At 43.5% G+C, this 144,179-nt stretch overlaps 3 protein-coding genes across 11 annotated transcripts in view; all 3 read left to right on the top strand.

Moving 5' to 3' along the window:
- LOC138751359 (uncharacterized) overlaps positions 1–12,219 on the top strand; it is a 14,719-nt gene extending 2,500 nt beyond the window's left edge. Inside the window, exons 2-5 of one of the 2 annotated variants that reach the window (XR_011349864.1) lie at positions 458–550; positions 1,242–1,381; positions 3,639–3,874; positions 3,978–4,055. Coding sequence is in view for 1 of the 2 variants with exons in the window: in XM_069913537.1 (XP_069769638.1) it covers positions 458–550; positions 1,242–1,381; positions 3,978–4,131 (387 nt within the window). In the remaining variant the exon portion in view is untranslated. Of the gene's footprint in view, positions 1–457; positions 551–1,241; positions 1,382–3,638; positions 3,875–3,977; positions 4,155–12,138 lie in introns of those variants that run through there. The other variant, XM_069913537.1, reaches the window with a different exon arrangement.
- A 10-nt stretch (positions 12,220–12,229) lies between these two features.
- On the top strand, positions 12,230–33,154 carry LOC138751360 (equilibrative nucleobase transporter 1-like). 2 transcript variants are annotated; one of them, XM_069913539.1, is made up of 4 exons: positions 12,230–12,312; positions 13,707–13,826; positions 29,596–29,752; positions 32,607–33,154. In XM_069913539.1, exons 1-3 carry the CDS (start codon positions 12,234–12,236, stop codon positions 29,697–29,699), a joined length of 303 nt encoding a protein of 100 aa, XP_069769640.1. In that variant the 5' UTR covers positions 12,230–12,233; the 3' UTR covers positions 29,700–29,752; positions 32,607–33,154. The 2 variants fall into 2 exon arrangements, with proteins under 2 accessions (XP_069769640.1, XP_069769639.1); XM_069913538.1 differs by having other exon boundaries at positions 31,086–33,154.
- A 36,839-nt stretch (positions 33,155–69,993) lies between these two features.
- Positions 69,994–141,281, top strand: LOC138751357 (atypical chemokine receptor 4-like). 7 transcript variants are annotated; one of them, XR_011349860.1, is made up of 3 exons: positions 70,009–70,322; positions 74,101–74,205; positions 77,813–78,016. XR_011349860.1 is itself a non-coding variant. In XM_069913535.1 (2 exons), exon 2 carries the CDS (start codon positions 118,847–118,849, stop codon positions 119,924–119,926), a length of 1,080 nt encoding a protein of 359 aa, XP_069769636.1. In that variant the 5' UTR covers positions 69,994–70,322; positions 118,842–118,846; the 3' UTR covers positions 119,927–121,451. The 7 variants fall into 7 exon arrangements, 3 of the variants coding, with proteins under 3 accessions (XP_069769636.1, XP_069769637.1, XP_069769635.1); XR_011349863.1 differs by lacking the exons at positions 74,101–74,205; positions 77,813–78,016 and adding an exon at positions 141,134–141,281 and having other exon boundaries at positions 69,994–70,322; XR_011349861.1 differs by lacking the exon at positions 74,101–74,205 and having other exon boundaries at positions 69,994–70,322.
- Positions 141,282–144,179: the final 2,898 nt, after the last annotated feature.

Genomic DNA, 144,179 nt, shown 5'->3' with positions numbered 1-144,179 from the left:
TCCGTGGTACATGACATCCCGCCCCCTTCACAGTCCTTGGTACATGACATTTCCTCCCCCCCTCCCCTTCACAGTCCGTGGTACATGACATCCCCTCTTCACAGTCCGTGGTACATGACATCCCCCTTCACAGTCCGTGGTACATGACATTTCCTCCCCCCCTCCCCTTCACAGTCCGTGGTACATGACATCCCCCTTCACAGTCCGTGGTACATGACATCCCCCTTCACAGTCCGCGGTACATGACATTCCCCCTTCACAGTCCTTAGCCTGTGTCTCAAAAACTACGGCACTGGTAGCTGTCAAACGGAATTACTTTGCAGGCAAGTGAAATCTCCGCCACTCAGTTACCAGACATGGTTTCTTCGCGTGGGTGGAATATCGGGCATGGGTTTTAAACATCTGGTTGCAAGCTGAGAGTGTGCCTCACTGTTTTTGGTTGCATTACATTCTCCAGATTGGAAACATATTTGGCAGCAAACGTTCTACAGTTATCACCATATACGATGGAGCCTACGATTCATCATCAGCCGTGTTCCTGATTGTCAAGGTGAGAGATGCGGGCAGGCATAGTTGTCAGATAAAAGAGTATGTGGGACTCGAGATCAGAATGGAGAAAACAGAACTCGGTGTAGATAAATAATGTGGGGACAAGGACCCCATCATTTGGTTTGAGCAAATAACATCACTGGACATAAGAACTCCCTTAATGAGGGAACCGATTTCCGGAAATCTCATGGTTTGGCGTTTGTGGCTTATCATTTAATCAGGGTCGTGACTGGCACAAGGACAGGCTGAGAACATTGGGTCGTGGCGTTACGGTTACGCGGGCCAGTGTGACTCATGGATGAGTGACTCATGTATGCGCACACGGAGAAAGGGGGAATGAAGAGAGAGAGAGAAAAATTGGGCTTCCGATGTGCCACAGACCTCGGAGCCCAGTGGGTTGGGTAGCCCACGCGGACACGAGGAGAATATTCCAATGGATGTTGAGAGCCCGTCGCCGGTGCTGTGAAGCAATGGCTCTGCTACCTACGACACTGTCAGGCCGGATGCAATGGGCAGAGAAAGATCAATGACAAGCCGAAACAGGAAATGGGGCTTTGCGGGACCAAAGGTTGCAGGGTGAAGGCGTTCAGTGAATATAAGGGTAATTCCCGACTGATTCACTCGTATGCAGGTAACAGGGAGGAGAAGTCTTACCGCCAACTCAATTGTTTCCTCTCTCCCATTCTCGACAGGTTTTGTATGAAGCTGGAATATCCCTGAGATCCATCTTTCTATTCATCAGTTGCCTGAGCCTTCTGCATACCGTGCGCACGATTTTCCTGTTGCCCATTAACACACATCCCCTTTCCCCTACCAGATGGGTACACCTACGGTAAGTCAGTCAGTCGCCAGTGGGGGAAATAGTTGGCGTGTAGGTTCGGTACTTCCGTGGTCCGCATTTATCTAGAGGGAGGGAGAGAGGAGGGGCAGAGGGAGAGAGAGAGAACAAGAGACACCCAGTAGTGAGTTCTAGCTGGAACCTAATTGTGGGTTTTGACGAGACTTGTCACTCGTGGCTTCAAAGTTGGAATGTGTCAACATGTGGGTGGCTCCATGTTGGTATAATGGGGTGGTTACATCAACTTAATGAGCGAAATCATAAAGGTACAAAAGGTGTTTGGATTAGAAAACAGAATATGTCCAGTACAGGACCAGAACCTTCGGCCCTCGTGTTTGTGCCGAACTCGATGTCCAAGTCAAATTTAAACTTGATCTCCCCATTCTATTAATATGCAACTGTCTTCCCCAGTGGTTCTCAACCTTTTTCTCACATATCACATATCATTTTAAGTAATCCTTATGCCATCGGTGCTCTGTGATTAGTAAGGGATTGTTTAAGGTAGTATGTGAGTGGGAAGGGAATGTTGAGAATCACTGCTCCAAACCCAATTATTACTGAAATATTTTCCTTGAGAAAAAAATTGCTATTGGCCCATTTCCTTTGTTGTTATGAAACCGTGCACATAACGAGGCAATTCGATATGATTAAAACAGTGGTTTTCAAACTTTTTCTTTCCACCCACATGCCACCTTAAGCAATCCCTTACTAATCACAGACCACCTGTGGTATAGGGAATACAAGTGGTATGTGAGTGGAAAGGAAAAGGCTGAGAACCTCTGGGAGGGTTTTAACCTCCCTATTCTCCTTTAAAACCCAGGTGCAACGTATCTATTTAATACCTCTGCAACTTTCTCCTTCTCCAATCATAATTTCGAGATCTGCAACCTCGCCATTGTTTTTAATGTAAATATTAGAGGCCTTACGATCTCTTTAATTCAGTTTGTTAGTGACATCTCATGCCCCTTTGGTCTTCCTGTTGTCCTGCTTCAGCTTCTATCTGCAAGCTTCACATTCTTCCACGTTCTTGTCTGATTATAGCTTCCTGCATCTTATTTTTGATTAAAAAAAATGATCTCCATCGTCATCCAAGATAATTTTATGTTGTCATCCACTTCATTCCTTTGTATTGGAAAATTCCAGTCTGGGAATCTAATAAGGTAGTGTAGCAGCAGCTACTCTACTCCTGCAATAACACACACAATCAGACAGGTTGAGCTCAGTGAGCAGACTGGTTTATTGCAGGCTGCTGGGCTGCACTTATACTCCCAGCCTGGACCTGGCTGAGAACCGCGCTGGAGGGCGCTGGTGTCACGTGGTCCCCCAAATTGGCCTTCTGCGGGGTTCTAAGCCCCGTGCTTGAAGGAAGGGAAATCCCCCCGATGGCGCCATTTTGGCCGGCTGCCCCGCCGCGTGGCTTTCAAGCGGGACCGGTTCGGCTGCCTCGTGGTGAGCCGCCGCAGTAGTCCTAAATAACTATGACATGCCAGTGGTGGTTTTGCCTGGTAACAACGGTTCCCAATGAAACACCTTCAGCTCGTGTTGAATAATAAGAATTGTCCTCCTCCAATTTAGTACTTTTATAGGTTCCAAGATCCCCCTTGTTCATAACCATCTTGAAAATGAAGAAACAGTGATCACGATTCCTAAAGAAAAACCCGATCACCAGGCTCAATTGCCAATACAATCTGGACCTTCCTGCTGCTCCAACAATCCCTCTTGGATGTACTTCAAATAAAAACCACCAGCGTTGACCACCCAGTAAATACTGGAACATTTAAGGTCTTCCAGTAAGACAACTATGTGAATTTTACGCGTTTTCACAATCGAGCGACATACCAGGTTCTCCAACTGCTGGTAGCTGTCGGGCGGCCTATTGTATAGCCCTAATCAGAATGATTATACATTTATTATTTATGGTCTGTATTCACATTACTTCAGTAGATGAGCCCACCATTTGGGGGCTACCTCCGAGTTTAACTAGGACACTCTCCCTGATTACCATTGCGATATTTCCACCAATCTTGCCTCCTTTTCTGTCACACCTAAATCATCGAAACCAAGAAATTTGTGCCTCGAATCCTTTATCCCTTGTAGCCAAGTCTTTGTAATGGCCAAGACATCACAATTCCAAGTACCAATCTGGATTAAGGCACATCCGCTCCAGTCACAATACTCCTTGAATTAAAATAAAGATAGTCCATCAGTTTCTCTGTGACCATTCACCTGTCCCTTCTGTCATTTCTTTCAGACTTGCGTGTCCTACCACCAACCATCTCCTCAACTATTCAACTTGAAACTCTGATGTTCTGATTCTCAGCCCCTACCACTAACGGTTAAAGCCTCCTGAGTAGCACTGGTGAATTTCCGGACGAGTACCTTAATTCTCCCCCGGTTCATGTGAACCAGTCCCGACTACACAGGACGTACTGGCTCTGAAAGAGAACCCAGTGCGGAATCTCTTCCTCCTGAAATCCATTGTTGCAGGTTACGTTAAATTTTGGATTTTTTTTCCATTCCATCAAATCACCGTGCTGTCTGGTCCCACTCTGAGCACTGATTTGGACGATGTTGATGTTATCTAATACAGGGTGACTTGTGCGATGTTCAGATTGATCACATTCTCTCGAGGAGAGGTGGGCCCCCATGGGGGAGCAGAAGGTACATACAACCAGACAACTGAGGAGACCGGAGCAGGCACAAGTGAACGATGCACAGAGGAACGACGACAGGCGGGAATGTAGATGAGAGAGACAAAGATTTACTGGTACATTTCTCATCCACTCACCGACCACCGTACTTCCTTCCCCTTTTACAGCTCCTACCTTCTATCATCTTTCTTTCCCATCCTCCTCTTTGCCTACCATTTCATGCACTAAATAGTACCTACTGATCCTCTGCCTCCTCTTTCCTTCCATTTCCTTCCGTATTGTTCTCCCATGTCTCCCCGTCCTTTTCCCGCGTCGATTCCTTTGCTCCTCCCACACTTCTCACCCGATCTCTCCTTCCGGGATATTTCTTCCATTTATATTTCCTGGGAGTCCCGAGCTCTCCCTGTATCTTGGTCATTTAACTGCACGGTTCCCAAATCTTCCCTTACTAAATCGCGATCATCTCCGTCTCCACTGTTAATTGTTCCCATCCACCTCCCTTCTCTTCCTCTCACACCATCCACCCTTGCGTCCCTCAGAGCTCCTCTATCCCCATCTATGCAATTTATTAGTCCCTTCCACACTTGCAAGTAGTCCCAGGAATTAACTGCCAATCGGCGATGTGCAAAAACAAAATCAACTCAAAGCCCATATCAGATGTCATCTCACCCATGAATTGGCGGCCTTGACCCCTAGTACAATTCCAACGTCTGCATTCGCAACATTGCAATCAGGCATGTGTGGGATTGAAATTACCCAAGTTTTTGCATGAGTGCAGAAACTTGAAGGAAGATTAAAATGAAGGTATAAACTTTGCAGTGGGGAAGTCGGAGTGGGGAGAGAGGAAATAAATAGCAATAAATAGCAGTAGCTGACAATTTTTATATAGTGTGGGAAAGTTGGTAGCGCTATAGTGTACAATTTATAAGAACCGTGGGGAAAAAGCAATGGCAGACTTGACTTCTCAGAATGCCATATAGCAGAGAAACCCCTCTATGGAATTCTAGGAGGGAAGGTCTGCCATCGCTTTTTCCCATGGTCTTTATAAATTGTAGGCAATAGTACTACCAACTTTCCCACATGATGTAAAATGTGTTCTATAGTGCTACCTGTCATGATAATGAATATGTATGAGATGTACCGGAAGTCACGTGGTATGAGAGAGATAAGAACACAAGCAAGAGAACAAAGGAAACCGGAGAATAAAAAGACAACAGAGAAGTTTACCTGATAAACTTGTGTTTAATGTTTTATTAACTTCACATTTCGGGCCACAAATGTGACATTGGCGACGAGGATGAAAGAAGCTTGAAGAAAATTAAAGACTAAACAAGATTACAGAGGTTTACAGACAACTTCAAGGTGATAAGAATTTTCTCTGTGACTCAGTACTTTTGGGTCTAGAATATTTCCTCATGGCTGGTGCAAACTGTGACTTTCTAACACATAGTGGAATTGCACATTTTGACCCGACTGGTGATGCAAGCACTGTAAGTGTGAAGTGGAAGGCATGGCTGGAAGAATTTGAATCCTACGCCGACAGTCGTGGCCTATTTCTAGATACCGGTACAGTTGAACAAAATGCGCAGAGAAGGGCGTTACTTCTTTTCACTGCAGGACCCTCAGTTCGGGAAATATTTAAGACACTTTTGAATACTGGAAGAAAGGATGAGTACTGGAAAGCGGTAGATGCATTAAATGCACACCATGTAGTGACACCGAATGCTACATTTCAACGCCATTTGTTTCGGAGAACGAGACAAGAAGATGGCCAGACAATTGCTCAGTATGTGACGAGTCTACGCCAGCTAGCTGTTGGATGCAATTACATGCCAGCTGATTTGGACAACCAATTACTGGATCAAGTCGTACAGCACTGTAGATCAGATAAACACAGAAGACGTCTACTGGAAAGAGGGAGTGAGTTGGAACTCACCGATGCTTTAACCATTGCTGCTGCATTAGAGGCTGTTGAAGGGCAATTTCATACCATGACCCTGAAAGACAACTCAAGCCAGCAAATTAAGAGGCTCTCACATCGCCATAATCAGCCAAGATATACGCCGACACATGACGTGGAGTGTTATCGATGTGGAAACTGAAGTCACTTTGGAAAAGACCCATATTGCCCGGCCAAAGGCAAAGTTTGCAGAAAGTGTGGAGGTAAGGACCACTTTGCAAAGAAGTGCAAAAACAAGTCCAATGCAGACCAGAAGAGAAAGAGTACAACTTCCAAAGGCAAAGCCTGGGGGAAAGGAAAGTATCCTGGAAAGAAAGATACCATTCGCCAGATAGACGGTGACGATGATGATGCCCAGGAGGAACAGAGTTGTTACCAATTTACGTTGAATGAGATACATCATGAGAAGGTCCCAGTGATCATTGGTGGAGTGACAGTTCAGGTCATTGTAGACTCAGGCAGTGACAGTAATGTGATTGATCGACATTTATGGGAGAAGTTGAAAAGGAAAAAGATCATCTGTACCTCAAAGAAGTGTTCCAAGAAACTGTATCCATACACAGCAACCAAGCCATTGCAGACCATTGGATGTTTTACTGCAACTGTTGAAGCTGGAGATAAGTACACCGAAGCAGAGTTTATGGTCATAGAAGAAAGGGGAGAACCATTGTTGAGTAGAAGCACAGTGCAAGACCTGGCAATACTTCATATTGGAGCTTGTGTCAATTCAATTCAGTCATACGAGGATATGAAGCAAGAATTCCCCGCAGTCTTCCAAGGTGTAGGAAAGCTGAAAGGTCGACAATTGAAGCTAGCAGTAGATGAAACGGTCAAACCCAAGGCACAACCAATGCACCGAACTCCGTTTGGACTTCGTGGGAAAGTCGAAGCCAAAATTAAAGAATTGATCGAGCAAGACATTATTGAACCGGTGGAACATTCGACACAATGGGTCAGTCCCATAGTGATTGTGCCCAAACCAAAGGGTGACATAAGACTATGTGTTGACATGAGAATGGCCAATGAAGCTATAATTAGAGAACGACACCCTATACCAACAGTGGAGGAAATACTTCAAGAACTAACTACCAGCAAGGTATTCTCAAAAATTGATCTGAAAAGGGGCTATCATCAATTAGAGCTGGATCCAGGTTCCCGAGATGTGACAACATTTGTGACTCACTGTGGATTGTATCGTTACAAGAGACCATCATTTGGAATTAATGCAGCTCCGGAGATCTACCAGTATGAAATCCATCGAGTGATTCAAGGCATTCCTGGAGTTGCCAACATTTCTGACGACATCATAGTCCATGCACCAAGGAAGGAAGAGCATGACAAACGGTTGAGGCGTATACTATCTAGACTACAGGAGGCAAGCCTTACCGTGAATGGAAACAAGTGCCAGTTCGGTGTGTCAGAAATGGACTTTATGGGACACAGACTTACACGGAAAGGACTAAACCCTGCAGAGGCCAAGGTGAAAGCTATTGCAGAGGCACGTGCACCTCAGAACGCAATAGAGGTGAGGAGTTTCCTAGGATTGGTCAATTTTTGTGCAAAGTTCATTCCTAATTTCGCTACAGTGGCAGAACCACTAAGGAAACTAACCAGGAAAGGTGTACCATTTCATTTTGGATCTGAGCAGAAGAAAGTGTTCACAGCGCTGAAGCAAAGCCTGACAGATGCAAAAACTCTTGGATATTACGATCCGGCGGCATCAACCAAAGTCTTGGCGGATGCCAGCCCGGTTGGTTTAGGAGCCGTGTTGGTCTAGATGCATGATGGAGGACCACGAATCATTGCCTATGCCAGCAGATCATTATCAGATGTGGAAAGAAGATACTCTCAGACAGAGAAAGAAGCACTCGGACTTGTATGGGCCTGTGAGAGATTCCATGCATATTTATACGGCATTGAATTTGAACTCATCACAGATCATAAGCCATTAGAGGTGATCTATGCACCTAGATCCAAACCATGTGCCAGAATAGAGAGATGGGTACTCAGACTACAACCCTACAAATATAAAGTAATCCACATTGCAGGGAAAGCAAACATTGCTGATCCGCTGTCCAGATTGGTGAAGGATGGAGGTCCACAATCCAAGTCAGAATTGGGAACAGAAACAGAGAGCTTTGTACGCTTCGTAGCTATTCAGTGGACACCGAAAGCTGTGACTACGAAGGAAGTCGAGAGAGAATCCGAACGTGATCCAGAACTCATGGAAGTAAGAGAATTCATACAGGAGTGGACAATGGGACAAGTATACTCACAAGGCTTAAATTCCTATTAGAGACAAACTTTGTTGCATCGGACAGTATGTATTAAGAGGTTGCAGATTGGTGATACCGCAAAGATTGAGACCGAAGATCGTATCCTTAGCGCATGAAGGACATCTAGGTATTATTGGTACCAAGCAAAACCTCAGGACCAAGGTATGGTGGCCAGGTTGTGATAAAGACGCCGAGAAATTTGTTAAAACTTGTCACGGATGTCAAATCACAAGTAGGAGTAATCCGCCAGAACCGATCCGGAGTACGCAACTTCCGACTGGACCATGGATCGACGTAGCTGTTGATTTTCTTGGACCTTTACTGACGGGTGAATCAATTATGGTAGTGATAGATTACTACAGCAGATACTATGAGTACGTGGTGTTGAAGTCCACAACCACTGAAAAAACAATACAAGCATTAGCAGAGATATTCGCAAGATATGGATTACCTGTTACATTATACTCTGACAATGGTCCACAATTCATTTCAGAGACATTTGCAGAATACATGAGGACCACGGGTATCCACCATTATAAAGTAACTCCAAAATGGCCGCAAGCCAATGGAGAAGTAGAGAGACAAAATCAGTCCATTGAAAAACGATTGAGAATTGCACACGCAGAGGGACAAAATTGGCAAGAAGCATTGCTATCTTATGTGGCTATCTATTGAGCAACACCTCATGCAACCACTGGAAAAAGTCCTGCAGAAGCATTTTTTGGGAGAAAAATCTGCACAAAGATGCCAGAAATAAAGGAAATCCGAGACGACCAGGAGATGAGGGACCACGATGCTGAAAAGAAAGGTGCAGCAAAGCTATACACAGATTCGAATCATGGATCCAAGTACTCAGACATCATGCCAGGAGATAATGTTCTAGTGAGGCATGAAACTGGTGGTAAGCTAGACACACCTTATTACCATCAACCCTATACTGTCGTATCCAGAAGTGGCAGTATGGTGACAGTCAAGTCTCCGACTGGAGTCCTGTATAAGAGAAATGTCTCAGGTGTAAAAAGGTACCAGTCCAGAGATACATCGAGCGAAGAGGTTGAAAGGCCTATACGAGATGCTGAAACTGAGAGACCTGATGATGTTCCAGAGGCAGTTACCAGCATTCCTGATGAAGTGACTAGAGCGCCAGAAACACCCGAAGCCATGGTGAGTAGTATTTCCGACGCTGAGAGTGAACAACCGAGAAGCGACGACAATATCGCAGGCAGGCCGAAACGAAACCGGAAAGTGCCCAAACGATACGAAGACTTTGTGCCATAGTTTTAATAAGAACTTTGGGACAGTATTTAATCTTATATCATACAGTGCATGTATGAATGCTGTAGGAAGTAAACTTTATGTAGTTGAGTTATAGTATTACCATTAGTTACGATGTTTGTATGATTCCGAGGGATATTGGTAAGTGAAGGTAAAGTTTATTTCTGATTAAAGGAGGGATGTCATGATAATGAATATGTATGAGATATACCGGAAGTCACGTGGTATGAGAGAGATAAGAACACAAGCAAGAGAACAAAGGAAACCGGAGAATAAAAAGACAACAGAGAAGTTTACCCGATAAACTTGTGTTTAATGTTTTATTAACTTCACATTTCGGGCCACAAATGTGACACTACCAACTTTCCCACACTGTATTAATTGTCCGCGATTGTTATATTGTGTGTGATAACACTACCAATTTTTCCACGGTCTTTATAAATGATTCCCTATAGCGCTACCAACTTTCCTACCCTGTTTAAATAATTCTCTGCTATTGCTATTTATTTCCCATGGTCCCTTATAAAGGTTTATATAGGTCAGCACAACCACAGGGGCTGAAGGGCTCAAACTGTGTTGTACATAAATCTTCTTTTCTTCTTTGGCTTGGCTTCGCGGACGAAGATTTATGGTTGGGTAATGTCCACATCAGCTGCAGGCTCATTTGTGGCTGACAAGTCCGATGCGGGACAGGCAGACACGGTTGCAGCGGTTGCAAGGGAAAATTGGTTGGTTGGGGTTGGGTTTTTCCTCTTTTGTCTTTTGTCAGTGAGGTGGGCTCTGCGGTCTTCTTCAAAGGAGGTTGCTGCCCGCCAAACTGTGAGGCGCCAAGATGCACGGTTTGAGGTGATATCAGCCCACTGGTGGTGGTCAATGTGGCAGGCACCAAGAGATTTCTTTAGGCAGTCCTTGTACCTCTTCTTTGGTGCACCTCTGACTCGGTGGCCAGTGGAGAGCTCACCATATAGCACGATCTTGGGAAGGCGATGGTTCTCCATTCTGGAGACGTGACCTACCCAGTGCAGTTGGATCATCATCAGCGTGGATTCGATGCTTAATTATGTTATAATTAGGTGCAAATAATTTTGATCAAATATTTTTGATATAAAATCCATTGATCAGGATTGAAGTCAGGTTCGCCATCACTCAATGTATCATGAAGTCACCGGTAGAAGGTAGAACAGTCCTAACCCCGGGGTTGCAAGTGTGAAAAGCCAAACCCCCCATTCCTATTCCAGGACACTGAACGGCCAATTTAGTGGGATGCAAGTGTGAAAGGGGCTATTGTGACTCTCCACTTTCTCTGACGACACTACTCTGCAGCGCTTCCATGCCGGACCATTTCTCTTCAGATTTTCTATTTTCTCCTTGGTTCTCCTTCCTGCATGCTCCAGTTAAAATGGTCTTGCATCACATTGTATGTGAAATTTTCCCGGGAACCCTCCCACGAAAAGGTCGGCCCGAGAATCTTTAACGGGTCCGTAGGGTAGGCCATGGCCCAGGGAAATTTTCCCGGGCCACCCTCTCCCGGCAGCGTGAAGAGCCGGTGAAGCCTTGTGACGTCAGCGCTTGCGCGCTGCTTCACGTCGGCGATTCAAATGAAAAGATACTCACCGCCAGAGAACAGCGGGCCACTTGGGCACGTCGCAAGGGCAGCACATGTGGGATGAATGGCTCTCCTTGTTAACCATGGTCCCTCATGCAGCTGTAGTTCTCAGAGTAGCTCCAGCTGCGGGAGAGATTATGGAAAACAAAGGCGGCCATTGTGCCGCTGTCGCGACGTGCCGAAGCCGTGGTGGGAGGGAGTTGATCTACCGACAGCTGGGAGGGAGGGAGCGGGCTGGCGAGAGAACAATGATGGGGGGGAAATCTTACTCCTGCGAGGTTGGGGGCGGGTCTCCCCCTGAATTGCCGGGGAGGGCATATTCCCAGGAATTTGGACTGTGGTGTGAAAGGCCCGGGAAGTCCTGAATTCCTTGGAAACTCTCCGGGACAAAGCAGGGTCACTGTTTGCCTGCGGTGTGAAAACGCCTTCTCCCCATCATCCTTCTCACATACATAACCCTGCTAAACTCTTTCCTACCTCTACTGTGTCCCTTTGTCACCAGCACTTCCCCTCCCTGACTTTTCTCTACTGTGCCTCTCCTTTCCTGTTGCCATTCCCCTTGCGTGCCCCATTCTCACTGAAATGAAACTGCGCCCATTTCTCCGCCTGATCCTGGCGCAAACCATCTGCCGAACGGGTTCACGAGGGCGGGTATGGGAATGATGGAGGCTGGACAAGTCTGACGGGGTGGGGAAAAGAAGCAGAAGCATAAAACTATTTGGATGCAATCTTTGAACCAGCCAATTACTTCAAAGCTTTGTTGTGAAAATGTAATCTGCACGAGAAATGACATGAACCTCCAAATCTTCCTGCTGGCTGAAACCGTTCGGTGCTCAGACCTCTGTAATGTTTCCCCCCTCGGACGGTTCAGGTAGAAGATTTCTCTGTGTGTGGACGAGGACATGAAAGAATGTACATCACAGTGAAATATGAAGCACAGTTTTGCTGCTGATTTCAACCCTGTTCTCTTCTCCTCGCTGCAGGCTCGGAGTCCAGGGAGAATGAGGAAAAGATTCCCTCTCTCAGGAATTGTATCTTTTCCCGACTTTTCCTCACTCACATACTTTGGCTTTCGATTATGCCGCTGCGTCTTTTTCTGTTTATTGGGACCTTGAACCCCATGCTCAACTTGTTGGCAAATGGCGATCCCAGGCAAGGTAACCGACATCGCTGAGTAATTGGCCCCACCCGTTCTCAAGATAGACCACCGCACTCCAGGCCCGTCCCATTCCACATGATCAAAACACACACTATATCTCAATGTACAGCAAACCCAAGTCCCAGTTCAAACATCATACAACAGAAAATATTACAGCACAAGATGTTGTGCCGGCCAATATAAACCTCAACAAAGTAAAACCTCCCTACCTCACATACATAACCCTCTATTTTTCTTGCATCCATATGCCTGTCTCAGGGCCTTTTTAACGTCCCTATTGTACCAGTTTCCACCACCACCCCTGGCAATGCATTCCAAGCACCATTATTCTGTGGGTAGAAAACTGACCCCTGAGGTCTCTCCAAAACTTTCCTCCGCTCGTCTTGTACTAATATCCTCTGGTGTTTGCTACTCTCTCCCCTGAATAAAAGGTACCCATTCCTCTCATAATCTTGTAGAACGTTCATTTTATTTTCAAAGTATAATTTTGCACTTTGCCGCTGCTGCACAACAGTGAATTTCATGACATGTTCATGACAGTAAATTCTGATTCTTTATAAGACCCCTCATCATTCTTTGCCACAAAAATAAAAGCCCGAGCTCTGTTAACCTTGCTTTAACAGAAACTTCAACACAATCCTCACACAGAATATACACATTCATCACATATACATGTCCGTGCCCCCTCATTAGGCACAAAGCAGGCCACTGCATTCATCATCATTTTGGCATTTTCTCTCTTCTACCCTGATTCCCTTTCCTTTGTTTCCATGCCCAATGTCACCCATCACTTCTTCCTTTACTTCCTTCCTTCCATCATTCATTCATCCCAACTTCTCATTCTTTATTTTCCTTCATGTTATTCCATTCATTTCTCACCGTTTTTACCCATCCTTAGTTTTCTTTGCTTTCCTTTTTTCTTTCTTTGTTTTGCTCTTTCCTTTCTTGCCTTCCATCCTTTCTTCCATTCCTCTTTTCTCTCCTCTCTTTTGTCTTTCCCTTTTTAAATTCCTCTTTCCATCTCTTCTTACTAATCCTTCCTTCACTTTTCCTTCCTGATTTTCTTTCCTTCCTATTTACTCTTTGCCAATTAATCATTTTATCAATCATTCTCTCTGTCTGTCTATCCATCCATCTATCTGCATGTGTATATAACACACACACACACACACACACACACACACACACACACACACACACACACAGTATATACCATGTCTGTTTGACTCTTTATCTCTGCTCTTTCTTTTACTTGACACATTTATTTATTACATTTTTTCTCCATAACTCTTCCACCCATGTCTTCCAATCGCGACTTCCCACTCTGATCCTCTCTCCCTCAAACTGTTCCCCATCCATGTGTAACATGATACCACCTCTTTCCTCTGTCAGTCAGCAGGTTTACAAACACCTTTGCCATCAGCCAGTTGTTTGCCATTTTCTTCAGTCCCTTCAGTGGGCTGATCCTGGACCGGCACAAAAGGAAAGGCTGCCAATTGAACTCAGCTGCAGGTAATTGAATGAAATGAAATCTCATCTTCATATTGGCACTGACATTTCGGTATATTGGTTAAAATGAACTTTGTGGCTAATGTTCAGCACCACAAATGAATTTATCACTTCACAATTCATTCAGGAGAATTTGGCACAGAAACCCATTGTGCCCTCCCTTTCTTTCTCTCCTCTGCCTTTTTCCCTCCCTCTGCTTCATCCTATATAACCAAATTGTCCTCCTCTTCAAATCTCCCATTCTTCCTTTCTCTCCCTGACAACAAATTCCTGATATTTTAGCATAGCTGTGGACAAAGACAGGAGGAGTTAAAATGGTGATATGTTCAATTAGGGAAGGGCTAATAATGATTGGATTTGGAGAGAAAATTTGGATGAGATGTTAAACTATGAAACCATAAGACATAGGAGCAGAAATAGGCTATTCAGCCCATCAAGTTTTCCTGCCATTTAATCATGAGCTGATCCCTTATCCCACTCAGCTCTGTTGCCTAGCCATCTACCCCACAACCTATGATACCTGACCAATCAATATCTGCTTAAAATACACCCAATGACTTGGCCATTGTTCTTGGTGAAAAGCACAGAAGAAGTATGGAGATGTTTATGGACCACTTTCACAGGACTCTGGATGGGTTTGTCCCACTGAGATAGGGAAATATGGTAGGATATGGTTGACAAAAAGAGATGAGACAGCTATTTATGAAGAAGAAGGAAGCATATGTAAGGTTTAGGAAGTAAAAGACGGGAAGGGCTTATGTCAGTGTGTACAGTAAAACATATGGAGACATGATAATACCACAGTGTTAAAATCTTTACAGAGGTCTACTGGCTAGCCAGTGGCGATTGTAACCCTATATTGGTGCCATTGAGGTACCTATATGCTCTAAAAAAGGCTGCCAGATTTTTAGAAATGTGTTATATCCCTTTCTGAGATTGTATGTGACCTTTTCAAGTGGGATGCAACTATTCATCTCCGAAGACCACCTATACATGAGTAGATGGGAGTCAGACTTCCATGTTATTGCTATGCATTTCCTGGCCACACACAGGGCAATTTCTGTGAATTTAATTTGAGAATTAGTTAGTGATCTACCAACCATGGTAATGTTCCCCAGAAGACAAAGCTCTGGGTCTACTGGGAAATGGGATGCTCATTTTTGTGTTTCTTTTTCTTCGTTCTTTCTCTGTTAATAGGATTTGTATAAAGGAGAGGGGGTGGAGGGAGGGGTTCTCTTGATGTTTTGTATTTGGTATGATTATTGATTGTTAAATATATTTAAAATGATAAATAAAATATTACAAAAAAAGATTAAGGAAACCTTAAGGCATTCTATGCATGCGTGAAGAACAGAAGAATGACTCAGGTGAAGGTAGGGCTGCGTAAGAGGGATCATAGGCCTGGAGGCAGAGGAAATAGGAGAGATCCAAAATGAATAATTTGCTTCAGTGTTTACCAGAGAGATGGACCTTGGTCAAGGTGAGGTCAGTATAGAATAGGCTTATGTGCTGGAGCATGTTGAGGTTAAGAAAGAGGATGTGCTTAGTCTTTTTAAAAAACATTTGGACTGACAGGTTCCCCAGGACCTTATTCTCGGTAACTACAGAAAGTGAGGGAAGAGATTGCTGGGACATTTAGCAATGATCTTTGCATCCTCTCTAGCTGTGTGTGGGTACTGGTGGACTGGACAATCATAATTAAAAAGTTAATAGGGAGATTCCTGGGATTATACACTAATGAGTCTTATGTCAGTGATGGGAACGATAGAATTCCTGTGCATTTACAAAAAGCATAAGAAAACTGAGGTCCTCCATCAGCCAGCTCCCCACCATGACTACCAGTCCCCCCACATCTCCATCGGGCACACAAAACTCAAAACGGTCAACCAGTTTACCTATCTCGGCTGCACCATTTCATCGGATGCAAGAATCGACAACGAGATAGACAACAAACTCGCCAAGGCAAATGGCGCCTTTGGAAGACTACACAAAAGAGTCTGGAAAAACAACCAACTGAAAAACCTCACAAAGATAAGCGTATACAGAGCTGTTGTCATACCCACACTCCTGTTCGGCTCCGAATCATGGGTCCTCTACCGGCATCACCTAAGGCTCCTAGAACGCTTCCACCAGCGTTGTCTCCGCTCCATCCTCAACATTCATTGGAGCGACTTCATCCCTAATGTCGAAGTACTCGAGATGGCAGAGGTCGACAGCATCGAATACACGCTGTTGAAGATCCAACTGCGCTGGGTAGGTCACGTCTCTAGAATGGAGGACCATCGCCTTCCCAAGATCGTGTTATATGGCGAGCTCTCCACTGGCCATCGTGTCAGAGGTGCACCAAAGAAGAGGTACAAGGACTACCTAAAGAAATATCTTGGTGCCTGCCACATTGACCACTGCCAGTGGGCTGATATCACCTCAAACCGTGCATCTTGGCGCCTCACAGTTCGGCGGGCAGCAACCTCCTTTGAAGAAGACCGCAGAGCCCACCTCACTGACAAAAGACAAAGGAGGAAAAACCCAACACCCAACCCCAACCAACCAATTTTCCCCTGCAACCGTGTCTGCCTGTCCCGCATCGGACTTGTCAGTCACAAACGAGCCTGCAGCTGACGTGGACATTTACCCCTCCATAAATCTTCGTCCGCGAAGCCAAGCCAAAGGAAGAATATCTCAGAGGTAGTTATCATGGCTTTGTGAATGGAAGGTTATGCTTTACAAGCCTAATTGATTTTGAAGATGTGATAAAACACATTGATGAAGGCATGGCAGCAAATGCAGTGGAAATGGATTTTATTAAGATATTATCAAACATTGCCATGCTAGACTTATTCAGAATGTCACCTATGGAACTTTAGTTGTATGAATTCAGAATTGGCTTGCCTGAAGAAAACAGATGGAATATATTCTGCCTGGAAGCCAGTGATGAGTGGGATTCCACATGGATCTGTTTGGGACCCTGCTCTTTATGATATTTACAAATGTCCTGGATGAAGAAGTGGAAAGACGGGTCCGTAAGTTTGAAGATGTCACAAAAATTGGAAGTTGTGAATAGTGTAGAATGTTATTGTGGATCATAGGTTATAGCAAGAGAGGGAACTGGAACAGCCTGTCAGTACAGGGTAGCCCTATGGCTGCTCCCCTCACTAACAAATATACTGCTTTGGATACTCTTAAGGGGCATGCCCTGGCATGGACAAGCCACTGTGGTCAGATCTCTGGCATGGAGCCTAGCCATGTTCCTAAGAGGGGAAGGGAGGAAAAAGGGCATGCTGTAGTGATAAGGGATTCACAAGTTGGAGGAACAGGTAAGAGAATCCCAGAGGGTATGTTGCCTCCTAGTTGCCAGTGTCTAGGATATCTTCGATCTAGTTCACTAAATTCTCAAGAGGGAGGGTGAACAGCCAGGGACATGGGTAGGAAGGGTGATGATGTCCTGAAAAGAGAGTTCAGGGAGTTAGATACAAAGTTCAAGGAAAGGACCTCCAGGGTTGTGATATCAGTATTGCTCTGCGAGCCAAGTGCTTTTAAGATTAAATGTAGGAGGATAAGACAACTTAATACATGGCTAAAGAGATGGTGAATGATGGGGCGCATCAGGACATTGTGATCTGTTTCAAAGGAGATGGGACTTGTACCATTGGGATTATTTCCATTTGAACTGGAGAGGGACTAATATACTTGCGGGAAATGCTGCTCCATGGGAAGTAAGCTAGATTGTAGAGAGAAAGGAACCATAGTGCCAGAGTAGATAGTCAAGACTTCATCCAAAGAGAGGAAACAAAGGATTATGCATGGGGGAATAATGTTTGGAGGTGTCTATTTTAATCCAAGGAGTATTGTACAAAAGGCAGATGATCTTAGAGCATGGATTGGCACATGAAATTATGACATTGTGGCCAGTAGTGAAATTTGGTTGCAGGAGGGGCAGGACTGGCAGCTCAATGTTCTGGGGTTCTTTTGTTTCAAACAGAAGGGGATCGATGAAAGGGGATGGTTGGCACTCTTAGACAGGGAAAATATCACAGCAAATATCAGAGAGAACAAATGCAAGAAAAATATGAGAAGGGAATCAAAAGGGCAAAAGGAAGACATGCTTTAGCAGATGAGGTGAGTGAAAATGCTAATGGACTCCGCAAATATATTAAGAGCAAAAGGATAGATAGTAAGGGATGAAATTAGTTCCCTTGAAGATCAGAGTTGTCAAATACTGGAATTGGTTGTCATCCAGCAGCCGGTTGCTGAATAAGTAGTTGTCGGCTATATATGGAGCCAGAAGAGGTGAGGGAGATCCTACATTTTTTTGGCTTATGTATGCATTCAGGAAACTGGCCCAGAGTCTATGCAGGTGAGGCAAACAAGCAGTGAGATCCTTAAGGTGGACCAATGTTAAAATTTCAGGGGGACTGACAAATATATTCAGAATCAAGATTTTTTTGTCATGAAAAAGTCATGAAATTTGTGGAAACATCATAGTGCAAACATACATATTATAACCATCTTATAACTTAACCGTTAAAAAATAAAATAAAATAATAATAACAATAATAGAGCATGAAAAGTAAGGCAGTGTCTATGGTTCATTGATTATTCAGGAATCTGATGGCAATGGGGAAGAAACTCTCCTTGTGCCGCTGAGTGTTTGCCTTAAGGCTCCTGTATCTTTTCCTCAATGGTAGCAGAGTGAAGAGGATGTCGTCTGGGTGGTGGGGGTCTTTGAGGATAGAGGCTGGTTTTTTAAGACACCACCTCATGTAGATGGTCTCGATGGAGTGAAATTGGGTGCCTGTGATGTCACAGACCGAGTTAACAACCTGCTGGAGTTTATTCTTGTCCTAAAAGTTGGCATTACCCAGCCAGATAGTGATGCAACCAGTCAGAATGCTCTCCATAGTACACCTGTAGAAGTTTTGAGAGTCTTCGGAGACATACCGAACTTCTTCAGACACCTCACAAAGTATCACTGCTGGAGAGCCTTCTTTGTGATTGCATCAACATGGATGCTCCAGGACAGATCCTCGGAGATGTTGACACCCAGGAATATGAAGTTCTTGACCCTCTCCTCTACTAAAAAGATTGAAGGTATAGTGAACAGTGAGGAATGTTTGAAAAGTATGTAAAGGGATCTTGATCAGCTGTAAAAATGGAATGCAAAATCACAGAGGGAATTTAATGCTGACAAACGTGAAGTCTTTCATTCAAGGTAGCACATACATTGTAAATGGTGGGGCGCTGAAGAGTGTGATAGAACAGAGGGATCTGGGAATGTGGAAACATAATTCCTTGAAAGTGGTGTCACAGGTGGATAGGGTCATAAAGAGAGCTTTTGGCACACTGGCCATAAATCAAAGCTTTGAATAGAGGAGTTGGGATGCTATGGTGAAGATGTATGAGGCTAGATTTGGAGTATTGTGTGCAGTTTTGGTCACTTAATTACAGGAGGTATATGAATAACATTGAAGGAATGCAGAGCAGATTTACAATGATGTTGTCTGGACTGAGTTATAGGGAAAAGTTAAACAGGTTAAAACAGAGATACAGGCAATGGTTAAACAGATTATGACTATATTGGGGATCTGGTTCAAAAGAAGAGAGACGTATAGGCAACATGGAGGAAATGAGGTACTTAAGGAATATAAAATATGTAAGAAAACTCTTAAGAAAGGTATCAGGAGGTCTAAAAGAAGACCTAATGGTTTCTACAGGTATATTAAGAGCAAAAGCATGGTAAGGGACAAAATTAGTCCCCTTGAAGATCAGAGTGGTTGGCTTTGTATGGAGCCAGAAGAGATGGTGGATATATTAAATGTTTTTTTTTTCATCAGTATTCACATAGGAAACTAGCACAGAGTTGTGGGAACTAAAAAAAACAAACAATGAGGTTGTGGAACCTATAGAAATTAAAGTACAGATACATAATTCCCTGAAAGTGGTGTCACAAGTGGATAGGGTTGTAAAGAGAGCTTTTGGCATATTGGCCTTCATAAATCAAAGTATTAAGTAAAGGAGTTGGGATGTTAAAGGAGATGGGATTGTATAAGACATTGGTGAGGCCAAATTTGGAGTACTGTGTGCAGTTTTGGTCACATAACTACAGGAAAGATATCAAGATAGGAAGAAGATTTATTAGGATGTTGCCCAGACTTCAGGAACTGAGTTACAGGGAAATGTTAAATAAGTTAGCACTTTATTTCCCAGACCATAGAAGAATTGGGAGAAATTTGATAGAGGTATTGAAAATTATGAGAGAGATTGAGTCAATGTCGACAGGCTTTTTCCACTGAGTGCAGGAGAGATGCAAACCAGAGGACATGGGTTAAGGGTGAAAGGGGAAAAGTTTAGGGGGAACATGAAGAGGAACTTCTTCACACAGTGAGTGGTGGGAGTATGGAATGAGATGCCAGCTGAGGTTGTGAATGTGGGCTCAATTTGAACATTTAAGAAGAATTTTGACAAGTACATAGATGGGAAAGGTATGGATTGCAATGAACTTGGTGAAGATCGGTGGGACTAAGCAAAAAAAATGGTTCAGCACAGACTAAAAGGGCTGAAGGGGCCTGTTTCTGTGCTGTTGTGTTCTTTTGCTCTATAGTTCTATATTCCCTGGAGCATAGAAGAATGAGGGGTTATTTGGTAGTCTACCATGATAAAATGTTTTGAGCCATGGCTAGAATTAACTTATACCTGTATAAAGATCTTCATTTCGAAGACCATCACAATTGCTCCAAACCACTCAACTCTGCATCTCCTAGACATGCCACATATACTTCAGCTTTCAACACAATCATATCCTCTATACTGGTCAACAAGCTCAAAACCTGGGCCTCTGCAAACTCCTCAGTAATTGGATCCTTGATTTACTCATTGACAGATCATGGCCAGTATGAATCTGAAACAAAGTCTCCTTCTCACTGCCAATCAACACAGTTGCATCTCAAGGATGTTCTACTTACCCCCCCCCTCCCTTCTGTAACATAAGCCAACTTTATGTGCTTGTCTGTTCAGTCCTGATGAAGAGTGAACTCAGTAAAATTCCGATGGTTTATTTCCCCAGTAATGCTGAATGAACCAGAGAATGATTCAAAAAATGTTCTCTTGCCCTCACCGTCACGCTCTCCGTCCTCTTTTCTCTCTGTGCTGCTATTCCAGTGCTGTGGCTTCAGTACTTGAGCTTCATCTTCCTAGTGATCCATGGCACATTCCTTTATGGAAATGAAGCTGCATTCCTCACTATTGCGTAAGTAGACGGATAATAACAAAGAAATAAAACTGGTTTTTCGGTCCACCAAGTTGGTTCCAAACATTAAGCAACAATTTCCACTGTTAGAGAAGCACACAATACCACGACCCTTAGGCCCACCATTTACAGGCTGGCCATCAAGCACAAATTTACATTATTTCACGACCTTCATATTATATGTTCAACAATTGCCTGTACAGATATTTTTCTATGCAAAGTATTGTCAGTCCATTCAATATTTCATGACACGAGGAACAATAGTAGCTCACAGAACAATGGGATTTCCTCCACTAATTTCCCCTTTGACCTTCTCAACCACTTGGGATAATTTACCATTGCCAGTTTACCTTCCACATCCTCACATCTTTGTGGAAAAAGGAAAGCGGAGTCGCTGGAGTAACTCCATCCACTCACAGGGAGAGAGTGGAAACATCACACAAGTCAGCTTCCAACCAGGGTGACTCAATCTTTGCGGCAGGAGTTCTTCCAGCTGCTGCTTCTATCCACACATCCTGCAGGAAATCTAAGATCCAGATCCAGATCGGGTTAATTTAACCAAAACAAGGAGGTGAACTATCAAAAGCAAGAAAAAAAAACAAGAAAAAGAGGGGAATGGATTGGCCACTTTTCTCTGCAATCCCACATCTGACAATCAAAAATATTGTGGATTATTACCCCCATCTTCTATGTCAAATCCTTAGGTTGCCAATTCCCCAAACTCTCAGAAATATCTCCCACCGCATTGAAGACTTATACACATTGAAGCTCCACCTTGATCTTCCACATTGTGAAGAATTCTGCCATTGACCATGTCCTCCATCTTCATGTTCGACTTTCCAAAATGCAACTACTAGTAGAAATACCTGCATGCATCTGTTTAAAATGATCGACCCATTGAGTTAAACCTCTGTCCATCTCATAAACCACAATCCTACTTTTGTAACTATCTAGCCATCTCTCTTCATTTAAAAAAAATGCCTAGTTCTTTTGAAATATAGGATATATCACATATCAATGCACAAAGCTTTCATCAGGTGAGTTGAAAGTCAATGGAGAACCGAGGCCCGATCATTTTAAAACAGCTTGAGAACGAACTCCAGATAATTTTAAATGCAGCACCGGAAATGGGACGCATAGTATTTCTGGAGAGCACAGCACCCAGGTAAGTGATTAATGGTAGTACAGGTACAGAATCCTTTATCCGGAACCCTTGGGGAACAGCGTGTTCCGAATTTCAGATTTTTCTGGATTTCAGAACAAATACCAGCTGCCCCAGATTTAAGCCCAACAGAATTGTGCTGCCATATCCACCCCCTTCCAGTCATGCTGGCATCTCTCTCCCCATCACCCACCCGAGTCACACTGCCAGCTCTCCTCCTCCCCCACCCGAATCGCGCTGCCGTCTCTCTCCCCTTCCCCCCTGCCTGCCTGAGTCGCGCTGCCATCTCTCTCTCTCGCTCTGCTGTACCAGCACCAGGAAAAAAATGCCAGTTTTTGGAGCTTTCTGGATTTTAGATCTTCAGGTAAAGGATTGTGTATCTGTAGAGGATTCCACTCTGATTGGAGGCCTGTGACTAGTGGTGAACCTCAGGGATCAATGCTGTTCCATTGTTGCTTGTCATCAAGATCAATGATCCGGATGATAATGTGGGTAATTTTATCAGCAAATACATTGATAATTCTAAGATGGGCAGTGTAAAGGGCAGCGAAAAAAGCTTCTCAATCCTTGAAGTTGTATCCAAGCTGTAAAATGGCAGTTGGAATTTAATGCGGACAGTTTGAAGTGTTGCAAGTTAGGATGACGAACCAGTGTAGAACTTCAATGGTAAGCGGTAGGGAACTGTAGACTTCAGAGAGATCTGGGAATATAGATTGAAAGTGGCTTTTAGATAGGGGCAGAAAGAAAATAATTGCCACATTGGCATTCATAAATCAAAGCTGAATATAAGAGTTGACATGTTGGGTGAAGTTGAATGGGATGGTGCTGAGCCAAATTTGGAGACATTATGTGCATTTGTGTTCAGCTACCAACAGGATTTATATCAATGAAATTGACAGAGTGTGGAGAAAAGTCGCAAGGATATTGCTGAAACTTGATTGGGAAAGGTTGAAGAGGTTGGGATTTTATTCCAGAGGCATTGGAGAATGAGCGGTGATTTGATGGAGGTGTACAAAATTATGAAAGGTATAGATAATGCAAATACATTTTTCCACTGAGATTCATTTGGATATATAAGATGTTGGTGTTGGTCCATGGATGGGAGCAGTATGGGGGGAGAGGTTATGGTCAGAGGATGGGTCTATGCAGAATAACTCATTCGGGAACTATGCTGAAGGTTCTGGCTCTGTGCTGCGGTGTTCTATGGTTCTAATGGTCAATTCATTAATCCATTGAGTTGTCTGAAGTATTGAAGTGTGGAATATCACGAGTTTAATCCTTTGGACCTCTCTCTCCTCATGTCACTTCGGGAAGATATATGGCATTGTGCAGGTGCTGGCGGGTGTTGCCTGCCTCCTCCAGTACCCTTGCATCATCCTCATCAAGCATACTTTGAAAGGCAACCCATTGTACGTAAGTATCAGAAGTCTCTCCATGTGACCTGGACATTAGGCAGGTGGTGAAAAGATGGGGTAGGTTCTCACAGATGCTCATGCCTCTACCAAACCATGATGGAGTCAGTATTCTCCCACCTCCCAAACATGTGAGTGCAAGCCTGTCATTTTATAATACTTTTATATAATACAATTCCGATAATCCAGCCGGATATGATGGCACGTGATCATTCTGGACGACTGAATGCTTTCTACCCAAGCGCAATATTTCAAATTTTACACATTTGTATAAATGGGTGGAAAGCCGACATCCCGCAAAAGTCACAAATAGAATCCGAATACATACAGCTAGCATAGCATTGGGTGTAAATGACCAATATTCATGTATTTTTATTTTCCCCACATTTTCGCTCTGGTTCTGCCATGCATTCAGGACAATTTATAACAGCAACTTCAACTACCTATGTGCATTTTTTTGAGATGGGGCAGAAGCCATCTGTTTGGGAAACAAGTCCCATTAAAGAGATTGTGCAAACTCCACAAACACATGACAAGATGTCAAGATCAAACTCCGTTCATTGGCTCTCTCTAGCAGCGGTCCTACCTGCTGCGTTTCTGTGTTACTCTCTAGCAGGATGATGCAGAGCCATGGATGATGATATATCGGAACAATGATAAGTTGAGGTCTTTTGAAGCAGATGAGGACACTTGTGGAGCAGGCAATTTGCTTGGGGTGCATTGGGAAATTATTAACTGAAATAAAACAGTGTACAAATAAACGGGTGCTGCTCGGGTATGTTAAATGGCCATAGAGATATACGGCACAGAAACAGATCCTTCAGCCCACCTGGCCCATGCCAGCTTGCCCCACCTACTCACCACAAGATGTGTGATAAAATGGGGGAGGATATTTTTATAAAGATAGCAGACACACAGGGATACATTTTACTGGCGGGGGGGGGGAACACTTTAATTTTAACCTTAACCCATTGATAGATAAAAACTGGGAAAACAAATATAAATAATAAAGTACCCAAATTTACATTAAAATCAATGCATGATTTGAAGATAATTGATATATGGAGAAAACAACATCCAAAAGAAAGAGATTATTCAAACAGACACAAAACTTATTCTAGGATTGACATGTTCTTGTTGTCGGCTCAGATTCTGACCACTTACCCTTGTTATTGACAATTGATTTAGAGGATATTCCACTGAAAACATATAGATGGAGGCTAAACCCTTTATTGTTAAAAAGGCAGGACTTTCAGGAATACATAGAACAACAAATCAAAATATAATTCAAGACAAATACAAATTCGATAACAGACAAATTTATATTATGGGATGCAATGAAAGGCCTTTATTAGGAGGCAAATAATTAGTTACATGACTAAGATTAAAAAAGAATATAATCGGAAAATAGAACAGTTGGAAAAAGAAATAGTAACTATAGAAAAATATTTAATGAGAAGGGAAGATATAGAGAAAAAGAGAGAATTGGCAGAGAAAAAATTATAATATGAAACATTACAAATATACAAGTGTAGAAAAACCTTATGAAAACAAAGGTTATGAATTAGGAGAGAAAACCCACAAAATATTGGCTTAGCAACTAAAAACAGAACAAGCAACAAGAACTATTATAGCAACAAAGAAGGAGGATAAACAGATCTCATATTATAATCGATTAGAGATTAATGGAAAATTTATAAAATTTTATAAGCAATATAAACCGAAAATCTAGGGAAGAATGACAAAATAGATGAATTTTTGTCAAACATTGAATTACCCCAATTACAATTGGAAGGTCAAAATAAATGACTAAAACCCCTGACAATTGCAGAAATTCAGAATACATTAATGACATTACCAAATGATAAGACACCAGGCAAAGATGGATTCCCTACAGAGCTTTATAAGGTATTATAATCCATTAATTTCGCCCCTCTTGAAGGTAATGAAACAGGTGGAAGAGACCCAGATTTTGCCTGACTCACGTAAAACGCCAATAATTTCAAAAATGGGAAAAGATCCGCTGTCACTGGCATCATGTAGACCAATATCTTTACTAAATACAGATTTTAAATTCATTGAAAAATTACTAGTGAATAGATTGTCAGACTGTGTACCGAAATTAGTGAAGCTCGATCAGATAGGATTATTTTAAAAATAGAAGAATGGCAGATAATGTCTGTAAATTTATTAATTTAATCCTTACAGTGCAAATAAATAACACACTAACTGTGGCAGTAACTCTAGATGCAGAGCAAGCTTTCGATAGGGTGGAATTTAAAGTACCACAGAAATTCAAATTACTGCAAAAATTTATTAATTGGATTAGGGCACTGTATAATGGTGCTATGGCAAAAGTGGTAAATGGATATGTTTCAGACCACTTTAAATTGAGTAGGTCAACTAGGCAGGGATGCCCATTATCACCTTCCCTGTTCGCTTTGGCTATAGAACCATTGGCAGAGCTGATGAGAAAGGAATCTACAATAAAGGGAATAAAAGTAAAAGAGGAAGAATTTAAAATTAGTTTATTTGTGGACGATATTATAGTATATTTAACAGTCCCAGATAAATCAATAAAAAGGTTATATATAAAATTGAAAGAATATGGGGAGATATTGGGATACAAGGTTAATATTGATAAAAGTGAAGTGATGCCAATGAACAAAGTCGATTATACAAAATGTAAAAAGGAATCCCCTTTTAAATAGCAATCACAGGCTATACTTTACCTTGGTATCAGAATAAATAATAATTTAAATCATTTGTAGAAATTAAACTACTAACTGTTAATAACAAAAAATACCGGAAGATTTAGAGAAATGGAAAGATTTACCATTAACTTTAATAGGGAGAGTAAACTGCATCAAGATGAATTTATTTCTACAGCTACAATATTTATTCCAAACGCTACCAATTCCCTTGACAGGGGACTTTTTTGATGAAACTAAATAAATTAATAAGAACGTTTTTATGGAAGGGTTAAAAAAAAAAATTAAGAGTGGCTTTAGAAAAATTAACATGGATGTATAAACAAGGAGATTGTAGCTACCAAATTTCAAAAACTATTACCGGGAAGCACAGTTAAGAGATCTATCAGAATTTTATCAGATGGTAGAAAAACCGGATTGGCTCAAGATAGAATTATATAAATTAGGAGAAAAGGATCCAGAACATTTACTCTATAAATGGGATGAGGAATTGGTGCAACACAACAATTTACCAATGCTATATCATATACAAAAAATATGAAAGAGAATACATCTGGAATGAAAGATGATAAATTATTAAATATCAAAAATACTACTAATGCAAAACCCATTAATACCTTTTACAATAGACAATTTATTTTTTAAGGAATGGGCTAGAAAAGGAATTAAAAGAATAAAAGATTGCTTTTGGGGAAATAATTTATTAAGACTTGAACAGTTAAAAGAAAAATATGGAATATAACATGGTACAATATTTTCATACTATCAGTTGAAAACTTATTTAAAAGAAAAGTTGGGAACTAACCTAAGATTACCTGAGAGTAGCTGCTATGAAGACTTAATTACAGACACAATGATAGTAAAAAAAATTATCACAAACATGTACAGCAAATTGTTATAAAAAGAAAATGATGAAGCAATATATAAACCCAAAAAAGGTTGGGGAAAAAGATTTAAATATATGAATAAAGAATGAAACATGGAAGGAACTATGCACAGGAACTATGATTAATACAATAAATACTCAGTTTCGTATGATACAATGCAAATGGTTATATAGATTATATGTTACACCTCAAAAGTTAAAAGAATGGAATCCAACAATATCGAACAGATGCTTCTGTTGCAAACAAGAAATTGGAGCAACCTTGGAGACTATTTGGACTTATACAAAAGTGAAAAAATATTGGGAGGATTTAAACCTAATATTAAATAGAATTACAAAAAATAAGATAGCAAAAGATCTAGAAATCTTCCTGTTAAACAACATAAAAGACAAAGAATTAGGCCAAAAATTAGACAGGGTTCAAAAAAGATTTATTATGATTGCTCTTGCAGCAGTGAAAAAGTGCATAATGATAACTTGGAAAATGGAGGAAACCTTTAAAATATAGTAATGGTACATAGAAATGAACAAGTGTATTCCATTAGAAAAAAAAACCTACAATCTAAAAGACAAATATACTTTATTTGAACAAATTTGGGAACCATACATAGAGTATATTAGAAACCTCCAATTTCTAACCTCCATCTCTTAAAATGTTAAGATACAAGTACGAAAATACTTAAATATGGAATTTTGGATGACACAATTTCTTTTTCTTCTTTCTCTTTTTATTTCTTGATTTACGTTATAGGGGGTGGGGAGGTTGGGAGGAAGGGGGGACAAAATTAAAATGTCACTGTGTATATTTTAATGATGAATATTTGTATTTATTGTTATTGACGTGGTTCACGGTGAAGTATTAAATAAAAACTTATTAAAAAAAAGATGTGTAATAAAATGTCCATCAGGCTCCCCTTAAATGCTTGCTCCCCATCTTAAATCCATATCTGCACATTTCCAGATTAAGTTAATCTTTTGAATAACTGGGCAATCAGAACAGCAGGTAGGTATCTAAGTGTTGTATCATGTACAGTTCAGAAATGGCGTTCCAACTCTTGTGCATAAGTACAACTTTTACATGAAGTTCTAACTCTTGTGACCAAGGATATAAGAGTCGCTGAGCATTCTGCATGTAGCAGACCTCATGTACTGGAGCTTGGGCTCAGACAATTCATACTTGGCCGGTGGTGTAACTGTGTAACTGTCCATGTTTCCTGGTAACAATGGGATCATGAAAATAGAAAAGATAAAATGGATGCCCTGGGGTGGGAGGTGGGGGAGCTGGGGATGATGAGCACCCTGATTGTTCCTGCCTCTGAGCTCTAGGACCTGTTTCAGTGCCAACCTCCGGACATTGCTCCTTCTCGCTGTACTCCATGGGGAGTTCCACATCCCAGATGCCTGTGAGTCTAAAGGTTAATCCGCCAAAGTAAATTACTCTGCAGGGAGTCCACTGTTAAGAATCATGAACTTCATCTCAGGGGGACCCGCATGGAATGTCTTGTCACAGCACAAAAATGGGCCAGATGAACTGAGGAAACAAGCTGCCTTGACAGGAGGTAGGGTGCCAGAATGTATAGCGAATGTAGTGGAAGGGATCTGTACCATGAAATAAGTATTCATGATGAGCCAATATCATGAAGTGGAGAGATCAAGAAAAGGAAAGGAAGATGAGAATGGACAAGGAGATGGCAGGGTTGAAAATTGACAGTGAAAGCCATGACATTTTAACATGTTGAATGAGTTCACCGATACAACAAGCAACATAAAAGGAAAAGAGTTAACAGAGTGGCCCCAGCTAAGATGGTAATAAAGACTGTTTTGCATGTCCCAAGAAAAGCAGGAGCAGTGTTGACTTACATGACTGCCCATGTCTACTTGGATCTGGACAAAATGACAGGAGTTTGTCCAAGTGAGGAAGGGTACTAAAAAATGTACTGGCAGAGAGAAATCCAGGGACTGCTTAGGCTCTCTCAGGCATATCTCAGACTTCAGGACTCCAACTCAATTGAAAATTTTCAGGTAAATTGCATCATCTCTCCCTCTCTTGTTTGTATCAGAACTGATTAGTGTTAGATTCACACATGCATTTCTCTCCGGATATTTCCAACATACTTTTCATTGCACGTTTCGACATCAGGTGCGTTGCATATTTCACAACTTTAATTAGCCCATTGGTTTATACCCTTCTCTCCAAACCCCTGGTCTTGGCAGCTTGCACCCTGAATTGAGTTATCCAACTTTAGTTAGCTCGCCCTTTACTTTTCTCCACATCAAAATTGGCATCGCTTGTTTTTATTTAATCTATTCATTAATACATACATGACTCAATACATATTTTGCTGTTCTATCTAACAGATGAATATCACGTTCTTGGTGCTGACGATGTTGCCATTTGCCCATCCACTCAACGTTTACTATTGGTGCAGAAGGGAGAAAATCAACAGACTTGCTTGACGTGATGTACCAAGCAGATTCAGAGAGACAGCACATGCGCACAGAAGACAAGTCTGATGTAAGGGTCCTAGGGTCTTCGGTGCATGGGAGCTATTGATGGGGTGGCCACATTTCAGTGAGAAAGGCTCTTGGCAGAGGCTAGCAAGGATGGGTGTGCCAAGTGGTGAAAGATGGATTCAATGGGTACTGATGGATGATGAGGTGTGGATAATGGGAGCTTTTTCTTGATGGTGATTATGGCAGAAGGAGCTGGAGTGGAAGTGGGTTGGACTATGGGTGCTGGAGGTGGAGGTAATATGTCTGGGCTAGCATGGAAGAGGTATTTTCTTGGGTTCTAGTGTCATTGAGTTCTGGGGAGCAGTTCTATAGTCCGTAGGAGCTGTAGGAAGGGGTAGGGTGATTTTAAAGAACTGGTAGAGGAGGAATGGTGTCAGATGCAGTTAGGGATAGTGTGTGGAGTCAGTTGGGCATGGTGCAAGAGCTGTAGGACAGTGGGAAGAACTTCTGGAGAGGTGTGGGCCAATGGAACCTGCTGGGAAAGAGTGAGAACAGTTGGTTGAGATGAAAATCTTGTCTTCTCATGCAATTGTTGAGTTGGATTGTCAAAGAGGTAGACAGCATGGAAATAGGTCCCTTCACATTACTTATCCATGCTGACAAAGCAGCCTTCATTAACGTCCAACTTACCTGTATTTTGGCCAAAACCCTCCACACCTATCTATGAACTGATTTAAGTGATGTTTACATACTGGAACTGTACCTGCCTCCAACATTTCCTCTGGTAGCTTGTTTATTTTATCCAATAATTTCTGTGTGAAAAAATCTTTTCCTCAGATCCCCTTTAAATATTATCCCTCTCATCTTAAACCTATGCATTTTACTTTATACTCGCAAGCTTTGCAGAAAAGACAGTGACAATCTACATTATTTATTCTCCTCATGAATTTAAAGGTTTCTTTTAATTCACCCCTGAGCACCCAATTGAGCATGAACAGTCCCACTCCATTAAACCTTTCCTTACATCTCAAGCCCTGCAAATTAGGTAATGTCCCTGCAAATCTTTTGCACCTGCTTGAGCTTAATGGCATGCCTTCTCGAGTTGGGGGACAGAACTGCATGCGTTACTCCATGTGAGAAAGATCTTCTACCACTGTGACGTAATGTCCCAACCCTTCTATTCAATTGCCCAACTGATGACATTAAGCATGCCTTACACTACATCATATTCTGTCTCCCTTCATTCTACGTCAAGGCAAATATTATATGTTAACTGGATCTTGCTGTTATAAAATACTGACCTGAATTAACTTCCCAAAATCCATCAAATCAGAGTTATTTGAATTAAATTTCCCATCTTCTGTTCTTAACCTTCCTCTAACCTCTACCATCAGTCTAATTTTAGATAATTCGATTCACATGGGAGATGGCAGATATTGGAATCTGGAGCAATTCACATTCGGCTGGAGTAACTGACCAAGTCAAGCAGCATCAGCAGAAAAAAAAAAGAATTGTCCATGCTTCCAGCTCAAACACTTCATCAGGATTAATGTGTTACTAATTGGTTAGCTCTCTCTGAATACCCTATGTTCTAATGTCCAGGCCGCCAACTATGTGGAAATTTCTCAAAGGTCTTGCAAAAGCCTACTTCCCTGTCCCTGTCAATCCACTTGGATGCCTCTTTAAAATCCCCGGTCAATTTCATGAGATATGAGTTGCCACACAAAAAAATAATACTGTCTGTCCAAAATGACGCGATGCAAATAAAACATATCTCTCACAATCTACTTCAGTAAATTTCCTGGCATTGATGTTTGGCTCACTGGCCTCATGTTCCTTAATGACTCCTTGCAATCCTTCTTAGATGTATGTACAAAACTTGGCATCTTCCAGACTTAGGGATTCTCACCTGTGGCTAATGAAAACATAAAAATAAATTCTGGCAACAGTCCAGCAATTTCTGTATTTACTTCTTACAACTTTGAAGAATATAGTTGTGCAGGCCTCAAGATTTATGTAGAATTATATCCTTTGAGGCCACCAAACCCTCCTATTTTGTAAGGTACGCTTGTTTCTGGACATTACTGTTCTCTTCACTGAACTGACCAACCTTTGAATGCGAAAGAGGTATTAAGACCTATCCCCAATTTTGATAAGATGGAAAGACAGCACAGCAACAGCTCATATGCAATGTCTTCCTTGAGTTTGGAGAAAATTACAAGATATGGGCCCCATTCATGTTCTATTATCATAATTTGATTACTTAGGCAGGGTTTTCTATCCGATGTCCGAGAGCCGATACTCGATTCTTTACAATTTATCTGCTAGTGACTGCGTTTAGTGGGAGGGGTTAGATTAGTATGGGTTTTTTCTTCCTTTTTTTTCTTTTGTTCTATTTAGATAATCACAATTGTATTCCTCAATATTAGGATATGAGGTGAAATTCTTATAAGGACTTTTCACTTTTTTGAGAATTATATAAGCCAATGTATGATTTATGTATGATTCATGTTCTGTATTGCATTATTTAAACTATATAATTAATTAATATCTGAACAATATATACATACAATATTTCTCTCTATTAAAATTAATTTAAAAATTTAAAAGTAAAAGACCTATCCAATCCCAAATGGTTCCACTCATCAATTACCATCTGAATCTTTGAAGATGCTTCCTCTTTCCCTAGTTACTCTTTTACTCTTAATAGATATAAAAATGCCTTGGTTGGTCTTTTACCTAATCTACTATGGCTGATTTTGCCCTCCAGATTTCCTTCTTATGTGAACCCCAACATGCCATTTACTTCTTTAGGAACATGTTTTATTCCACCTGTATGTACCAGATATCTGCCTTCCTTTTGCAGACTAAATACCTTAATATCCCTGGTTAACTACGGTTTCCTTGTCTTCCAGGTTTGCTCTTCATTTTAACCTGAATGCACTACCATTGAACCCTTAAGTCTTCCACTTGCCAGACATCTATTTTCCTGCTGATCTCAATCAACCTCTGTAAGTTCCTCCCCAATGCCTGAGATGATCTTTCAACCAATTTATTCCATGACTGATTTATATCTAATAGAATAATGGTGTCTGGTCATTAAAATTTTCCTCCACTGACTCTTGAATCACTTACCCTCCTCATTTACTTAGAGAAGTGGAGTGTTCCCCCTTCACTGGGGACATCATCCATGCTTTGCTTGAGAAAAGTAGTCTGGATAGAAATAACAAATACTACAGTATCCCCATTTGATCCCTTAGAACAACTCCGTCCTGGTCAGTAATTGTGAAGTGAATATTGCCAACTGTGATAAATGTCTTAATTCCACACCAATCTGTGACATCTGCATATTTATTCCTCTAATCCCTATGTCTTCAAACCCACCTTCCCCGCAATAAATCAAATCTCAGAATATGTAATTCTCTCTGTGTGTGTCTTAACTGCCAAATTAATGCCTGTTCTTCATACAATACTTTTTTCAATAAATTAATAACAATTATTGGTTCTGATTGCATTCCTTTGTACCTTTGGACAACTGCCAGATTTTATTCATGCACATTTTATGATACTTTTCAATCTTTACATCCATTATGCTTTTTGTCTGGCGATAGGTGCCCTGCAGCAAAATTGACAATTGAAATAAACCAACGTCTGATAACTTCAGGGTGCAGCTCGGGTCTATATTTGAGCAGGGAGTTCCTTTCGTCCAAAGGCACATTCTGGGGCAAAGGCTGAAGAGCATGTACTTATAGTTCAGATAGTTCCAGACTTGTGGGCAATGTTTACAATGCGCATGATGTTAATAAATTAGGGAAAATATCACAAATGTGCGCTAAACAGGTAAGACCAGAGGGCTGAGGTGATACGAATGGAAAGGCAAAATGGGAAAGGTCTCATCATACTGATGAGGTTGTATTATACATCACCCAATAGAGGGCAGAATTAGAGGAGCAAACCAGTAGAGAGATAGCAGACAGATGCAGGAAACAAAGTTGTGATAGTGAGAGATTTTAGCAGTTGGAGATTTTAATTATCCACATATTGACTGGGACTCCCATATTGTAAACGGATGGATGGCTAGAAATTTGTTAAACGTGTTCAGGAGAGTGTTTTTAAATCAATATATAGAGATTCCAATGAGAGAGAGTGTGGTACCAGATCTCCTATTTGGGAACAAGACGGGAAAGGTGACAGAAGTATTTGTAGGGTAAAATTTTGGGTCCAGTGTTCATAATGTCATTAGTTTCAATTTAATTATGGATAAAGATAGGTCTGGGTCTTGGGTTGGAGAAAGGCCAATTTTGAGGAAATGAAAAAGGATCTAGACTGCGCGGAATGGGATAAGTTGGTTTTGGGCAAGGATGCGAGAGGTAAGTGGAAGGCCTTCAAAGGTGAAATTTTGAGAGTACAGAGTTTGTATGTTCCCTGTTGGGGTTAAAGGCAAAGTAAACAGATGGAGGGAGCCTTGATTTTTTGATGGATATTGGGGATCTGGTTCAGAAGAAGAGAGAAGAATATAGGCAACAACAGAGCAAATGAGGTACTCGAGAAATAAAGAAAATGCTGAAAGAAAACATGAGGTTGCCTTGGCAGACAATGCAAAGGAAAGTCCTCAGAGTTTCTATGGGAATACTAAGAGTGAAAGCAGCCTCTATTCTTAAAGACCCCCACCATCCAGGCAATGCCCTCCTTTCTGTGCTACTATTGGGAAGGAGGTTCAGGAGCCTAAAGACAACCTCTCAGCAGCACAAGGACAGCTTCTTCCCTGCTGCTATCAGATTCATAAATAATCAAGAATCAGAGACACTGCCTTACTTCTTGTGCAATTATTGTTTTTTTATAATATTTACTGTTGTAAGATGGTTTACAATATGAATGTCTACACCATGACGCTGCTGCAAACACCAAATTTTGTGACTTGTTCATGACAATAAATTCTAATTCTGATTCTGAAAAGGATAGGAAGGGACAAAATTGGTCCCCTTGAAGATTAGAGTACTCGGCTATGTATGGAGCCAGAATAGATCTTAAATCATGCTTTTGCATCAGTATTTATTCAGGAAACTGGCACAGAGCCAAGGGAAATAAGGGAAACAAGCAAGGAGACCATGGAACATACATATTAAAGAAAAGGAGATGCTGGGTACCTTAAAGCAAATATGGGCAGATAAATCTCCTGGGCCTGACAAGATATTCCCACAGACCTTGAAGGAAGCTAGTGTAAAAATTGTAAGGGCCCTGGCAGAAATATTTAAAATGTCCTTAGTCACAGGTGAGGTGCCGGAGGATTGGAGGGTAGCTCACGTTTTGTTCCTTTGTTTAAAAAAGGCTCCAAAATTGACCCAGAAAATTATAGGCTGGTGAGCCTATAATAGGTTACCTATTGGAAAGTGTCCTAAAAGATCAGATATATAGGTATTTGAATAGCCAGGGACTGATTATGGTGTTCATCATGGCTTTCTGCATGGTAGATCGTGTTTAACCAAAAAAATTTAGTGTTTTGGGGAGGTGAACAGAAGATAAGGCTGGGATGTTGTCTACATGGATTTTAGTAAGACCTTTGATAAGGTTCCACATGGGAGGTTCATCAGGAAGGATCAGACACTAGGTATCCATGGAGAGGTTGTAAACTGGATTTGAAATTCATTGTATGGGAGAAATCAGAGAGTGGTAGTGGATGATTGCTTCTCAGACTGGAGGCCTGTGGTTAGTGGTGTGCCTCAGGGATCGGTGCTAGGATCATTGTTGGTTGTTGTCTATCTCAATGATCTGGTTGATAATGTGGTAAATTGAATCAGCAATTTTGCTGATAACACTAAGCTTGGAGGCATTGTGGACAGCGGGGAAGGCTTTCAAATCTTGCAGAGAGGTCTGGACCAACTGTAAAAATGGCCCAGAATATGGCAGATTGAATTTAATGCAGATAAATGTGAGGTGTTACATTTTGGAAGGACAAACCAAGGTAGGACATACAGAGTAAATGGAAGAGCACTGAGGAATGTGGGGAACAAAGGGATCTGGGATTCCCTGAAAGTGGTATCACAGATAGATAGCATTGTAAATAAATCTTTTGTTATCTTGGCCTTCATAATCCAAGTATTGAGTTTAGGAGTTGGGATGTTATGGTGAGTTTGTATAAGACATTGGTGAGGCCAAATTTGGAGTGTTGTGTGCAGTTCTGGTCACCTAACTAAAGCATTGAAAGAGTGCAGAGAAGATTTACTAGGATGTTGCCGGTGTGACAGACTTGTATCATTATTAATCTTTGTTACAATATATATTTTAGAGAAGTTACTGGATGGATTGGAAACAGAGAAACAAAAACACTTACACACAGAGAACACCATTTTGAGAGATGGTGTCTCCTTTTTCCAGCTGTAAACAAGCTTGTAACATTGTTCAATTGGAAGTGTGTTTGCTCAAAGAGACTGCTTGCCTGCAACTTCAAAGCATTAGCAGTTTGATTATTGTAATCTATTGAAACCTGGAACAATAATGTTTACTTAGAAAGCCATTAGGTCAAAGAGAAGACCATCTGCTTGTTGACTCTTGCTTCTGAAAAAACTTCAGAGGCAACAGTGATGTCATGTCATGTGATAAAGGCACTTCAAGAAAGCATATTTAATGTTATGAACCAGATCATCTGAAGCCAGGGATGCAGTATCCTTTGGCGAGTGTAATGGAGGATTTAGACTAGCTTATGAAAGAAGGGATGCAGTTGCATCTGAAGACATAATCTAAATTCCACCATGGGGCCCAGGATGCAGTTGAATAGGAAGACATTATCTAAATTTACAATATGGGGCCCAGGGATGCATATGAATCAGTAGACATTATCCAACTTCCACCATGAGGCCAAGAGATGCAGTTGTCTTTTGTTGGTCTCAGACTGTCAGGAGACCTTGAAGAAAATTAAATCATTTGTTCAAAGAGATAAGATCTGAAGTAGACAACTTTTGGGTAATATAAGCCATGGTCCCACTGCTGAAGTTTGAGACTCTCCAAGAGGTGGCAACATCTCTCAGCAAGAAGAAGAACTTCAAGATTCCAATCAACGTCCTGGTCCGGGAAGGTGGAGAAGCTGCTACCGGCGCCCAGACAACCTACTACGTGTGCAATCGTCGCCTCGTTTTGGCAGTTGGGACCAGTCCAGGCATTGATAAGTATAATTGGGAAGGGCTTACATATTGTGTGAATTTCAGCCTTTAGATTTAGTAATAAAGCCTTGCATAAACTAAACTGCTCTCGGGGTGTGTGTGTGTGTGTGTGTGTGTGTGTGTGTGTGTGTGTGTGTGTGTGTGTGTGTGTGTGTGTGTGTGTGTGTGTGTGTCTATTTTCTTTCGGTAGCTCAAACACTGTGACCAATCTAAAACGAACAAAATGAGAGGTATAAGTTTACCCAAGACAGCGAGAAAGGTGCTGTTATGCTTTCCTTTGTCAGGGAAGGAACATTGAAGCAGTGGCTTCGAAGAAAAGGGCCACTTCAACTGTCTCTCTTGGTCAAGAGAGAGCAGTACTATTGTGACCATTGTAATGGCCACTTTGTTTAACCCTTGTCTGGGTTTGTGAACTCATCAGGGAAATCACAAATTCTGCAATCTCCATGCAAGAGAGAATTGTAAAAAAAGTAATTTGTATGAAGAAATATTTATCTGAAAGCAATTCTACAAGAATTTATGTTTTGAGAACTTTTGAACAACAGTTTAAAGACTGAGTTTCAACACAAAAAATCTTTAAGACTGAACTTTAAATTTGAATGATCTCTTCAAAATTGTGCCTAAACTGTAATGGTTTGAGATCTCTCTCTCTCTCTCTCTCACACACACACACACACACACACACACACACACACACACACACACACACACACACACACACACACACACACACCACACACACACACACACACACACACACACACATTTTCGCATAGTGGGGTTAAGTTTAGAGTTAAGTTAGTCTTAAATAAGGAGTGGAGGAGCAAGATTGTTTTTATGAAATAGATTCCTGAAGTGTTTGGAAAAGAGAATTTTGAACACCCTATTGCGATTGAAAGACCACACAGATCTCTTAGAGGAAAACTACTTCCAAATCAAAAGCCACGCTCTGTGCTAATTAAGTTTCTTAGATATCAAGATAGAGAGAAGATTTTTAACCCTGGTGGTGGAAGGGACAAGAGCAAGGAAAGCCCCTCGAGTATGAAGGGGTAAACTTTTGTTTTACCCTGATGTAAATGCAGATTTATTAAAAAGAAGAGAATTTAATCCAGTTAAGAAGACACTTTGGGGAAAAGGATATCGATTTGTATTGCATCATGCTGCAATCTTGAAGATTTTCTTACCTGAAGGTGAAAAGAATTTCTTCTGAAGTGTTTGTGCAAGATTTTCCAAGAGCCTAGATGGAATGAAGGATTAGAAAATCTGTTGCTGCCTACTGTCCTAGATGGACCAAATAATTCAGAATAAGGCCGACTCATTTTAAGTTGGTTTTTGGAAAATTCTTTATGCATGAATTAAATGATTAAAGATTAAATGATGAATGTACCAAGGGGATTGGGGAGGGGAGATGAGGCTCTAACTCCTACTGGATTGTGTGTTTCTGGTTGCAGCCTGTAAGGGAGGTAGTGTTGTGTATTATTTAAACATCACTTATTGGTGGGGGGGGGGGGTGGTATTCTGTTTATATATAGTTACAAATATTGGAATAAGTATTCTTTAACTGTAAATCTGTTTTCTTTTTTATATCTAGATTGCCGGAGGAAGTATGTGCTGACACATTGGATATTGAGTAATGAAGTTGGGGGAGGAGGGTTCACAGGCAGAGGTGGAGGAAATAATGATTTATTAAGATGGATAATAGAGTGAAATTTGTTAATTTTAATGTTAATGGGTTAAATGAAACGATGAGAGACAGTGTCTTATGAAAGCAGCCTTTATCCTCAAGGACCCCCACCACCTTGGCCATGCCTCTTCATTCTGCTACCATCGAGAAAAAGGTTCAGGAGCCTGAAGATGAGCATTCAGCAGACAGAATATTAAGTGTTGGTCCTTCAAATTTTGGGTGGCCTTAGTTTAGCAGTACATGAGGCCATGATCAGATATGTCAGCGCAGGAGTGGGACACAGAATTGAAATGGTTTGCCATTGGGAGATCCCTGTCATTGATGCGGACAGAGCGAAGGTGCTCAATGAAGTGATCTCCCAGTCTGCGTCCAGTTTTTCCGATGTGGAGAAGGTCACAAGAACTCGCCTCAGTCACATGTCAGGCAGGGCACTTCCAATATTATGGCGTCCATTGAAATTTCCTGGGTCTCGAGATCAACATAAAATGGACAACCTGACAAAGAAAGAGGGCGTGGAAAAGTTGGATGGAGACTTTACAGATTAACTCATTAAATGGAATAAGCTAAGTCTAAACTCCTGAATAGTTGGATCCTCAAGTTATGTGGAACTATAACTAACGTAGTGTAAGAGCCACAAACAGTAAATCCCACCTGGAAAGGATTTTTTTAAAAATTATAATCAAGCATTCAAAACCATTAAGTGCAACAGGTCATTGAAAATGCATTTTCTGCATTCACACTTGGATTTTCTCCCTGCTGATCTTGGTGCAGTCAGTTACGAACATAGTGAAAAGTTTCGCCAGGACATTGCAACCATGGAAAAGCAGAATCAAGGCAACTGGACTCCATCAATGCTGGCCAACTATGCTGACACGAGAGGCATCAGATGCTGAGTGCAAACGAAAATCAGCAGCAATACATGTTTAGGTCAGTTAAACTAAGGCAATGTATCAACATCATTATGTGAATGAACATGCTAAATTCAATAACAGTTAATTTAATGTTTTTCTAACTTCCAAGATGATACAGCAAATCTGAAATTGTCTGTGTTCAGCTTGTGCAGTCTATCATAATCATAATCCCCATTTTTTTCAGGAAGCAAACCTTTTGAAAAAAAATTGTTTTCCACACTTATTTCCCAATCAACTAGTATATCCAAATGAGCCAGTAGATAAGGAGACCCTCTAGTACATCATCCTCCAGTCACAAGCAAACACAGCCACCTAAACCCCATTCCATTCTGCTACTTTAGTCCTTAGGCTTGCAAGCACCTTCCCCATATTACAACTCCCTCATCAAAATGTCAACAGTCACTAATAATCTCTGTGCTAATTAAGTTTCTTAGATATCAAGATAGAGAGAAGATTTTTAACCCTGGTTAAATAATAATCCCTCCAGGCCCACACTATCCACACTATCCATGTCCCCAACTCCACCAGACCCCAGCGTTAAACCGAATCCTAACCTGTGCCTAAACTTTAAAATTAACTGAACTCTAACCTGTACCCCAACCTTAAACCTAGCACTAACCTTAAACCATGAACCTAGCCCTACCTCACAGCCTCAACACATTACTTTCATGCCTCAATCAAGCACATTCACCCCCACCTCATCCTACCTACTCCCAGGTTCCTTTAGGCCTCCAGCTCCAAATCACAGGTGGACACAACCACTCCTTAAACCACAACCCCCACCCAAGTTTGTCCACAACCACTTAAAATCCTTCTCAGCCCTTGCTCTCCCCTTAGGTCTCGGCCTCTAATTCCTCAAACCCAGAGGGGCACACACTAACATGGGTACCTTCACTCCTTGGGCTCCTGACCACAGTTGGACATTGCCCACCAAACCACAATCCCTTCACAAATAGGTCCAAAATCATTCACAAACCCTTCAAGTCCCACACCTACCTCATGGACACTTGCAGCAAAAATGTCCAAACCCAGTGGGGAGCATAAAACCACCATCTGCTACTCTGGAGATGCTTTAGGCCTTGGGCTCATGACTGTAATTTGTCACTGCCTCGAACCACAGCCCCCTAATCATTTAAAATACTTCCAGACCCACACATTTCCCCATTGGTCCCTACTGCCAACCAGTAGGGGGCAGACAATCACAACTAATGAGAGACCAACTAAAATTTAGAATCAAAATGTAAGACTATACATGCTTGGCAGTTCATTAACAGCCTCAAAGAAAAAGAAGAGGGAAGCCCTGATCCTAATAAGGGCCAGGAACAGGGTGGGTAATGAAGGGATGGGCCAACGCAAAGTGTCAGTTTATTTTTTTAAACATACAACATGATAACAGGCCCTTCCAGCCCATGCCACCCAATTAAACTATAACCTCCACACATTTTGAAGGGTGGAGGAATCCGGAGCACGAGAGATTATTATTGCGGTCCTTGCATATTGACACTCAAGTGACATCCTCCTCATTGCTTTTGTCTTGACAAATCCCATGACCAAGGCCGACAAAAGACTTCAGGATAAACTAGGACCCCAACTTGAGTCCAAGAAAAACCAGACAAAATTACACTTCATCTGAACTTAAAATTGCTTAGACCCAAATTAAATCTTTTTAAAAAGGCAAAGTTATGATTAATGTGACGTTTACAGACACATCACATCCCACCCCACAATTGAGACAGCCATTAAACGGATAGACAATAACCTCACCAGGAAGGAGAGACAGGCTCTGGGCTAAAGGACAATGAGGAGATAATTATAAAACCAGAGGAAAGGGAGAACAGCATTGTTATCATGGACAGGCAGCCAGACAATTAAACAACACCGAACACTACACTAAACCTATAGAGCCAATCCACAAAGAAACACAGGAAGAGGTTAGGTATATTTTAGAAGGCCTGAAAAAGCTAAATAAGTCAAGCAGAAATAATGAGACTATCTAAAGGGGATACCATCTCAGGAAAGGAAATTCTACTTTCTGCTCAAAATAGACAGTGTCTGTGGGGGTCCTTCCAGGGAACCCTTTGTATCAGATTGTGGTAGTGAATCCTTTAGGTTCACAAAATACAGGAGGAGAAGTGGGCCAATCAGCCCATCGAGTCTGTTCTGCTATCATGAGCTGATCCATCTGCCCGCTCCCTGGCCTTCTTCCAACCCATGATGCCCAGACGAATCAAATATCTCTGCCTTAAATACACCCAATCACCTTGCTTCCACAATTTTCACAGACTCATGAGGCTCTGGCTAAAGAAATTTTTTGGCATCTATGCTTTAAAATGATGCCCTTTTATCCGGAAGTTGTGCCCTCTTGTCCTAGACTCTGCTACATGGGAAACAACCTTGCCACATTTACTCTGTTCAAGCCTTTCAACATTTGAAATGTCTCAATGAGGTTCCCCCCTCATCCTTCTGTACTCCAATGAGTAAGCCCAAGAGCGGACAAACTGTTCCTAGTAGCAATGTATATTGGCTCGTCAAGTTAAATTTATTGACTCGTCAAGTTAAATCTGATTGTACAAGTACATCCTGACAAGTACCTCATTTTCTCTATCTGCTATACACCTCTCTCTTCTTCCAAACCAGATCCCTGATATCCCTCAAAAACCAAGGTTCCCTTTGCTTATTAACTTTGCCTTTAATCCTGACAGAAAAATACAAACCCTGTGCTCTCAAAATTTCATATTTGAAGGTCCTCCACTTACCTCGCACATCCTTGCCCAAAAAAAACCTAACCCACGCATTCTTCATCCTGTCTAGTGTGAAAGGAAAATTGTCTCAACACTGGTGTCAGATGATGTTATCTCATGCCAGGGATTGACTGCCTCAACTACTTGTGCAACCCCCGGCGTCTGGAGATGCCAGCATTGCAATCAGGCAAGTCTAGGATGTCAATTGCATTGTGGAATTGAAATGACTCAAGTTTTCGTGTGAGTGCAGGAACGTTAAGGAAGAAAAGATTAAATTGAAGGTATAAACTTTGCCTTGGGAAAGTGTTACGGGAGGGAGGGGGAGAGAGAGAGAGAGAGAGAGAGAGAGAGAGGGAGGAAATAAATAGCAATGGTGGACAATTTTTAAACAGTGTGGAAAAGTTGGTGGTGCTATAGTGAACAATTTATAAATATGTGGGAAAAAGCGATGGTGGACCTGACTTCCCAAAATGCTGCGTGGCAGAGAAATGAATGTTCCGTGCATACAGCTGGGCATACAGCCCTTTCTCTGCCACATGGAATTCTGGGAGGGCAGGTCCGCCATTGCTTTTTCTCACAGTATTTCTATATTGTGTGCGATAGTGCTACCAACTTTCCCACACTGTTTAAATTGTGTGCCATAGCGCTACCAACTTTCCACTATTGCCATTTATTGCTAGCACTTCCAAAATGCACAATAACAATAGGGGCTGAAGGACTCATACTGTGCTGTACATGAAGCTTAATTATGTTATAATCAGGCATGATTAATTTTGTTCAAACATAAGATCATAATAGATTGATCAGAATTTAGGGCAGGCCCATTATCCTTCGACGTGTCATGACATCACTGGTAGAAGGTAGAACAGTCCTAACCCCAGGGATGGCACCTTGCAGGTGTGAAAGTGTTCAGTGACCCAGTTAGGAGTGGTCAAATGTGAAAAGCCAAACCCCCATTCCTATCCCAGAACACTGAATGGCCAATTTAGTGGGAGGCAAGTGTGAAAGCACCTTGAGAGTGGCAGAAGGCTGGCAAGAATAGGAGGAAGCTAATGAGAGTGGAAGTGAGCTAGTGAGAAAGGAAGGGGAATTGTGAGAGTATGAAGGTAGAAGGAAACTGGCGAGGGTGGATAGCAGCTGGTGAGCATAGGAGGGATTGGTGAGAGTGGGGGGCAGCTGAAGAGATTGGGAGAAAGAGCCGAGAGTGGGAGGAGGTTGTAGAGAGTGGGAGCACGTGGGTGAGATTGGCAGAGGGCTGGGAAGGAACTGGCGAGAGGGGGAGGCAGGGGGCAAGAGTGGAAGTGAGTTGGGAAAAGTAAGAAGGAGCTTGTGAGATTTTGAGGAACATAGTGTCAGTGAGAGGGATCTGGGGATAGTGAGAGGAAGCTGGCAGAGTTCAAGGAGGCTGCAGAGTGGAAGCAGGTTGGCAAGATTTGCAGTGGGCTGGAGAGAGTTGGAGGCAACATGCAAGAGTGGGAGCAATCTGTCAAGTGTGGGTGGAAGCTGGCGAGAGTGGAAAGGAGTTGGGGAGAGTGGCAAGTGTTGGGAAGCAGGGGCAAGAGTGGGAAGGAACTCCTGAGAGTGGCAGAGGGCTGGCAAGAGTAGGAACATGCTAGTAAGAGTGGGAGGGACCTTGTGATATTAGGAGGGTGCTGGCAAGAGTAGGACAAGCTCACGAGAGTGGAAGACAGCTGATGAGAGTGGGAAGGAACTGGCGAGAAATCCTAGAGGAATGCATGGGTCATCTGGGGAAATTTTGAATGGCAATATCTTTCCACTCTGTCATGTATATGTTACCAAAAGCAGGTTTAATCTTCTTCCATGGCTATCTTTCTCATTTGGAGGTAAAACTCATTATTAACCTCAAGGTTATTTTATGTCAGGCCTAAGTTTGATTGAGGCTTTGACTGAGTCTGTCTGGGTCAGGGTATTTTTCATGGATATTTTTAACTGTTTATATGCCCCTTGCTGTTTCTGTGTTTGTATGAAGAGGATGGCATCTGTGAGGGGTAATGGGGGGGGGGGGGGAAGGTGTTAGCTATCTGTGTGAAGTGGTATGTATCTTTAATATAGCTGGGGTCTTTCTGTGTAAGCGGATTAAGGAAGGAGTCTCCCTCCTATGGGGATCATTGTCTGAAGAGGGCATGCAAAATCATTGAGGCTCCCTTCCACAAAATCTTTCAGATGCTCCCATTGGGAAAGAGATAGAGAAGTATCAGAGCCAGCACCACCAGGCTGAGGAACAACTACTTTCCATGGGCAGTGAGAATGCTGAATGACCAAAGGAACTGCTCACACTAACCATCCAAGATTCTCACATTCATGAAATAATATTATGAGCCCAGAGGACCCCAAAACCCAGTAGCAATAGATATTCACCAAGACAAATGGTTACTTAAACAAATGTTGCTTTTAATTATCTTTAAACATGTAGAGAATCACAATTTAACTTATCATTATTGACTTAACTCCCTTCTAAGCGCACGTGTATGTAATGTGTGTGTAAGTTCAAAAGATTTATTTGATTCACAGTCCAATTTCACTTCTCATTCCTCCAAGTTCACTGGTTGCAGGCAATTCTTATACTGTGCACAGAATTTAACATTTATAAAGTTCACCAGGCTTTAGTGTTTGAAAGGTAAGTGGTTACCACTCAGGAAGGTTCTTGACGGTTTTCAGAGAGAGATTTGTTGTACATTTACTTCCATCAGCCACCTCAGTATCTTGCTGAAGAAACTTGGCCCATCAGGGTTCTCCAGGTTACTTTCTTTCTTTCAGGTTACCACAGAGTTCCTTCTTGTTTTTCTAATTCAAGTGAAACATTAGACAGCCAGCCCTCTCCTTTTGCATGAACCACAAGGGCTTTGACCAGGCTGAACTTAGCACTTACAACCCGTCTTCCAAATGGGGTTTTCCACAAGCTTGCCAGCTGCAGTTGCTGACTGTGACACTGTAGAAGTGATCTCTGTCCCTCTCTCTCTCTCCCTCTGAGAGAAAGCCTGTTTTACTCTCTCTGCTTGCAAAACCACATGACTTTCTTAGAACAGCAAGTTCCCTCCCAGATAGAATGCAGCTCTGACAAGCTCTTTCATCTGTTGCCTTTTTGTAAACAACAATCCATTAGTGAAGTCTCTTTGGCACTCTTCAAAGCTTTTGCAAAGGCTCTGAGGCCCCGACATGTCTAGCATTAGCATTTTAAATAAGATCTGTTTTATGTGACCTATACTAACAATACCTGTCCCAATTTATCTCCCAAAAACATATCTATATTCTGTTATAGTATAAATGAATACATGTCCTCTATACTATATATAATTGCTACACTTTATGCATTTTATCAATGAATTATGAATACTTATGGAGTAAAAGACTAACGATGAGATGATTGTACCAGTATAATTGGTAATATACCAATGATACTGTCAGCAAAGGTACCAAGATGGTCAGTGGATAGAGTGTCCAGGCGTGTATCTGAGGGTGTATGTGAACATTTATGTATATGTGTGTTGGGCTTTCTGTTTAAAAATAGAAAAATTAAGAGCACAATAACAGGCAGGAAGCAAAGCCTGGGAATGAAGGGATCCTGTTCTGGTTGGTTGCTGGTTACTAGTAGTGTTTAGCAGGGGTCAGTGTTTGGGCCGCTTCTTTTTACTATGTATATCAATGATTTAGATTATGGATTAATGATTTTGTGACTAAGTTTGCAGATGACATCAAGATAGATGGATGGAGGAGCAGGAAGTGTTGAAGAAACTGAAAGATTGCAGAGAGACTTGGACAGTTTAGGAGAGTGGACAGATGAGATACAAATGTGAGAAATGTACGGTTATACATTTTGGAAGAAGAAATAAACAGGCAGATTATTATTTAGAAAATTCAAAATTCAGGAGTACATATGGATTTTGGGGTCTTCATGCAAGACAACCTAAAGGTTAACTATCAGGTTGGATTGGCAATAAAGCGAAAGCTCCATTGGCATTCATTTTAAGAGGAACAGTGTATAAGAGTAAGGAGGTGTTGATGAGGCTCTATGGGGCAGTGGTGAGACCTCCTTTGGAGTACTGTGTACAGTTTTGGGCCCCTTATCTTAGAAGGGATGTACTGATGTTGGAGAGAGTTCAGAGAAAATTTATGAGGATGATTCCTGGAATGAAAGGGTTAACATATTTTGAGGAGCGTTTATCGTCTCTCGGACTGTATTCATTGGACTAAAGAAGAATGAAAGGATTGGACAGAGTAGATGTGAATAAGATGTTTCCCTTGGTGGGTGAGCCCAAGACAAGAGGGCTGTCTTAGAATTAGAAGGTACCAATTTAAAACAGAGATGAGGAGAAATTTCTTTAGCCAGAGAGTTGTGGATTTGTGGAATTCGTTGCCACATACAGCTGTGGAGGCCCGATCATTGGGGGAGTTTAAGGAGGAGATTGATAGGTATTTAATTTGTCAGAGTATCAAGGGATATGGGGAAAAGGCTGGAAATTGAAACTAGATGTGAGAATGGTTTAGTTCATGGCAGAGAGGCGGATGATTAAGGATAGTCAACATGGCTTTGTGCATGATAGGTCGTGTTTAACCAAGCTTTTATATCTAGAGTTTGTTGAGGAGGTTACCAGGAAAGTTGATGAAGGAAAGGCTGTGGATGTTGTCTACATGGAATTAAGTAAGGCCTTTGACAAGGGCCCACATGGGAGGTTAGTCAGGAAGATTCAAATTCTTTTTTTTAAAAATTTTTTTATTTTTCACACCATAAATCACATTAACCATGATACACACTTTTTCCTTTTCACACATATACAGTGCCATTTTCTCCCCCCACCCTCCTCCCATCTCACCCTCCCTACCTCCCCCCTCCCGTCCATTTAAGGTACAAAAACTAGGATACATTAAACCAGTCAGACAATGTTGTCATTCAATAAAAATACACCAGAAATTCCACTGAGTCCAGGAAGATTCAAATTCAAGGTGAAGTAGTGAACTGGATTCAACAATTGCTGGACAGGAGAAGCCAGAGAGTTGTGGAAAATGATTGTTTTTCAGACTGGAGGCCTGTGACTAGTGGTGAGCCTTAGGGATCGTTGCTGGGATCATTGTTGTTTGTCATCTATATCAATGATCTGGATGATAATGTGGCAAATTGGAACAGCAAGTTTGAGATGACACTAAGATTGGAGGTGTTATGGACAGTGAAGAAGGTTTTAAACGCTTGCAGAGGGATCTAGACCAGCTGCGAAAATGGGCTGAAAATAGCAGATGGAATTTAATTTAAAAAGTATGAGAATCCAATGAACTGGAATTCACTGTCTATGTATTGTTCAGATGGTTGGCTCCTCCCTTGTCTTCACCCTTCCCTACCCCAATATAAACCCTGGTTTTTCAGCTTTATCTCTGACTCACCTGAGGACTATTGTGTCTACTGGCCATTGATTGTAACCTATTAAAATTGTAAAATGACTGAATGCACTCAGAGACAAGTGCCGAAGCCCAGGCAGCTTTCAACTAGGTTCAGAGCTTCATCGCAAAGGCCACCATGCAGTGGACAAGAATGCACCCTTCCAGGTGGAAAACGATGCTTCTACATAGCTCTGGCCACTATCCTTAACCAGGCGGGTTGCCTTTTTCTCCCACACCCTTCAAGGCCACGAGCTTCAGAACCCATAAGTGGTGAAAGAGGCTCAGGCCATTGTAGAGGCCATCAGACACTGGAGGCATTACCTGGCCGGTAGAAAGTTTACACTGGTCACTGACCAGAGATCGGTGGCATTTATGTTAAATGATGCGAAAGGGGGCAAAATAAAGAATGTTAAGATCTCCATCTATAATTATCTCTCCATCTATAATTATGACGTAGCATAAAGGCCAGGTATTCTCAATGAGCTTCCAGATGCCCTGTCAAGAGGAAGCTGTGACTCTGCACACATCGGCCAGTTACAGTCACTGCACGATGAGCTTTGCAACCCGGGCATCACCCACATGGCTCCATTCGTCAAGGCATGAAACCTGACCTACTCCATTGAGGATGTCAGGGAAATGACCAGGTCCTGCCAGGTCTGCATGGAGTGCAAACTGCACTTCTACCACCCTGACAAAGAGCACCTGATAAAGGCATCCTGCCCCTTCGAATGACTCAGTGTCGATTTCAAAGGCCCCTCCCTTCCACCAACAGAAACATGCACTTTCTCAACGTCATTGACGAGTACTCATGTTTTCCGTCCACCATCCCCTGCCTAGACATGACAACCACCACAGTCATTATGGCCTTGCACTCTATTTTCATCCTGTTCGGGTATCCCAGCTATATCCATAGTGACCGAGGTCATCATTTATGAGCGAAGTACCTGTTTGTAAGGAGCATTGCCTCAAGCAGGATGACTAGTTATAATCCCTGGGGGAACGGACAAGTTGAAAAAGAGAATGAGACTGTATGGAAGGCCATGAAATTGGCTCTCTGGTCTAAAGGCCTTTCAGACTCACACTGGCAAGAAGTCCTATCCACGGTGCTCTACTCCATAAGGTTGCTCCTCTGCACAGCGACCAATGCAACTCCTCACAAGCTTATGTTTACATTCCAGAGGAAATCCACGTCTGGGACTACTCTCCCGGCTTGGCTAATGCCACCGGGGCCAGTCCTGCTGAGAAAGCATGTGAGGAGAAGCAAGACAGACCCCCTGATCGAGAGGTTGCACCTGCTTCACGCCAACCCAACGTATGCCTACGTGGCGTGTCCTGACGGCAGAGAGGACACTGTCTCAATCAGAGACCTGGCACCTGGAACTGAGGAATCGATGCCTCAAGTGAGCCAGGAACTACCAAGTACCCCTTTCAGGGTCCCGGAGGACACTGCTCGGGAAGTTGTCCAATCCACCCCACGACCTAAGCTGGAGCCCTTCAGACCCACTAACCCTGTACCACAGGGGATCCAGGAAGTTCAGGAAGCCCAAAGTCCTCCAGTACTGCGGTTCTCAACCAGAATTACCAGACCCCCGGACAAACTATTAGTTTTTTGAACGAATGGGCTGTTTTTCACCCATGGCTCAATTCTGAAGGAACGGGTGAATCCAGTGAACTGGAATTCATTGTCTATGTATGGTTCAGATGGCTGGCTCCTCCCTTGGCCTCACCCTCACCCACCCCAATATAAATCCTGGTTTTCCTGTCTTACCTCAGATTCACCTGAGGACCATTGTTTCTAGCAGCCATTGATTATAAGCTATTAAAAGTATGTTTGTACTCCTTGTCTCTGAGTGCAATCAGTGGCGTAACAGAGGTGTTCCATTTCGGAAGGACAAACCAAGAAAGGACATACATAGTGAATGGTAGGGCACTGAGCAGTGCAGTAGAACATAGGGATCTGGGAATACAGATACATAATTCCCTGAAAGGGGTGTCACAGCTAGGTAGGGTTGTAAAGAGAGCTTTTGACATATTTGCCTATATACATCAAAGTATTAAGTATAGGAGTTGAGATGTTATGGTAAAGTTGTATAAGACATTATTGAGGCCAAATTTGGAGAATTGTGTGCAGTTTTGGTCACCTAACTCTAAGCAAGATATCAATAAGATAGAAAGAGTGCAGAGAAGATTTACTAGGATGTTGCCTGGATTTCAGGAACTGAGTTACAAGGAAAGGTTAAACAGTTTAGGACTCTATTCCCTGGAGCGTAGAAGAATGAGGGGAGATTTGATAAAGGTATTTAAAATTATGAGGGGGTTAGACAGAATAAATATAGGTGGGGATTTTCCCCTATCAATAGGTGTAGAGTGGATTTATGGAGGGTTATGTCACCTCCCCAGTAAGCCTAAGATTACAAGAGACCTCATCTTCTAACCAAAGGTTAAATCTGCCCACCTGGGAGGCTGCTTTGTGATTGGCTCAATTGTCAATCAATTGTTAGATCTGCCCACAGATGAGGCTGATGTGCAATTAGTCCAAACAGGTCAAATGACTGGGCCCTGAATTGAAAAGCCATGTGTAAAGCCTATTTAGTTCCTTTTTACTGCTGCTTCAAAACCAGCACTGAATTTTAAGCTGGCGGGCATCAGAGAGCTGACTGCACTGAATTTTAAGTTGGCGGGCATCAGCCTATGCTGGATCCCGTGCTGTGGTTGATGGTGGAAACCAGATTCATTTAACATATTTACTGTTCATTGGTGTGCTGTGTCTGTGGATGGATGGGAATTGTATGTTTAATCCTTACATTCCCAATCAGGAATTAAGAATGCTTAACAGCAATTTATTTGCATCCAGTGTGTAGTTATTTGTGTATTGTTCCAGGTCAGTCTCTGTGACTGTTAGACCTTTTTGTGTTAACTTGTGCATAAGACCACTGTTTGTTAATATTGTGTGTCCAGTTTTAATTCTTTTAAACCTGCAGAACCTATTCTGAACACAACATTTGGCTCTGTGAGCAGGGTTCAAGGAGTTTTGAATGGGCCTGTGTGGTAGCATTGAGTTTGCATGATACTAACCAATTTAATTTTTCCCTCTTACCATCACGTGCATGCAGACTCCCTGTTGTTTGTGTGTGTCCCATGGAGTGGCCTTACTGAGAGGCAGTCAGGTGGAACATTGAGTCTCCTGGTTGGGAAAGGGGCCCCAAGAAGGGGGAAGGTTTGTCATGTGTGGACTGGAAAATATTCCAATGGCTGGCATTACCAGGGGAAATGGGAATGACTTGTCTACATTCACACAGGCTAACACGGAAAGAGTGGGTTTCCTTCATTTGCAGGATGATTGACCTGCAGGCACTAGAAGCAGTGTTTGGACGCATGGCTGATGAATACACTGACAGAGCCAACAATTTGAACGCAACTGAAAGACTGCAATGTACACTGATCCCTGCTGAAACTGATAAAGAGACTTTGGGGGAGAAAATTTCCAGCTCCACAGATTTTGATAGTCCTGTGTTGGGAAGATAAATGTAGTTAGTCTTTTTCCACTGAGGATAGGTGAGATACAAACCGGAGAATGTAGATTTAAGGAGAACATGAGGAAAACTTCTTTATACAGAGAATGGTGGGAGTGTGGAACAAGATGCCAGCTGAGGAGGTGAATGTGGGCTCAGTTTTAACATTTAAGAAGAATTTGGAAATGTACATGGATGGGAGGGGTATAGAGGGTAATGGACTGGGTGCAGAACAGTGAGACTAGGCAAAAAGAGTTCAGCACAGACTAGAAGGGCTGAAAGGGCATGTTTCTGTGCTGTAGTGTTCTATGGTTCTATTCTCTCTGCCCCTCCCCCAGCTCTTGCCAGCCCCATACCCCCCAAACTTGCATCTCCATCCCACTCTCACCATCTGCCTCCTTTGCTCTCCAGCCCCCATCTATTTAGCCAGCTTCCTCCCACTGTCCCCAGCTTGTCTCCACTGGCCAGCTCGCTCCCACTCTTTCCAGCCACCTACCACACTCGCTAGCCCCATCCCATTTCTGACAGCTTCCTCCAACACTCAACAGCACACCCACATTCCCACCAGCTCCTTCCTTCTCGCCCAACCCCTCCCACGTGTGTCAGCTCCCTCCCACGTGTGTCAGCTCCCTCCCACGTGTGTCAGCTCCCTCCCACGTGTGTCAGCTCCCTCCCACGTGTGTCAGCTCCCTCCCACGTGTGTCAGCTCCCTCCCACGTGTGTCAGCTCCCTCCCACGTGTGTCAGCTCCCTCCCACGTGTGTCAGCTCCCTCCCACGTGTGTCAGCTCCCTCCCACGTGTGTCAGCTCCCTCCCACGTGTGTCAGCTCCCTCCCACGTGTGTCAGCTCCCTCCCACGTGTGTCAGCTCCCTCCCACGTGTGTCAGCTCCCTCCCACGTGTGTCAGCTCCCTCCCACGTGTGTCAGCTCCCTCCCACGTGTGTCAGCTCCCTCCCACGTGTGTCAGCTCCCTCCCACGTGTGTCAGCTCCCTCCCACGTGTGTCAGCTCCCTCCCACGTGTGTCAGCTCCCTCCCACGTGTGTCAGCTCCCTCCCACGTGTGTCAGCTCCCTCCCACGTGTGTCAGCTCCCTCCCACGTGTGTCAGCTCCCTCCCACGTGTGTCAGCTCCCTCCCACGTGTGTCAGCTCCCTCCCACGTGTGTCAGCTCCCTCCCACGTGTGTCAGCTCCCTCCCACGTGTGTCAGCTCCCTCCCACGTGTGTCAGCTCCCTCCCACGTGTGTCAGCTCCCTCCCACGTGTGTCAGCTCCCTCCCACGTGTGTCAGCTCCCTCCCACGTGTGTCAGCTCCCTCCCACGTGTGTCAGCTCCCTCCCACGTGTGTCAGCTCCCTCCCACGTGTGTCAGCTCCCTCCCACGTGTGTCAGCTCCCTCCCACGTGTGTCAGCTCCCTCCCACGTGTGTCAGCTCCCTCCCACGTGTGTCAGCTCCCTCCCACGTGTGTCAGCTCCCTCCCACGTGTGTCAGCTCCCTCCCACGTGTGTCAGCTCCCTCCCACGTGTGTCAGCTCCCTCCCACGTGTGTCAGCTCCCTCCCACGTGTGTCAGCTCCCTCCCACGTGTGTCAGCTCCCTCCCACGTGTGTCAGCTCCCTCCCACGTGTGTCAGCTCCCTCCCACGTGTGTCAGCTCCCTCCCATGCTCGCTGGTTCCTTTCCTGCCAGCTCCTTCCACTATCCCAAGCTGCATCCAACGCTTGCTAACCTGTTCCAAATTCATCAGTCCCTTTCCACTCTTGCCAGATCCATCACACTTTCGCCAGGTCTATCCCACCTTTGCAAGATCCCTCCCAATCTCGCCAGCCCCCCTCCAACTCTCTCCCATTCCCACCCATTCAAATGCGACTCAGAGTCTCTGCTTCCACAACCTCAAACCAGAGAACAGAAGAGGGAATCAGTGCAGTTAGTGCAATTCTATTCCCATTGCAAGTGACCCAGGTTCAAATTCGCTGTTACATGCAAGGCATTTGTGCATTTGTCCATGTTACTTTCCTTGTAATCTCCCATTTGCTCCCACATCCCAAATATGTACAAAATCTGTCAATTAATTGATCACATGGGTGTTATTGGGCTGCATGGGGCTGTCACCATGCTGTATCTCAAAATTAACATTTAATTATGTCTCCCACCTCAAGTTAAATTTGAGTTTCTTGTATACAGAAGAGCAATGAGGAAGTTAATTCTCCAGGAAATCCATCTGATGAATGTATTATACAACAGTAAAAGCGCAGAATTACAGAGGGAGAGTGGTTTGAACAGAACAAAGGCAACATTATTTTATTGCTCCAGGTACATTCAGGTGTCTGATAACAGGAGGAAAGAGACTGTCCTTGAATCTGGCGGTGCATGATCTCACCTACATGAATCTTCTTCCTGACAGGACGTGGTGAAAAAAGTGTGGTTGGGGTAGGATGAGTCTTTTCATATCTTAGCTGTTTTTCTGAGGCAGTGGGATGGAGTCAATGGAAGAGAGGGGCTATGAGTGAAAGCCTAAGCAACGTTCACACGACTGCATTTGTTTTGCAGACTTGGTCGGAACAGTTCCTGTCCCGTGCAAAGATGCACCTGTGCAGGATCCTTTCCATCTGGCACCATATACATGTACAGCTGCCAGCCACGTCCAGTTCGAGCAAACCTGCCTGCAAAAACATTTTAAAGGGCCACTTCTTCATTCAGTATTCAAGAAAATAACTGAAGGAAGGAGTGGGAGGAGAGGTTTAAAGTAAAAGATGTAAAAATCAGAGGGGAATTCGAGAGTCATTTTCCCCATGATGGGGATCTGGTCTGGGATTCTGATTGATGGGGAGGAGATGCAGAAAAAGCATGAATATAACAAGTGATGTAGCTTGTGGCCAGAGTTGGGAAGCTGGTCTCATCTCACGTGCTCTTTTCTTCCAGGCATGATGTTATTAGCCTTTCCCTGCATGGAAAATGTCCAGGACTCCATTGTTTAACAAAAAAAATTCCAATAATCCATGATTTAAACACTCCTTCCATCTGCTTAGTATTTTGGATTGACCCTGGACCAAAACTGAAGACTAGTGTCGGTGATGACCAAGTTAACAATTCTCTGGAGTTTTTGTTCCTATCCTGTGCATTAGCATCCCCGTGTCAGAAAATGATGCAATCAGGCAGAATGATGGACTCTCCTCCACCTTCTATTTTGAGGCTGTGATTGACTCGTAGTTCCACAGTTCTCCGCTGGGGAACACCTACATGTTATCTACGCTGTCAAGCACACCAAAGATTTTGCATGTTTCACTGATGTCATTTCTAATTGTTTAATTGTTATAAACTTTAGGGAATAGAGGTCAATCCTACCAGCTTTTTCTTCACATAGATAAATTAAACACAAAAATCCAGATCTGGCCTCACCAAGGCCTGATCTAATTGCAGTAAGACATATTTTCTGGTATTCAAATCTGTTTATTGTCTGTTCTCCAATGCTTACTCCATGTAACAAGGACAGGGTTCTTTTTTTTTTATAAATTATTTTAATTTTTTATTTTTCACACCATAAATCACATTAGCCATGATATACACTATTTCTTTTTCACACATATACAGTGACTTTTTCTCCCCCCCCCTTTCCTCCCAAACCACCCCCCCACCCCCCCTCTCATCCATTTTAGGTATACAATCTAGGTTGCATTAAGCCAGTCAGACAATGTTGTCATTCAACAAAATTACACCAGAAATTCTACTGAGTCCATTCTTTTCTTTCCTTCTCCTTCCATCAACTTAGGTAATGTTTGTCCCCGGTAGGTTTTCGCTATTGTATTTAATGTAAGGCTCCTATACTTGTTCGAATATTTCAATATTATTTCTTAACCTATATGTTATTTTTTCTAATGGAATACATTTATTCATTTAAATTTAGTAGTTTCTTCCTTTTAATTTGGTTATGTATTCCATTAATATTTAAAGACATATAGTTCAGCGTAGCCCTTTTATATTTTGTTTATCTTCTCTTTCCGTTTTTCCATCATTACCTTTCCTCCTTTTCCATTTCTGTTTTCTTATTTTCAACTCTTTATAAGACAACATTCCTACAACATCCAACATTTTCCTTAATCTCCTATTTCTATCTTATTTATCCCCAATCTCCCCTTCACCTCCTGAGTTGTCCTTTATCCCTTGTCGGACAACCACATCTCCCCTCTCCATTTGGATTTGCGAATCCACTCGCAAGCGTCAACTGATTTTGCAGTGACCGCTATTTCCCCCCACCCCGCATCCCCCAGAAAAGATTTCACTTTTCATATGTCACAAAGGTCACTCTTTTAATTCCCTCCTTATTCTCTCTATTCCATTACCTTCCCTTATTAATTCTTGTCTATACTATCTATATTTTCCTCTAAGTACAGATACATTCATGTATGCTCATTGTCTCTATTCACTCTTATACCTCTTTACCCGCATACATATCAATCGTGATCATTTTTACTCTCATTACCCGTCTTCATCCCTCAGTCTATTTTTGTAATTGTTCTGCAAATTTTCGTGCTTCTTCTGGATCCGAGAATAGTCTGTTTTGTTGTCCTGGAATAAATATTTTCAATACCGCTGGATGCTTTAGTATAAATTTATACCCTTTCTTCCATAAAATCGCCTTTGCTGTATTGAACTCTTTTCTCTTCTTTAGGAGTTCAAAACTTATATCTGGATAAATGAAGATTTTTTGCCCTTTATACTCCAGTGGTTTGTTGCCCTCTCTTACTTTTTCCATTGTCTTCTCCAGTACCTTTTCTCTTGTAGTATATCTTAGGAATTTTACTACAATAGATCTTGGTTTTTGTTGTGGTTGTGGTTTAGAGGCCAATACTCTATGTGCCCTTTCTATTTCCATTTCTTGCTGTAGTTCTGGACATCCTAGGGTCTTAGGGATCCACTCTTTTATAAACTCCCTCATATTCTTGCCTTCTTCATCTTCCTTAAGGCCCACTATCTTTATGTTATTTCTTCTGTTATGGTTTTCCATTGTATCTATTTTTTGAGCTAGTAGTTCTTGTGTCTCTTTAGTTTTTTTATTAGATTTCTCCAATTTCTTTTTTAAGTCTTCTACCTCCATTTCTGCTGCTACTGCCCACTCTTCCATCTTGTCCATTTTCTTTCCCATTTCTGTTAAGGTCATCTCCATTTTATTTATTTTCTCTTCTGTGTTGTTTATTCTTTTTCTTAAATCCTTAAATTCCTGTGTTTGCCATTCTTTAAATGACTCCATGTATCCTTTAATAAGAGAAAGTATATCCTTTACCTTGCCTTTCTTTTCTTCTTCTATTTCACTGTACTCTTCCTCTTCCTCTTCTTCTTCCTCTGGGTTGACCATCTGTTGTTTCTTTGGTGCCCTTTCCTCCTCTTCTTTCTTGTTTCTATTGTCTTCTGTGGTCTCTTCTTGCTGCAGGTGTTCTGCAGCTGTCGTTGCCGGCTGTGGAGATCGACTCCCCAGCTGGTCCCCCCTCCCGTCGGTGTGTTTTTTTCATTCGCATCGCGCATGCGCGATTGCGCACTTTTACTCGGCTCTGCGAGCCATTTTTGTAGTCCATTATTTACCGACCTGAGGGAGCGGGTTTCTCTCTCTGCAGCGTGTCTCTTTGGACAGGTAAGGCCTTCACCTTTTTCCTCCTTTGTCTTCTCTTCCTCTCTTCTTACCGTTGCTTTTGATTTTTCTTTTTTTGTCGCCAACTTCTTTCCACCTTTATACTCACTTTTCTGTAACTTTTATTTCTGTGCCTTTGTGTTTTCCTTTGTTTTTCCCGACTTTTCTGGAGAGGGCTGGAGTTCACCGTCCGGCCACTACTCCATCACGTGACTCCTTCAAGGACAGGGTTCTCTTGTCCTTTCTTACCTCTGCACCAGCCTCTGGATTCAACATATCATTCTCTGCAATTTGCGCTCTCTACAATATGATCCCACCACAAGACGCATCTTCCCCTCCCTGATTTCCATAGGGATCACTCTCTCCATGATTCTCATTTACTCATCCCATTTTTACCAATTGCCCCTAGTACTCACCCATGAAACCACAGGAAATGCAATTTTTGTACCCAAACCACCTCCCTCACCACTGCTTGGGGTCCCAAACAGTCCTTCCAAGTGAAGCATCATCTCCTGCATCTGGTATTCCAATTTTTTTTCTTCTCTGCATTAGTAAGACTGAATGCAGACTAGGAGATCGCTTCATTGAGTATCTTCTCTCTATCCACTTAAGCAGCAAGGACCTCCCTGCGGCCAACCATTTTAATGCTACATACCTTTGCCAATCTGACATGTCCACTATGGCCTCATGCATGATCAGGTTTAAGCCACCCATAAAATAGAGGTTCTGAAAAAACCTTCCTCCTTTCTCCTTTTCCCCCCCCCCCCCTGTTCTCTCACTGACTCTTATACTTTCCTCCCCTTTCTCCTGCCCTTCACCCACACATTCCTTCTTCCAGCTCCATACAGCCTTCACTTCCTTTCTTCTTTTAGAGAGCCCTTTTCCCCCCTCAATCAATCACCTCTTGGCTCCTTTCTTTTCTTCCCCTCCCATTTTTATCCACTCATCACCTGTAGGACTGTATTCCTTCCCCCTTTTTTATATATATATAAAAAAAGAGGCTCAGGCCGATACATCAACTACCTGTTGCAATTTATGGATGTTGTTGGACCTGCTGAGTTCCTCCAGCATGTTTGTGTATTGGCCCTTACTCCAGGCTAAAATATTGCCCCAACTACAGGTGCTTTTGAGAAACACAAGGACTGCAGATGCTGGTGACTTGATTAATCAAAGAATTGCTGGAGGAATTCAGCAGGTCTGACAACATGCATGGGTAGGAATATTCAGACAATGTTTCGAGAGAATCCTGTATCAAGAATAAGATAGAAGTGGTGAAATTTTATACATATATATGTGTATATATATATTTCTTTGGCTTGGCTTCGCGGACGAAGATTAATGGAGGGGTAATGTCCACGTCAGCTGCAGGCTGACAAGTCCGATGCGGGACAGGCAGACACGGTTGCAGCGGTTTCAAGGGAAAATTGGTTGGTTGGGGTTGGGTGTTGGGTTTTTCCTCCTTTGTCTTTTGTCAGTGAGGTGGGCTCTGCGGTCTTCTTCAAAGGAGGTTGCTGCCCGCCGAACTGTGAGGCACCAAGATGCACGGTTTGAGGCAATATCAGCCTACTGGTGGTGGTCAATGTGGCAGGCACCAAGAGATTTCTTTAGGCAGTCCTTGTACCTCTTCTTTGGTGCACCTCTGTATCAGTGGCCACAGAAAGTGTGGGAGGTGGAGAGACAGGTAGAGAAGGCGTAACAGGGTAGAAATATTGAAGAAAATAAAGTTTATTCCTCTATCTGTCTCTCCACCTCCTAACACCTTCTGTCATGCACTTTATCACCTCTGGGCCTCTCAACAAGCTTCTTTCCACCTTTATATATGCAATTTTACCTATTCTGCAATTGATAAAGTGTCCTGACCTGACCATTTCTATCCACAGATGCTATCTGACCTGCAGAGTTCCTCCAGTAACTCATTGTCCGTCCTTGTGTTTTAACCTTGCTTACCAACTTCCTGCGTGGGACTTTTTATTTTTAAAAAAATCCAAATGCACCACTCTTTCTTCCTCAGCTTCTCCATCAGGCACATCATTAAAGAATTCCAACAGATTAATCAAATGTGATTTTTCCATCATAAATGCATGTTGACTCTGCTCAATCATGTTATTTCTTCCCAAGTGTTTTGAAATTAATTATAGATCTCAGCAGTCTCCTTGCTATCAATATGAGACTAACAGACCAGTAATTTCCTGTTTTCTTTCATAAATAGTGGACTCACATTTCCTATCCTCCAAATTGTAGAAGCCATTGCAAAATTTACAGAATTTTGGATGATCAACCAAAATATCCAACATGTCCATAGCTGTCTCTTCCAAAATTTGGAAATGTAGAGACTTTGATCGTGGCAGTTTATCAGTTTTCATCCATTAACCTCGCATAACTTTTGAGTAATTGAATTGTTTATTGTTGGGTGTACCAGGGTTCAGTGAAAAGTTGTGTTTTATGTGCTGTCCAGGCAAGACAACCCCTGCATTGTACAGCTGTATCCAAAATATTGTGCTACAGTAAAACAAAAGTTCTGCATATTGCATTAGAGAGAAAAGTATAGCTAAATGGTGCAAGGCTTCATCTTGTACTAATGAGGTATTCATTAAAGAGACTGATAACAGCAGGGAAGTAAGTATCCTTGGAGCATGTTTTCAAACTTGCGCATGTTCTGCTTGATGGAGGGGTGAGAAAAGAGAGTGAGCAGGGAGACGTCTTTTGCCTGCTTTCCCGAAGGTGAAGAGAGCTGATGAAGGGGAGGTTGATCTGTATGATAAGACCATAAGACATAGGAGCAAGAAGTAGGCAATTCAGCACATCGAGTCTGCTCAGCTATTCAATCATGAGATGATCCATTCTCTCAGTGAAACCCACTCCCTGGCCTTCCTCCCATAACTTTTGATACCCTGACTAATCAAGAACCTATCAACTCTGCCTTAAATAAACCCAATGATCTGGTCTCCACAACCACCTGTGGCAAGAATTCCACAGATTCACCACCCTCTGGATGAAGAAAATTTTACTGCATCTTTGTTCTAAGTGGAAGTCCTTCAATCCTAAAGTAGTCCCCTCTTGTCCTAAACTCTCCTGTCATTGGAAACAACTTTCTTCATGTACTCTGTCCATGCATCTCAACATTCATAGTATTTCAATGAGATTTCTGCCCCCCCCGCCATTCTCTTAAATTCCAGCGAGTACAGGTCAAGAGGTGTCAAGCGTTCATCATATGATAACCCATTCATTCCTGCAATCATCCTTGTGAACTACCCATGAACCCTCTCCAACGTCAGCCCACCCTTAAATGAGAAGCTCAAAAATGCTCACAATACTCCAAGTGAGGACCCACCAGTGCCTTTTAAAGCCTCAACATCACATCCCTGCTCTTGTAGTCTATTCCTCTTGAAATGAATGTCACAGCTACTTCTTTTATTTGCACAGAATCCCAGGGAGAATTTTTTCTCTCTGATATATTTCACACCACCTCCAAAGACAGACACAAAAGATTTCTTTAATTTCACAGCCATTTGCTGATCCCAATTATACATCCTGTGATCATCTATGAAAGATCTGTATTCTCCTTTTTATAAACCTTTTTACATACAAGAGGCACTTCCAGTCTGTTCTTATGCTTCCAGCTAGTAATCATTTATATCACATCATTATTCAATCTCTAAATTGCTAAATTCCAACAAAGCACTACAAAAAGTAACCTTGCAGATGCATCACATCACAGTAAAGGAACTACTCTGCCCAAGACCACAAGAGACTCCAAAGGAGGTATTTATAGCTCAGGCCATTGAGAAAACCAACCCCCCTCCACTGACACTGTCAATACTTCCCATTACCTCTGGAAAGCTGCTAATATATTAAAGGACCCATACCACATCAGTCACACTTTTTTCTCCTCCCTTCCAGCAGAACATTACGAGCTTGAAAACAGAACTTTCAGATTCACAGTTTCTTTCTTACTGTAATCAGACTCCAGAATGGACCTCTTGCTGATAAAAGATGATGCTCCTGCAGTTTAACTGTACTTCTCTCTGTACCCTTTGTAGTGTCTTTAGCCAGCAGATTCCCCACCCTCTGGCTAAAGATGTTTCTCCACATTTTAGTTCTAAGTAGTGCCTTTTTGCCCTAAACTCTCCCACCATGGGAAATAACCTATGTGTACTCTGTCCATGTCTTTGAACTCAAAATATTTCAATGAGATTTCCCACTCACTCTTCTAAATTCCAGTGAGTAGAGGCCAAGAGCTGTCAAATGTTTCTCATAGGATAATTTTTGAATTCAGAATTAGTATCAGGATTTATTGTCATGAATTTGGTGTTTTGTGGCAAAATCATAGTGCAAATATATTATCATCTAATGACATTACAATAAAAAATAAAATAATAACAATAATATTGCATGAAAAGTAAGACAGTGTTTGGTTCATTGATTACTCAGGAATCTGATGGCAGTGGGGAAGAAGCTGTCCCTGTGCTGCTGAGTGCTTGTCTTTAGGCTCCCAGAATTCCCAGAAACATCCTTGTATACATCCTCTGAACCCTCTCTAACATCAGTCTTAAATGAGGAGCCCAAAACTGCTCATGACCCTCCAAATGAGGTCTCACCTTATAAAGCCTTCCTTTCATACTACACCCTGAACTATTTTGTTTTGTTATTGCACCACCTGCAGTAAAGTGTGGGTTGACTTGCCTGGATACCATGCAAGACAAAGTTTATCACAGTATCCTGGTATACATTATCAAAAAGCAATTCAGTTGAATTCAAAACTTTGGTTCCTTCGCACCAGGAAATACTGCATTATGTACAGCTGGGATCATTAGCTCCAATAACTCCTGTGCCAGGAATATTCTTGATTTCCTCAATTAAATGAATAAATGTTAGCACTGCATCCAAGTGCACTTAGCACCCAGATGACAAATACTTCTGCTATGTCCATAAACAAAAATAACATGATAAGCATTCACAAACTGTTGGATGGAGGGGAGGAAGGCTGGTCTGGCTGGCAGTTTTTTGGGAATTCTACAGCAGTGATGTGTGCAGATAAATGTTTGACCCAAGGGCTGGCTGATCAACATAAAGATTTAAGAGTTGGCAGATTAGAATGAATTCAACAGGGATTGCTGATCTCATATCAATATTTCCATTCTGGATATCAGGTTTCAATCAACATCTTTCCTTAACCTCACGCAACTAAATTCAGTTCAAGTTCATTATTTCACTAGAAGCTGCTGGAGAAACACAGCAGGTCAGGTAAAATCCATGGGTGGAAATGGTCAGTCGAATTAACCTTTTTATCGAGATCCTTTATTATCACACAATAATTGGTACTGTGAGAAGTGCCCTTCAGTGAGCAGTCAAGCAAGTCAAATTTAGCATTAGCTGGACACAGTGGAAGATAAAGGGCTCAGCTACAGAGTCACAGTGAAAGGATCAGTTAGATTTTTGATAATAAGAATTATTGAGGACCTTTTCCATCCATCACACAATATCTTTGACCTACTGTTACCATGAAGGAGTTGCAGGACTGCCAAGCTGGGAATGAGAAATACAGCACAGAAGCACTGATACTACACAGTAGCAGGCCCTTTTGGCTCATTAAACCCATGTCGCCCAATTGCAACCAATTAACTTACCGTACATTTTGGAGGTGGGAGGCAACCAAACACCTGGAGAACCCACCTAGGTCACAGGGAAAACATAGAGACTCCTTACAGATAGCGCTGGATTCAAACCGATGTCGCTAGACCTGTAATAGCAATGTGCTCAATCACTCTGCTAACTGTAACTCCCAATTAATATCCAACATACCATTGATCTCTGCTTTGAGTCTCGCAAACTTCTTGGACAGAGATTTCCAAAGATTCCCCACCCTTTGGGAGAAGATATTTCTCCTTGTTTCAGGCTTGAATGACAAACCCCCCTTATTTTGAATGGACGGAGAGACAGTGGGTAAATCTAAAAATAGAGGGCATAATTTTAATGTCAGAGATTTAAAGGGACCTGAGGGGCACCTTCTTCACTCAGAGGGCAGTAGGTGTGTGGAATGAGCTGTCACAGGAAGTGGGGAAAATTGTAACAATTGAAAGTCAGATTCTTGAATAGGAAAGGTTGAGAGGGATATGGGCAGATCGCAGGTAAGTGAGATGAGCTTGATCAGCATGGTCAAGTCGGGCCGAAGGGCCTGTTTTCGTACTGCAGAACTTAGTAACCCAATGACTCTAAATCACTCCCTGAGCCTAGTAAAGGCTATCAAGAGAAATGTGTTCCTCTTTAATAAGGAACAAAAAAGTGCTCACAAACACATTTATGGCCATGTGACTCATACTTGTTTCTCTGCCACCCTCAGGTTGTGGTAATGACTGCATGTCAAGTTCATAGCCAGTGAGGGGGGTGGGTGATGGGATGATATCCAACAATCACAAGGAAAAGCGGAGGCATGGGTTTCATGGTAATGACTTCCAATAACAGCTGTGTATTCAAACACAATAAGAAGCTGAATCTATCTTCTGAAAACTTGACATCACAACCCAAATACTTAAAGGAATGCGGAGACAGTTTATTTCATTTGGCAACAATTCCTAGATCTGTCTGACTTTACTTAAATCATAGGTCAAGATTGACCATGAAGTCATTGATTTTTCAATAAATATTTAAGTTATGCAAGGGTTACTGTTGGATTATAGTCAACATTCATTAATCAGAGTGATCCATTATATTGTGTCTTACCAGGAAAAGCTGTTGTTTGTAGCTCCAGCTTTCTATTACAAGTCTGCAATAATATCAAGGAATGTTAATGAAATTAAACCCACGCTGCAGGATTTTGTTACAGATTTTGGCATCTTGGCATCTTTTATTCTTCCTCTGTGCTGTGACCATACCTAATTCACATCTGCTCAGTCATAATCTTGCACCAAGTCAGAAGATTGTGGGTTCTCATCCCTCACCAGAAACTGGAGCACCAGTTGACTGAAACAAGAAAGTCTGCAGGCGCTGTGATTGTATTAAATACACAAAAGTGCTGGAGAAACTCGGCAGGTTCCGTAGCATCCAGAGAAGGCAAAGATATATAACCATTGTTTTGGGCCTGAGACCTTCATCAAGGAGAGGAGGGGATTTTGAGAGAAGCAAAGAGAGCCAATGCAGTGCAGGTTGAGAAGTGCTTGGAATGTGGCCTTTTGGATGAGCCCCGATGGGACCATTCAAGTTTGTCACATTATGCCTGATATAGTGAGAAGGGTTCTTCTGTGAGCTATCTAAAAAGTCAACTTTAACATTCCTACAGCAGTACAAAGGAGAGGAAGGAGCAAGAGTCCAATTACAGAGTTACAATGAAAAAGATTAATTAGCATGAGAGTACCCACAAACAGTTCATTCAGAAGCCTGATAGCTACGGGGAAGTAACAGTCTTTACACCTGTTGGTGCATGACTTCACACTCCTGAATCTTCTCTCCAGTGGATGGAAGGAGTAGTTAGTGTGTCCAGGGTGTGATGGATCCTTCAGTATGTTGGCTGCCTTTCCAAAATAACAGGAGATGTGGATGGAGTCCATGGAGGGGAGAGAAGTTTGCATGAATGTTTTGAGATGCTTTTGCCACTTTCTGTAGCTTCTCTGATCCTGTGATGCTTCCTGCAAGTCTGCTTTCAATAGTGTACCTGTGGGAGTTGTTGAAGGCCAGGGTGGCAACATGCCAAACTGCCTTAGTTTTCTGAGAAAATAGAAGCATTTGGTGGACTTTCTTAACTATTGCAAAGTGGAAGATATCAAGGAAGTGGAATTATTTTGGAATTTATTCCTCCTTTGCACTTTCATTGAAACAAGTTATCTGAATATCAATTGCTATTTCTAAGAAATTGCTATGTGCACATTGGTCAACAAGTTCCCCATGTGACCACTGGGATCACAATACAAAGTTGTTTGTGGCAGCTTTGGGATGTGCTGAGGTTGCAAAGGTTGTGGCATAAACCCCTGTCCTTCTTGCATCTCTTTATCTCACTTATCTATAGTGCAGTAACCCCCACCTGTAATGCACCTGACTCAGGGTGAACAGGTGGCAGCACAGCAGAAGCACTGTGTGAGATTTCCACAGCAGTTATTTGTGCAAGGTATAGAGGATCAGTGTTGATCCCTGATCCAGGTTCTAGCGTGATGTGAGAAACAGAAGTACCTTCAGAGATTTCGCTCGAGACAAAAATTGAGAACAAAGAACATTTATTGTACAACAATGCGAAGTTGGGTGCTTCCCCTTACCCTGGGAATACACACACATACTGGTGCTCACCCAACTTTTATACAGTTCATTTCAGTGTAGAGGTACCCTCCCCCCCCCCCTAACATTCTTCTGCCTCCTGGATTGGTTTGGCATTTGGTAATTCTGTCTGCCTATATGCAGTTTCTGTAAACTTGAAAGACCATGGGGTATCCTGTCTGGGTCCCATCATGTCATTATCCCCTTATTTCATGAATCTGCCTTTGTCCTTATTCACACATCTCAACCCCCAGGACTTACTAATTCTATATGCAGAACTTGCTAATTCTGTCTATCACTATAAGACCCTTATTCTATTATACTTGCGTAACCCTTCCTCACACTCATCCCTACTCAGCACTTACTTAACTTCCTCTAATCTAGTCTAGTATTCCTTATTTCATTCATACTAGCTTTACTTCCTATATTCTATTATCTCTCACAGTGAGGTCCCAATCAGCAGTTTGCTGAGGAATGAAGAACTCAGACTTTTATCCAATTCCCTTCATTTGATACAAAGGCCTGTGAGAATTCTGTCACCTCCATAGAGGATTGAGGAACTCACAAGACATACAAGTGCATGGCTTTAAATTTTCCAACACCATCTAACATTAACAAATCTCAAAACAGTCACCTCCGAGGCAGTGAGCATTATTCCATTGTTATGCAATGTCCATTTACCTGTGGCATCATATTGTGGATCAATCGCACAGATACTTCCCACCCCCGGTACTTTTACAGTCTCTGTTCCCCTAAATCTTGGAAGTCATGTGATTTTAGGGAAAAATGGATCCATTGGAAATTTATCAGTCAGCTGTTGTAATCAGGCAACAATACATAATCAGGCTAGTGGAATTTCATGGTGGCTGTTGCCAAGCAACACAAAATCTGGGACCCCCCCCATGTCTTTAGTTTTCTTCACTCTGTCTGGAAAAACAACCAACTGTAAAACCTCACAAAGATAAGCGTATACAGAGCCGTTGTCATACCCACACTCCTGTTCGGCTCCGAATCATGGGTCCTCTACTGGCACCACCTACGGCTCCTAGAACGCTTCCACCAGCGTTGTCTCCGCTCCATCCTCAACATCCATTGGAGCGCTTTCATCCCTAACGTCGAAGTACTCGAGATGGCAGAGGTCGACAGCATCGAGTCCATGCTGCTGAAGATCCAGCTGCGCTGGATGGGTCACGTCTCCAGAATGGAGGACCATCGCCTTCCCAAGATCGTGTTATATGGCGAGCTCTCCACTGGCCACCGTGACAGAGGTGCACCAAAGAAAAGGTACAAGGACTGCCTAAAGAAATCTCTTGGTGCCTGCCACATTGACCACCGCCAGTGGGCTGATAACGCCTCAAACCGTGCATCTTGGCGCCTCACAGTTTGGCGGGCAGCAACCTCCTTTGAAGAAGACCGCAGAGCCCACCTCACTGACAAAAGGCAAAGGAGGAAAAACCCAACACCCAACCCCAACCAACCAATTTTCCCCTGCAACCGCTGCAACCGTGTCTGCCTGTCCTTCATCGGACTTGTCAGCCACAAACGAGCCTGCAGCTGACGTGGACTTTTTACCCCCTCCATAAATCTTCGTCCGCGAAGCCAAGCCAAAGAGAAAAAACCAAGTTGTATTTAAGCTTTAATATTTTGGTTAATTAACTCATCTATTAATGTATTTGATGTAATCTAAACTAGATTGACCCTTACTTCTGCCTAGCTGAGCACTTTCTTCCCATTCACAAAGTTGCTGGAATTTCCAGATGCTCCCATTTAATTGGGTTCATCCCTAATTCAACTCAGAGATGGGTAAACCTGAATATTATCTCCCCACACTTGCTTTTCAGAGACCATTTCCTGTCTCCTCCAGGTAGAATCACTTATCCATTAAAATGCAGTTGAAAGAATGAGCCAGACCATGATTTGCCTGGTGCTAACTCATTGTAAATCCCAATTTTAAAAATTCTCAGCTTTGTTTCCTAATCTCTCCATGGCCTCCTGTTCACACCTGGTTGTGCCTGTACAATACAACTCCCCAAAGATTCACTTGTCAGCAGGCCTCTTGTTGCTTCAAAATGAATTCATCCCCCCCTTGAACATGTGAAAAATCAACTTCTGGAATTCCTTCCTTAAAATTTTGCTTCTGTCCTTTGAAAAACTTCTTTGAACTGGTGCTTCCACTCCCTACATGTCTTGGTATCAGATTTTATTTGATTCCCTCCCATGACGCAGCTGGAAAAGTTTGTTACATTAAAATCTCCACATAAATTCCAGTTGTTTTCCTAAAGTACATCAGCTTGTTCAATAATAATCAGCTTCCCTACAATGATAATAGAGAATATAATTCTATGGAGTTGCTTGCAACATAAATTATATATGTTAAAATTAACATAATTAACCATAAGAAAATAAAACTTCAGAGTAGCAAGATTAGAGCAGTGCTATTACAGTGTTAGTTAGGTATGGAGTTTGTACATGATTGAGTGGCTTTCCTCCAGGTGCTCCAGTTTCTTCCCACATTCCAAAGACATACAGAATGAGTAGGTTAATTGCCCATTATGGGTGTATTTGAGTGGCAAAGGCTTGTGGGCTGGAAGGACCTGTTACCATGCTGTCGCTCTTGATTAAAAATTAAAATAAACACCGGAGTAGGAAAACAAATGGGGAAGGTAGCCACAACTTGAAATGGCCATGGAATGCACCATGTGAAGGATCAACGCACAAAGTGCTGGAAGGAATCACTGGGTCAGGCATGTGAGTCCAGAGTTCTTCTAGCACTTTGCATGTAGCTCCAGTTTTCCAGCATCTTTCAAAGGATAGAGTAGTGGTTAATGCCAACAATCTGGGTTCGAATCCAGTTCTGCCTACAAGAAGTTTGTGGATTCTCCTCGTGTCTGCATGGGTTTCCTCCTGGTGCTCTGGTTTCCTTCCACGTTCCAAAGATGTATGTGGTCACTAGGTTCATTAATCATGTGGGTGCATTTGGGCAGCATGAGCTAATGGGCTGGTAGAGCCTGTACTGCGGTGTATCTCTAAATTTAATTCACTGTGATCACTGAACAAAATAAAAGCTGAAGTTTGTTTTGCAAATACAATCCATAATTATAATGAGATGAGAGTTTATTGTTGTATACACAAGTACAATGTACACATGCATTGAAAAGTCTCAGCGAATCCATGGCTGATCCATGGAGAGAAATGGTCAGTCAACATTTTGGGTTGGGATCCTCTTTTATCAGTTAAACAAAAAAGTCAAGGGCCCAGGCTCTTCCTATGGGTGCTGCTTGACATGCTGAGTTTCTCCTGCATATTTTTGTATTGCACCCTCTTTTATAAATTTGATTCCAGAATCATGAAGGTTAGCTTATGAGGAGGGACTGAGTTGCCTGCAACAAGAGTTACTGGAGTTTAGAAAAATGAGGGGTTATCTTACAGGAACACAAAAATTATGCAAAGAATAGATAAGAATGGAGAAATTGATACTGATACCCTGATTGGAGACTGCCAAATAATCCAAGTGCCTAAGTGACCTCGTGAGGATACGATACATGCAGACAACATCTAGAATAGTGTTAAGATTCAGGGGAGTAGATTTTGGAGGGTGATGAGAAGAAATGTGCATTTCACAGGGAGAGATGAATCTCTGGAATTCTCTGCCAAAGGATGCAGTAGAAGCTGCCTTATTAAATATATTTAAGACAGAGATGGATGGATTTTTGAAATGTAATAGAGTTAAGGGTTATGGGGAATTGGAAGATAAGTGGAACTGAGTGCATTTACATCATTGAATGGTGGAGCAGAGTCGATGGGTCAGATGGCCACCTCCTACTTCTTTTTCATATATTCTTATGTTTTAATCTCAATAAAGGGTCCCAACCAAAAATGTTGACTGACCATTTCTCTCCATGGTTACTACATGACTTGTGCTAATACCATAACACTCTTAGATGCCTATTGGATCCCTCTGATTCTCCTGCCACATCCATCTACATTGGTTAGCCTGGAGAAAACTGGGGAAACATTCTCTGGGGAAAACACAAACTCCACACAAACAACACTGCAGGTAGGGATTGAACCTTGATCTCTGGTTCTGCAAGATCCAGTTTTATCTAACATCTCTCTTCATTCTCCTTAAGTCCAGTTAACTACGAGCCTAACTGGCATTTCAAGCACCACCAATCTCACCTTTGGTTAAGAATGTGGGTCCCTGTTGGCCTCATCAACAACCTCTAGAGGGTGTGAAGGAAAGTCAACTTGAATGCCAAGTGAGGAAAGGCTTTGAATTCCTCCTTTTGAGGCATTGATAAAACTTTCCCTTATTTTCTAAATTTAAAATACAATACAGAGTGTAAACAAAAAGGCAGTGATCAATGTTATATTGAGTTCCTTCCCTTCCAAGTAAAGGAAAATTTGGCAGGTAGCAAAAAGCAATCTGTTGGAGGGACAATATCTGTCTCTATTTCATGTGAAAACCATTCACTGATTGTGGAGATAGTCAATATAAGGAGGGAAGGGTAGTGGGGGATTGGTGAAGGATGAAAGATAGGTGGGGAAAGGGAGGGCCTGGAATTGAGACACAGAGACAGGTGATTGAAAGGAGTGGGAGACACAGACAGACAGGGCAAGTGGAGAAAGATGGGCTGGGGAGGTGAAGGTGGAGACGGCTAGCAGGGCGGGATAATACAACCATTGAACAATACAGCACAGAAACAGGCCCTTTGGCCCATCTAGTCTGTGCCAAACATTTTTAGGCATGAATCTAGATTCCTCTGGCAGCTCCTTAAAATTGCCCCTCAGGTCTCCCTTACCGACTGGTTCCCGAGGGAAAGACTGTGAGCATTCATTTTATCCATCATTCATAGATCTCTATAAAGTCACCCCGCTCAGCCCTCTGGGCTCCAGGGAGTAAAGACCTATCATCACTGCACATGAGCTGTGTGTGTTACTCATTCTCCGCCACCAACCTTCACTGATACTCATGTCGAAAGTGACGGTGGTTGTGAGTGCACGGTCCCTGCATTCTTGAGAAGCAGCTCCAGTTCCCCCCCCCCCCCCCCCCCCCCGACCCGGCAAGAAGAAACGCAGCTGCGGGGCTCTCCCTGACCCGGAGACCTCGCTTTGCAATCGAACCAGGACTTCGCACTCGAACGAGAAAGGGCTGCGAGCAAAAAGGAAATAAATTCCTCCTCGTCAAAAACAAATCACTGGGAACGAAGCATTAAAAGACCCAAGGGACGCATTCTTTTGGGTGAAATTTTGCTCCAATCACAGAACTCAGGCAACCCGGAGGGTGATTTCTGCTGAAGACATTGGCCTCTTTGAAACCTGCCTGGTTGTTCGAGGAAACATCTAACCTTGAAATAAGCGAAGGAAAACTCCAACTTGGTAAGAGCCTCTCCTAGTGTGACTCCAACTCGATACAATTCAGTTCGTCTTTATTAACTGGGTTACTGACCTGAACTAAGTGTGTGGCGTTACTTTAGTTTTCGGCAATGTTTTAAACACTTAATGTTCACTGACAAAGAGCAGCACCTTGTTTTCAACTGGTGAATATTGTTTTTATTTGCAAAGATGCTTTAAATGACCCCTGACAGGAAAGATACATGGCTGGTAAGATATTAAACAAAGCTGATCTGACGAGCGATGGTTTATAAGCGTTTCTCTGGTCCTTTTCTCCCAGATTTTGAGCGGTTGGAGCATTGGCATTTATTGTCAGAGCGAAATACAGACGGGGGTGATACAGACCGGTTATCCTGTTAGCTCGTAGTTAGTGAGGAAGTCGCTGTACATTATTGCTCTGTTTAATTTGTCTGACTGAATGTGAAAAATTTTTTTTAAGATACTGGCGAAATACGAAGGAGTTTGTCACTCTCCAAGAAAATCAACCATATTCACACACAGGCTTCAATAAAATCACTTCTAATTGCCTTGCCTTCATTGGGCGGACGGGGTGTTGAACACCCGACGTCCGTACAAGTTGTTGGTGGGACTATACTGGCAGTGCTGTGTGCAGTTCTGGTCGCCCTGCTATGTGAGAGGTCAGTTGGAAAGGGGGCAGAGAATATTCGTCAGGATCTTGCGGGTCTGGAGGGCTTTGAGTCAAAGGTTGGAGAGGCTGCATCTCTCTTCCCAGGAGCCCAGGGGTGACCTTGAAGACGTTTATAAAAATCAGGCAGGCACGGATGAAATAAATGTTCACTCCCCCCCACCTCCCTCTCAGGCTAGGTGATTCTAGAATGAGGTGGCAGGGGTTTAAGATGGGAGAGGAGAGACTGAAGAGGGCCTAAGGAGTGACTTTTTCACTTAGATGGTGGTCCTGCCAGAGGAAACTATAAAAATGGGTACAATTATGACAATGAAAAGACATTTGGACAGATAATCGGATAGGAAAGATTTAGAAGGATATGGACCCAAATGCAGGCAAATGGAACTCGCCCAAAATTCCAACTTGGTCAGCGTGGATGATTTGGGCTAAATATTTTTATTCCATTCTGTGTTGCGTGGATCTATGACTCGAAGAACATTACAACACAGTACACGCCCTTCAGCCCACAATGTTGTGGCGATGAATGAAAATCTACTCCACAACAACCTAATCCTTCCCTACTTCACACCCATAACCCTATATTTTTTCTTACATCCATGTACCCATTTAAGAATCTAGTAAATGTCCCTGTTATACCAGCCTTCATCATCACACCAAGCAATACATTCAAAGTACTCACCACTCTCTGTGTAAACAACTTATCTCTGGCATCTCCCCTAAACTTTCCTCCACTCCCATTAAACAGGCGTCCTCTGGTATTTGCTATTGTTGCCATGGGAAAAAGGTATGACATTCTGTGATGCTCCCCTGCATCCTTCTACTGAAGGAAAGTTTGCCTAATAATTTTATTTCTGAAAAACACATGTCCAGAGTCATAGAGAGTGGAAACAGGACTTTCGGTATACCAACAAGTGCCCATCTGTATTAATGCCATTTACCAGCACCATAGCCTCCTAGTGCTGGTAAAAAAAAGTAGCAAGTGTCCTGGTTTTATCTCCCCATGTTCACAAACCACTGCAGAGATCCTGTCCTATCATTCCATCATGGAGCAGCTGAATCATCTACACGAATTTCCTTGGGTCTGTAATGTCTCAGGATGACGCAGAGAGTCGCCCTGTTAACAGTGTCAAATGCCTTTGGCAAGTCAATGAAGACAGAGAAGAGAGGCTTGTTCTGCTCTATGAATTTCTCCTGAACTTGTCTCACAGCAAATATCATGTCCACTGTACTCCATTCTGGCTGAAAGTCGCACTGCGCCTCCGGGAGATTCCTTTCCGAGACAGTGACGTCTGGAGGAAGCAAGCGAAAATCTTGCCTGTGTTGGACAGCAGTGAGATACGCCTGTAGTTTCTGCAGTTTGATGAGGGCATTGGAGAAGTCACCAGGCATCTCCGCCATGATCCAGATGTCTTCCAGGATGTCTTGGAACGTCTGTAATGCGTTTGGGCTTAGGGCTTTGTAGATCCTGCCATTGCTTTATTTGAATTAATCTGCAAGATAGCTTTATGGATCTCATCAGTTGAAGGCGACAGGTTTAGGTCATCCAGGACTGGCTGCTTCATCTGAACTCATGAGGGTTGGTGTATTGATACTGACAATGGTGATATGCCGGGATTTAATGAGAGGAAAGCAGAACTTCATGATACATTCATTGATTCCAGTGGGTTGGGTAGGGATATTCCTCAGCAGAGCAGCTTTGATTGCAAAACCTACTCCGTGCATCCTGTGGTTTTCCTGTCTAAAAGAACGTATATCCACTGGCTGCTTCCTGTAATGAACCCTTGTCGCAAGCCTGGTTTCAGTGAGTGTAGTGATGTCATTGCGATAATAGCGAAGTTCAGCCACTGAGTGCTGTTTGCCTTTCAGGACTTTCCACCTTGTCTCTATCCTGCAAGGTCCGAACATTCCAGGTTCCAAAAATGAGTTTTATTTGATTTAGTTTTCTTGTATGTCGACCACTAAAGAGATTATCTGCCAGCTGCGGTTAGCTAGCCAGATGCTGTTGTGGGGCAGGCAATATTTGGGGTGTGGTAGCTCACCTGCACAGCAGGCGAACTGGCTCATGGAGTCTGTGGCAGATTTGACTGTGTGAGCTCAGGTGCAGGTAAGCACACAGCCTGGCAGCTCATGTCATAAAGGTCCCGGGAGTCACAAAGCCTCATCGGGTTCAGAGGCATTTAACCATGCGTAAGAGTTCTATTAAAGTCAGTTGGTTCAACTCACTTTCGACTGCGTGGTTCTTTCGCTCGCTGTGTGGCTAGTGCGACTACAAGGGGTACATTTTCTAACCCCAACCCTCATGAAGGGTGGGCAGTGCTGTCCTAAAAAGGACTGCCCTATCTCCCTGTATGCTGCCAGACATCTCTGCAGCCTAGGTACAGATGAACGATTACTGGCGCAAAGGTCACCTACATGCAGGTTTGTGGCTACAACTGCCTGTGGTCATCGCCACCTGTTGCTTCGTTCCTCCCCCATTGCTGCAGGACTTGATGTTTTGGGTTTGACAGATGAATTGCACAATAGAAACCTGTACATGATCGAGTTTTAAATGGAACAGCCGTTGCACAGTGGCAATCCCACTCTCTCAGCAGAAGAGACCTTAATCCAGTGGCACAGACAACCATTAGGGCTGGAGACCTCTCTCGCTGCAATGGATGACCAGGATGTCTAAGTGTCTCGTCATGCTCTTAGTGCTCCACTATGCCTGGTTGGCCTGCCTTCTTGACCGTTAGACCATTAATCGATCTCCTCTGCTCAATCTGCTCAGGCTAGATTTCACACACTGGGATTGGCAGCCACTCTATCTCACCAAGGGTTGAAGACGCATCAGCTATCTTCACCTGGTTTAGCCCATCTGCTGTGACAGTTTACCAGGGAGCTGCATGGGCTACAGCTACTTGGAATTTAATCTGGAAAAATGTAAGATGTTACACTTGTAACAGGAAAGTATACAGTTAATGCCAACACCCTTGGCAGCATTGATGCACAGGGAGATCTAGGATGTAAATCTACACTGAAAGTAGGATAGGGTGGTAAAAAGAGTGTATGGCACACTTGCCTTCATCATTCAGGGGATGGAGTATAAAAAAGCCTTTGAATTATTGTGCCACACTATAGGAAGGCCGAAAAGGTTTTGGAGAGCGTGCTGAAGAAGTTGGCCAGGACATCACATGGAATGGGGTGATTCAGCTAAAAGGAGAGCTTTCTGCAGTGCATTGAAAGGTGAGGGATGAGTAGTGTATAAAATTATTAGGGACCAAGAGACTTTTATCCCAGGATTTAATAAAATGGCGGCGTTGTCAGATCTGCTGTAATGGCAGTGGTAGGAATCTGGCAGAGCAGATAGCAGAGACACAGCTCTGCTCCAAAGGCTCCGACTGGCTGGTCCTGATGCCGAGGGCTCCATACAATCTTTAAACAGGCTGTTAAAGGGACCAACGGGATATATTTTTATAAAATCCTGCATCCACAGAAGTCTGTGTGCAAGATGGCAGTGCCTATACTGGGCAACATACCACAAGGGGTTGTAGGTACGAGGGAGCAGCAGACTGGCAGAGCACCAGAAATCGGGAGGACATCACCTGTTGAAAAGGAGAAGCATGGAAGGTGACCATGGCAGCAGGAGGATTCGCACAGACTGTCGGTTGTAGGTGAATTCCAGTCAAAAAAACCCACACAGCTGTGGCCGTAGGCAACTTGCAGTCAAAGGACCCACACAGGTTACGGGCTGCTGGAGGCTGGTTCATAGCCTGGCATTGGAATCAAGATTGGAGAGGGTGCTGAGGGCAAGAAGGGCTGCCAAAAGGCCTTGGGGGGCTGAAGGCTTCCTGATTGTATTGGAGGTTTGAATCTGGAGCTCAGGTTGCCAATGGTTTGAACAGGAATGTGTGTGGCTGCAGAGGCTGCAGAAGGTCTGGAGCCAAATCCAGTGACTCACTGTGACTCTGAAGGGACTCTCTTTTGCTTCTCTTTCTCCTATTGCACCAGCCAATGCTCATGGTGACTCTTTATTTACCTTAAGACAGATAAAAGTTGAAGTATATCATGCATATTACATTTTTATGTATTATTATGTGACAATGAACCTTGAAAGGACAGACACGAGGCCAATTCACAAAACTGCTCAAGAAATTCAGCAAGACACACAGCGTGTACAGGAAGTAAAAGATAACCAATGTTTTGGCCTGAGCCCTTTGCCAAGGAATGAACAAAAAGCAGACAGGTTCCTCAATAAAAAGATGGGGAGGAGGTAGGAAGAGGCAGATGGAGGAGCACAGGCCAAAAAGCAAGGGGTTGTAGGTGGATACAAGTGGAAGGGTAGAAGAGAAAAATACTGACGTGATGGAGGAATGGGGTAGAACTCTGCATGGAGAGAAAATGGGGTGGGTAGCTGGAGGAAAGAAGAGAGGCTCAGGGAGGAGTTTAACAAAATATGAGAACTCATTACTAATAGTGTCTGTTTGGAGAATGCCTGCACGGAATATTAAGTGTTGTACCTCCAGTTTGTGGGTAGCCTGAGTTTGACGGTGCAAATGGCCATGAATAGAGATGTCAGTGTGGGAATGGTCTGTGCAATTAAAATGTTGACCTTTGGGAGGTCCCTGATATTGCAGCAGACAAAGCAAACATGCTCAACGAAAAGTTCTCCCAGTCTGAGTCCAGTCTCTCTGAGGTAGAGAAGGCCACAACGGGAGCACAACAGGTGCTGCAGATGATCTCCGCAAATTCACAAGTGAAGTGTTACTTAATTTGGATGGACTGTGTTGGGGCCAAAATGGTGGTGAGGGAGGAGCTGTGCATGCAAGTGTAGCATTTCTTGCAGTCATGAGGGTGGTTATCGAGGGAGTGATTAGTGGGAAGGAGTGAGTGGACTAGAGTGTCCTGGAGGGAGTGGTCCCTACGGTATTGGAAAGGGGAAGATAGGTTTGGTGGTGGGATCACATTTTCGATTGTGTAAGTTGCGGAAGATAATATGTTGGACGCAGAGGCTGGTGGGGTAGAAGGTGAGGACAGGGGAACCCTGTCCTTGTTGTCCCTCAGTGCTGAGGGAGCCAGGGAAGATGCGCAGAAAATAATGGAAATGCGGGCAAGGGCTGTGTTGATATCAGTAGAGGGAAGCCACAGTTTTTTATGAGATTGAGCAGGAGAAATGAAAGAGGAAGGAGTTGCGATGCTTGTCAGGAAAATATATCACAGCTGTGCTCAGGCAGGTCAGACGAGAGGGTTTGTCTATTGAGGCTATATGGGTGGAACTGAGGAACAGGAAAGGGATGACCACATTAATGACAGGCTGCCCAAGAGTCAGTGAAAATTGGAGGAACAAATGCAGGTCGTTAGCAGAGACATGCAGGAAACATTAAAGTTTGATATTTGGTGATTTTAATTTTCCTCATATTGATGGAGACTCCCATACTGCAAGAGGACTGCATGGCTTAGAGTTTGTCAAATATGGTCAGGAAAGTTTTCTAAATCAATCTATTGAGATACCAATAAGAGAGTGCAATACTGGGTCTCCTATTAGGGAATGAGGCAGGACAGGTGACAGAAGTGTGTATAGAGGAATGCTTTGAGTCCAGTGAACATAATGCATTAATTTCAAGATAATTATGGATAAAGATAGGTCTGGTGTTCAGGCTAAGATTCTAAATTGGAATAAGTAATAAAGGATCTAGAAAGCGTAGATTGGGATAGATTGTTTTCTAGCAACAATGTGCCTGGTAAGTGGAAGGTTTACAAAGGCAAAACTTTCCAAGTAAAGAGCTTCTATGTTCCTGTCATGATTATATGATTAACGGGCTTAGGGAACCATGGCTTTCAAGGGACATTGGGGATCCATTTAAGAAGAGAGAGGTGTATAGCTGGCACAGGCAACAAGAAGCAAATGAGGTACTTGAGAAGTATAATAACGCATGAGAAAACCCAAGAAGATAATCAGGAAATTGAATAAACCTACTTTGAAATAATGGCATTTTCCCTGACATCAAACCTCCTCCTTTTATCAACCTTTTACCAAAGCTCAATTAAATACAAAATAGGAGTTTCTCCATTTACTATCAATAATCTTGAATTCTGTTTATAAATAAAATGTTGTGGATTTACTGCTCCTATTTTACTGAGTTCTAGATTCAACCAAGCTGGAATTTTATTTAAATCATGCATTGGATTAATAAATCACAACAGGGCTGCTTTATAATAATTCATAAAATTGAGGAGTTGAAAATCTCCTAAATCATAATTCCATGTTAATTTCTCCAAGGAAACCCCTCACCATTTTCCCTTTTCATAAAAATATCCTAACACAAGCATTTAATTTCTTTAAAATTTGAGTATGTATCAAGTAGCAAAAGCTAGGAATTGTATTGCTATAACTTGGAAATCAGATACAGATTTGGGAATGCAAAAATGGCATACAGAAATTCGGAGCTGCATACCACTTGAAAAAAAATACTTATAACTTGGGAGATTAATACTGTATATTTTGGAAAATATGGTGCCCATATAAGGGCCGGTATGAATATTTAAATGAAACTCAGACATTCCCTTGCTCCTAAATGTCTCTTTACATTAGAAGTTCTATAATATGGAGTACTCCTGTCATGAATCTCTTGTCCTATACTTTTTTCTTTTTAGTGGAGGAGGGGAGGGGGAGGGATATTAAGGAGGTTCTTTTTAATTCTCTATCTTTTTCTATTTCTTGTGTGTGTGTGTATATATATATATATATATATATATGTATATATAATATATATATATATTAGTATTAGAAGTTTATTTATAGTAATGTATCTGAATTTTTGTGGTTTTAAATTTATAAATTGTGGTGACGCAGGCAAACCAGCTCAGTGCTTGCACGGCAGTGGAGCAGCCACGTCAAGATGATGCCGCTGGGTTTTACTTCTCTCGTGGACAGAGGGACTATGCCTGCGCACTTGGCTGAATCATTACGTCGCCACCAATGCAGAGTCGGGATTGACAGCCACCTTATAAGGCACAGTGCAGGCTTTTTCAAATAAACCGTTGGAAATGAAACTGACTCCAGTGTGTAGTCTCCTTCTTTCGTTTCCCCCCCTTGAAGCTACCACTACAGTTGGTGACCCTGACGAGCCCAGACGATTCTGGACTCTACATCATGGACATTGCAGCAGTCGATGCAGTGGCTATAAACTTACCGATCTTCCGGACGCTTTGCCCACATACTTGGTTCTGGCAAGTGGAAGCGCAATTCCACCTCCGGCAGATCACCTCTGACTTGACAATGTTCTACCAAGTTGTCAGCTCCCTTGACCAAGAGACCGCAGCCAGAGTGGATGACCTGATACACGACCCCCCAGAGAAAGGTAAATACCCAGCTCTCCTCTTAAGTACCTTCGACCTGTCCAGGCACCAGCGCGCCGCCAGGCTCATGCACCTAGACAGCCTAGGAGACAGAGCACCATCCGCCCTCATGGACGAAATGCTCGTACTGGCAGAGGGTCACAAGACGTGCCTCATATTTGAGTAGGCTTCCCTAGAGCAGATGCCGGACGACATACAGCTCCTGTCAGCAGATGAGGATTTCTCAGACCCACGCAAGGTCACGGCCAGAGCAGATGTTATCCTATGACGTACAAAACGCGAAAACTAGTCTGCCATAAACCAGGTGTCGCACCCCAACTCCAACTGGGCACAACCGTGGCCCAACAAGCCGGCAGAGGCACCAAACACTAACTGGTGCTTTAATCACCAACACTGGGGTGGGTGGGGGGGGGGCAGGCACAGAAAATGCAGCAACCCTGCTTGTTTTCAGAAAACAGTCAGGCCAGCTGCCACCAAGGCCATGGTTGCTGCCACATCAATACCCCTCTGCATGTCACTGACAAGGTTAGTAGCCAACAGTTTCTGGTCAACATGGGTGCCAAACTTAGTGTCATCCCACCAACCGCACTAGAGACACGAATGCGACCACAAGGCCCCACACTCTGGGATATTAACAACACCACCATCAAAACCTTCAGCACACGCATCGTGCAAATACTGCTCAGCAATGAGAAGTTCCGGTGGAATTTCACACTAGCTGCAGTGGACACATCGCTCCTTGGTGCTGATTTCCTTCAGGCGCATAGCCTGCTGGTGGATGTGAATGCCAAGCACCTAGTACATGCCCAAATTTTCCAAACTGTCCAACTTGAAGTTACCATTGCCAGGCGTGGCCACAGTGAGTGCCCTTAAGGACGAGTATAGCTGCATCCTGGATGAATTCCTGGCTATCCTCCAATCACAATTCACTTCCACCATGCCACAATGAGGAGTGCTACACCACATACCGACCCAAGGGCCCCTGCTCCATGCCAAAATCAGGAGAATTCCCCCAGACAAACTGCAGTTGGCCAAAGAGGAATTTTCTTGGATGCAAAAGTTAGGCATACTCCGCAGGTCCGACAGTCCATGGGGCGTCCCCACTAACATGGTCCCTAAGTCCTCGGGTGGGTGGTGGCCCTGTGGGGATTACTGCTGCCTTATCAACTCCACCACACCCAACCACTACCTGGTCCCACACATACAGGACTTCACAGTGCGAAGGTGTTCTCTAATGTCGATTTGGTGCATGGCTATCACCAAATCGCAGTCCACCCAGACAACATCGGCAAGACGGCCATTATCACCACATTCGGACTTTTCAAATTCCCCCGCATGCCTTTTGGTCTCAAGAATGCAGTGCAAACCTTTCAGTGCTTGATGAACGTGATGGGCAAAGACTTGGACTTTGTTTTCATCTACTTGGATGACAGACTTTTCACTCGCCTGTCAGAGTCTGGACACGCAGTCAACGTGGCGAAGTGCCAATTCGGGAAAAACTCCATGCAGTTCTTAGGTCACACTATCACCACGAATGGGGTGGCACCATCAGCGGAAAAGGTCACAGTCATAAACCAGTTCGCCCAACATCCTCAAAGGCCTCCAGGAATTCACCGGGATGGTTAACATTTACAACCGATTCATCCCAGGGGCAGCATGCATCATGAGACTACTGTTCGCCATGATATCAGCCAAAAGCAAACCCCTAGCATGGATGGAGGAGGCCAATGCAGCTTTCACTGTAACAATGAACGCCCTGGCCCATGCCACCTTGCTGATTCATCCCAGATCGGAAGTACTCATGGCACTCACCATAGATGCATCGGCAACAGTCATCAGGGGCCTCCTTGAGCAATCCTTCGAAGGTCCATGGAGGCCGCTGGCCTTTTTCAGCTGCCACCTGCCCATCCCCCCTAACTTAAATGCAGCACATTCAACAGGGAGCTCCTGGCACTCTATCTGGCCATCAGGCATTTTCAGTATTTCCTGGAGGGCAGGCCATTAAAGGACCCCTGGTCAGCATGCCAACAGTGCCACCTATCCTATTTATCAGAGTTCACCACCAACATCTGGCACCTCTCCAGCAAGGACAATGTTGTGGCCGAGACATTCTCCCGGCTCACCATCCAGTCCTTATCCCACGGGCTGGACTACTCCCGGCTGGTGCTGGCCTCAAAAGAGGAAGAGGAAACATAGGCCTTCCGTACAGCCATCACCGGCCTCACTTTGAAGACCTCAGTCTGCCGGACAGCCCTTGCACGCTTCTTTGATATCTGTTTGATGTCTCCACTGGCGCAGCGTGTCCAGTAGTGCCTCAGCAATGGAGGCACCAAGTTTTCAAGGCTGTTCATGACCTCGCACACTTGTCTATAAAAACCACAACCAGTATGGTAACAGAGAGGTTCATATGGCATGGCCTGAGCAAACAGGTCATGGCAGATGGCTCACAATTACATCCAGTGTCAAGCATCCAAAGTCCACCATCTTGTCAAAACTCCTGTCCACCAGTTCGACCCTCCGAAGAGATGGTTCAAACATATACATGTCGACATCGTGGGCCCACTGCCCATCTCCCGAGATGCCCGGTACCTCTTCACAGTAATAGACAGCACCACGAAATGGCCGGAAGCCATTCCTTTAAAGGAGACCTCAACTGCCAGGGCACTGCTCATGTATTGGATCGTGAGGTTTGGGGTATCAGCTCACATAACGACCGACAGAGGGGTGCAGTTTATGTCAGCACTGTGAACACAGCTCACAACGCTCCTGGGCATTAAACTGCACTACACCTCTGCCTATCACCCACAGTCCAATGGACTCGTTGTGCGTTTCCACCGCCACATGAAGTCAGCCCTCATGGTCCATTTAAATTGGCCCTAATTGGGTAGGTGAGCTCCCCTGGGTCCTACTGGGGATCAGGACGGCACCTAAAGAGGATTTACAGGCATCCTCAGTGGAATTGGTTTATGGCGCCCTGCTAACCCTGCCAGGTGAACTCTTCCCATTGTCCCAAGACTCAGGCACCGAGGGGAAGGCATCATTGCAGGACCTACAGGACAGGTTAGTCTTGTTTGTGCCCCCCCACCACCCCACACCATGGATGCTGGCCTGTGCCCATCCCCAAAGACTTATCAACTGCGGACTTTGTATTCGTCTGCCGTGGTCCGCATTCCACCCCCCTCCAACGACTTTATGAAGGCCCTATGCAACTCAGGCAAAACTTTCACACTGGACATTGGGGATAGGGAGGAGCTGTTCACAGCAGACAGGTAGAAACAGGCATATCTGGACCTCAGCATGCAGATCATACCAGCACAGCCCAAACGCCAGGGGCGACCACCTAAAGGCACATCCCCACAGTGCTCAAGGGCAACAGGACACTAGAGCCGGCTCTGAGGTGGGGGGGGGGAGGGGGAGTTTTGTGGCAGCGCACATCACGACACAGTCGAACCGGCTCCATGTGTCATGGCAGCGGACCAACCACGTCAAGATGGTGCTGCTGGGTTTTGCTTCCCTTGTGGGTAGAGGGGCCGCGCACGCGGCTGCGTCGTTACGTCACCGTCAACGCAGGTATGGGAATTGACAACCACCTTGTAAGGGACAGCGCGGGCTTTTTCGAATTAACCATTAGAAACAAAACTGACTCCAGCATGTAGTCTCCTTCTTTCATTTCCCCCTTGTAGCTACCACTACAAAACAAAATAAAAAAAAGTTAATCAGGAAGGCTAAAAGAAGACGTCAGATCGCTTTGGCAGACGAGGTGAAGGAAAATCCTATGGGCTTCCACAGCTATATTAATAGCAAAAGGATGGAAAGGTACAAAATTTATCCTCTTGAAGATCAGTGTGATCAGCTATGTATGGAACCAGAAGAGATGGGGGAGATCTTAAATGTTTTTTTCATCTGCAGTTACTCAGGAAACGAGCACAAAGACTTGAGAAGTGAGGCAAACAAGCAGTGGCATCTTGGAACCTATATAGATTAAAGATGAGGAGATGCTTGCTGGCTTAAATTGAATAAGGGTGAATAAATCCCCAGAGCCTGGAAAGACATTCCTTTGGACCTTGCAGTGGAAATTGCAGGAGCTCGAGCAGATATATTTAAATGTCCTTTGCCATGGGTGAGGTACTGGAGGATTCGAGGGTAAATAATATTGTTCCATTATTTAAAAAAGCCTCAGAAAATAACCCAGAAAAATTAGAGACCAATGAGCTTGACATCAGGAGGAGCTAAGTTATTGGAAGGTGTTCAGAGATGTGACGTGCAACTATTTGGTTAGTCACGGACTGATTAGGGATATTCAACATGACTTTGAGAAGGGTAGGTTGTGTTTACTCAATCTTAGAATTTTTCGAGGAAGTTACCATGAAAGTTAATGGAGGAAAGGCTGTGCATATTGTCTTTGTGGACTTTAGCAAGGCCTTTGAAAAGGTTCTACATGGGAGGTTAGTCAGGAAGGTTCAGTCACTCGGTATTCATGATGAGGTAGTAAACTAGATTTGTTATTGGCTTTACTGGAGAAGCCAGAGAGTGGTAGTGGATGATTCTGTTTCAGGCTGGAGGCCTGTCACTAGTGGTGTACTTCAGGAATCAGCGTTGGGTCCATGGTTGTTTGTCTTCTATATCAATGATCTGGATGATAATGTAATAAATTGGACCAGCAAGTTTGCAGATGACACAAAGATTGGAGGTACAGGAAGGCTTTCATAGCTTGCAGAGGGATCTGGACCACCTGGAAAAGTGGGCAACAAAATGGCAGATGGAATATAATGCAGACAAGTATGAGGTGTTGCATTTTGGAAGGACAACCCAAGAAAGGACAAATACAGTAAATGTTAGGGTACTGAGGAATGCGGTAGAACAAAGGGATCTGGGAATACATATACACAATTCCCTAAAAGTGGCATCACAGGTAGATAGGGTCATAAAGAGAGCTTTTAGTTACAATGGCCTTTGTAAATCAAAGTATTTAGGATAGAAGTTGGGATATTATGTTAAAGTTGTATAACACATTGGTGATGTCAATTCTAGAGTATTGTGTGCAATTTTAGTCACCTAACAACAGGAAAGCTATCAATAAGATTGAAAGAGTGCAGTAAACATTTACTAAGATGTTGCCAGGACATATGGAACTGAGTTACAGGGAAATGTTAAATAGGTGAGGACTTTATTCCCTGGAGCATGGAAGAATAAGGGAAATTTGATGGAGAAATACAAAATTATGAGGGTTATAGATAGAGTAAATGCAAGTTGACCTTTTTCTATTGAGGGTGGATGAGATGCAAACCAGAGGACATGGGTTAAGGGTGAAAGGGGAGAGGTTTAAGGTGATCATTGTGGGGAACTTCTTCACACAGAAATTGGTGGGTGTGTGGAATGGGCTGCCAACTGAAGTGGTGAATTCAGGCTCAATTTTAAAATAAAAAAAAATTTGAACAGGTACATAGATGGGAGGAGTATGGAGGGATATGGACTGGGTGCAGGTTTGTAGGACTAGGCAGAATAATAGCTTAGCACAGACTAGAAAGGCCAACGGGACTGTTTTTGTGTGTTAATGTTCTATGATTAAGAAAGAGATCACAGATATTCTATCAACCCAGTCATCCCTCCTCTCCCTTATTACTGCTGTTCCCTCCCTCGTTTCTCCACCTATCATCCCCTGCCTTTGCCACCCCACCCCCTCCAACTCTTTTGTTCGGACCCCTGCCGGCATTTTTCTCATACCTTGACAAAGGGCTCAAGGCTGAAACTTTGGTTTTGTATCTTAACCTTTGCAACATAAAGGACGCTGTATGATCTGCTGAGTTTCTCCACCATTGTGTGTTTTCTACTTCAACCATGGTGTCTACAGAGTTTTGTGATTTACAGCTGACTATTCCCAGCATTTTCTGCTTTACTTTAAATCGCATTTGTTTCCTGCCCAACCTTTATCTTTCACTTGATTTAACTAAAAATATAAATGATCTCTTCACAATCATACTGCTGTTTGTGGGAGCTTGTCGTACACAAATCTGCCACTGTATTTGATTGGTGACTGTATTTCCAAAATACTTTATTGGCTGTAGAATGCTGAAAGGAAAACTAAAGTAGCTTTGTGAATGCAAGTTTGTCTTTGAAAATATTGACTGATTTAACAAGTAGAATAAGGAGTGGTAACATCTATCTCTGACTATAAGAGAGCTTTGACTATCTATTGGAAATTCCCTCTATATATCTGCATTCTAATGCACTGACAGCAGATCTTGGCAGAAATCTGGACATAAAAAATAAACTACAGGTGCCGGAATCTTGAGCAATGGGTTGATGGATGGACTTTGCAGCTTCAGATTTTAAGAACATTGTGAGAAACACACAAAGTACTGGAAGAGCTTAGTGGGTCAGGCAGCATCTGTGGAAGGCAGTAGACAATTGGCATTTTGGGCCAGAACCCTTCATCAGAAATAGAAAGAAATGGGGCAGACATCTGAATTAAAGGGTTGTGGAGTGGTGCACAGACAAGAATGGGGAAGAAATTGAATTCTACCAGGCTGTGAAATCACCATGACTCTAATAAAAGTACTAATTCACTGAAAGAGAATTGTCCACTCTAAATTGGGGAATCAATCTGAATGGTCCAGGGTGGAGTTAATGTGTGTGTTACTGTAGAGACTAACATATTTTAACCTGTGCATTGATGCCAAACGGGTCAAAATCCTGCTGCAGTCGTGCATTTAAAGCACCTTTTGTGTTGCCAGCAAGACCTTCCAAATGCTTCGCAGGGAATGAACTACCTTTGAAGTGTTATTACTTTTGAAAAGTTGGAAAGCTTAATTGTGCATTGCAATCTCCCATGTACAGCATTTAACAAAACGATGGACATTCATGTACTTGCATTTAATATTCATCCCAGGACTCTGGGAAATCTTGTTTAAAGTGTTGCCATAGAAGTTGCCTAATTTTTCATATGAAACATAGCATCTCTGCCAGTGCAACATTCCCTCATGATTCCAGTGACCTGTCAGCCAAGAATTTCAGGAATTGAATATCAGCCTACAATATTCTGATTCTTTCTTTGGCTTGGCTTCGCGGACGAAGATTTATGGAGGGGGTAAAAAAGTCCACGTCAGCTGCAGGCTCGTTTGTGGCTGACCAGTCCGATGCGGGACAGGCAGACACGATTGCAGCGGTTGCAAGGGAAAATTGGTTGGTTGGGGTTGGGTGTTGGGTTTTTCCTCCTTTGCCTTTTTTCAGTGAGGTGGGCTCTGCGGTCTTCTTCAAAGGAGGCTGCTGCCCGCCAAACTGTGAGGCGCCAAGATGCACGGTTTGAGGCGTTATCAGCCCACTGGCGGTGGTCAATGTGGCAGGCACCAAGAGATTTCTTTAGGCAGTCCTTGTACCTTTTCTTTGGTGCACCTCTGTCACGGTGGCCAGTGGAGAGCTCGCCATATAATACGATCTTGGGAAGGCGATGGTCCTCCATTCTGGAGACGTGACCCATCCAGCGCAGCTGGATCTTCAGCAGCGTGGACTCGATGCTGTCGACCTCTGCCATCTCGAGTACCTCGACGTTAGGGGTGTGAGCGCTCCAATGGATGTTGAGGATGGAGCGGAGACAACGCTGGTGGAAGCGTTCTAGGAGCCGTAGGTGGTGCCGGTAGAGGACCCATGATTCGGAGCCGAACAGGAGTGTGGGTATGACAACGGCTCTGTATACGCTTATCTTTGTGAGGTTTTTCAGTTGGTTGTTTTTCCAGACTCTTTTGTGTAGTCTTCCAAAGGCGCTATTTGCCTTGGCGAGTCTGTTGTCTATCTCATTGTCGATCCTTGCATCTGATGAAATGGTGCAGCCGAGATAGGTAAACTGGTTGACCGTTTTGAGTTTTGTGTGCCCGATGGAGATGTGGGGGGGCTGGTAGTCATGGTGGGGAGCTGGCTGATGGAGGACCTCAGTTTTCTTCAGGCTGACTTCCAGGCCAAACATTTTGGCAGTTTCCGCAAAGCAGGACGTCAAGCGCTGAAGAGCTGGCTCTGAATGGGCAACTAAAGCGGCATCATCTGCAAAGAGTAGTTCACGGACAAGTTTCTCTTGTGTCTTGGTGTGAGCTTGCAGGCGCCTTAGATTGAAGAGACTGCCATCCGTGCGGTACCGGATGTAAACAGCGTCTTCATTGTTGGGGTCTTTCATGGCTTGGTTCAGCATCATGCTGAAGAAGATTGAAAAGAGGGTTGGTGCGAGAACACAGCCTTGCTTCACGCCATTGTTAATGGAGAAGGGTTCAGAGAGCTCATTGCTGTATCTGACCCGACCTTGTTGGTTTTCGTGCAGTTGGATAATCATGTTGAGGAACTTTGGGGGACATCCGATGCGCTCTAGTATTTGCCAAAGCCCTTTCCTGCTCACGGATTCTGATTAAAGAATTACAAAATGAGCCATGGGTGACAGGAGAGATGAAATAGGCCCATATTTTCTTCTTCTAGGAACAAGTTGGCATAGGTGAAGAAATGCCTGAATCATTTCCCAGAAAATGGCTAGTTCCACAGGGAAAATCAAATCAGAGTTTTGCATCCATCTGACTTAATTCCATTTACACTTGTCCTGTATCTCTGACATTTTCCTACCTGTGCCTGTCTAAATGTCTTTGAAATGTAAATGTCCCTGCCTTTATCACTTCTTCTGGCAGCTCATCCCACATACACAATACCCTCTTTGTGAAAAAAGTGGCCCCAAAAGTTTCCTCTCACCTTAAATCTATATCCTGTAGTTTTAGACTCCCCTACCCTGGGAAAAAGACTGTGACCATTCGCCTTATCTGTGCACCTCATGGTTTTATACAGCTCTGTAAGTTCAGCCTCCCTTACTCCAAGGAATAAAAACCCAGGCTATCCAACTTTCCCTATAAATGAAGCCCTCTAGTCCCAACAACATCCTAGTGAATCTCATCCACACCCCTTCCAACTTGCCTTGATATCCTTCCTGTAGCAGGGAATCTAGACTGGTACACTATACAAAGTGTAATCTCTTCAATGTCGGCAAGCAGCACCTAGTCCTTGTAGACAAGTCACTGCAAGCCAACATGCAGATACAGCAAACAATTAGCAAGGCAAATAGTGTGTGAACCTTTATTATAAAAGGATGGGAGACAGTTGCCTCAACAATGAATGCAAGCATGCCAAATGCTGTCTTCGCCATCCTGTCTACCTGTGTCACCACTTTCAGGGAACTACTGTATGTACTTCTACATCTTCATCTCTCTGTTCTACAATATTCCGTAAGACGTGAAACAAGAAAGTCTGCAGATGCTGTGATTGTAGTTAATACACAAAAGTGCTGGAGAAGTTCAGCAGGTCCTGCAGTATTTATAGGAGGCAAAGATATATATCCGACCTTTTGAGCCTGAGCGGTTTATCAAGGTACTCATATTGCTACATCTATTCAAAATTTTCCTTAATGTCAGAATGGAGTCTGCATTCACTACTTCAGCTGGTAGCTCGTTTCACTCTCTCACTATTCTCGATGTGAAAAAGTTCCCCGTCAAACACCCCACCTTTCATCCTAAACCCATGTCTTCTACATCATGTCTCATCTAACCTTAGTGGAAAAAGCCTGTCTGCATTTACTTCATCTATACACATCATAATTTTTATACATCAAAGAAATCTCTCTTCATTCTCTACACTCCAGGGAATAAAGTCCTAAACTCAGTTCTTCAATACCTGGCAACAACCAAATCTTCTCTGCAATCTTTCAATTTTATTGATAGCTTTTCTGTAGTTAGGTGGCCAAAAGTACACACAATACTCCAAATTTGGCCTCACCAATGTCTTATACATTTTACAATAACATTCCCATTTCTATCCTCAATACTTTGATTTACAGAGGTCAATATGCCAAAAGCTCTCTTTACAATCCTATCTACCTGTGATGCCACTTTCAGGTATGTATGTAGGTTCCCAGCTCCCTCTGTTTTACAGCACTCCTCAGTGCCCTTTCACTTTCCATGCATGTCCTACCTTGGTTAGTACTCCCAAAGTGCAACATCTTGCACTTGTACCCACTAAAGGCCATCTGCCATTTTTCCATTCATATTTGCAGCTGGTTCAGATCCCACTGCAAGCTTTAAAAACCTTCTTCACTGTCCACAATGCCTCCAATCTTAGTGTCTTCTGCAAATTTGCTGATCCAATTAGCCACAATATCATTGTTGATATAAATGACAAACAACAATGGACCTAACAACAATCACTGAGGCATACTACTAGTCACAGGCCTCCAGTCAGAGAGGCAATCATCTACTACCACTTCTCCTGCAAAGCCAATGTTTCATCCAATACTGACTAAATCCTCCTATCCGACTTCCCAGGTTGGGACTTTGTCGAAAACCTTACTAAAGTCCATTTTCATAACATTTATGGCCTTTCTTTCATCAACTTTCCTGGTAACTCCCTCAAAAAACAGATTGGTGAAATATGACTTAACATGGACAAAGTCATGCTGAGTATCTCAAATCACTCCCTGTCTATCTAAATAATTGTAATATCCGATCTCTTTGAAACTTGCCCACTACTGAAGTCAGGCTCACCAGCCTATAATTTCCTGGATTATTTGTGGTCTTTCTTAAACAATGGAAAAATATTAGCTATCCTCCAATTCTATGGCACCTCACCTGTGGCTAAGGACATTTAAATATCCCTGTCAGAGCCCCTGCAGTTTCTACACCAGCCTCCCTCAAGGTCCAAGAGAATATCTAGTCAGACTTTGGGCATTTGTCCACTCTCATTTGCTTCGAGACAGCAACTGCCTCCCCCTCTTTAGACTGTATAGATTATTGCTAGTAATGGCTTGTGGTTTATCTCTGCCATGAATGTTGGTAGATTATACACATAACTGTGGAATTTCTCAAATCCATAGACTGGACCTAGACACTCTTTCTCTATCTGCCCATACTGACATTCATATGTTGTCATCATTCTCCAATCTTCTCTCACAGCCTGAAGTAGAATGGCACCTATTTCATCTTGTGAAGCATCCATTGATCTTTTTGTCCTTCTGGACACTGGTTCTGTAGTCAGAATGGTCTTCAGTAGTCCCCATTCTTCTTCATGGTTGTCTGTCCACTTGAACTCACATTTTTTCTTGTAACAACTTCCTTAGGTACTTTATTTTGGAAGACAGGTTTAGAATGAATTTACCAATGAAATTGATCATTCCCAGGACTTGCAACATGCTTTTTTTGTCAGTAGGCCTTGGCATCTCTAAAATTGCTTTCACTTTGCTCTTGTCTAGCTCCACACCTGGCTCTGACAGTTTATCTCCCAGAAATGCGATTTCCTTCACACCAAACTGACATTTTTCCCTGTTTAACTTGAATCCATACTCCTGGAAACATTGTAGCACTTTAATGAGCCTCTCATTGCATTGTTCTTCTGTGGATCCCCATAGGATCATGTCATCCATGTACACACGTTTCTCAATGATGTGCCCCAGAAGACTTCCGGAGCTGAGGAAATTCGAAAAGGCATCCTCAGACAGGAGTATCAGCCAAACGGTGTATTTTTTTGGAATATTTTATTTATAAATTTTCAAACTCAAGAAATTTCCTTTGGCAGCAAGGTCACTTAAATCGGTATGGACTAGAGGGGCCGAGATGGCCTGTTTCCCTGCTGAAATTGTTATATATGAAATCAGTAACAAATTACAGTTATCCATTTATGTACAAGGTTCACCAATGAGTCCAAGCCACTCCCCCCTTCCCTCCCCCCCACCCCCCCACACTCGACAGACCATAATTACATACAACATTAAAGACATCTACAACAAAGGCTGGGAATATATCATGGATTTGTCATGACCTCAGAGCCAGTACCCAGGCTTTTACATTTTTCTTGACTTTACTTGATAGGGTGGTAATGGACCTCCCCCACCCCACCCCACTCCACCCCTCCCTCAGGGCCAAACTGTGTATTAAATGTACAGTATTTTGCATTAACTTCATGCAGTTTTATTTGCCAGAAGTTCTGGGATGCATCCAGTTTAGTGAAAAATTTTGCACCGGCCATCTCACTTGTAATTTCATCCCTGGATGGAATCTGATAATGTTCCCTCTTTATATTGGCATTCATGTCTTTTTGGTCCATACACACTCATAGCTCACAGTTCTTCTTTTTGACACATACCATTGAATTCACCCATTCTGTGGGCTCCTCCACTTTCTTTATGACCCCTAAAGCCATTATTTGGTCAAGTTCCTGCTTGAGGTTTTCTTTTAGTAGCACTGGAACCCCCTCAGACCATGCACTATTGGCTGTATCCTCTTTTAACTGTACCTTATAGGTGAATGGCCTAACTCCAAACCCCTTGAAGTGAATGGACATTGATCCAGTATTTCCTCTAGGCTGTTCAATTCATTGTCACTGTTAATGTGGTACACCTCTTGACTAGGCTTAAGTTTGCACATGCTTTGTTACCAAGGAGTGATTCATGACCATCTGGGACTACTGAGCTGTATAGAATTTGCATGAGTGTATAGCTTTATCTTCATTGCCCTGATGTCGCGCTCACAGATCAAATTGACCCTTTCCCCCTGTGACCAGCTTGAAAGGAATATTTGGTTCACTTATCCTGTTCGACTCTGTTCATGCTTGACTGTTCAGTGTCTGATGATTTATAATCTTCCTACACTACCGTGCAAATGAAGAGTGTTTCACTGAGGGCAGTTTCTTCTATAGTGTACATGCTTTCACTTCTGTTTTGTTTCCCTTTGGATAATCATTGCTTTGCGTAATGATTCTGCCCTTTGCACTTTTCCATAGGCTAGACATTCTTTTGGTGTATGTTGAATGCCACATCGTTAACAATTGAATGTCTCTCCAATTTTTTTGTTGTGTCCTTTATCTTGTTTTTTGTTTATGTGTGTGTCCAGACACTGTAGCTATGCCTTCATTTTCACTGGCTTTACCACTATCATCGAACTTTTTTGCATAGTCCAGAGCTATTTCACTGGCATTGCTCTGTCTCTCACAACACCCTCTCTCTCATTTTCTTATCAAAAATCCTGAATACAATTTGATCACGGATCAATGAATCTTGCAGCAATCCAAAATTGTATTTTCTTGCTTTTAATTTCAAGTCCATTAAAAAGAGTATCAAAGCTCTCTCCCTGCAGCTGCATGTGTGAGTGAAGCACATAACTCTCAAATGTTTCATTTCACTTTGGGAATAGTGTTCATCAAACATCTCGATAACCTTAACATCTCGATAACCTTATCAAAATTGCCCTGGTCAGCTACCTCAGCAAAAACAGATGTGTTGAAAACCACTAGTGCTTTAGGTCCCACCACAGTAAGTAACAGTGCAATCTTCCATGCATCAGGTTTGCTATCGAGTCCAATGTCTTGCAGGTTCAGCATAAATTGTTGTTTGAACAACCTCCTCTTGTAGTCAACATTTCCAGTCTAATTTACAGCGTCAGGAGCCTCTACACTCTCCATGTTTTCTACTGCTATTGACTGATTCTCACTCTGCACATTTTTGGTGCTTCTTCCACTCCTGGTATCCTGCACACTCCTGGTGCCATTTGATGTTTTTTTTTTAAATTGCAATAAAGCAACTTGGGTTCTTTTATAATAACTCTAGTTGATTAGCTCATGGAGGCATCCATTTTGAATCTACTCCGAGGCTACAACAACTCATCTTTGATTCCCTCTAGTGGTCAGAATTATGACTAGCACTCTATCGTTATACTTCAAGTACCTCATTTCCTCTTTGTTGCCTATACCTGCTGTTCTCTTAACCAAAATCCCTCAAAATCCATTGTTCCTTGGGCCTAACAACTTCCCTTTAATTCTGACAGGAACATTCAAACTCTGTACTCTCAAAATTTCATATTTGAAGGCCTCCCACTTACAAAACTTAACCTTGCCAGAAAGCAACCTGGCCCAATTCATGCTTACCAGATCATTTTTCATTCCCTCAAAATTGACCCTTCTTCAATTTAGAATCTCAACCTGAGGACCAGACCTACCCTTGCCCATATTAACTTTAAACATGTACTTTTGTCACTAGTCTAGTCTCATTACCTAATAGCAGATCCAATATTGCTCTCTCTCTCTCTAGTTTAGATCTCTACATATTGACTATGGAAACTTTCTTGAGCATATTTGACAAACTCTAACCCATCCAGTCCTTCACAGTATGAGAGTCCCAGTTAATATGACCACTGTAGCTTTTCTCTGGTAGGTCCGCCTCAATTCCCCCACCCCCCCCCCCCACCCCCCACCACAAACAGTATTCAAAATAGAATTTGCACAATTGAGAGAAACTGCCACATGAGTACCCGGCACTTACTTCCAGTTTCCTCTCCATCTCTTGTCTGTCACCCACCTTCTTTTCTCCTGCCTCATTGTAACTTCCATCTATCACACCCTCTTCCTTCTGTATGATCCGGAGTTCATCCAGTTTCCAGTTTCCTAACTTGGTTTGTATGGAGCTGTAGCTGGGCGCACTTCATGCATGTGCTGTCCCAGGTTTCCCACATCTTTCAAGAGGAACATACTACTGTCTTGGCTGCCATTCCTGCTGCTCAAACTGAATTAAATTCCATCAGCCATTCCTTGGGGCCCACTTTCGCAATTCATAGATATCCTGTTGTCATCCACAAATTAACTAACTGTGCTAACTGCATTCTCATCCAGATCGCTAATAAAGATGACAAATGATAGAGGACTCAGCACTGACCGCTGTGGGACATCACTGGTTACAGGCCTCCGATACCACTACCACCTCTGACTCCTCTCATCGAGTTGTATCTAGTTACCTATGTCTTAATGCTTTCATTTAATACTAGCTAAACTGACCACTTGACTGAAGAAATACAAGTACATCATGCACTTCCTTTCTTGTCATCTGTCACCTGGATGCTTAATACTCGAATCTAAAATTTGCACAAAATTTGTTTCAAATTTGGCTACAAACAACAGTGTGGGCAGCGTAAGCAATCACTGAAGGTCAACCATAGCAGCCTCTCCAGAACAGGATTATTAAGTAACTCAATAAGGCATCCTCATTGCAATGCGAGCTTGAACATTTCAATCCAACACAGCAATGCCCAAATACTAATCGTGAGGTTCCATCTGAGGGGATAATCTGGCCACAAGTTCTCTGATGCCCTACCGACCCACCATGCTGCACAAGAATTGCCTCCAGGAATAAAAAAAAACCATAACACCACTCACATCCCTTTAAGGACATGCAACTTCCAGACTGCAGTCAATGCTGTAATGTTGAAAGCAGCAGCAAATTGTACACAGTGAGCTTCCACCAGAGCAATCTGAAATTGGCAAGATAGTCTGTTTCATTGCAAAATAAACATTGGTCACATCAATGTGTATATTGTTGATCCCAGTTAATTCAGACCCATTAAATGTGTTAGATTCCAGAATATCTCAGTCAGACTGGCTGATTAAAAAGTCCGAGCCAGAGCCAGTTGAAAATTAGACCATTAAATATTTGCTGTTTTCTCCATCAGACTGCAAAATCCTGCAACAGACAAAGTAAGCAGGAGGGGGAAACACTGGTTATGTGACTTCCGACCGCAGAAAAGGCACTGAGGAGATTCAAAATGAATTCACAAAGTGAACAAGAAACAACTGTTTCTAGTGACTGGTGCCTGGAAGTCAAGATATGTGGCAAAAGGAGGAGGAAAAACAAGGAGAAGGAGAAATGTAACACATGCTTGAGCATACTCTGAGGCACATTCTAGGATACAATTCAGAATGGAATTCACAATAGACAAACATCCTGGAGAAATTCAGCAGACCACGCAGCATCCATTACCTGACGAAGGGCCCAGGCCCAAAATGTTGATTACTCTTTGCTTCCTATGGATGCTGCGTGACCTGCTGAGTTTCTCCAACACACTTGCATATTGCACTCAACAGCATCTACAGACTTTCTTATTTAACTCCATTCAGCTGCTCCTGCTCCTGTGCTCTCTTCAGGATGAAGTGAAGGATGCTTACACTGTGTAATGATAGAGTGCTAGTGATAATCCTGACCACTAGAGGGAATCAGAAACAAGTTGTTGTAGCTAGGAGTAGATTAAAAATGGATGCCTTCATGAGGTCGTGAGTTCTAAAGCTAATAAATTATAGTTATACCAGGAGTGTGCATGGTATCAGGAGTGGAAGAAATACCAGGAGCATGCGGAGTGAATATCAGTTGAGAGCAGCAGAAAACATGGAGAGTGCAAAGACTCCTGACACTGTAAATTGGACTGGAAATGTTGACCATGAGTAAAGATTGTTCAAAGAACAATTTCTGCTGTACCTGCAAGACAGTGGACTTGATAGCAAACTTAATGCACAGAAGATTGCACTGTTACTTACTGTGGTGGGACCTAAAGCACTCGAGGTTTTCAACATGTTTGTTTTTGCTGAGGCAGCTGAACAGAGCAATTTTGACAAGGCTATTGAGATCTTTGATGAACACTGTTCACCAATGAAAAATGAAACATTTGAGAGGTACCTGTTTCACTCGTGCACGCAGCTGCAGGGAGAGGGCTTTGATTACTTTTCAACAGACTTGAAATTAAAAGCAAAATCATGCAATTTTGGACTGTTGCAATATTCAATGATCTGTGATCAAATTGTGTTCGGGATTATTGATAAGAAACTGAGAGAGAAGTTGCTGTGAGAGACAGAGCTTACCTTAGCTGGAGCTGTGAAGATACGCCACACCAGTGAAATAGTTTCGCAATATGCGAGAAAGTTCAGTGATAGTGCAAAAGCCAATGAAAATAAAGGCATGGTCATAGTCACAGGGTCTGGACACACACACAAACAAAAATGAGATAGAGGAAACAACAAAAAGGTGGAGAGATATTCAAATGAAAATGATGTGGCATTCAACATGCACCAAAACAATGCCCAGCCTATGGAAAAGTCTCTAATAAGCACAAAGGGCAGAATCATTATGCAAAGCAACGTTTTTCCAAAGGGAAACAAAACAGAAGTGAAAGTGTACACTATACACATGATAGAAGAAACTGTCACATTTGTGGCCCGAAATGTGAAGTTAATAAAACATCAAACACAAGTTTTATCAGGTAAACTTCTCAGTGTCTTTATTTTCCCTTTCCCTTTGTTCTCCTGCTTGTGCTCTTATCTCTCTCTCATACCACGTGACTTCCGGTACATCTCATACATATTCATTATCATGACATCCCTCCTTTAATCAGAAATAAATTTTACCTTCACTTATCAATATCCCTCGGAAACCTACAAACATCGTAACTAATGGTAATACTATAACTCAACTACATAAAATTTACTTCCTACAGCACTCATACATGCACTTTATGATATAAGATTAAAATACTGTCCCAAAGTTCTTATTAAAACTATGGCACAAAGTCTTCGTATCGTTTGGGCGCTTTCCGGTTTCGTTTCGGCCTGCCTGCGATATTGTCGTCGCTTCTCGGTTGTTCACTCTCGGCGTCGGAAATACTGTTCGCCACGGCTTCGGGTGTTTCTGGCGCTCTAGTCACTTCATCAGGAATGCTGGTAACTGCCTCTGGAACATCATCAGGTCTCTCAGTTTCAGCATCTCGTATTGGCCTTTCAACCTCTTCGCTCGATGTATCTCTGGACTGGTACCTTTTTACACCTGATACATTTCTCTTATACAGGACTCCAGTCGGAGACTTGACTGTCACCATACTGCCTCTTCTGGATACGACAGTATAGGGTTGATGGTAATAAGGTGTGTCTAGCTTACCACCAGTTTCATGCCTCACTAGAACATTATCTCCTGGCATGATGTCTGAGTACTTGGCTCCACGTTTCGAATCTGTGTACAGCTTTGCTGCACCTTTCTTCTCAGCATCGTGGTCCCTCATCTCCTGGTCGTCTCGGATTTCCTTTATTTCTGGCATTTTTGTGCGGATTTTTCTCCCAAAAAATGCTTCTGCAGGACTTTTTCCAGTGGTTGCATGAGGCGTTGCTCGATAGACAGCCACATAAGATAGCAATGCTTCTTGCCAATTTTGTCCTTCTGCGTGTGCAATTCTCAATCGTTTTTCAATGGACTGATTTTGTCTCTCTACTTCTCCGTTGGCTTGCGGCCATTTCGGAGTTACTTTATGATGATGGATACCTGTGGTCCTCATGTATTCCGCAAATGTCTCTGAAATGAATTGTGGACCATTGTCAGAGTATAATGTAACAGGTAATCCATATCTTGCGAATATCTCTGCTAACGCTTGTATTGTTTTTTCAGTGGTTGTGGACTTCAACACCACGTACTCATAGTATCTGCTGTAGTAATCTATCACTACCATAATTGATTCACCCGTCGGTAAAGGTCCAAGAAAATCAACAGCTACGTCGATCCATGGTCCTGTCGGGAGTTGCATACTCCGGATCGGTTCTGGCGGATTACTCCTACTTGTGATTTGACATCCGTGACAAGTTTTAACAAATTTCTCTGTGTCTTTATCACAACCTGGCCACCATACCTTGGTCCTGAGGTTTTGCTTGGTACCAACAATACCTAGGTGTCCTTCATGCGCTAAGGATACGATCTTCGGTCTCAATCTTTGCGGTATCACCAATCTGCAACCTCTCAATATACACTGTCCGATGCAACAAAGTTCGTCTCTAATGGGAATGTAAGCCTTGTGAGTACACTTGTCCCATTGTCCACTCTGTATGCATTCTCTTACTTCCCTGAGTTCTGGATTACGTTCGGATTCTCTCTCGACTTCCTTCGTAGTCACAGCTTTCAGTGTCAACTGAATAGCTACGAAGCGTACAAAGCTCTCTGTTTCAGTTCCCAATTCTGACTTGGATTGTGGACCACCATCCTTCACCAATCTGGACAGCAATGTTTGTTTTCCCTGCAATGTGGATTACTTTATATTTGTAGGGTTGTAGTCTGAGTACCCATCTCTCTATTCTGGCACATGGTTTGGATCTAGGTGCATAGATCGCCTCTAATGGCTTATGATCTGTGATGAGTTCAAATTCAATGCCGTATAAATATGCATAGAACCTCTCACAGGCCCATACAAGCCCGAGTGCTTCTTTCTCTGTCTGAAAGTATCTTCTTTCCACATCTGATAATGATCTGCTGGTATAGGCAATGATTCTTGGTCCTCCATCATGCATCTGGACCAACACGGCTCCTAAACCAACCGGGCTGGCATCCGCTATGACTTTGGTTGATGCCGCCGGATCATAATATCCAAGAGTTTTTGCATCTGTCAGGCTTTGCTTCAGCGCTGTGAACGCTTTCTTCTGCTCAGATCCAAAATGAAATGGTATACCTTTCCTGGTTAGTTTCCTTAGTGGTTCTGCCACTGTAGCGAAATTAGGAATGAACTTTGCACAAAAATTGACCAATCCCAGGAAACTCCTCACCTCTGTTGCGTTCTGAGGTGCACGTGCCTCTGCAATAGCTTTCACCTTGGCCTCTGCAGGGTTTAGTCCTTCCCGTGTAAGTCTGTGGCCCATGAAGTCCATTTCTGACACACCGAACTGGCACTTGTTTCCATTCACGGTAAGGCCTGCCTCCTGTAGTCTAGATAGTACATGCCTCAACCGTTTGTCATGCTCTTCCTTCGTTGGTGCATGGACTATGATGTCGTCAGAAATGTTAGCAACTCCAGGAATGCCTTGAATCACTCGATGGATTTCATACTGGTAGATCTCCGAAGCTGCATTAATTCCAATGATAGTCTCTTGTAATGATACAATCCACAGTGAGTTACAAATGTTGTTACATCTCAGGAACCTGGATCCAGCTCTAATTGATGATAGCCCCTTTTCAGATCAATTTTTGAGAATACCTTGCTGGTAGTTAGTTCTTGAAGTATTTCCTCCACTGTTGATATAGGGTGTCATTCTCTAATTATAGCTTCATTGGCCATTCCCATGTCAACACATAGTCTTATGTCACCCTTTGGTTTGGGCACAATCACTACGGGACTGACCCATTGTGTCGAATGTTCCACCGGTTCAATAATGTCTTGTTTGATCAATTCTTTAATTTTGGCTTCGACTTTCCCATGAAGTCCAAACGGAGTTTGGCGCATTGGTTGTGCCTTGGGTTTGACCGTTTCATCTACCGCTAGCTTCAATTGTCGACCTTTCAGCTTTCCTACTCCTTGGAAGGCTGCGGGGAATTCTTGCTTCATATCCTCGTATGACTGAATTGAATTGACACAAGCTCCAATATGAAGTATTGCCAGGTCTTGCGCTGTGCTTGTACTCAGCAATGGTTCTCCCATCTCTTCTATGACCATAAACTCTGCTTCGGTGTACTTATCTCCAGCTTCAACAGTTGCAGTAAAACATCCAATGGTCTGCAATGGCTTGGTTGCTGTGTATGGATACAGTTTCTTGGAATACTTCTTTAAGGTACAGATGATCTTTTTCCTTTTCAACTTCTCCCATAAATGTCGATCAATCACATTACTGTCACTGCCTGAGTCTACAATGACCTGCACTGTCACTCCACCAATGATCACTGGGACCTTCTCATGATGTACTTCATTCAACGTAAATTGGTAACAACTCTGTTCCTCCTGGGTATCATCATCGTCACCGTCTATCTGGTGAATGGTGTCTTTCTTTCCAGGATACTTTCCTTCCCCCCAGGCTCTACTTCCTACATTCTAATATCCATTTCTTATCCTGTTCATACTGGCTTTATTCATTACACATATATCTATATCAGTTTCCTCATCTTCATATTTTTATATCAGTTTTACTCATCTCTCACAATGACAAAATATGTGAAAACTTGAGCTTAGTCAAGAGGGTGTTATCCAGGGGAACAACACAGTGATGCAGGCAATGAGAGTTCCACAGAGACAGATGTGAATCTCCATGTGAACCTGATCATTGAATTTCTTCCTGTATCTGACATGAAATCTAAGCAGATCACAGCTGAAACAGAACAGGACACAGTTCTACAGAAGGTCATGAAGAATCTGAATGAAGGATGGCCTAAAGGTGAATGTCAGCCATACTACAACATCACAGCTCAGGTGAGTGTTGTCAGTCAGACAGAGCAGAATTGTCATTCCTCAAATCACTGAGCAAGAGATGGAATGGAAAAATGCAAGAGGAGGGCCAGGGATAAATGTTTATTGGCCAGGGATAAATGCTGACATTGACAAAATGGTTTCAAGCTGTGAGACTTGTTTGAAACATCACGCAAAGCAGACAAAGGAACCCATAATCATAACTGACTTACCAGTGGAACCATGGCAGAAAGTTGGGACTGATCTGTTCCACATGGATAGAAATAATTACTTGATGGCTATTGACTCTTTATCAAACTATCCAGAGATTGTGCTGCTTCCTAACATGTCTGATACTTGTGTGATCAAATATAGGAAATCAATCTTTGCAAGACATGGAATTCCTCAAATTGTCCATAGCGACAATGGACCATGCTATCGTTGTGGAGAATTCCAGAACTTTGCAGCAGAGTTTGATTTTTGACATGTGACTTCAATTCCTCTGCATCCACAGTCAAACAATAAAGCAGAGAATAGAGTTCACATAGTTAAACAGTTGCTCAAGAAGGCACAAGACAATGGCTCAGATCCTTGTCTAGCACTATTGAGTTACAGAGCTTCACCACTTGAACATAGCATGTCACCTGCTGAGCTTTTGATGGGATGTAAACTATGCATTACACTTCTATACGCTGCAGACCCAAACCAGATCAGAGATGTCAAACGGAAACAGAAGTGTCTGTAATGGAGACAAAAAGCAGGTATCAAAACATATGGATACTGGGCTTAAAAGAAGGCATGGAGCCCAGCCAGCTGACTGACTTCTTTTCAGATTTGCTTTTGGAGATTTTCAGGAGGGAGTTATTTTCTACTAAGCCCGAGCTCCACAGAGCACACCGATCCTTATGTCCGAAGCCAGCTTCTGGACAAAGACCGTGGTTGGTAATTCACTGGTTCCATCATTATCAAGTTAAAGACCGGGTAATTCATGGGGCAACAAATTAGACTTGTTGAAGATCTCAGTCCTGAAGTTTTGAAGATGCAAAAAGAATACAAAAAAGCTATTGCTGAGCTGTATAAGAAAGGCTTTAAAGCTGCTTTACTATATCCAGCTCGTCTGCGGATAATCTATAAGGACGTTCATAAGGAATTTCTGCAATCGGTGGCAGAGACATGAAGAGTTTTGATTGAATGATACTTCTTTAACTTCAAGTCTGATAAAAATTTGAATTGTTGTTGCTGTCTGAAGTTTTTCTGTGGTTGAGAATCTTTGTTTTGTCTTTGTTTTATTTTGTGAGGGTGAAGTTTGGCTGTTGTCTTTTTAAATAATTGACTGGGTAATGTTGACAGTAATTACCCACTTTGCTTACTCATTTATTAATAGCGTAATTAGAGCATTTAGTTTAATTTGACTATGGGAAATAGAGTTGCATGTTTACTTTATTATATGACCGTGAAAAAATAGGGTTAACATTAAATCATTGTATATGTGCATAGTCTATTCAAGTGTGGCAAATTTTATAGTAACCATTTTATTAACCATTCTAGATACCTGTTTTTTTATGTTTGAAAAATATTAAATGGATCTTTATATTTTGTTAAAATATTAATGCGATGATATTATTTTGAATGCTTGTAGTCCAGAGGCTTTGATGAATGAATGCATTCATGTATTTTTATTCTTACTGATAATGGGAAAGGAGGTGAACCCGTTACACATGCATGTATTGTTTACTTTTACTGTATAATTTTTTCACTTTGGTTGTATTCTTTTTTTATAGTTTTTCAGTTTTGGGAGGAAATTATTAATACTTATCCTTTTAAAATAAGGAAGTATATAGAAGTGTAGGGGTTTATAATGCTTTTTTTTGAGATCATTGCTGTTTGGTTTAGTATCTTCAGTCTGGGGAAGCTTGGGAGGAGGGAGGGGTTGGTATGAGGTGGGCTCATAGAATTGGAAGGTTGTTTCAGCTTCAAGTTCAGTACAAGCTATGCTTTGGCACAGATTCAAGGTAACTGCTGGGAAGTGATGACTAATCTTACCAGGCTAATCTCTTGAATGTGGAGGTTTAAATAGCTCAATTAAATACAGAAGGATGTTTGTGCCATATCTAGCAACTTAAAGCTGAAATTGTTTTTCTTCAAGAAACTTGTATCAGAGACTGTGATAATGCCACAGTCAGACAGAGCAGAATTGTCATTCCTCAAATCACAGAGCAAGAGATGGAATGGAAAAATGCAAGAGGAGGGCCAGGGATAAATGTTTATTGGCCAGGGATAAATGCTGACATTGACAAAATGGTTTCAAGCTGTGAGATTTGTTTGAAACATCGCGCAAAGCAGACAAAGGAACCCATAATCATAACTGACTTACCAGTGGAACCATGGCAGTGGATAAAGTGGAAAGGACAACAATTCCACTCTTCTTTAAATGCTAAAGTTAGGAGAGTCTCTTATTTAATAAGAACATTCCTTTTATCCAACACAATATTATATGAGATAAACATGGTCATATTATTCTTACAGGTAAACTATGTAATAAAATACAGTAGTAGTTTTGGCTAATGTATGTGCCCCTAACATTGATAATCTGGAATTTTTTATTATTTCATTTTAAAGTTATCATCCGCAATGCAGTCGATTATAAAATTGTTATGCATGCATCAAATATTACTCATACATACAGTACATTGTGTTTAATCCCCCACCCCTCCCTTCTAAAACCCCCAAAAGAAAAAGAAAATAATAGAAATAGAAAGAATAAAATAGATAAAGAAAATAAAGAGGATTACTTTGGAAGTACTCTTCACAACACAATATCATATGCATGTGTGATGTAATTAATATATTGTAGCGGCAGCTTCACTGCTACTGAAAGAACACACAACCAAATGGGTTGAGCTCAGTGAGCAGAACTGATTTATTGCAGTCAGCTGGGCTGGACTTATACTCCCAGCCCAGACCTAGCTGAGAACCACGCTGGGGGGGCGCTGACGTCACCTGGGTGTCACGTGTTCCCCCAGCGTGGGCTTCTGAGCCCTGTGCTGAGAAGAAGGGGAAACCCTCAACGGCGCCATTTTGGCTAGCTGCCTCGCCGCGTGGATTACAAGCCAAGCTGGTTCACCTGCCTAGTGGACAGCACCCCCCCCTCCCACCCAGAACCGTCACCAATGTCCGTTTTAGCTGGGCAACCTCGCTTCTTGGGCTGGGCCACAATCACAATCACTGGTTCGGTGGGGTCGAGGTACGCTGGCTTCAGCCTGTCCGCAGTAAACAGTTCCCGCCTGCCGCTTATGTCCAGCGTGAACGTAGACCCTGAGCACTGGACAACCTTGTACGGCCCCTCATAAGGTCTCTGCAGAGGTGCCGTGGGCGGACCCTGCCGAATAAAAACATACTCTGCAGAAAGCACCTCACTGGGGATGTGAGATGGCCGTGTGCCATGTCTGAGCAGCAGTGGGGGTGTGAAGGAGTCCAAGCGGGCCCAGAGGTGGGGAAGCAGCTCATGCTAGGCACGTTGATGAACTCACCAGGAAGTGCCAGCGGTACACCGTAGACCAGCTCAGCTGATGTCGCCTGCAGGTCCTCCTTGGGCATGGAGCAGATGCCCAGGAGCACCCAAGACAGTTCGTCCACCCAGTTGGGACCGGTGAGGCGAGCCATAAGTGCTGACTTAAGGTGGCGATGAAGACGCTCGACCAGCCCATTGACCTGTGGGTGATAGGCTGTGTAGCTCGATTCCCAACTTGTTGGCAAGCTGTGCCCAGAGCGCAGAGGTGAACTGGCTGCCCCGATCGCTGGCGAGGTGATTCAGAATGCCGAACTGGGCGACCCAGCCGTGCCACAGCATTCCAGAGCAGGAGTCTTGGAGGCGTCCAGCATCGGGATCGCCTCGGGCCAACGAGTGGTGTGGTCCACCACCATGAACAGATAACGGTTGCCCCGGGAAATGGGTAAGGATCCGACTATGTCCATGTGAATGTGACTGAACCGTTCCTGTACGTGCTCGAACTCTTGCACGGGCACCCTGGTGTGCCTGTGTGCCTTGGACATTTCGCAATGGGTGCATGTTCTGGCCCAGCCCACAATCTGCTTCCACAGCCCGTGCCAGACAAACCGCTCTGCCACCATTCGGACCGTGGACCTGATGGACGGGTGCAAAAGGACATGAATGTGATGGAAGACTTGCCTGCACCACTGCTGGGGAACCACTGGCCATGGGGTGCTTATGGAGACATCGCACAGGACGGTGCTTCCGCCACTCGGAGTTGGAAGGTCTCGGAACTGCAGGCCCGTGATGGCAGTCCTGAAGGCTCGCGTCTCCTCGTCGGACTTCTGGTCCCGGGCGAGCTGATTGAAGTCGAGGCCGGGCGTCAGCGTGCAGATGGTTGGTCGTGAGAGTGCATCGGTGACCACGTTGACCTTCCCTGCCTTGTGCCGAATGTCACTGGTAAACTCCGACGCGAAGGAGAGGTGATGCTGCTGGTGGGCTGACCAAGGGTCCTTCGTCATCCCGAGTGCCTGGGTGTCGGTGAAGATGGTAAAAATCCTCCCCTCCAAGAAATAGTGGAAATGCTGCACCGCAAGGTACATGCCCAGTAACTCATGGTCAAAAGCCCTATACTTGCGCTCTGGTGGGCGAGAATGCCAGCAGCTTCCATTGTCCATTCACCTGCTGCTCCAGGATGGCACCAACAGCTGTGGCAGAGGCATTGACAGAGAGAGCAATATGCAGGTCGGTGTGCGGGTGGGTGAGAATGGTGGCCTTCGCAAGGGCGTCCTTGGTGGCCTCGAATGCACTGCAGGCCTCTGGGGTCCAGGTGAATGTTTTGTGCTTGGCTGCAATGAGGGCGAATAGCGGCTGCATGATGCGCGCAGTTCCCAGGATGAATCGGTTGTAGAAGTTGACCATACCCGCGAACTCCTGCAGCGCCTTGAGGTTGTCAGGATGTGGGAACTCCTTAATAGCGGCGACCTTCAAAGCGGCGGGCATGGCTCTTTCCCAAACTGGCACTTGGCTGGGTTGATGGTGGGGCCGAAGTCGGCCAGCCGGGAGAAGAGGGTTCACAGGTGGGCCTTGTGTTGTGCCCGATCCCTGCTGGCAATGAGGATGTCGTCTAAATAAATGAAGATGAAATCCAGGTACCTGCCCACTGAATCCATGAGGTGCTGGAAGGTCTGAGCGGCGTTCTTGAGCCTGAATGGCATGCAAAGGAATTCGAACAAGCCGAAGGGGGTGATGACGGCTGTCTTGGGTATGTCCTCAGGGTGATACCTGTGCACCAGGTCAACCTTGGAGAAAACCCTTGCACCATGCAGGTTGGCTGTAAAGTCCTGGATGTGAGGGATGGAGTAATGGTCAAGAACTGTCACCTCATTGAGCCGTCGATAGTCTCCACAGGGGCGCCAGCCGCCAGAGGCTTTCGGGACCAGGTGGAGCGGCGAGGCTCACTGGCTGTCGGACTGCCGAATGATCCCCAGCTCCAACAGATGCGAAAACTCCTCCTTCGGCACCTGGAGCTTTTCAGGCGGGTGCCTGCGTGCCTTGGCGTGAACCAGTGGGCCATGGCTGGGGATGTGGTGGAACACCCCATGGCGCAGCGAGGCAGTGGAGAACTGTTGCTTGAGGAGGGTCAGAAACTTGTCCAGGATTCACTGGAACTCGTCTCTGGGCATGCTGATCGTGGCCATCTGCAGCTGCTCCATGCGAGAGGCGTTGAGGCGACTGGCTTGGAAAGTACAGGCGTCCACCAGGCTCCTACCCCGAATGTCCACCAGAGGAGGAAGTTGGCACCCAGGATGGTGGTCAGAAGGGACGAGACGGTGAACCTCCACGAGAACTTTCATCGGCCGATCAGGAAGTGGACTGTCTTGTCTATGTACATCCAGATCTCTGTTGTGTTGGCTGCACGGAGGGGAGGTCATCGAGGTCAGTTCCTGGACTCAATGGCCTTGGCCGGGATAAAGTTTATCTGGGCCCCAATATTGACTGAGTCCCGCAGGTAGAGGAGGCTGTGTCCTTGGCCAGCTGCCGCAGTCATTAACAGCGGCCGGCCTGCTCGTTTCCCTGGAACGAGCAAGGCTGTTGACACTTCCGAGCCTTGGCTCCACAGCACTGGTGGTAGAAGCAGAGGCCTGGAGCAGATGCCATGCCCCTGGTTATGCTCTTACTGCCGGATGCTTTACTGCAGCATTAGGGGCGGGCTTTCCATGGTCATGCCCGTGCCTCGTGACCTGCTAGACCGCCGAGCCCTCCGGGAATCGCTCGAGCCATAGCTCTTGGGCCTTATGAGTGACCTTCCTTGGGTCGGTAAAGCTCTCTTGGGCCAGTAACAGCCGGATGTCCTCAGGTAGATGGTCAAGGAAAATGCGCTCAAAGAGTGGGCAGTTGGTGTGATCACCCATGAACAGGAGCATCTTGAACATCAGCTCCATTGGAGACCTGTCCCTCAGGACGTCGAGGTGCAGCGCTCGAGTGGCACGCTGGCCCCTCGATAATCCGAGGGATCTGGTGAGCACTCGCTTGATGGTCTTGTATTTGTCTTTGGCGGGTGGGTGCTGAACGAGGTGCAGCACGCGTTTGGCGGTAGCCTGGTCCAGGGCAGCGACCACATAGTAGAACTTGGTTGTGTCGGATGAAATCTGGCGGAGGTGAAACTGAGCTTCTGCGTGGCTGAACCAGGTCTCCGGGTCCTGAACCCACAATTCAGGCAGCTTGACGGCTATAGCACTGATCCCAGGTTCGCTCATGATGGGTTCAAAGAAGTTTGAACCAGTTGGAGTCACCAATTATAGTGGCAGCTACACTGCTACTGAAAGAACAGACAGGTTGAGAACAGTGAGCAGAACTGATTTATTGCAGGCTGCCGGGCTGGACTTGGCTGAGAACTGTGCTGGGGGGCGCTGATGTCACCCGGGCATCACATGGTCCCCCAGCACGGGCTTCTGAGCCCTGTGCTGAGAAGAAGGGGAAACCCCCCAATAGCGCATTTTGGCCGGCTGCCCCGCCAAGTGGATTACAAGTGGAGCCGGTTTGCCTGCCTAGTACACACACACACACACACACACACACACACACACACACACACACATATATATAAATAAATATTCCTTAAGGAGGGTCATATATATATATAAAAATATTATCTCTAAATTAATACTTAACCTATAAATACATGCCTCCAATTTACAAAGTAGTCTTGTATTAACCTCTTCATCTCCAAACATTTTCCTTATCAATTAATTAAATTTAATATAAATAAACTGCTTCTTCCATTTATTAAAATACATCGACATGCTGTTCCTTGATATCTTGTCCATGATTTGGAATTTTTGAAAGATTTTTCTTGGCCTTACCAAATTTAAGTTATGACTCACTAGTGTGTGTGGTGGTGGTGTGGGGGAGATAAGCCTCATTTGTTAAAATAAAAAATGCCTGGGAGTAGGATTTGAACCTTTTACTCTCCAATGAGGTTGGGATTCTATTTTTAATTTGATTGATACTTCTTTTTGTGCACGGCATTGTTTGCTGCAATTTTCAGTGGTCCATAGAGCACATATGTCTAAAGTTAAATTGCCCTACTTTTATTCAGAAATGAATCCTTTATGTGATAAACATAAAATAGGTGATGTCTTTTTTAGTTCATATGTTCTGGACCTGCCCTAGTTTAGAAAAATTTGGAAAGATGTTTTTTAAACACTATCAGTGATTTTAAATTTAAAATTGGAACCTTGTTCTTTAATTGCTCTTTTTGGAATATCTCAAGAGGATGATGTATTATTGACTTCCATTTAGAGCTGAATTTTATCTTTTACCTCATTGTTAGTCAGACGTGCAATTTTGATAAATGGAAAGATACTATCCCACATGCAGAGTGGCTCAACGATACTGTTTTGCTTAAATTTAGAAAAAATTAGATATGTCATCAAGCATTCAGATATTTAATTTTGCAAGACATGGGCTCATTTGTGGACTACTATCATAATCTTAAGATTTAATGTTGTTTTGGAATTATGGCGCTGTGTTGTCCCTTTCCAAGAAGAATTTACTTGAATTATATATGTCATTTTTCAACTTTGCTTAGAGAAGGGCTTCTGAAATTTTAAATTTTTTTAATTTTCTTTGTTGTGTTTTATTTTATTACTAAGAATGTGCTCTGGATTTCTTAATTATGATCATATTTGTAATTTTCTTTCTAATTTTGGTGCACATTATATAATTATTCTGTTCAATTGTTTATACTTTAAATACCAATAAAAATGTTTTAAAAAGAAAGAAAGCAGGCATGAGAGTCTGCAAATGCTGGAATCTGGAGCAAAATGAATCTGATGGATGAAGGTCTTGATAAAGGGTTCCCACCTGAAACATAACCCATTCTTTTCCTCCCACTGATGCTACTGAACCTGCTGAGTTCCTCCAGCAGCTTTTTTTCAAAATCTCCAAGCATAGAAAATTTTCATCAATGCCACCTCCATCACATCCTCCAACTCCATTGAGAGAATAAGCAAACCAATGCCAGTGTTCTTGAAAAGGGAACTGCCCTACGGCCGCCAGCCCACTCAGCTCATCATGTTGGTCGAGCCTCAATGTCCACGTGACCGGCTGTCGCCGCAGGTCCTGAACTGTGTCATGGGAAGAGATTATCAGGTGGGCAGAAGTCTCCTTGAACAGTTCCTTATTGCCCCCAATATCTAATGTATCCTCATAGATTTTGTGGCCTGTGACTGCTGGAAATGTAGAAGTGTAACGGGAGCAAAGAAACTCACAGCCACCACCTTGGATGCTCTCAATGTCTGTTTTATTCAAATCCCGTGTGCACCCCTTTAAGGGCAGCATGAGATTGGCCACCGAGTGAGCGGTGATGACATAACGGCTGCCTGAGGCGCGTGCTGGGCTGGAAACATGGAGTAAGGAGGACCCCCGACAGCGCCCTCTTCTCATGGCTGCCCCACCATGCAGTGGTACAAATGGGGCTGGTTCACCATGAGAGAGTGTGCCGCCACACAACCCCCCCCCCCCCCAGACCCGGCCTACGTGTCCCGCCGCTTGGGCGGACGGACTTGGGCTTAGCCATTTGAACCGGTCGCAAGTGTTCCAAGTATGCTGCCTTTAGGTGGTCTACTACTGTGAACAGTTCATTTTTGCCCCCAATGTAAAAGTCTTGCCAGACCGCTGGAGGACTTTGAACGGGCCCTTGTAAGGATGCTGCAAAGGTGTAGTGTGCAGTCTGCACCGAATGAAAATGAATTCCACAGAGTCCAGCTCTTTGGGAAAACGGGCTGGTCATGCGCCGTGATGCATAGGAGGCAGGGTGGGGGGGGGCTAGCGAGGTGATCTTGCTGCATAGGTCCACCAATATGTTCGGGTACTTGGTCGTAGAATCGGATTCTGAGCCGAAGAACTCACCAGGCAACAAGAGTGGCACGCCGTACACCAGCTCTGCAGATGACGCCTGTAGATCCTCATTGGGTGCTGTTCTGATGCCGAGGAGGACCCAGGGTAGTTCATCTGCCCAGCTGGGACCTGTGAGGCGAGCCATGAGGGCTGACTTCAGGTGGTGGTGAAATCCCTCCACCAGGCCATTTGCTTGCAGGTGATAAGCCATGGTGCGGTGGAATTTAGGGAACTGCCCTACGGCCGCGACTTTTTCTGGCTCCAGGGCGGCTCCTGCTGCCGAGATGGTGTGCCCCAGGAACTGCAGCTTCTGCTTGCCGAACTGGAACTTGGTCACGTTGACTGTGAGGCCAAATTCCTCCAGGCGGGCAAACAGGGTGCAGAGATGGCCCTTGCGCTCCTCGTGGTCACGACTGGTGATCAGGATGTCATTGAGGTATATAAACATGAAGTCCAGGTCCCTGTCCACTGCGTCCATGAGGTGCTGGAAAGTCTGGGCTGCGTTTTTAAGTCCGAAGGGCATGTGCAAGAATTCGAACAGGCCAAATGGGGTGACGATCGCCGTCTTACCAATGTGCTCGGGGTGGACTGGGATTTGATGATATCCCCGAACCAGGTCGACTTTCGAGAAGACCTGGGCACCGTGGAGGTTGGCTGTAAAGTCCTGGATGTGAGGGATTGGGTAACTGTCTGGCATAGTCACGTCATTCAGGCACCGATAATACCCACAGGGACACCAGCCTCCGGAAGATTTGGGGACCACGTGAAGAGGGGATGCCCAGGGAGTGTCAGAGCTGTGGACAATACCCAACTCCTGCAGGTGAGAGAACTCCTCCATGGCTAACTGCAGCTTCTCAGGTGGAAGTCATCGAGCCTTGGCATGCAGTGGGGGGCCTTGCTTAGAGATATGGTGGTAGACCCCATGCTGGGGCAAGGCGGCAGTGAACCGTGGCTGCAGGATGGAGGGGAACTCATCGAATATACTGGAATACTTCTCCCTGGGGGCGGAGATGGTCGCTATTTTGGGCTTGCAGGCATCTGTGGCATCGAGGCGGACCAAGTGGAACATGCGGGCGTTAATTAGTCTTCTGTCCTTCACATCTACCAGCAGGCCATGTGCCCTGAGAAAGTCGGCCCCCAAGGACTCGGTACCCACTGAGGCCAGCACGAACTTCCAGTGGAATTTATCTTTCCCGATCTGCATCTGCACCCTGCAGGTGCCAAAAGTTTTGATGGCGGAACCGTTGGCTGCATGCAGGGTGGGACCACGAGGTCAGGTGTGGGTCTCAAGGGCGGTCGGGGGCAAGATGCTCAGTACTGCTCCAGTGTCCACAAGGAAACGCCGGCCGGTGGAGTTATTGGTCACGTGCAAGAGGCTGTTCGCGTGGCCAGCCACCGCAGCTATCAACGGCGGCTGGCCGAGTCATTTCCCTGATAGGTACAGGGTTGCCTGCACCTGTGACCTTGGACCCCCCAGCATTGATGATAGAAACACCAAGTGGGGTGGTGCTCCTCTGGCTTGTACTTGGAGCTGGGGGGGCTGCGACTGGCTGGCTCCTAGATGGGTGACCTGGCTGAGGGCGGCTTCGTTCTCTTTCTTGGTGTGCCGGAGGACATCCGCTCGGGCTGCGAATCGCTGTGGGTCACTGAAGTCTTCGTCCACCAGCAGGAGCTGAATGTCCTCGGGCATCTGCTCCAGGAAGATCTGGTGGAACAAGAAAAAGGGCTTGTGATCTTCCACCAGTGCTAGCATCTCATCCATGAGGGCCAATAGCGTTCAGTCACCCAGCCCATCCAGATGCAGGAGTCTGGAGCCATGCTGTTGTGGGGAGAGACCAAAGGTGCCTAGAAGGAGATATTTTCGGGCAAGTGGAGGCGCAGTTTCGCCTCAGGAACATCTCCCCAGATGTCATGATGTTTTACCACGTTGTGAGCATGCTAGATGAGGAGACGGCAGCCAGGGTGGACGATCTCATCCACAACCCACCAGCTGAGGTGGGTCTCAACGACTGTTTTATTCAAATCCCGTGTGCGCCCCTTTAAGGGCAGCGTGAGATTGACCACCGCGTGAGCGGTGATGTTATAACGGCTGCCTGAGGCACGCACTGGGCGGGCTGGAAACATGGTGTAAGGAGGACCCCTGACGGCACCCTCTTCTCATGGCTGCCCCGCCACGCGCCAGTACAAACGGGGCAGTTTGCCACGAGGAGTGCGCCGCCACAGAAGGACCATTTAGGTAAGCAGTGAGAACCTCCCAGTCCATGACGTAAATGATGGAAGGAGCATACTACATCCCAAACAACCCAATTGCCTCTTCATCAAATATCTCCAACCCCAACCGAGGAGAAAAAAAATCTGTGGGATCCAAACTGGCTCAGACACCTCATGGATCTCAGAACTAGTGTAAGAACATAATTCTTGACTTCAAAGGATGGCCTAAGAGAGTAACAGAGAACAGATGAGCGCAGGAATAGGCCTTTGGCAATTGTGCCAAACATGCCCAAGTTAAACTAAATTTCTGTGACTTGCACATGATCCATATCCCTGCATCTCCTTCCTGTTTATGTGTCCATCCAAAAAATTTTTTAAACACTACTGTCACATCTGGTTCCACCATTGGCCGAACACCATTATCTGTAAAAAAAAATCTTGCCTTGCAATTCTCCCTTAAACTTCCCCTTCTCACCTCACTTCCCCTTTCACCTCACCTCTAGTATGTGACTTTTTGAACCTGGGAATAAGATTCTGACTGCACACTCCATCTATGCTTCTCATAATTTTATAATCTTTTATCAGGAAAGAGAATAGGATATAAGCATAAGCCTGACAACCTGGCATGGAAACTACAAGAGATCCACAAAGTTCACAGCCCATGGTTGTTGACTTCAAATGTGATCTAATGAATCTACAATATGAACCCTTATAAATTCTTACTGAAAGGACAAGAGCTATTGTTTACAATTTACTCTACTCCACATTAACATGTAATGAGAGATAGATATGAATTCCTTTGTCACCAAGTTTTGGAAATCATATAATTTTATAGAAATCTCTAGGTGCTTAATGAACAGCCACAGTCCCCACACCAATTCCTGTGGTACACCACAGGTCATAGATTTTCAATCACAAAAACAACCCTCCATCAATGCCCACTGCCTTCAGTTACTAAAACACCTCTGGATCCACTTTCCCAACTTACTCTGGATCCAACAAGTCCTGTCCTTTTGAACTAGTGTCCCATGTGAAACCTCATTAAAAGCCTCTCTGAAGTGTGCCTAGACAATGTCAATCAAACTGTCCAATCAATATGTATGGTTACTGCTTTGAAAAATTCAATCAAATTCATTAGACAGAATCTTTCTCCTAATAATGCCATGTTGATTATATATGATCAATCTCTGAATTTCCAAGTGTAGATTAATCCTGACCCTCAGAATATCTTCTAATAGCAATAATCCAATAATGAGTTATATGATTGGCAGAGTTGTTAGTGCAATGCTTTTACACACCAGTGACCCAGATTCTAATCTACCATTTTATGTAAGGAGATTGTACATCTCCCTATGCCTTACATGGATTTTCTCTGGGTGCTCCAGTTTTTTTCCTACCCTCCACAATGTGCAGGATTGGTAAGTTAATTGTGTGTAATTAGATGGCATGGGTTTTATGGGCCAGAAGGGCCTTCTACCATGCAGTATCTTTAAAATGAAAATTTCCTAACTACTGACTTATCCCTGCTGTCCTCTGGAAAAGAGTTACATTTATTGTTGTCTGACACCTCTTGGGATGGGAGCATTGCAGCCTTGGATACATCTCATCTGGCCCTGGACTTTGTCCACTTTTAGACATTGGTTTGTCAGAGTGATTGCCTCTCTGACTAGTGCTGTGCCTCAGGGATCAGTAATGGGACCATTGTTGTTTGTCATCTATATCAATGATTTAGATAATAATGTGATGAATTGAATCAGCAAGTTTGCAGATGACTCTAATTGGGGGTGCAGTGGATAGCGAAGAAAGATTTCCAAGCTGAGTAACACCAAACACAAGCTGAGTAACTCAATATTAAACGCAAGCCATGTAATGCATGGGACTAAATGTAAGGTGTGCAACTCATGACACTAAACTCAAGGCATGTAATTCGTGACACTAAGCACATGCCACATACTGTGTAACTCTCATCATTAAGCACCCTCTAAGCAACTCACAATACGAAATGCAGGCCAAACAGTAAACATAAGTTGACCAACTCATGGCACTAAATTTCAATGTGGTAACTCGTGGCACTGAATGTAGCCATATAGTTATTCTAGAATCCATGTCATTTTGGAAGAGAACAGCAGTGTGTTTTCTCTTTTAAAATCATGTCTCATGGATTTATCAGGTTTCATCCTATTAATTTCTCCAAGATTCTTTTATTTTTTAAATGTTTTTTATAAATTTAAAACCACAAAATATTCACTTATTGCAAGCCCATTTCAAATACATGTAGTACCTGTATATATAATTTAATTCCACTTGCATGGAATTAAACCAGTTTGAATCTACTGAAAATAACTTGTAAAAGAATTGCACAAAACTATTTTTTTGTTGTTGGATTTAGGTACAAAAATCAGTTTTGTGGTGTATTATTTAGAAAGGTACTGTATATTTTAAAGCATCCTTTTGGGCCTGACAAGGAGTTCAAAATGATCATGGTTGTTTATTTTTGGTGTGATTATGGCCAATTTGGTGGGTGAGCAGTTTCCCAGGATCAGTAACCAAGATAATAATTTCCTTGACTCTTTGACTCTTTCTCACCCAATTTCTTTGCTGCCTCTCTTTGTATTATATTATTCTATTTTCAATTGCTCTCTTAAATCCTTTCATCCTTTTTTCTCTGGAGCATAGAAGATTGAGGGGGGATTTGATGGAGGTGTTCAAGATTTTAAAAGGGACAAAGAGAGTCAACGTGGATAGGCTTTTTCAATTAAGAGTGGGGGAATATTCAAACCAGAGGCCATGGTTTGAGATTGAAGGGGGAAAATTATAAGGGGAACATGAGGGGAAATTTCTTCACGCAAAGGGTGGTTGGGATGTGGAATAAGCTTCCGGCGGAGGTGGTTGAAGTAGGGACATTATTTACATTTAAGGAAAGACTGGATAATTACATGGAGGGGAGAGGATTGGAGGGGTATGGACCAGGTGCTGGTCAGTGGGACTAGGAGGGTGGGGATTTGTTCCAGCATGGACTAGTAGGGCCAAACTGGCCTGTTCTGTGCTGTATATGGTTATATGGTTATTACAGATCGCAGCATTTACCACTGACATTGAGCTTACAGGCAGGTGACTCCTTGTTTTCCGTTTCCCTTCTTTCTTACAGAATGATGTTATATTTGCCAACCTTCAATCTAATTGAGCAATTTCAGAATCTCTGGAGCCACCTTTTTCAAACCTCCAGGATGTAGATTGTTAGTTCTTGGGAATGAATGAATAAATGAAGAATTTATGTTCATATACAATGTACAGATGAAATGAAAGTGTCAAAGGAGAGATTGTTAAAACCCATCATTTTTGCCTCAAGCAAATATTTTCATGAATACTTATTTCCTTCAATTTCTCATTCTTACTAGATCCTTGTTGTCTAATAGTTTTCACTTCTTTGGTGTCATCTCTAAAGTTTCCTAGCCAAATATGGACAGTGAAGATGTGAATACTCACAGAACCTGATTTATCTAAACCTATGTCCAAAAGGACAGTCTGCAATATTGGAAAAACTGTTTTTGCACAAGGATAACTGTGGACATTTATAATCTGTCTACAGTATCTTTTGTATTTATTGTCTCTTTTTAATATGTTTACTATTGTAATTGTATTTTTAACAACGTGCATGTTCAGTTGTAGCAAGTTTGGTGCATATGTGCATTGCACATATATGCATGATGTAGACCAGTCACTCAGCACCCACTGCAATTGTGTTGCAGCCATCGTACTCATGGTAGCGGTCTGCGCATGTGTGAGCTCCAGATTGGCAGGTTGGAGGTCATCAGAGGCTAGGTGTGGTACAGCTACCATGTACAGAGCTCCCACTTACCTGTAAATAGTAGTAAAAGTTATTGTTTTAACCTCTCCTCTCGAGTCGTGTCATTACTACCACATCGGCAAACATGGTTTCAGAAGTGGGATGGCGAGTGTCCCAACTTGAGGCTTCCTGGTCGACTTGCAACTGAGGAACCAGCACCACATTGCAGCTGTCGCCATGGTGAATGGATTCAGACAACTCAACCCACTCATCTTCAAGGGTAATATTGCTGAGAACTGGCATATTTTTCAACAAGAGTATAATTTATTTATCGCCACGGTGCATGGTAACGAATCTGCTCACACCAGAGGATATTAAATTTGGCAGGTCCAGAAGCCATAGTGAAGGAGAGATCATTTGTAAATGCAAGTGAAGTGCGTAAAGGGGAGCTGATTCTCAGTCTGGCAGAATCAAGAGAGGACCCTGAATGCTTGAAAAAAAAATGTAGAGAAATGTGCAATCCACAGACTAATATCACAATGGAAAGGCACAAATTTAATACAAGAGATCAAAAACCTGGCAAATTAAAGATAAAAGCAAAGACCTGCAACTTTGGAACACTCTGAGAGGAATTAATCAGAGACAGGGTGGCCTGTGGCATTTATAATGACAGCATGAGGAAGGTGCTTCTGCGCGACAGAGACTTAACGGTAGCAAAGGCCATCTCTACCTGTCTGATTTATGAAATAACTGAGGAGAAGCATAAGAAGTTCGCCACTCCACAGCAGCCTACCACAAGCATTGATGCAGTCCAGGTGAGATCTGCAAAGAAACAATGGCTGGAGTCCAGGAAAAGAACCAGCCAGACCAAACCACACCATCGTCCATTACAAAGTACAACTACTGCGGAGGTGACCATACACCAAAAAAGGAAATGTATCCAGCTTTCGGCCAGCAGTGTCGAGTCTGCAGAAAGTGGAACCATTTCAAAAGATGCTACAGATCCAGACAGCAGATCAATACAAGGCCAAGACCTAGAAGGATGATTGACCAACTAGAGCCTGAACAAGATGAAAGCAACACATATAACCATATAACCATTTACAGAGCAGAAACAGGCCATGTCGGCCTTTTGAGTTCGCACTGGTTCACTTGAAGAAATCCATGAGCTCAATCCTCCAACTCTCCGCCAATATCCCTCCAACCCCCTCACTTCCATGTACACATCCAAGCTTCTCTTAAATGACAGAAGGGACCCTGCCGCAATTATCTCATTCAGATGATCATTCCATTTTACCACCACTCTCTGAGTGAAGAAGCATCTAATATTTCTCCTAAAGTTTTGCCCTCTTACTCTTAACTCATGGCCTCTTGTTCCAATCTTCCCTGCCTTCAGGGGAAAGAGTCTGTTTATGTTTAGTCTATTTATTCCTTTCATAATTTTAAATACCTCCATGAAGTCCCCTCTCAGTTGTCTACGTTCCAATGAATAAAGTCCCAGTCTCCTTAATCTCTCCCTGTAATCCAGATGCTGTAAGCCAGGCAACATTCTTGTAAATCTTCTCTGCACCCTCTCCACCTTATCTATATAAAAAACATTTTTCATCGATGGGCTGACATTGCAGATGACAGTGGATTCAACAGAGACACGGATAGGGGAAACAAAGCTTTCATGACCATAAATGTCAATGGCAAGGCATCAGAAATGAAAGTGGACACAGGAGCCAAGTGCAACGTCATGTCAGAGAAGACATTAAGTCGACTAAGAAAATGGGAACAGATCAAGCCATGCATCAACAAATCTAGTGGCATAGGGGGACAGCACAATCAAAACCATTGGCATGGTGAAGCTGCGGACAGCTACATTTACAGATGTTCTTCATTGTCCATGAGGATGTTCTGCCTCTGTTTGGCCTAAATGCACGTATTGTCATGGGACTGGTTACATTTAGTAGAAACATTCACCATAAGTTGGCCACTCCGAAGACGATTTGTTGCAGAAAACTTTCTCGGAATACAGTGATTTCTTTTTGAATGAGCCAGTAACGTATTCCATGAGGCTTGACCTGGAAGTAAGACCTGTGGTTCATCCAGCACATCGCGTACCTGTGGCCATGAAGGACAAAGTCAAGGCCGAACTGGACAGAATGCAGGAGTTGGGTCTAATTACTCCAGTTTCATAACCGAGCGAATAGGTGTCCTCCATGGTAGCCACCAACAAGAAGGACAGCAAGAAATCCAGATAGGCATTAATCCGTGGGACCTCAACACAGTGTTGAAGTGAGAAGTGAATGACTGGACTATTAAAGCAAAGAACTTTCCTGAATATATACACATTTGCTTAGAATTAGAAGGGGGTTAAATTAGGTTAAGTTAATATAAATTAAAATTTGATCCTGTTTTTGTGTTTAAAGAAAATGAAAAGCAACTTTTGTTTGAGTAACCATTTGTTTCGGTGAATTTCTATTGCTGGTCTTTCCATAAAAGTATGCAAAGAGCACCACCAGCTAATGCCCCCATGAATCAGAGAAATAAAGCAAAAGAAAGTCACCTTCTGCACTCCCACAGTTTCTGCAGCTGCACAGTGAACCTGAGCTGTTGGATACGACCAAGAAGCTGTCAATTCCTGAGGCCCTTCGGGTGCCATGCTCACCATTGGCCCCCAACAGATGCTAGTCCTGATACCTGGTTCCCACAAGCCAGTCTTCAGCAGCCCAAGGACTGGTGTGAGTCCTTCGGACTCATTGCTGCTCCACTCCAGTCTGCTACTCCCCCAGGGTCTGCAACCACTCAATGTCTGCCATCTTCGGCATGGACCTCCTTGGTTTCAAAGATGTTGGGAAAAAAAAATGCCAGCCCCTTTAACAGGCTGCTTAAATCTGTCTAGGGCCTTCAGCATCATAACCGGGCAGTAGGACCCTGCGGAGAAAAACTGTATCTCCACTCCCCACTCTCTTGGATCTACACAGGCGACACTGCTAATGCTTTTTTTTGCACTGATGATCTTTGTAAGTTGCAAAAAATTAGAATCTCGGTTGGTTAATATTTTGATAATGAAAATCAAATAACAATTTAGCCATCCATTTACAGTATTAATTTGATTGAGTGTTGCATTGTCCAGGGAGACAGCTTTGGAATGTGACATGATAAACTGAAGCACCATCCTAGATGGTGGTGGAAAAGAACCTAATTGCATGGAAAAAGAGGTGCTCTGGCTAACATCTTTCTTCCAGCACAAATAGGTAATTAATCACGAGATATTGCAATGCCTTGGACTTCAGAACAAGAATGATTGCAGTTTGCTTGTGTTAGGTTGGTGAGAAAATTCTCTGAGCAGTGCAAATAATGTGTATTCATCCTTGTCCTGGGTAAACTTGTACCTCTCACTTTGTTTGTTTTAGATTGGTCACAATGTTTGAGCTACCGAAAGAAAACAGAGGCACACACCGAGAGCACTTCAGTTTATACAAATCTTTATTACAAAATCGTAAGCTGATTTCAAACTACAATATGCGAGCCCTTCCCAATTATACTTATCAACGCCTTGACTGGTCCCAACTGCCGAAGCGAGGCAACGACCGCACACTTGTAGTAGGTTGCCGGAGCACCGGTAGCAGCTTCTCCACCTCCCCCGACCGGGACGTTGGTTGGACTCTAGAAGTTCTTCTTCTTGCTGAGAGATGTTGCCATCCCTCAGGGAGTCTGAAACTTCAGCAGCGGGACCATGGCTTATATTACCCAAAAACTGCTTACCCAAGCACCTATTCCCAGCACAAAAAAAAGATAACCGAGCAGCCTAGGCTTCTATCAAATACCACAACTTTCTAGATTATCACTTCGAATACTTAGCTGCGAGGTCTCGCTTGACAGTCTGTGACCAACAAAACCCCATCAATCTCAAACAGCAACCGGCTAACAAGCAGGAAGATTAAATGTTCTTGGTGCACAGATGTCTTTTTGTCAGAGAACTGCATCTCTGGGCCCCATGGTGGAATTTAGCTTATGTCTGCTGAGTCTCAAGCAGGTTAATGATTCTCAGTCTTGCAGGGGCAAAAAACATGGTTTAAATCCTCCATTACAATCCTGTCATTTGTTATCTGAATAACCATTTTTCTCTTGTTCCTTAAAGGTTCCATGGCAGATGAAGTTTATGATTATGAGCCAGGCTACTATGAAAATGGATCTTACAATGAGGGCAGAAACTACAGTATTGACTATCATGAATTTAATCACCTATGTGAGAAAGATGACGTCAGACGATTCGCAAAATATTTCCTCCCTCTGTTCTATGGAGTGACACTGGTAATTGGGCTGGCTGGGAATTATACTGTGGTAGCCATTTACGCCAAGTTCAAGCGGATCAGATCCAAAACAGACTTGTACATCATGCAAGTGGCCATTGCTGATTTGCTACTGCTTGTCACTCTTCCATTCTGGATGGCCCATGCTGTACATGGATGGATCTTTGGAATCGTCATATGCAAAATCTGCTCAGTACTGTTTGAAATGAATTTCTGTGCCAGCATGCTGTTCTTGGCCTGTATCAGTGTGGACCGCTACCTTGCCATCTCCAAGGCTATAAGACCACCCAAGGTGGGGAAGAAGGATAAGATCATCTGCCTGTGTGTTTGGCTGGTAGCCATGGTTATCAGCATCCCTGATTTCATTTTCTCTTCAGTGACGGAGTTTGATAACAGGAAACAATGCAAACTCCTTTTCCCTGAACAGGCCGCCAAGACGGTGAAGGCAACGGTCCAGGTGTTTGACATCCTCCTGGCATTTGCAATCCCATCACTAGTCATGATCTACTGCTATTCTGCCGTAGCCAAGATCGTGTACAATGGTCCAGACAGAAGGAAACACAGGGCACTCAGGGTGCTCCTGGCAGTCGTCGGCCTCTTTTTCCTGACACAGCTGCCATATAACATTATCAAGTTCTGTTGCTTGCTGGATGTGATCCATATGCTCATCAAGGATTGCGAGATCAGCAAAAGGATCGATGTGGCCACACAGATCACCGAGAGTTTTGCATTGTTTCACAGCTGCCTCAACCCAATCCTCTATGCCTTCATGGGAGCATCATTCAAAGGCTACATCCTGAAAGCAGTCAAGAACAACAGCTTTAGGCGCCGCAACCTGGAGACACCGATTGCTCTCGAAAGCTCCTTCAATTCTCTGGCTCGCTCAGAGCAGACAAGCAGTTTCTCAATCTAGCCTCATGACTGAATCAACATTCTGATTCCCAGTGGATTTACAACCAAAGAAGTTCCATACTCCTCCCAACCTCTGACTGTGTGTAACTCTTGACTTCACTCCTGAGAGGGATGGCTCCAGTTTGTAGTTCTTCCTCCCCAGTCCCACTGTCCTTGACCAGCAGAAATTGTTTCTCTCCATCCATCCTATAATTTCTTCAGTATATCTTGAAAACTTTCACTGAAACACAAAATACCTGAGAATTCAAGCAAAGCTGTGTTATCGTGCCCCAAAATCAATCGTTGAGGGTCCAGGTATCATTCTAGAACATCTAAATGTCAGTCCCCAAGTTCAATCCATCCTTCCTTTGGGGTTGGGGTCCAAAGTTGTTGCCAACCCGAGGTGTGAACCAACTAATGTTTTGTACAGTTTCTTTGCATAATTCTGCTATTTCCCAGAAAATCTCTTATCATCTTTACCAAAGATCCATCTTGTGAAAAACGTGCAACTCCACAAAACCATGATGATTCTGCCTCAGCTGTAAATTACGGAGTTCTTCTGTAAACAAACAATTTATTGTGGTTTTCAACAACTAGGTAAATTATGGAAGTTAATTGCAGGTCTACAGCTGTCCCCTGCTCCCTTTCTTGCACCTTGAAATTAAGGAAAACCTCTCTGAGTTATGTCTTCAATACTACCATATACACCTTGACAGGGAGTATTAAACAGAACACGACCATGATGGATGAATAGGCGACCACTTTGACAATCTAATGGACCAACTGAGTGATGTTAAGGTTAGGATGAGGGTACCTATGTGGCTCTAGCCAGTAAGAATTTTGGTGCAACTGTGCATTATACTTCTGTATAATTGCAATAAATTGTCAACTCATATAACACCCTATCATGCACAATGGAAACTGGATTGCCGATTCTTTCATGTTTCAAGATTGCTTATTATCATCTTACTTTGCATATACAACCAGACAAAGCAGTGTTTCTCTGGACCATGGTACACATACCTACACACACAATACACAGCACATAATCAATAATCTTTATATTCCGAATTTTCTAGTCTCTATCCTGTCTCGCATGCATCCCATGTTATGTAACAGGATAATGACCCAGAAAAGGCTTCAGCACTAAGGCAATCAAGGTTAGAATGTTTTGTCCATCGGGGTTAGTGGCTGGTGTGGTTCTGAAATAGCCAGTCTCAAAATACCATACCATAAACTTCCTGCACTCTACGAGACCTTTCAACACAAATGATAAACAAATAAATCTGCAGATACTGGAATCTGAATCTGAAATGCTTGAAAGAAATCATCCAGTCAAGCAGTATCAGTGGGGAAGAGAAAGCTAACAGTTTATATTCCATCTATGCACTGTCCAACTAGATGGCATTAACTGACTTCTCCAACTTTTGTTAACCCTTCTCCCCTGAGACTCTCTCTTTCCCTATTCCTCTGTCTCCTTTTCTCCAGCTTCCCACCCCTTTCCCTCTCCATTCAGAGAACTACCCTCAGCACTCTTGCCCACCCCCTCATCACCTAAGCCTAATCCCACCTGTAACCACCCATGACCACTTACCTATTTGCCTGTGCTCCTCCCCCTGCTCCTTCCTCCTCTTCTTTCCTCTTCTCTCCTTCTCTACCACTCCCCTCCCCCCCCCCCTCACTTGCAAGTTTTTCATTTAGGAGCCTGTATGTTTTTGCTTCAGGCCCAGTCCTGAAACATTGGTAACATTGATGCTGTGTGACCTGCTGAGTTTCTCCAGCACTTCTGCGTATTGCATTTGGCCACAGCATCTACAGACTTTCTTGTTTCAGAGAGAGCAGTTAATGCTTCCGGTCCTTTGCTGCTTGACTGGTTCAGTTCTTCCAGCATTTCTGTTTTTTGTTTCAGAGTCCGTTGAACCTATTGTACCTGTGCCCATAAATTCAATTGTAATGCCTAATTCTCTTAGCATCACAAGGAAATCCAACTTAACAGTTGGCACAATGCTGTTACAACGTTCAGGGTTCAAATCATTAGGAATTTGTATGCCCTTGCTGTGTGCAGGAGTTTTGGAGTACCTGGAGGTACTCCCACTCTTCAAAACTTATCAGGGTTGGAGGTTAATTGAGTGTAATTGGACGGCACGTCTCGTGGGTTGAAAGGGCCTGTTACCATGCTATATGTCTACATTTAATTTTTTTTAATTAAAGGTTTCATGACATCCTCTGAACAGAACAATTTCATTATGGTTCTCAACAGTATCTTGCTGTAAGGAATTCCCTTCAAATCATAAATAATATTCACAACCACCACCTTGTCTCTTATCCAAAAGATTCTCATGCATATTATACAAATATGGCCAACTCCAGTGATACAGAGCAAATATTTACTCGAAAAGTTCCCAATTGTAATCTCAATATGTTATCTAGTAGATAGAAACATTATATTTTTTCGATATCTTTGTATTTACAACCATGATCAAAATCTTCTTCAATATTTTGCAAATACAATATTAAAGATATTTAGAAAGCTAGTTGCATTCCTGAACTGCAATTTGTGTGTGTCTCTTACATTCGAATATGTCACTGTGTTTGGTAAGTGAACATTTTTCTGAATACTTTAAATATTTCTCTTCATTCCACTCAGGGGTGGATTCCTTCTTCAACCATTGAGTTATGCCAACCTCCCTTATCCATATCCAGTAGTTGATGGCAGATATCGGCAATGGAATATACTTGAAGACTAAGGAACTGTGGGTGTTTGGTAGGAAAGGGAACTTCTTCACACAGATAGTGGTGGGAGTATGGAACGAGCTTCCAGCTGAAGAGGTGAATGTGGGCTCAATTTTAACATTGAAGAAGAATTTGGAGAGGTACATGGATGGGAGGGATATGGACTGGGTGCAGGCCAGTGAGACGAGGCAGAATAATAGTTTGGCACAGACTAGAATGGCCAAAGGGGCCTGTTTCTGTGCTGTATTGTTGTATATGATGGGTTCACAGAGAGATGAGTCTGCACACAAGGGTTTGCAATCACACATACCTTTTATTAACACACAACAATTTATAGAAGAACGTGGGAAAATCATAATGGGAATAAAACACAAATGTGCACAATTTATAAAAGAACATAGGAAAACATTAAACAGTACACAATTTCTAATTTGCTCAGCCAGTGCTGACATTTGCATACTATAAGTGGGGGTAATACACACCCTCCTGGACCCCTGATCATCAGGAGGCAACTGTGGTACAAATGGTACACAAAGGGGTGTACACATAGTCCTGGACCCTGATCATCAGGAGGTGCAGCTCTGCTGCAAGTATCAATCTATACCAATACTATGGCTCACTTTACCCGTGACCCTTCCAAGCAATGTCCACAGTAGCAGTGTAAGGTATCACCAAGAGGCAGAGAGAGTGGAATGTGCTCTGTGCTGCTGTGAAATACAGGGCTAATCTGTGTATCTAGCCAATAGTGATGCTGAGTGATTTGAATTAGCCAATGACAAGGTGTGCACTAATTAGGGGGCGGTTTCCAACCTTGACTAATAGGTGATGGGATTTCCAAATATATTCCAGATGGGGAGGAGGCATGTGACCGCCCGCAATACTCACATTCCAGACAGGCAGGCCACATTTCCTCCACACACAACAGGAAGTCATTGCAGAAATACAATGAATTGGACAGGGGCTGAATAACATGGCTAGATCGATTCCTCATCTTCCATTGTTGGACAAATCACATAAAGGGCATTAAACAAGAAAGTTTGCAGACTCTGACTTTGAGTACAATTCATACATGTGCTGAAGACGCTCAGCAGGTCACACTGCATCCATAGGAAGTAAAGAGTGGCTCACATTTCATGGCTTGACCCTTCATCATAGGATGAGCAATAAACAGGCAGGTGCCTGAATAAAACTGTGGGGAGAGGGTGGAGAAGAGGAGAGGAAGGAAGAAGGGGCAGAAGGAGGAATACAGGCTAACAGGTAAGTGGTCATAGGTGGATACAGGTGAGAGGATGGGAGAAAAAATAGCTGAAGTCAACTCTTCCCTTCCACCAGACTGCTGCCCTGCCACTATCACTTCTCAGCATTTCTCTCTTTAACCCTACCACCTATATCCACCTATGATCTCTTATCTGTAGCCTATGCTCCTCCCATTGCCCCTTCCTCTCTGCTCTCCTCTCCTCCATGTCCCACTCCCCCACCTGTTTGTCTTTGCCCTGAGTGATTTGCTGACCCAGCTGAAAAGGATCGACCATATTGCTACAAATGTGGAGACAAAAATACGGCACCTGACTTCCTTCTCCGAACAAAATGGATGAACCTCAGAGGCTCTGACATCATTCTCATAGTTACAAGGTTACCATTACTGATAAGTTTCTTCCTTAAATTCCAAGATGCTTTCCTATTGGTTTAACTGAAACCAAATTCACACTCAGCCAGAGTGGGACTTGATTTCATGCCTAAAGGTCATTCTCCATTACCATCCAGGAAATTACACATACTCATTCTGATCTTGATATGACCAAGGTGTTTACAATAGGACTGCAGTTCAAGGAGCCCTGGTGGCTCAATTCATCCCATCCTCCACCTCATCAAACCCCATTTTCTCCCCAGCCTTTCCCCACCATGAGGACTGATTTGGTCCACATGTCTGAAGTGTGACTGACCATGATCAACTACCTCAGCAGAATCAAAGGTAGGAACCTTTAGAGTTACCAGGCTGCACAGCAGAGAAATGTTTCAGCCTACCACATCTATGCTGGCCTTTGGCCCATCTACACTAACCCCATTCACTCAGATGAGGCCTTTATCCTCCTATTCCTTGCACATACACTTGATCATCTGAAGGTCTCCTCAAACATAGTCCCTACTACCTCTTCTGGCAATAAATTCCAGAAAATCAGTTAATCTCTGTGCAAAAAAAAGCCTTGCTAGTAATTCCATGAAGAATCTTAAATAAATCTTGTTGCTGGCATCTGCTCTTCAACCTTGCTGTAATTAATTCTATGAACAACAGGAAATTGAGTCTAAAGCTTATCACATTAGTCCATCTGGAGGGGACCTGATCAGCCTGATATTGTGGGAATTTTGTTTATATAGAAGGCACAGTTCCTCTGCGTCATTGAGTAGAACTCATACCTCAAAGGTTGAGAATCCCTAGAAGGGGGAATTCCAAAGGGCTATAATTTGAACAAGGTGTGGCACGAATAAAAGCTCTCATGACTGGAGGGAGAACAAACACTTTTATTAGCTTATAACTATGGATAGGGCCTCTCAGAAGTCTTCAGGAGTGCCCTGGGTTTAGGCAGGAAACCAGGGCTATATGTGAGCAGATGGGGTGGAGCCAGCCATCAGTACAACACCCTTCCAGTAAATCCCAGTTCACTGCACAAAGTTAAACCATGATCCTGTCTACTCACTTAGACTGACACAAAAAGTTCCACAGCATTATTGTAAAGACCAGGGGAATCCTGGATTAATATTTATCCTTCAAAGAAACATTAATAAAATTAATGATCTTGTGGCAGCACATATAATTGCAGCGGAGAACTGGCCCTGCTTGTCACACGCGGCAAAGATGGCGTTGCAGGTCCATCTCTTCTGGTGTAGACCAGAACTCTGTGTGTGCACTTACATCAGCATGACTCAAGTTCCGGGATGCAAAGGGCAGGCTCAGATCAGCCTTAAAGACTGTAGCACGAACTTCAAACTAAATCAGTTGTTCTTAATGAGGTCACAGCCTGCTGACTCAGTTCTTTCACTGTGCTTGCACACAACATGCTACACTGGTGACCCCGACAGGTCTCCACGTTCTGAAGACTTGGCACAATGGACCCTACAGCTGTAGGCGCTGTTTCGTTAAAGTTGCCCATTTTCTAGTCTAACAAGTCAACCAAGTGGAGGCCCAGTTCCTAATCAAGGAAATTACCTCAGATTCAACAAAATACATCATCAGCCCACTAGACCAGGAAACTACATTACAAGGCTGCTGCCCAAGCCACCGTCCAAGGCCAGTCCAACACATGAGCAAGAACCACCCCCCACCCCCCTGGCCCAGCCCACAAATTGAAAGTTCTGAGCCAAAATGGTGTTTCTACCAAATGGTGGGGCGCAGGAGCATGCAGGTGCCACCAGCCATTTCAGGAAAATGACAGGGCCAACTGCTGTTAATAGCCATGGCAGCTAGATGACCAAACAGCCTACTCCATGTCTGGGACAGGATTTGGGGCCACAGATTCCTCATGGACACGGGAGCAGAGATAAGGATCATTCCCTCTACGTTGCTTAAGACCTCACATCCCCATCCTGCACACAGCCATCAACACTGCCATTAAAACTTTGGCAAGAGGCGCATCTCTGCGTTTCAGTGAGATCACTTTCAATTGGTCATTCACACTTGCATCTATGGACAAGCCTCTTCTAGGCACAGATTTCCTGCATGCATACTGTCTATTGGTAGACCTCCAGGGCAAACAACTGGTCCACTCGGAGACCTTCCAGACAGTACCCCTTGGCACATCCAACGAGCTGGCCACCCGGCTTGCCTCCATGGAGACTTTGCATGGCCAACTATCTCTCAATTCTGCACCCCCAGTTCACTGTGGCCATGCCAAAGCATGGCGTCCAGCGCCACATTGCGACCACAAGCCTGCCAATTCATTCTTGAGCCCGATGTCTGGCCCCCGACAAACTCAACCTCGCCAAGTAAGAGTTTAAGCGCATGGCCTCTCCCCTCCACGGTGCCCAAGTCCAATGGCAGGTGGAGACCCTGCAGCGACTACAGATGCCTCAATGATGCAATGATACCAGATCGCTACCCTATTCCCCACATCCAAGATTTTGTGGCAAACCTCCACACTGCATGCCTTTCTCTAAGGTCAACCTGATCTGGGGATACCACCAGATCCCTGTTCACCCAGACAATGTCCAGAAGACCACTATCATCACCCCTTTTGGCCTTTTTGAATTTATTTGCATGCCATTCGGCTTGAAAAATGCAGCCCAGATCTTCCAGCAGTCGGCAGAGACTTGCCTTTCCTTTTCATCTACCTGGACAATATCCTGGTAGTGAGCAAGACTTGTGAGGAGCACATCTCACATCTTCGCCAGCTTTTCAACTGACAGGCCTCACCATCAACCTGGAAAAGTGCCAGTTCAGCCTTGAGGAAATCGACTTCTAGGGCCACAGAATTACCCGACAAGGTAAAGGCTATATGATAGTTTGCATGACCAATGACTCTGAAGGGTCTGCAAGAATTCGTGGGCATGGTGAATTTCTACAACATGTTCATCCCCACAGCTGCCAGCATCATGTGGCCCTCTTCGCGCTAATATCAGACTCCAAGAAAGAACTTGAGTGGACTGATGAGTGCAGGCTGCTTTCCAAAAAAAACAAGGAGGGCCTGGCTGCCACAACGATGCTTGTCCACCCACACATGGACGTACCCACAGCCCTCAAGGTTGACATGTCCAACACAGTGGTGGGTGGTGTCCTGGAACAGTTTGTGGACAACACTTGGAGGCCCCTCATTTTTTTCAGCCGTCATCTGCGAGCGCCTGAACTAAAGTACAGCGTATTTGACTGAGAGCTGCCAGCCCTCTACTTCACTGTCTTCATTTTCACTACTTCTTGGATGGGTGGCCTTTCATGGTCTGCACAGCTGTTGACATTTGCATTCTCCAAATCTTCTGACCTGTGATCCGCCTGCCAGCAGCAGTACTGATCTTATGTCTCTGAATTCACTACCTCCATCCACCACCTCTGGGGCAAAAAGAATGTTGTCGCCGACGCATTCTCAGGCCAGCTGTACATACCCTGTTGCAAGGAATCAGCTACCACAACCTGGCTCAAACTCAACAGAATGATCCCGAGACCCATAGTTTCAGGATGGCAATCACGAGTTTGCAGCTCCGAGACCTCCTACTGGACCCCAATAGCATGACTTTACTCGACAACTCTACAACTTTGCACTGGACAACCCTGACCATTCGTCCCTGCCCAGTGGCGATAAACGGTTTTTGACACACTACACAGCCTTTCCCATCCCTCCATCCAACGATGATACAGATAATATCCTCCTAGTTCATCTGGCATGGGCTGCGCAAACAGGTTAGTGAATGGGTTAAAACTTGCATGCTCTGTCAAACTGCGAAGGTCCAGCAATACACCAAGCCCTGCCTCCAACAGTTTGATGCAATTTGTCAAGTGATGACTGAAAAAGGCAAGTGTTGTCCACGAACTGTTCCAGGACACCACCCACCGCTGTGTTGGACACGTCAACCTCGAGGACTGTGGGCATGTCCACCTTAATATAGTAGGCCCCTTGCCAGACTCCCGAGGATCATGCTACCTGCTCATGATAGTGGGCAGTTTCACCTGATAGCCAGAGGCCATCCCCATCCTGGATGCCACCACTGACACCTGTGCCAGAGCTTTCCTCTCTGCCTGGGTCTCCCAGTTTGGAGTCCCAGCACACATAAGTACCAACCAGGGGGCCCAATTCACCTTTGACCTTTGGAACAAACTCTCGAAACTCCTGGGCACCCAGTTACAGCGCACCACTGCCTACCACCCCCAGTCCAATGGACTAATCAGGCATTTTCATTGCCATCAGCACTGATGGTATTGCTTGAGAGCCCAAACTGAGTGGATGAACTGTTATGGGTCCTCCTTGGTATATGCACAGTGCCTAAGGATGACCTCAAAACCTCCTCAGCGGAGTTAGTCTATGGCAAAACCTTTCCAGTCCCGGGCTAATTCCTCCCTTCATCACCAGGCCAAGTCTCATACTGGAAAGACTGAGGGACAAATTGAAATCACTGGCACCACCACCACCGTCGCAATACTGTCACCAACCCTCCAATTACCTCACAGACTTAAATCCTGTGACTATGTGTTTGTTCGCTGGAGTGGACAATGAGAGACCCTGCAAGGTGCTCCAGAGAAATGCATCTACTTTCACTCTTGACGTTGGGGACAGAGAGGATCTTTTTATGGTGGACCATCTCAAACCAGCCCATTTGGACTTGTCAGAGCTAGTAAAAGTCCCGCAGCCAGTACATAGAGGTCAGCCACCGAGGCAGCAGACCTCGCCCACGATGTACAATGAGACCAATGGCACCATTTCTGTGGGGGGTGAGGATTGTGTGGTGGTGCACATAATTGCAGTGGTGAACTGGCCCTGCTTGTCACACGTGGTCAGCGGGGCATCCGTGGCAAAGATGGCGTCGTGGGTCCGTCTCTCCTGGTGCAGACTAGAAGTGCATGTGTGTGCTTACATCAGTGTGACTCAAGTTCCGGAATGTGAGGGGTGGGCTCAGATTGGCCTTAAAGGCTGCAGCATGAACTTCAAAGTAAATCAGTTGTTCTTAACGAGCTCACAGTCTATTGACTCAGTTCTTTCACTGCGCTCATGCACAACGCGCTACAATATGAACATTATCACCTTTCTGTCTGGGGGAGCTTTTCTACATTGCAATATATTCCTAAATTTATTTTCAGGATCTGGGTAGCGCTGGTAAGATGAGCATTTATTGCCCAATCCCTATAGCCCTGAAGAAGATGATTGAGCTGCCTCCCTGACAAGCTGCAGTCCCTCAAATGAAGATGTTTCCCATGGTGCTGTTGGGGAGGGAATTCCAGGATACATACCCAGCTACAATGGAGGTCTGAAGATACGTTTCCAAGTCAGTAAGCTGCAAGTGGTATTCCCAAGCATACTCTTGATAGTAGAGGTCATAGGTTAGGAAGGTGCTGTTGGAGTCTTGGTGTCACTTGGCAACTCATCAGAAGTAGATTTTATTGCATTAAAAAATTTTTATCTGCCTCCTGCCTCAGGAAGGATCTGGGAGTCCAGATATTGGGCCCAGCAAATCAAAACAATCTTGAAGAAGGCATATCAAAAGCTGTATTTTCTGAAGATTGACGAGATTCAGCATGCAACAGGATATTCTAATAAAACCTTGACATGTATACTGACTGGTTGCATCATGGCCTGGTTTGGTAACTTTTGTCCAGGAACACAGACCTAGCCAAGTCCATCACGGGCACCGACCTTCTATTCACTGAGGCCATCTATGTGAGACGCTGCCTCGAGAAGGGAGCCAATGTCTTAGAGGACCCCCATCACCCTGGTCACAATGTCTCCTCACTGCTACCTTCAAGCAGAAGGTACAGGATTCTGCGGAACAGAACCTCTAGCTTCAAGAACAGCTGTTTTCCAGCATCTTTCGTGCTATTGAACAGTATCACCCGAACCACCACATTACACTACTTCAAACTACTAAATATCTGTAACCACCAAAGAATTACTGATACATTTTTGCATTACCAGCCAATTATGGTTATTTATAATTTATTTTACCTTCCTCTTATTTTTTTTTCCCTTCATGCAATTTTGTTTTAATTCTGCTTAAATTGTTGCTAGTATTTTTGCGCAACTAGAGAAGCAAGACTTTCATTGTATATGTAGATAGTATTTATGTATTTAACAATAAACTCTCATTCACTCAGTCAACCAGCGGAGAACCTTACAGTGCAGCTATTTGGTCCATTATATCAATGCTGCCTCGTAGAAAGTCATCCAATTAGTCTCACTCCTCCCCTTATTTTCACCAACATCAAAGGAAAAGACACCAAAAGAGTAAATTCCTGTTCATTTTACATAGGAACATATGGCACTGTGAGTGTATCGGTAAGCACAATATTATAACTGTACCACTGCCCTAGGATCGAGTCCACCCGCTGTCTGTAAAGACTTTGTAATGTTCTCCTGTTTCCATGTGGGTTACCTCCAGATACTCCACTTCCTCCCACTTTCCAAAGTCGTACAACTCTAGGAAGTAATTAGTCACATGGGTGTATTTAGACAGCATGGACTCGTGAGCTAGAAGGGTCTGCTACCATGCTGTGAAAATTAAAATAAGAAACAGGAGCAGGTGTTGGCCATCTGACCCATCGAGCTTACTCCACCACTCAATAAAATCATAGCAGATCTGGCCGTGGAGTCAGCTCCACTTACCCATCAGTTCCCAAAACCCTTAATTCCCCTTGTACTGACAATAACCACACCAGCAGTGCGAGTATAAAACAGCTTTATATACAAGGTCACCAGGATGACCCCTGGTGACCTAGTGGTGTAATTACATATCACCTCATTCACCCCCCCCTTAAAAAAATAGTTATTCCCCCCGCCCCCCCCTCCCCCCCACCCATCCTCCTTCCCTTGATTGTAAGTTCATAAGTCCAAAATTTTTTGTGGCTTCCGTTGCCTTCTGAACCTCCTCGGTAATGGTATAGGGGTGGGGGAGTGCGGTCTGCCTTTCGGCCTTTCTTGGTGGAGGTGTGGGAATGGGAAGTACTAGATGGCCATGTGGCCATGTGGGCTGGGGATCCTCTTGTATGGGATTAGGTCTTGCCATCAAGTCAAGGGTGGTGATATTTTGTGGGGTGGGCATACCCAGGGCCCTGATTTCCGGGGTGGGTGGTATAGTCCTCTGGGGTGACTCGATGAACAACTGTTCTAGTGACTGCTGCTGCGCTCCTTGTTGATCCGTAGACATCTGTGTTTCCTCCGTGTTGTTCACACATCCGGCCGGCGCGAGATCCCTAGTGGCCACCGAGTCTTCTCTTCCATCTGGGAATGTGACAAAGGCGTCCTGAGGGTTTGCGTGCCTCAACTCCACTTGATTCACCAGCAGGTCCACTTTGTGGGGTCTGCAGTGCTTCCGGAGGAGAACAGGTCCTGGTGTCATCATCCATTTAGGCAGCACTGTGCCCGTTGTGGCTTTCCTTGTGAAAAAAATACAGTCATGTGGGGTCATGTTAGTGGCAGTACACAACAAAGAACGTATAGAGTGTAGGGCTTCTGGCAAGACTTCTTGCCATCTAGTAACAGGCAGGTCTTTTGCTTTTAAAGTCAAGAGGACTGTTTTCCAGATAGTGGCATTTTCCCTTTCGACTTGTCCATTCCCCTTGGGATTGTAACTTGTAGTGTGGCTGGTAGCAATCCCTCTCTTGTGCAGGTACTGCTGTACTTCTGTGCTCATGAATGCAGCACCCCTGTCTGTGTGCATGTAGTTCGGGTACCCAAATATGCTGAAGATGGATTGGAGGCATTTTATAACAGTGGCTGCTAATACATCAGAACACAGGATTGAGAAAGGGAAATGGGAATATTCATCTATTACGTTTAGGAAATAGACATTTCTATTATTGGACAGGAGCGGGCCTTTAAAATCGAGGCTGAAGCGCTCAAAAGGTTTGGTAGCTTTTATCAGGGTGGCTTTGTCTGGCCGGTAAAATTGCGGTTTGCATTCCACACAGATGGGGCAGCTCTTGTTCACTGACCTCACTTCCTCTACTGAAAATGGGAGGTTTTGGGTTTTAATGAAGTGAAACAGTCTAGCGACCTCCCCCCCCCCACCCCCACCCCGGGTGGCCCAGCTCATTGTGCAAGCTCTGCAGCTTGGACGTGTGGTTAAGGATGGCAAAATTACCTCTGGACAGCGCGTCCGGGGGCTCATTGAGTCTCCCGGTGCGGTATAGAATGTTGTAGTTAAATGTAGACAATTCTATCCGCCAGCACAAGATTTTGTCATTCTTAATTCTTCCCCTGTCCTGGTTATCAAACATAAAAGTCACAGACCGTTGGTCCGTGACGAGGGTGAAGTGTTTGCACGCAAGATAATGTCGCCAGTGCATTACTGCTTCCACAATAGCTAGGGCCTCCTTCTCTACTGCTGAGTGTCTTACCTCTGACCCCTGTAGGGTTCGCGAGAAAAAGGCCACCAGTTATCCGTCTTGGTTTAGGGTGGCTGCCAGAGTAATATCGGATGCATCCGTTTCTACTTGCAATGGGATCGACTCATCTATGGACCACATGGTAGCTTTAGCGATATGGTCCCTAATGTCCCTGAATGCTCTGGTGGCTGCTGGGCACAGTGGGAAAACCGAGGCTTTTATAAGTGGGCGGTCCCTGATGGCGTAGTTGGGGACTGTAGAGCTCGTCGAAAGAACCAAAGACTTGTTGATCCAAACCAAGGCTTTTATTAGCAAAAGACAGGAGCTCTTCACAGGTGGCCGACCAGTCCGGAATGATCCGACCTGGCTAGGGACACAACCCTTTAAGGCCCAGACAGTAGGCGTGGCTAAGCTCTCAGCCAATCGCTGTAAGCACAGTTATTACACTCTAGATACTGTAACTATATACATTGGTGATAGGTCTGTACTATCACAGGGACCCATTGGGCGTAGTAAGCGAACAGTCTCAAACACCTTTTTAGTGCTTTCAGCATGTGTGGCACTGGGAGGTCTAGGAGAGGGTGCATACGGGCTGGGTCTGGGCTGATTTCTCTGTTCTGCACTATGTAGCCCAGGATTGGCAACTTCCTGGCACTAAAGACGCATTTGTCCCTGTTGTATGTAAGGTTCCTTTCCTCGGCTGCCTGGTAGAAGCGTTTTAAATTCGTGTCATGATCCTCCTGAGTGTGGCCACAGATTGTCACGTTGTCTAAGTAGGGGAACACCGCTTTGAGTTGGAACTCATCTACTATTCGGTCCATTTCTCTCTGAAACAAGGACACTCCATTGGTGACACCAAAGGGGAGTCGCAAAAATTGATGCAGCCTGCCATCTGCCTCAAATGCTGTGTAACTGCATTGCTGTTTCTAATGGGCAGTTGGTGGTATGCTGCCTTCAGGTCTATGGTGGAGAACACCTTATACTGCGCAATATTGTTGACCATGTCTGCTATGCGTGGCAGGGGGTAGGCATCTAGTTGTTTAAATTTGTTGATTATCTGGCTGTAATCACTACCATGCGCAGTTTTTCTCCTGACTTTGCTACAACCACCTGGGCTCTCCAGGGGCTGGTGCTCTGCTCTATGATGCCCTCCTGTAGTAGCCTGCGCACCTCTGTCCTAATGAAGGCTGTCCCTCGGGCTGCACCTCCTGCTCTCTGTGGCTATTGGTGTGCATTCTGGGGTCAGGTGTGTGAACAGCGGAGGGGGTTCTATGGTTCTATGTTCAGGACAGACAGGTTGCAGTGTTGTTTCTTCATAAGGCGTAGTGGGGGGAGGGGGTTGAGGCCCGTTGTGCACTATTGTAATGCTTTCTAACTGACACTGAAAATCTAACCCCAATAGTATCAGGCACAGAGGTGAGGGAGTACTAGTAATTTGAACCCTTTGTATTTTGTGCCATGGATTTCTAGAGTAACCCTGCTGGCTGCTAACAGGATCTGGTGCTCATTCGGGCATGTGGGGAGGGCAAGGCGGTTGACTAACCCCTGGTCAATAAAACTTTCAGTGCTTCCACTATCTATTAAGCAATTTACCCTCACATCATTAATTTTGATGCACACAGTGACATCATATAAATTGTGTGGACTCACCTGATTCATGCATAGGGAAGCAAGTCTGGCGTATCCTTCCGTCCGATAGTACTCAGCGTCATATTCATATTACTTTATTAAATTGTACTGACAATAACCACACCAGCAGTGCGAGTATAAGACAGCTTTATATACAAGGTCACCTGGATGACCCCTGGAGACCTAGTAGTGTAATTACATATCCCCACACCCCTATTCTTCAAAAATACCAGAGTAAAGGAGTAAGCAAAAACTACAGAGAACATAAAACACTATGTGAAATATAGACAATTGCAAATCCTTAGATTTGCAGAAAATGTTGCAATTGTGGGGAAAACTGGCTACTTTATAGTGAGATATACATGCAGACTGCCCCAACATCTCTCAGCATTAACTCTATCCATTCGGATAAGCCTCTCCAAGACAATATGAGATCATCTCTCATTCTTCGGAATTCCTGTCAATACAGACCCTCCTTTTTGATCAATTGAGTCATAGAGTTTTACAGCATGGAAACAGGCCCTTCAGCCCAACTTGCCCATGTTAACCAAGTTGTTTACCTAAGCAACTCTCATTTGCCTGTGTTTGACCCATATCCTTCTAAAACATTCCTATCCTTGAACTTGTAAATTAAGTTGAATTGTACATTGTCACATGTACTGAGATACAATGGCATACTTTGTTTTGCATGCTATCCGATGTCTTTTAAACATTTGTAATTGTTCCCACCTCCCATTTCCATGCTGGATTCTTCCACTCTCCTCCACACCCTCATGACCCCCCAACACCCCCCTTCCCAACTCCTTGCTCTGATTTCATCTAGACTTTCTTTACATCACCATTCTCACCTCTATTATTCAATAGCAGCATTGGTCGTCAGCAAAAGTGCTGAAGAAACTCACCCGTCATCCAGCATCCATTGTAAATGAAAGGCAGTCAATGTTTCAGGCCTGGGATCTTTTTTAGGAGTCTTGATATTCTGAGTTTCTCCAGCACTTTGTGCACTGCACGTTTTCTTGTTTATCTCCAGCATAGGCAACCTTTGTCTCCTCATCAAGTACTCAACCCGTGTGACTCATCTTCCTCTACCTGATCCCTTGGTTTTTCTTGTCTCTCTCCCTTTGTCTGGCATCTGCCAGTCCTTTGCCCTTGTCCATCGTGTTTAATCTTTGCCTGATTCCCCAATCCTATGTAGGCCCCTGCCACTCTGTCCTTTTTACACTGCTTCTGTACTAACTTTTGTCAGCCCTGATGAAGAAGTTCAGACTGAAACATCGACCGTTCCTCTCCTGCTGACGCTACTTGACCTGCTGATTTCCTCCAGCAGATTGTGTTTGGTCTCATGTGATCTAACCTTCCTTACTAGCTTGCCATGTGGGTCTTTACCAAAGGTCTTGTGAAATCCACATAACCGCAAAGGTCCTGCCTAAGTTCTGAGGAAGAATCCATCTTAATTGGTTTGCCTTTCCTTAGATATTGCTTGACTGAGTTCTCCCAACAATATCTACTTGTAATTTTATTTATTTAATCTTGGTCATAGAGTTTTATAGCATAGAAAGAGGCCAACCATTATGCCTATCTATACTAATCCCACTTACTTGCATTAATTCCATATTTCTCTGTACCCTGCTCATTCAAATATCAGTCAGTTAGCTCCTCTGGTAGGTCATTACAGATACATACTGCTCTTTGTATGAAATATGTACTCCTCTGCTTTCCATTTAAGCTTCTCTTTTGCCTTAAAAATATGGCCTCTAGTTTTAGACATATTAGCCAGACTCATAACTTTGTTTCTCATAACTTTATATACCTTATCTTGTCACCTCTCAGCCTGCTTTACTCGATGGAAAATAAATCCATCTTATTCAATCTTATTCAATCACTTAAAAAAGAGTTTTTCAGTCCAAAATGGCAACTGTCTGTTGCCTTCCATGGATGCCGAGCTGAGCTGAGCTCCTCCAGCACTTGACGTGTTGCTCCAGTTTTCTAGCATCTGCAGACTTCTTGTTAACATGCTTGTCAATATTTTCAGCACCTTCTGCAGCTTTCTCTGGTAGTGTGGCAAACAGAACTGCACACAATACTCCAAGTGTGGATCACCCAATGTTCTGTACAGCTGCAACACAACATCCCAACTCTTGAATTCAATGCCTTGACAATGAAGGCAATGTGGACACCACAGCTTCCACCTGAGCTGCCACTCTTCGGAAGTCTATTTGTTTGTAGCTCCATTCTACACCCTGTTTGTAACCTGAGGCAACCTTTCTCATTGTCCACTGTACAATGTCCTCTGTAAATTTACTATTCTTTTTCTGGTGTTTGGTTTAGCATGGGCACATTGGCAGCCTTATAATACGGATTCATCCTCAGAAGTTCAAAGTTCAGATTAATTGTCAGAGTACATGCATGGCATCACATACAACCCTGAGATTAGTTTTCCTGCAGGCAAGCAGAATTTCTACTTACCAGTAATGCAAAAATCTGTGCTCAAGGAAAGATACATAGTAACATATACAAAAGAGTTCAGCAGTCAGGAAGAATGGACTTTGACTTGACAGCTTAACCTTTATTTCTCTTTCCACAGATACTACTTGATATGTTTAGACCTTCCAGCATTTTCTTCATTTTTTTTCAATTCTCACACTATATCCACTGCAGACTGGGATTTAGCATATATAATTTTAATGATTCAGCATGGTAGAAAGCCCATGAAAACAATGCTGTCTAATTGCACCCAATTAACCTACCAACTCCATATATTTTTGGAGTGTGGGAGAACAACAGAGCATCCGAAGGAAATCTATGCAAGTCATGGAGCAAACATACAAACTCCTTACAAAAAGTGGCAGATTTGAACCCGAGTAGCTGGTGCTATAATAATGTTGCACTAACCCTACCGCCCATATACCAGTAAAATCATCAATCAGAAATATTGGCACTCTTTTTTTCCTGCTGATTACTTCCAAAATTTTATTTTTTAGTTTATAATTTCCAGCATCTGCAGTTCATTGCTTTGAGATGGCCCATTGCCCAGATTCTTCAGTCAAACTCTGACATTATTATACAGAGCATGGAGACAGGATCCAAGGGTGTGGAGTGCTTTCCGCCTAGAATTCCCTGTCATAATTAATACTGCAGCAGAGCCTTAGCTCACAATGTCTGTATCAAACACTAGCCTTCTCCAGAAGTAAAACACAAAATTATACATGGTCGAAGTAAAAACACAATGCTGGAATAACTTTCTTGAAGTGTTGATTAAGTATCTTTATATTTGCTATATAAAGTACCTGTACACTACTTGACCAATTGAGTTTCTTCAGCATTGTGTTTTTACTCGCCTTTGTCAATCTGAGTATAGAAGTTGGGAGGTTGTGCTGCTGTTCTAAAATGCATTCGTAAGACCCCATTGGGAGTATTGCATTCAGTTTTATCATTATGCTACAGGAAATACGATGTTTAGATGGAGAGATTGCCAGGACTCAGAGGCCTGAGCTACAAGGAGAGGTTGAGCAGGCTAGGGTTTTATTTCTTGGGAGTTCAGGAGGATGATGGGTGATCTATTAGAGGTGTATAAAATCATGAGAGAAATAGATCAGATGAATGCAGGGAGTTTTTACCCCAGAGAAGGGGAATCAGTAACCAGAGGGCATAGGTTTAAGCTGAGGAGGGAAGGATTTAATAGGAACCTGAGGGGTAACTTTACACAGAGGAGGTGGTTGAAGCAGGTGCTATAGCAATGTTTAAGAAAAAATTGAATGGATACATGAATAGGATGTGTTCAGAGGGATATGCATCAATTCCAAGTTGGTGGGATTGGTGTGAGTGTGTCATTTTGGTCAGCAAGGGCAAGCTGTGCTGAAGGGCCTTATTTCCACACTGTATGCCAAATTAAACTAAATCTCTGCTGCTTGCCACTTCTATTCCCTGCTTATTCATGTGTCTCCTGGAAGCCTCTTAAACACTACCATCATATTTGCTTCCATCACTATGCCGGCAGCCCATTCCAGGCCCCTACATTCTCTGTATAAAAAAACCCCATCTTTTTAAAACTTTTCCTGTCTCACTTTAAATGCATGTCCTCCAGTATTGTCATTTTTACCCCACTGTCTGTCTTATCCATGCCACTCTGTTAGGTCTGCTTTGTTCATGAATGAGTGAGTCAAACACCAGACTGAGTCGAAATCAAGGTTCTTTGTTCTTTTTTGCCGGATTGTAACACTTGCAACTAACAGTGTTAGTTGGAGAAGGCGCATTCTGCCGTTATCAGCAAGTGGTGTTTTTTATATACCTTAGGATACGTACTTAGTAAATTATCATACCATGACATTGTCCAATGAATAAACTGTTGCTATCCTTCTCTGCTAGTTTCCTGCACATCAATTTGTCATCCCCACTCTTATCTTGAGAGTACAAGGTCACAACTGCATCTTGTTACGGCCCAGCACTGGGTGACTCCTTCTACATTCCCAGCTCATGATGTTTTTACCTAACACACTCATAATGTTATAAACTTCCATCAGGTCTCCCCTTAGCCTGTGATGCTCCAAAGAAAGCAACCCAAGTTTGTCTAACATCTCTTTATAGCTCAAGATGCACTTGTGGTTTTAAGCTGTTCACCACTTTCGGCTCAGCCCACAAAGTACTTCATGCTGCTTTTTTTCCTCCATTCTCTCATTTATTTAAATTCCAAAAGGCCTTATTAGACATTGGAAACAACTGTATAAATGGTCAACCATATTTTGAATAAGGATGAAGATGACATATTTCTCCCTCCATAGCATATCAGTTGTGGATTTTTACAACAGTCCATTAGCTCTAGGATCACCATAAATGACAATAATTTTTCATTGTACATTATGCAATTGAATGAATTATTCTCTGGCTGCTGGGATGGAGTTTGAATCCATCTCTCCCATGCATTAGTCCAATAAAATTCCCTACATACTTAACCTTCCAAATGGCTCCCTTAAAGAAACACTGCTGTAAACCCAAACACAAAATGGAAAGTGCCAGGGATATTTCTGTATTTTTTCATTTGGGCACCATTGTTTCCAACCCCTTCTCTGGGGTAAAACACATCAGGGGAGGAAAGTCTACAGTTTCTCAGCCTTAGATGAATGGGGTTAGTTGTTTAATTGGTCACATGTGTGTGTTTAGAAGGACTTGTTTGCGTTCGGAATCTCAAAATTAAAGAATTTAATGAAATACATACCTTGTAATGAATACTTGCATATCATTTTGGGTTTAGTTGAATTTGAAGACAAATTTGCTATTTCCAAACTCTTCGACTTACAAAGGGAGTAGGGATTAAAAAGTGCTCCATTATTCAATGAGTAACTGTGAGAGAAATGCACAGCCTTCATTTCAGGTCTGGACCCTTTCTAAGACTGCAATGGGAAAAGGTGACAGCAAGCATTAAAAAGTGGGGTGGATGAAAGGCTGGAGAGGCCAAGAGGTGGTAGGTTGCTCAGAGGTGGAAGAGGTGGAGACACAGGTAGAGGCAGAGACTGCTAAGGAGTAGAGGAGTAACTTTGGAGAGAAAAGTGAGAACACGAAATGGGAGCAAGTGAAGAACAGCTGGAAACAGTTGAAATTGTTCGCATTGGGAGCGACCTAAAATTGGAGGATTCAAAATCATACCATTGGGTATGAGGGTACCCAGGCAGAATATCTTGGTCATCAAGTTTACATTTGGCCTCCCCTTGGTAATGAATGAAGCTGAGGACTGTGTAGGAACACAGAGGGAAATTAAAATGGCTGAGTTATGACTCAGAAACTCTACAGGAGGAGCTTGGTGATAGGTAGAGGAGGGTTGTGATCATTGGTGGTGATTGGGACCACTAGTTTCAGCAATATTTTACAGGCACTCCTTTGAAATTAAGAACGATGTGAATGTATGAGCACAGAATGCCACCTGGTGCTCACTTGGGTTACATGCAGCTTTACATGGACAATTATTTTGCTTTTCGTTTATTTCAAGTAAAATCAATGTAGGAAATCTAAATAGAATTGATTTTGCACTGGAATCTCCAAGAAAACAATGCAATGAAATCAGGGTTAGTTCAATATACAATTCACCAAGTCATTATCATGGCATAGTATAAGAACATCAACTGAGGAAAATTTCTTCAAAATGTACTGAAGGGGCTAATGTGTTAAATTATTCCAATTGATATTATTGAATATTCAAGAATTAAAGGAAAATTCCAGCTGGTTAGGAACAACTCTAGGTATCAGTAATGTGTGTGTTGTGTGATTTACACATTGCGCCACAGTAAAGGGGCTTCCTCAAGAAGGTAACATCACCATGGTCACAACCTCTTCTCACTGCTACCTTTGGGCAGAAGATACAGAAGCCTAAAAATCAGCACCTCCAACAGCTGTCATGGTCTTAAAACTCCCCTTGTTACACTAATCGGGGACTGCTCTGACAGCACAAAAGGATTGTCTGCACTATTGGTATCACTTTTCTTTTGTATTAGATTATTGTGAATGCTTATCGTCTGTTTTAATTAAATTAATTTTAATATTATAGGTTTTTTTTACAAATACCTGTTCAGCATGAGGAATTTTGTTGCACTCTTTAATATTTAAATTTATTCAAGCTTATAAAACCCATACTATGCAATTAAACCCAATTAACTGTAAATTTTTGGAAGGTGGGAGATAGCCACAGCATCCAGGAAAAACCCATGCAGTACCGGGGAGAATGTACAAATTCCTTACAGACAGTGGCAGATTCAAACCTGGGTCGCTGGTGCTGCAATAGTGTTGCATGAACCACTCTGCTAACTGTGCCACTCTATAGATTGTATAATGTGTATGACAATACTCTCATTATCATTACAGTGCCAATAATGTCAGGACACAAGTTCAAGTCCCAGCAAGGAACGTTGGTCACACTTCACTTCCTATGGATACTGCGAGACCAGTTGAGTTTCTCCAGCACTTTTGTGTATTGCACTGAAGGATTGAAAGTCAGCTAAAAATAAAATAATCTGGAATGAAAATGTATGATCAATTATTCTAAAATTATGATGAATTCACCCACCTGCCCCTTCAGGAAAGGAAATCTACTTTCTTACCCAGAGTTTTGGTTATACCACACTCCTGTACAGAGACGAGGTGGAAAATCTTGTGATATGGTGCAAGAGTAACAACCTAAGCATCAACGTGCACATACAAAGGAGATGATCATGGGCGTCAGGAGGACCAGGAATGACCACCCTCCACTACACATAAATAACTCTGTAGTGGAGAGAGTGGAGAGCACCAAGTTCCTTGGAATCCACTGAACTAATGACCTATCGTGGACACATAACATCCCCTCATTTGTCAGGAAAGCGCCACAGCAACGGCTCTTCCTAAGAAGACAAGCAGTTAAGGCTACCGGCCACCATCTTGTCAACCTACTAAAGGAGCTCTATCGAGAGTGTTCTGGCTGGCTTCATCACAGTGCGATATGATTGCTGCACAAAGGTGGATCAGAGGTCAAGCCACAGACCATAAGAGTGACAGAGAGGATCACTGGAATCTCCCTCCCTCTCATTGACATGATCAACCGGGATTGTTATCTGAAGAAGGCACGCAAAATCATTGAGGACCCCTTCCCCATGCACACAGAATTTTTCAGCTACAGGAATATCAGAGCCAGCGCACTAGGTTGAGAAACAGCTTCTTCCAACAGGCAATGAGAATGCTGACGACCATAGATACTGCTCACACTAACCATTTGAGACACCCATGTTTACCAAACAATATTTATTGTGTACAGTATATGAGTACTTGTCCTGCACATGTATTGTGTGTGTGTGTGTGTGTGTGTGTGTGTGTGTGTGTGTGTGTGTGTGTGTGTGTGTGTGTGTGTGTGTGTGTGTGTGTGATGTCTGGTTGTGTGTCAATGTGTTTTGTACCGAGGACCAGAGAATGTACTTGTGCCTTAAGAAATATAGCCAGCACGGAAAGAAAATAAAGGTGTTGCTAAATAAATACCCTGGCAATGAGTGTCAGGAAACAGTTCAATAAAGTCAGCCTAACAAGGTTGTTAAGCTGGAAATTAATAGCAAAGATTTAATCTTCAGCAGCAAAACATCTTAATGCAAGGGACTTTTCCCCAAGGTGCAGTAAGTCCCACATCGGATTTGTCAGCCACAAACGAGCCTGCAGCTGACGTGGACATTTACCCCCTCCATAAATCTTCATCCGCGAAGCCAAGCTAAAGAAGTATAAGTAGTTACTGGCCACAAGGGATGAATGAGGCCCAGCAAAAGCTTGATCAAACTAACAGGTTTTGGGAAGATTTACCATGTTAAAAGAACGAGCGAATAGAGAAAAAAAAGGCAGTCAGATAATGAGTTTTAAATTACAGAGAGCAGCCAAATTCCTACTTAGTTTGTGTGCATTTTATAGGGTGTTAGACTGAGCTGCTTCTGGGCAGCTGCTTCGCGGTTGCTTTAAAGCTCATCCGAGATCCTTTGGTGCAGCATTCAATCGTCTTTGATGACCCATTGCCTGCTGTCAGTGAGGATCCTTCCGCAAGCTTCCTGTGCACCCAGTGAAAGTAGCCAGGTCACTGAGGCTGATGGACCCACCACATTAAAGATCCAACCTGAACCTGAATCCTCCCTCCAACCATGCCTGCTTCTTTAGACTGAACCAGACTGGTTAACAACAAAAGTAGATATTTCCGGCAAACAAAATGGCAACCCATTAAATTTAACAATTTACTTTGTTTATCTAAAACCAGAAAGTATTAATTACTTTCATTCCACATGACAAGTTAATTATTTTGGCTCTGCTTGTGTTAAATAACCCATATAGAAATCTGGAGACTTCCCAATTAGGGTGGGGAATTGAAGAAAAAACCAATGGCTATTATTGTGCATGCCAATCTTTGAATGTAGTGTGGATTATGGAGTGTCATGTGGCCTCTCCATTTGGAACCTGGTGGTAGTGTGGATTGTGGAGAGTAATGTGGCCTTTCCGTTTGGAATCTGGTGGGAATGTGGATTGCAAAGGGTCATGTTGACCTCTCTGGCTGGAACCTCGACAGAAGTCATCTCACTTGCCATGAGGCTGATTCGTGATTGACCCTGGAATCTGATGTGTGACTGGTCCTCCAGGTGCCAATCAATAGTTAGATCTGCCCACAGGTGAGGCTGCCACACGATTGGTCCTTGTAGCTCACATGGAGGGATCCTGAATTGAAAAAGACGAGCGCTCTCTCTCCCTCTCTCCCCTCCCCCCCTTCAAATCATTCCTTGAAGTCCAGGCTGGAGGGCTGACTGCAATGGGCCCGTCCAAGAAGCTGCGCTATGTTCGATGCTGGAAAACAGATGTATATGTATGAACTTGTGAACTGTAATTAATTTATATTTATTAGTGTGCTGTGTCTGCTAGAGATAGAGAGAGTTGTGGGTACTGTGTGCTTAACCCTTGCATTTCCAAACGGGAGTTGAGAATGTTCACCAGTGATTTATTTGCACCTGATTTGTGTATTATTGCTGTATAAGTGTTTGTTAGTTGTGTCTATTGCTGAACTTCAGGCTGCAAGCCACGGGCAGCCCTGGAAGGCTGACTGCAATGGGCCCATTCCAGATCCCGAGCAGTGGCAACACTGGAGATCAGGTTCATGTGTATGTACTTGTTTCTCGGTATAACGTGCCTGTGGGTGGTGGGTGCTGAAGAATTTAACCCTTCATTTCTCAGTATACTGTGCCTGTCAGTAGTGGATGCTGAAGAAGTTAAACCCTTTTTTCTCAGTATACTGTAACTGTGGGTAGTGGGTGCTGAACAAGTTAAACGCTCTTTTCTCGGAATACCATGCCTGTGCGCTGTGTACGTTCGTCTGTCAGTGTGTGCCCTTTTTTGTGAATTCCCCTGGATGTGAATAAAG

Source organism: Narcine bancroftii, chromosome 1, assembly GCF_036971445.1.
Source record: "Narcine bancroftii isolate sNarBan1 chromosome 1, sNarBan1.hap1, whole genome shotgun sequence".
NCBI lineage: Eukaryota > Metazoa > Chordata > Chondrichthyes > Torpediniformes > Narcinidae > Narcine > Narcine bancroftii.
Note: the sequence above shows the minus strand (reverse complement) of the source record. Positions and strands in the feature narration are given on the sequence as shown.

What these genes read in the sequence shown, in the direction of transcription:
- LOC138751357 (XM_069913534.1), top strand. Translation starts at nt 99,314, where the DNA reads ATGTCAGCCATACTACAACATCACAGCTCAG. An exon ending in ACTACAACATCACAGCTCAG is followed by an intron (nt 99,345 to 118,841) that starts GTGAGTGTTGTC and finishes TGTTCCTTAAAG; the next exon opens with GTTCCATGGCAGATGAAGTT.
- LOC138751360 (XM_069913539.1), top strand. Translation starts at nt 12,234, where the DNA reads ATGCCGCTGCGTCTTTTTCTGTTTATTGGGACCTTGAACCCCATGCTC. An exon ending in AAATGGCGATCCCAGGCAAG is followed by an intron (nt 12,313 to 13,706) that starts GTAACCGACATC and finishes TTCCTCTGTCAG; the next exon opens with TCAGCAGGTTTACAAACACC. An exon ending in CCAATTGAACTCAGCTGCAG is followed by an intron (nt 13,827 to 29,595) that starts GTAATTGAATGA and finishes TCTATCTAACAG; the next exon opens with ATGAATATCACGTTCTTGGT.